This window comes from Sycon ciliatum, chromosome 1 (assembly GCF_964019385.1).
Source record: "Sycon ciliatum chromosome 1, ocSycCili1.1, whole genome shotgun sequence".
NCBI classification, from domain to species: domain Eukaryota; kingdom Metazoa; phylum Porifera; class Calcarea; order Leucosolenida; family Sycettidae; genus Sycon; species Sycon ciliatum.
This window is the reverse complement of record NC_088643.1, coordinates 4,956,413-5,084,364: the sequence shown is the minus strand read 5'-3', so window position 1 is coordinate 5,084,364 and position 127,952 is coordinate 4,956,413. Positions and strand designations below refer to the sequence as shown.

At 48.8% G+C, this 127,952-nt stretch overlaps 6 protein-coding genes and 1 non-coding gene across 8 annotated transcripts; 4 read left to right on the top strand and 3 right to left on the bottom strand.

Moving 5' to 3' along the window:
* Positions 1 to 1,798: 1,798 nt before the first annotated feature.
* LOC135810837 (uncharacterized) lies at positions 1,799 to 7,916 on the top strand. Its single transcript, XM_065324267.1, has 3 exons — positions 1,799 to 2,292; positions 6,138 to 6,302; positions 6,911 to 7,916. The coding sequence occupies exons 1-3, from the start codon at positions 2,055 to 2,057 to the stop codon at positions 7,102 to 7,104; spliced, it is 597 nt and encodes a 198-aa protein (XP_065180339.1). The 5' UTR covers positions 1,799 to 2,054; the 3' UTR covers positions 7,105 to 7,916.
* A 2,327-nt stretch (positions 7,917 to 10,243) lies between these two features.
* On the top strand, positions 10,244 to 45,181 carry LOC135810802 (complement receptor type 1-like). 2 transcript variants are annotated; one of them, XM_065324237.1, is made up of 15 exons: positions 10,244 to 10,465; positions 11,285 to 11,433; positions 12,582 to 12,776; positions 25,704 to 25,877; positions 26,120 to 26,314; positions 26,705 to 26,980; positions 28,493 to 28,732; positions 29,259 to 29,465; positions 32,344 to 32,544; positions 33,307 to 33,492; positions 35,194 to 35,442; positions 37,576 to 37,755; positions 38,788 to 38,958; positions 39,122 to 39,229; positions 44,368 to 45,181. In XM_065324237.1, the coding sequence occupies exons 2-15, from the start codon at positions 11,361 to 11,363 to the stop codon at positions 44,724 to 44,726; spliced, it is 2,814 nt and encodes a 937-aa protein (XP_065180309.1). In that variant the 5' UTR covers positions 10,244 to 10,465; positions 11,285 to 11,360; the 3' UTR covers positions 44,727 to 45,181. The 2 variants fall into 2 exon arrangements, with proteins under 2 accessions (XP_065180309.1, XP_065180314.1); XM_065324242.1 differs by lacking the exon at positions 10,244 to 10,465 and having other exon boundaries at positions 11,206 to 11,433.
* Positions 22,619 to 25,546, bottom strand: LOC135810817 (uncharacterized). Its single transcript, XM_065324250.1, has 2 exons — positions 25,271 to 25,546; positions 22,619 to 24,614 (listed from the first exon to the last, which is right to left on the bottom strand). Exons 1-2 carry the CDS (start codon positions 25,381 to 25,383, stop codon positions 22,619 to 22,621), a joined length of 2,109 nt encoding a protein of 702 aa, XP_065180322.1. The 5' UTR covers positions 25,384 to 25,546.
* On the top strand, positions 32,229 to 32,299 carry Trnag-gcc (transfer RNA glycine (anticodon GCC)). The gene has a single exon. It is a non-coding gene; the product is annotated as a tRNA-Gly (tRNA).
* Positions 45,182 to 45,612: 431 nt separating the features above from the next.
* On the bottom strand, positions 45,613 to 61,620 carry LOC135810827 (general transcription factor IIH subunit 1-like). Its single transcript, XM_065324258.1, has 15 exons — positions 61,330 to 61,620; positions 59,736 to 59,937; positions 57,146 to 57,299; positions 55,213 to 55,306; positions 54,754 to 54,788; positions 53,814 to 53,943; positions 53,510 to 53,586; positions 52,968 to 53,098; positions 51,776 to 51,839; positions 51,262 to 51,384; positions 50,542 to 50,640; positions 49,882 to 49,969; positions 48,564 to 48,676; positions 48,253 to 48,339; positions 45,613 to 46,691 (listed from the first exon to the last, which is right to left on the bottom strand). The coding sequence occupies exons 1-15, from the start codon at positions 61,493 to 61,495 to the stop codon at positions 46,602 to 46,604; spliced, it is 1,653 nt and encodes a 550-aa protein (XP_065180330.1). The 5' UTR covers positions 61,496 to 61,620; the 3' UTR covers positions 45,613 to 46,601.
* Positions 61,621 to 61,806: 186 nt separating this feature from the next.
* LOC135810790 (methylthioribulose-1-phosphate dehydratase-like) lies at positions 61,807 to 63,512 on the top strand. The gene has a single exon (XM_065324230.1). It carries the CDS (start codon positions 62,011 to 62,013, stop codon positions 62,716 to 62,718), a length of 708 nt encoding a protein of 235 aa, XP_065180302.1. The 5' UTR covers positions 61,807 to 62,010; the 3' UTR covers positions 62,719 to 63,512.
* Positions 63,513 to 64,308: 796 nt separating this feature from the next.
* On the bottom strand, positions 64,309 to 80,546 carry LOC135810774 (uncharacterized). Its single transcript, XM_065324226.1, has 11 exons — positions 79,145 to 80,546; positions 72,655 to 73,159; positions 71,901 to 72,217; positions 71,151 to 71,376; positions 70,628 to 70,885; positions 69,678 to 69,845; positions 68,493 to 68,702; positions 67,972 to 68,085; positions 67,263 to 67,605; positions 65,966 to 66,333; positions 64,309 to 65,347 (listed from the first exon to the last, which is right to left on the bottom strand). The coding sequence occupies exons 1-11, from the start codon at positions 79,438 to 79,440 to the stop codon at positions 65,201 to 65,203; spliced, it is 2,952 nt and encodes a 983-aa protein (XP_065180298.1). The 5' UTR covers positions 79,441 to 80,546; the 3' UTR covers positions 64,309 to 65,200.
* Positions 80,547 to 127,952: the final 47,406 nt, after the last annotated feature.

The following is a 127,952-nucleotide window of genomic DNA, read 5'->3' as shown; positions in this document are numbered from 1 at the left end:
TGGTGTTACTGACGATGTGCTGAGCCCTTTGGACCATGCTAGTGCAGTGAATGCTGACCGAATACACTTTTGTGTTCAAGATGGGGACATGGGGTGCGGGCCTGAGAATATAGTAATTACGGTAGTACTAATAGTAGACGGCATCGCTCAGGTCATGCATTCCTCGTTTCTTTCTTGGCGTGACCTGGTGACCCAACGGCCACTTGAGCTACCGACCCCAGCCATGCCAGATACAGAACCGTGCCAGACTTCACTGACTTCAGCCTCGGTACAGTGTATCGGGGTCGGGATGGACACGGCCACCTTGGGCACTAGGTCTACATTACTCTACTGTGCATGTGTGTCACAGTGTGAGCTAGCCTGAGCCTGAGGGCCCACTCCACGCGCGCAGATACTACTCAGTCACACATGTACTGCATCTTCTAGGCTATAATTATCGTTCGTTGCATTGTGTAACACTGACCAGTGATCACCCATACCCCAGTAACACCCTTACCACTCGGGACAAGCGGAACGCGTGTGTGTGCGTGTACATGTGTGCGTGTGTGGGATCAAAAGTGAAGAAGTGTGACTGCGGACCAGGAATGCAGGCGCAGTCAGTGATACTTTACCTGCCGCCATAGTTCAGGTAATTGCCGTGGTATCCCACACAGGATCTCTGTTCTACGCCCAGGCAGAGAAACCAAACCCTAAAGCTGTTAAAAAGTGCACGACCATGACTGTATCCCCGTAGCTTCTCCTACTGCCAATGACTATGCCTTTAGGCTCTACGACCAATTATGGTTATGAGTGATACATACGTACACACGTACATACGACCATGGTGTTCGGGCCACACAATGGCACACATGCGCAGTATACTAGTCAGTAGATCTACTCAGGACATGTCGACAGTAGCCTAGCCAGTGCGTTACGTATCCGATTACGGATTAGATCACGTCAGCAAGATCTAACGCATAGCGCATACTGTAGACCTACTTCATTTTTTTTTAGTACTTGATACAGACCTGATGATCCTGAGTCTAGTACAATGTAGTACATTGTAGTAATACCTGATACAGACCTGTAGCCGGCTGTACTGTACAACTAAAGTACAAGGCTGTAGTGTAGTGTGGGCTGTGACCATGGTGACTGGTGCCGGTACAGTGTTGGTCGACTCGGGACTCGGGACTCCCGGAGTCGCGTCGGTAGGTCTACACCGTCGTGTGGCGTCGACTGAGATCATCAGAATATCATTCTGAATAATGCAGAGCGACCAGTGGACCTACCACCAGTGCACCGGGCACCGGCCGAGGCTGGACTCGTACTGAGTCGTAGAATCATGACTGTGTTACTTGGGTCGTTGGGAGCTGGACTGGACCTGCTAGTACTACAAAAAAAGGTGCTGGTACTTGGATGGCTACAACAATGTCAATGACAATGTGGCTATGCACTGATCAAGCGCTACATGACATTGTATTAGTTACAACAGTACTGTACTTGTCTTGTACTTGAACTTAAAGCATCAGGCTGCTGTGCGGTAACATACATGACGACGTGGAAGCTGAGGGACCAGGCATTATTGTCCCTGCATGCTGCCTAGTACAGTGTAGTAGTACTGCTTCTTCAGTATGTAGTGCGGACTACACAACATACATAAAAACAGACTCGGCGGCAGCAGCGCTCTTGACTGTGTGAAGTGAAGCACTGAAGTGACGCACTGAAGGCAGAGATTGCTCAGATTAGTGTGCGCGGCCGTGGCGTGGAGCGTGTGCGATCAGATCATCGCTTCGCATTACTACCGCGGTACTGCAGTCGTTATAGAGCTAGAGTCTAGAGACAGTGGAGGACACTCTAGAAGATATTGCTCAACGGTAAAAGCGACGGTACCATCAGGCATCACTGCATCTGACTCTCAGCACAAACTAACACAGGGAGAGAAGTGTCTGCAACTAAGTATAGTTGGTAACAGTTGCTAGCAGTCAAACAGCAAGCGGAGATCAGGTTCGCTCGCCTCCCCGTTTCCTATCCGTGTGTCAAATCGCTAGCTTCCGTGCAGTTTGACCTCTTCCAAGATGTTGCGAGGATTTATCCTTCTCCTGTTCATCCTTAGCTTTTTCTGCGGCTTGGCGTCGCTATTCGGCAACGACTGGGCGAGTATACGGCGAGAAGGCCAGACGGTTACGCTAGGGTTATGGTGGGAATGCAGACAGATCAATACCAACAACACGATGAGCCTCACGTCGGTGACTGGCGGTGGAACAGGTTTCGAGCTGTGCCTCAACTACGGCCTCGACGGTGAAGGAGTTGAAAGTAAGTAGTTCGCACCTTTCGCGAAATTCGCCTGCTGTCCGCACCTCCCGGGCATGATGCGTGCGAGCCACTCTCCTGGCTCAGCATGCTGTGTGAAAAGAGCGAATGTGAGCGATCATGTTGAGTGCGAATCTGCATGCAATGATTGTGATTGTGGGTAATGTTGCTAGGTTGTGGGTTGAGGGGAAGAGAGAAAGAGAATCGCGCGCGTCTATCAGACTGAGTCTGTAGTGTCTTTTCCCGCTTCTGTGCCGCGAGTGGCGCTCATTTGACGTGATCGCCGATGGTTGGTTTCCTACAGCTAGTCACGTATGTATTGACCGAAGAGTGAAGAATAGATGTACATGTGCATGTGCAAAACTGTTTTCCCAGCGCATTGTTGTGGTGTTGAAATGAACAAACGGTAAAACACACCTGCCTGGGCACACGCACTTCACTGTGCCAACGTCTTTACTTAGCTTCCAGTTCTCCACTTCTTCCGGTTGTAAAACACCCCCTACAACCGTTTCACTGTAGTACGGTTTGAAAGAGGACTGAGTCTGCGTCCCCCTTTTCTCGCACGCCTGTAGAGTACTAGGTGGCAACTCGCTCGTCAAGCAAAAGTGTAGACCACATACGATCGTTCGTGTTGGGCTCCTTGTTGTTGTGTTTGTGACTTCGAAATGAATGTGTTCTAGTAACCCACGCTACTTCGACACCCCTCTCAGGGCCCTCTGATACGCCGCCGTGTAACGATCCCACTCGTGTGTTACTTGTTACTGTCATCGCCTCCTGCGCCGAACAAGCTACTTGCGCGAGCTCTAGTAACAAAGTAACAGCTGCACCGTGTACCATGCGTATCGTGAACAGCTTTACTCGTACTCTAGTAAATGTTTTCAGTTTTTTTCAAAAGTAGTTGTGTATGCTTACTATGCTGCTGCTACACTGCAATGTCATGTAGTCGACGACGATTGAATTTGTAAACAAATATAGAGAGCATGAATCGCGCATAAGTGCGTAGCAGGTCTGCGAGTATGGCCAGGAGAAACAGCTCAAGCAATCACCACTGCACGGTTCGACTTGGTTCCTTGCTAGCAAGGCTAGAGTTCAGTTTCCCGCTGTGTTCTTTTTTTTAGGTTTGCGCAATGATTTCGAAGCTCAGTGAGATCTGATTCGTCTTCGCCAAAGCAGAGAAGGATTCTGGAGAGATTTGGAATAGTTCCTGTAGCAACGGGTGTCTACGTCCTTGCACCCGTAGTTGTTTGAATTGTAATTTGCCAGGCGACACACCCTGGACCTACTACACGTGTCGCCGTGGTCCAATAGGGCTTGAAAGTGCTACGTCACAGCATAGCAACAATTTCAAAAATTCAAAAATTGGATCCACTTGGATCCAGGTTTTGTATGGATCCAAGCACATTTCAAGCGGTCTTACTCACAGCAAGGTGATGTAGCCAGTGAAACTGACTGATTTGGCTAGTGGGGGCGGGGTGACAACTGGTGGCGAAGTAAAAGTCACACCTGCATACGACATGAGTGGGTTGCTATGCACCCACATACTGAGGCAATAGCAAAGTCACACCTTAGTGGATCCAAAAGTAGAAAGTTGATGTGAACTTACTACTCCCTGGCCGTTTTGACGTCATCACTTTCAAGCCCTATTGCGAATGCTGTGGCATGCTATGAAACGAAGCGCCTCTCGTAGCATAGCTAGCTCCCTTCAAGACTCTTGTCTGTATTGTCGTGAAATCGAGGGACAACTTTCAGCCACTTGAGCAGAAGTGGCCACGACTTTGGGCGGATAAATACCATGGATGATTTACTCCGACACGCACTCCGCGTGCACGCGTGGTGGTAGCGCCCTCCCGGTATGCAGCTAAATCTGCGGGCCAGAGTCCGCAGGTGACGCTGGCGAATGGAACTAGGCCTGTCCCTGGCTTCGGACGCACTTTCATCGTTGGTGGTACGGATAAGAAACAATAATTGACGCCGTAGCCCGAAGACTGGGTTTGTCCTTGATCCTATTCGCCCTCACTCATGTCTGCATTTGTATCCAAAAGGCATGCATTGTGCAGTTTGTGGAGCATGACTGGCGAGTGGCGACCTTGGAGGCTCTGGATTTCAGACGATAAAACGTCTGCAAGTCTTGGGGTCCTTCTCCCGATGTGATCCACGTGAAAAACCGCCTTGGTTCATGCCTCCTTTACATTGCCACTGGTCTTCAGCAGAGATTTCAGACTGAGATTCGAGAAGGGAAAAGATGCGTTCAGTGACTGTTTGCTTGGTAGCTGTAGGACATGACACGAACTGCAAGACTCCGAGGTGAAATGACCTACAAATCAATCGTATCATGACTATCGGGTAGGTTTTGTTTCTGTGCACATGAAAATGAAATGGGCACTCCAAATAATGTAGCCCCGCATGTCATGGTAGATCTACATGACAGTCAGTGTACATAATTCATTGTGCATACAGTCAACTAAAAATGTTACTTCGCTTATAACGACATTCGGCGGGGCATCAGAAAAGTGCCCCGCGCGAAGTGTCGTTATACCCCAAGAGCCATTGTATGTATTCCAGTTGGATGGGACTTTGCTGTGGGCATGGAAATTCTGTGGTTATTCGCGAATTGTCGTTATATCCGCAGTCGTTATTAGCGAAGTTGACTGTATGTACCAATACTCCATGATGGCGTTTTGCCACGGGATCCCGGGAGAGAGAGAGAGATAGTGCCAGTGCTGTCACACTGTTTCACGGTGCGTGTACCCAGTAGATCTACCCGGCGTAGGATCTTTGTGAACACCATCAGCATCATCTGGGGCATATCGAGTCCGGCGTTGGGGGCATTGGTTTTGCTACTCCATACAAAGCAGATACAATGTTGATGATACAGTCATGTGTAGTCTGGGTTCTATCTCACATGCCACTGGTACTCAGACACCACTACAATTACTATTGTTAATATTGAGTTGCTTCACTGATAAGTAATTTAGTTGTGGTGGTGGTGTGTGTGTATGTGTGTGTGTGGGGGGGGGGGGGGGGTGCTCACAGATAACAAGTAGAATCACTATTGTTTGTAACATGGACATTGTGGGCACAAGTTATGCGATCCAGTCCACCAACTAAACTAAACGGGCCAGATTTTGTACACTCAGACGTGCACAATCTAGCTAGATTGTGCAAGCTAGATTGAGCACATCTGACTGTTCAGAATCTGGATTAGTTGGTGGACTCGATCGCATAACTTGTGCCCACAATTTCCATGTTACAAATTGTTTTCTTCCTTCCCTCACCATCTGAGTTTTTAATTATTATTATTATTATTGTTGTGCAAATTGAAACTCGATTAGTATTATGGTTAAGTTGAAGTGTTTTGTCAAATACCTTTTCCTGCATGTTGCTGTTGACCTATTGCTGAGTGGATTGGGCCCTGTGAAAAGCTTATGACCATCCTAATCATTCCACAATCCCTCCCCAACTGAAGGGTGAACTGGTCTCATGTTGACCAGATTCAGGATTTAGGACATTTATAAAAACGGTACTGACAGAGAGTATGGCATTTTAATGAATGATTGAAGGTACAGACAAGTGGACATTCCAGCACACATGATTGTCCTAAGTGCACAGCATGTATAGAGGAGGAGAACAAGCCACATTGCATTGTGTTAGAGAAAGGGGGGGGGGGCTGCTGCCTGGTTGCAAAGGCTAGCTGTCTATGCATGCAGATTCTTCCCATGACGTCATGATACCAGAGTGTGCTAGTACTGGTCCCCCAAGAAGGAGGCATGTCTAGAAAGCCATGCTCAGTGCATTTAAATTATTTTGTTGCCTGTGTGTGTGTGTGTGGTTGTATGACTTCATTGCAGCTCGTGTACTCCTTACTCGGTGGATAGCCGTCGGCGGACTGGGTATTGGCATTGTGACGTTCCTGCTGCTAATCCTGGCCGTGCGGGAGGATGCTCTTGACGAGGAGGAGAAGGGCAACGCGTGCAGCAGCAACTTTCTCATTGTGTTCTGGCTGACGCTGCAAGGTATGTGCGCCGACCGGTGCTTGGTGTAGTGTGTGTGTGTGTGTGTGTGTGTGTGTGTGCGTGCGTGCGTGCGTGCGTGTGTGTGTGTGCTCGAGTATCAAATGATTTGTTGCTGCGGTAGTTCACCGTCGGTTGCTGCCTGTTTTGATACAATGTCATGTATTTTGTGATGGTGGATTACGTGCTGGCCTATACATGTACTTCGAGTAGTGCAGCTGAGTGTGCAGCTGAGTGTGCAGCTGTGCAATGACTCTGCTGCGTTTCCAACCATGTCCGCGGTACAGTGGACGCCTGCACCGGACGGTAGTAGGGCCCCGGGATACTCAGCAGCACCGTTTTGCTCACTAATACTTCACTCCGTTGCTATTGCTGTAGCTCTGGCAATGCCCACATTAGGCCCGTCGGAACGGGCCCAGTAGGTCTGGTAATCACCGGACCACATAGTTGGCCTCCAGCATGTGTTTACTACTGTGGAGGGCATGTGACTACTAGTACCCGTCGTATCGTACACAAAGTGTGAAAGGTCATGTTACTGCCGGACCAATCGAACATTTCTTCCGGCGGTCCTGTATATGCACTAATACTTCACTCTGTTGGTATTTTTGTAGGTCTGGCTATGGTTGCATCACTGTCCTCCTACTCGCACTACTTTGTCAACGATCTGAAGGACATGGACTTCAGCCTGGGCTGGGCGTTTGCCATCGGCTGGGCATCGGCCGGTGTCTTCCTGCTCAGCGGCTTCATTCTAACGCTAGGCGCTTGCCTGACTGGCGACTGTCGGTGCAGCGACGAGGAGGAATAGTGAGTAGACAAACGGATGATGATTTGAGTACATAGGATTATATGACGCCCGCTATGCAGTCACCAACACCCCAGCACCCCAACGGGTCAATGCCAATGCAGTGGACTGGTTTCAATGCGGCCAGGAACAAAAGCAAGTGATGCGCTGAATGTCAAACCCGAGTTGCTCGGGAGAACACCGAATCGATGCGCACGCACGCACGCCCACACTTTTATTATTGTTTCACGACGCCTGAAGATGTTTGCCGCATTTCTCGGTGAAGCGCAGGTGCATGCTTTGATTGGATCTGCCCTCTTTCTGCTGCATACTGTGAATATCGGAGAGACAACTGGCTGTGCAGAGAAAGTTTGCAAAGTCTACATTTACGATTGCACGTGATGTCTGATATAATACTTCACAGTACACTGAAGTTCATGGTTTTTCATTTTAAAATCGAACATGAGTGCATTGTGCACCATGGGCGTTCGTGTCATTTCATTTTTTTGTTTTGCTGCGGTACTGCAAGCTGTGTGCTAAGTAATTAATTAATCAGAGTCACTATTGCTCAAACTATTCCCAAGTGGAAGTGTAACACGGTGAAATCATGGCGCATATCACATGACGTTGTACAGTATTACTATTAGCTGAGTATTAGGTACTTTCAAGATTCTACACACACTCCATAGCACTGGCCATTATGAGGTATATAAGGTTACACATTACAACAATCCTTTTCTAATTATTGCAGTCCTTCCCAGATGTTTTCATTGACTCATGATTGCGAGAATTGTCGGCTTCTGTATCAAAATTTATTCTCCATAGTTGTTCTACGATATGTTGTGTTCTTCCAACGATGTGTGTGCGGGGTGTGTGTGTGTGGGTAGGGGGGTGCGTGCATGTGGTCGACATGTGTGTGTGTGTGTGTGTGTGTGTGTGTGTGTGTGTGTAAATGGTGTTTTGTATTTATGCCATGATTACCATGCACAGCATCATGCATGATCTAGCTTTCCAATATTTGCCCCCCAACAAGGCTCTTCTCGTCTTTAGGAAATGGATGTCACTTCAGTGGGTTCTGTTGGCTTCCATTCGTTGTGTGTTTTGTTTGATTGAGATCAGGGTTACTACTCACTGAACGAGACACGTACACAGCAGTAGGGACTGTGGCTATTGAGCACATGGCCATGTTCTGGTGTATTAATAGGCTTATCTGAGTACACTGTATCATGCTCGTCCCCCCCCCCCCCCCCCCCGCACCCAAGCCAAGGCCCATGCATCATCATGGGCATGGTCCGGGCAATGTATGGACGTCACGTGATTGCTAGTATTGTACTCCAGACATTCATTGTACCAACCAAGAGTCCATAACCCTGGGGTTATGGGCTCTTGATTGTACATTTACTATCCACTTGTGCGCAAGAGTTATGTCCTCTTGATGGGTGTCTATGACCGGCCCATTAATAATTTATAATATTATTGGGGCACTCCGGCAGAGTCCGTTTTGGACAGGTCATGTGCATGTGCATATGTACCAGTAGGCAGTACAGTGACTGCATGCCTACACACGGGTGACACGGGCCAGGCATGCCAATAATGTGAGGAATTCTATTGAGCTATCACAGTATCAGGCGTTGAGCACTTGCCGGACCACTCACTCGATTTTTGTTCTGTGGAGCAGCAGTGCACATGGCTGCGTTTCTATCGATTGTGTCAAGCAAGACGAGGTCGGATGGGCCGACCACGCGCAGACACATGTGGTACAGAAACTGTTGAACCACGGAGGAGGCGTGACCTGTCAAGTGTACTGTCATGTCTCTCGCGGCCCGGGACTTTCTTGGGACGACAAGCAGCGATCAGTTTTATCTTTTGCAATGAGTAGTATGATCAATGCTAGCTGTACATGCACATGTACAATGCATATCAGGCAATGACAAAAAAGAGTGAGCTATGAGAGCACACTGGTGGTGGTGAGGCGTGTTGCCCTCAGCTGACTCGGCCTGGGGTTCGGCATCATGGAGACAGGAAACGCATCAAGACCAAGAGAAGTTACTGTACAGCAGCAGAAAGTGAAAGAAATATGTTAGGAGTACAGACTAACTACAGTCTACAGTAGAAGGAGTGCGAATAGGGCAGCAGTATTCCTCGGTGGACTGTGATGACCACGTTTCGGGCCCAGAAACCCTGTTGGTTGAGCTTTGCCTTTGGGTCGCGTTCATCTCTTCCAGCGTCTCACAAGCGGTGGAGATGCATGGGGTGTATTATGTACAATCTCACATCATGATTGTAAAATCATGTACTTGTACATGTATGCCCAGGATTGTATCCAAATTCCAACGGTGGGTGGTGCCTGGTGGATAACTAACAAACTAATTACTTATAAGTTATGAGAGATTTGATGACTCAGTCTGCGGACAATACGAGTACTGTCTCGTCCTTCCTAAATGACGACAACATGTTGCGTGTCGACCTTAGGCTTAGGCCTTGTGGCGTGAGCTGAGATCATTGCCAAAATGAACACCGGTGTCGGATATTCGTACATGAGTATATCTACATCGTGTCCTACCGCCGGTATATTATTATACATAGTATACCATGGTATACTAGTACCACCGTTACTGACTTGCTGGCAACACTACACTGTCACAGTGTAGTGTCACTACACTATCTACAGTGAGTCTACACCAGGGAGTCGTAGATACGACTCCCTGGTCTACACTAGACTACAGTCAGTCTGCAGACTAAAACTAAGCCATCATATCACGGCATCAGGTCATGTAAGTAGACCTACAGTACTACAGTAGGGCGACGGCTGCCGGACACAGTCAGTGCCAGTGGTTGGCCGCTTCAACAGTCAATCAGAAAAGGCAGGATGCCGAGCTAGGATGGTTGACGGTGCAGCAAAGTCTCCAGGGCTAGGGGGCGACTATTTCAGTATTTTGTGTTTCAGAGTTTGTTCATTGAGCAGGAATCATTGAGGTCGTCAATTGACAAAACAGCACCTGTCAGGCTTCACTCGGATCTCATTCATCCCACGATGAATCTTCACCTGTGCAGTTCGGCTCAGGGATGTCAGCTGTGACTCGCTGCGTGAAATGTAGTGACCCGAGCGAAGTCATCGATCTGCCACTCGCTCGCAATGCAGGGACTTCCCTTGTCGGTGGGGTTTTGCCAGGTCAGATGATGTCAAGCCCAGTGTCGGAAAGATTAGATTTGAGAAAGCTGCTGAAGAAAACGTCTCCCACTGTCTTGTTGTATCGGTTCGAGTCTGCAGTACTGGGAATCGTGAGTATGAGAAGACCTTCACACGAGCTCTAGCTGCAGCGAGCCGTACATCACGACGTCGACCGCTGAGCTCCTCGAACTCGTCGCACGGAGTGGAGTCGAAGTAAGTGTACTCGTATGAATGGAAAATAAAAATTAATAATGATGTTCTGAGTTATGGCGGGCTAGCGTGCAGGTAGTGTGAGCTGAGGTTGTGCATATTATTGGTGCAACCATGATAAACATGCACAAACCTTTGCGGCCTCCCCTAGCCCCCTTCAACCTGGTAACAACTTTGAACACCATCTTGCTACCAATCAAAGTGACCAGTACTTGAACTACCGGTATGAAGTGGATCCCGGATGGATGACTGGCCCACATGTAGTCGCTGGAAACGGCAACCGGCTATTGGTAACGGGTGTTTACAGTCATGGTAACCGTAGCAACCGTCCAACTAACATGTTACTTTAACAGTTTTTAGGTTAAGCAAGATACACGCAAGTGGGAACATTCAACAGTTCACACAATACTGACAGTGATGAGGTATTGACATTCAACGACCTGATGCTTAGCGCCCGATCACGTCTCGAATGCGCAAACAGAAGCCTTCTAACTCGGAAGGTTCTCGGACATGAAATAATACCGTAAGGAAAGGGGGGGGGGGCGCACCAGTAACTCATCAGTCAGTATTATGTAAATTGTTGCACATTCTGACTCCCAAGTATCATCCCTATAATTGTAAGTGTTGGACAAGCCACGGTTAAAAAAACTTTCTTAATTTTAATCCGATTGGCTCACCATCTGAGTTTGTTTAAAATCATTATCGGTATCATTTTCTGGTCAATTTGTCTATGTACATAACCCGGGCTACTTGTCCAGAGATTTAATGACAGATATCTTCTTATCTTGCTGCTGCTGTGTCCACTGCTGTTGGAAAACATAGCGTTCAGCAACCGACTGTTCTGATTCAGCGACACACCTAGACTGGAGAAGCATCGGTCACTAGCAGCGGCCACGCCATGGCGCGACACACTCTACACATACTAGTTTTCGTTATTTGTGCTTGCCTCAGCGTACCATCATCTGCCCAAGGTATGGGAGCTATGATTACCCCCCCCCCCCCCCCCTGACGACCTTCACATTCATACTAGTGCTGATTCAGGTAGCATTTTCTCCAGGTATTGGGTTTGGTTAGTTTTCCACGGGTACCTGATCGGGTAATGTTTTCATGGTAACACCACAATGCACCCCTTCCCTTACACACTGGGTAGACATGCAGAGTATTACATAAATTTGTACACGTGCACGGCACATGTCATAATTATGATGTCATCTGCAACTTCGGGTTTTCGGGTACTGTTCTGTACCCGAGTACCCGAGGTCCTCACGGGTAGCACGGGTACCCGACTACCCGTGCGCACCTCTAATTCATACATTCATTATTTTTTTTGATGAGTTCGATAAAAGGCTTTAAAAAAGCACCTAAGCCGTGCTTTTATTGGTTTCATATTGAATTCACAGTTCCTGAACAGTCGAGTTTTAGTCACTGTTGCTGTGTGTGTGTGTGTGTGTTTGTGTGTGTGTGTGTGTGTCCTTGCAAGCCGCAGTGTTAAATGGTGTAATCCCAGTACAAGTTGCTATGTCTAACATAGCTGTTCGCTATCATCGCTTCCGCGATGGGCAGGTCTGAGGTCTGAGGTGTGTGTGTGTATGTGTGTGTGTGTGTGTGTGTGTGTGTGTGTGTGTGTGTACGAGGCAAGGTACAGCCGAGCGAGGAGGCACTGAAAACGCGTCGACTTCGCTGATTCGGCCATGTTCCTTGAATGGATGACTCCCGTATGCCAAAGTGTGTCCTCTTCGATGAACTGGACAAGACTGGGCCACGCCATGGGCCCCGGAAGCAGTGGCGGGACAATGTTGTGTCCGACATAAAGGACCGCCAGATAGTGGACTGGTACGACCTCGCCCAGGATCGCATACCATTCCTCCGACCGAGCCCGTCACCTTAGACTTAATTTGCACTTGTGGAAAGCGCTATCGCCGTCGCCAGGACTTGACTTTCCACGCCCGATTCTGCTCGTGACTTGAACACTGTTAGTCCCTTCGGGACCTGCTATCACCTCCGGACGGGCATATTGTATTGTATTGTGTGTGTTTGTGTGTGTGTGTGTGTGTGCACGTATGTGTGTGTGTGTGTGTGTGTGTGCGTGTGTATATATGCGTGTGTGCATTGGATCCAGGTCCACCACCGGCGCCATGTCCCATCACACGGTATGCAGGTGTTGGCTTCAAAATGTTTCACCTGCGAGAGACAGGGCACCAGATCGTACTGTATTTCTGCTCCCGGCAACGGGAACTGCGTGGCCTGGGCTACCGAGTATGTGAGAACGGAGAGTGGAGTGATCTGGGACTCAAACCGCGCTGCGAAAACCCAAGTGAGTAGTCGCAAACCGTACAACAGAATATGTGTGTCTGTGTGTGTGTCTGTGTGTGTGTGTCCCATATGGTGCAGTGGTATGTGCAGCGATTTCCAATCGAGAGGTTGCGAGTTCGATTCCCGACGATTATGGTCACACGCGTCTCATTCTAAGACCCCTCCTGACTTTTCTTTCATTCTCCTGGGTGGTTACCAACAGCCAGTGCATGCCGGAGTATGTGGTGTGATGTGTGTGCGGGAAAAAAAATGAATGAAAAAAAGACCAAAAAGTAGGGATTCACTGGCCCGAAAAAGCCACTTAGCCCCATCCCTCACACAAACAAGTCAACAAAGAGGCATCTTTGGATTGAGGAGTGCTGGTTTCGAAACAACTGGTTTGAAGCTCAAAGTAGAGCTGGTGTTAGCTCAGAGTGGAGCTGCAGTTAGCTCATAGCAGAGCTGATGTTAGCTCAGAGCAGAGCTGGTGTTAGCTCAAAGTAGAGCTGCTGTTACACGTAGCTCAAAGTAGAGCTGCTGCTAGCTCAAGGTAGAGCTGCTGTTAGCTCAAATTAAAGCTGCTGTTAGCTCAAAGTAGAGCTGCGGTTAGCTCAAAGCAGAGCTGCAATGCTGAATGGATGTAATATAGCGCAAGGCAGAGCCGCAGCAAATAGCTAGATAACGCCAGTTGTGAGAGTGGACCCGATTAGTGGGTGCAATAATTATAATGATGGTGTGAATAAGTTGGATAAGGAGGGATGGTTGGAAAAGAAACACTGCTGAAGCACGATCCGGTGTCTGGAAGAGCACAACAGGGCAAGCAAGATTTGTTTGTCTTTTCAGCAAAACGGGCGGGTGCCATTTGTGATTACGCAGCAAAAACAAAGCGCATGACGTCAGTCTTGAATGCAGTACAAAGCAATGCAGTGCAGTGTGTGCGCTAGTTCGGATTGTTGCTAACAAGTACTAGCACAGCCAGTACACCATTCATAGCTGTGTAGTGTAGACCAGGCTGAATAGTGGCGGTCAATTCTTCAGCCTTGCAAGCTGTTGAATGGTGCAATCCCAGCACAAGCTGCTATGGCTTCTGCCGTAGCATCGCTATCATCGCCTCTGGCGATGGGCGTCCAATGGTCCAATGGTGTGTGTGTGTGTGGGTGTGGGTGTGTGTGTGTGTGTGTGTGTGTGTGTGTGTGTGTGTGTGGGTGTGTGTGTATGTGTGTATTGTAGTGTTATCTTGTATGTGTGTGTGTACCCATTGTGCATGCTCGTTTCTCTTATTTGTACTCTTCTCTTTATAGATGTCTCATGCACCGTAGTGTACCCTCTAGTACTCTACTAGATCCAGATATGGAGTACCCGCGACTGTCTTGCTGTATGATGTGTCTTTCACGACTATTTGTGTTCTTGCACTGAAAATGAAAAGGGTTCTTTGCCTCACAACGAGACCGTGTTGACTTGGTATTTTCGTGTGCTCTCGACACGTATTAAGGACGTCGGGAGAACATTACATGGTGGCAGCGCTGGGATTTCCTCTTTGACAGGATGGCGACAGGCGTTTCGAACAACCCTGTTTCCACTCCCACAACTACCTCCATCACGGTTTCCTCAGGTCCAAGTAATACTACGACTACTAGTAATGCTGGCTCGTCAGGAGCAGTCACTGTCTCGAGTGTTGGTCAAGCTGCACCCTCTGTCGTTTCCTCCGCGGCTGGGCTATCCCTCCCCACGGTATCATCTCTGGGTCCCGTGGCACCCCAGGTTCCGTCGATGATCCACCTTACCCAGGTAGCTCCACCAGCCCCATTCGACTTCAAGTCCGCTGATGTGTGGGAGAAGTGGAGCAAGCGATTTACGAGATACAGGCTCGCCTCGGGTCTTCATATGCAGGCACAGTCCGTGCAAGTAAACTCTTTGTTATATTCGATGGGCGACGAGGCTGACGACCTCCTACTGAGTTTCCATTTATCAGACCAGGATGCGGACAACTACGACATCGTATTCCAGAAATTTTCAGACCATTACGGCAGGAAACGCAATCTGGTGTACGAGCGTGCGAAATTCCACCAGAGGGCCCAACAGCCCGGAGAGTCGATTGATGGCTACATAACTGATTTGTTTCGTTTGGCAGAACGTTGCAGCTTCAAGCAGCTCCACGACGAGATGATCCGTGATCGCCTTGTTGCAGGAGTTGCAGACACTGCCCTGTCCCAGAAACTGCAACTGGACCCATCTCTTACACTGGACAAAGCTCTGGCACAAGCTCGCCAGAAAGAGACGGTTCGAACACAACAGTCTACGGTCCGTCACAGTTCGTCAGCTGGTGCAACTCTTCACCAAGTCCACGCTTTCGAACAGCAGCATCACTCTGCATGTGAGTCGTGTACCTGTGCACTGGAGCTGAATGCACTTAGCATGCGACCACAATCTCACCAAGGTGTGAAACATCCGGCCCAGTACAACCACGATTCAACTGGTCATGCTTCACAGCCCCGCAGTACACACAGTTACAGTGGTCATCCTCGCTCAAGTCAGTCTGCACCCAGGCACAGCTCTGGCATTGATCAATCTAGTACCTGTCACTGGTGTGGTAAGGAACGCCATGCACGCACTCAATGCCCAGCTCGGCAGGCCAAGTGTTCATTTTGCGGCAAGATTGGACACTTTGCTGTTGTTTGTATGCAGAAGCACACTAGTAGCTCTCAGTCTGCCTCCAACACCAGTCACATGCATAGTCTGCAGTCCTCTGCTGCTAGCTCTGGTCCATTACAGTCTGCTGACCAGTGGCACTATCCTCCAGCCTACCTAGGTGCATTGTCCGCTGATACTGGGTGGTCTATGCCCATGCTGCTGCAGTCAGTGCCAGTTACAATGAAGGTCGACACTGGTGCAGACGTAACTGCCATCCCAGCCAGCTTATATGACGACATATCTGCTCACCATCAGCTCAGCCTCCAGGAATCCGACCGTACGCTGAAAGGTCCAGACAACGCAACTCTAGCTGTTTCAGGCCGCGTCACACTCAGTATCTGCCGTTCTGCATTTTCCGACTTTGCAGTAGACACAACAGTGTACGTGGTACCGCACCTGAAAACACCTCTGCTCGGCCGGCCAGCAATCGAAGCCCTACATATCTTCAGTCCGCCAGCAGATTTGCTCAGCGCAACTACCGGTACGTCTGAGCAGTCCTCCGTCAAATCGCAGTACCCTGAGCTCTTTGCGGGAGTTGGTTCGTTTGGCAGCGAGCACACGATTCGGCTGGTCGATAATGCACAGCCTTACTCTCTGCCTACACCACGCCGTATCTCTCTACCGATGGAAGCCAAAGTTATCGAAGAACTGCAGGCCCTCGAACAGAGTGGTGTCATTCGCAAGGTAACTGAGCCAACCGATTGGTGTGCCGGTATGGTAGTGGTTCCTAAACCCAACGGTAACGTGCGCATCTGTGGCGACTTTACCCGACTCAACCAGGCTATCCGACGGGAACGTCACATCATGCCAACAACCGATCACCTGCTTGCTCGCCTCGGCACAGCCAAGGTCTTCTCGAAGCTGGACGCGAACAAGGGCTTTCACCAGATCCCCTTGTCGCTGGAATCTCAACTGCTAACAACATTCATTACGCCCATCGGTCGTTTCTGCTTTCGACGACTCCCGTTTGGCATCTCCTCTGCACCTGAGTACTTCCAGAAGCAGATGTCTGACCTGCTGAGCGACCTGCCAGGCACAATCTGCATGATTGACGACGTTCTAACCTTCGGTGACGACGAACACGAGGAGGAGAAGAATCTGCATGCAGTCCTGCAGCGTCTCTCATCAGCCGGAATCACACTCAACCCAGACAAGTGTGCTTTCCAACAACGTTCAGTCAAGTTCCTGGGACACATCCTCGACGACAACGGCATCCACCCTGATCCCCAGAAAGTGCGCGGCGTTCAGGAGCTGAAACCCTGCACGGATGTCCCAGCAGTACGTCGTTTCCTTGGCATGGCGAATCAGCTGGGAAAGTTCGTACCGGATCTAGCAACGATGTCCCAGCCACTGCGTGCTCTCCTGGTCAAAGGCCAGGAATGGTCCTGGACCGAGGAGCACCAAGCAGCATTCGACGCGATCAAGTCAGCCCTCAGTTCGCATCCAGTACTGGCGATGTACTCGACTACCCTGGATACGATCATATCTGCAGACGCCTCATCATTCGGCCTGGGAGCAGTCCTCCTCCAGGTGCAGTCTGACGGCTCCATTCGTCCAGTTGCATATCAGTCCCGTTCTCTGACACCAGCTGAGACCCGCTATTCTCAAATCGAGAAAGAGGCTCTTGCTTCTACTTGGGCATGCGATCGTTTCGAACATTTCGTACTTGGCAAGCCGTTTACGATCCAGACCGACCACAAGCCGCTCATCCCGCTTCTAGGCAGCCGTGCTCTAGACGACCTACCGCCTAGAATTGTCCGTTTCCGTCTGAGGCTCCTTCGTTTCAATTTCCGCATTGTTCACGTGCCAGGCAAGGATCTCGCCATTGCTGACGCTCTCTCCAGAGCACCTGTTTCATCAGAACAAGTCGACAGCCAAGATGTTGATCTCCTCGCAGCTGAGACAGCAGCGCTCGTCGACTACGCCGTTGATTGTCTGCCTGCAACAACTAAACGCCTCGATGACATCGCCGAGTGGCAAGAGTCTGATCAAGTGTGTGAGTCGCTTGCTCGCTACTGCGCTGACGGCTGGCCACACTCATCCGACGCTCCATCTGATGTTCGACCATACGTAGAACACCGGGCACACATCACACTTACCGATGACGGTCTGCTGCTCTACAACGACAGGTTGATCATTCCCGCATCTCATCGCGACGACATTCTGTCACGGCTCCACACTGGACACCAGGGCATCGCCAAGTGTCGCCGTCTTGCCCGCAACTCTGTCTGGTGGCCCTCCATCAATTCGGATATTCAGCTGTATGTTGCAAATTGCACGACGTGCGCCCGCATGCACACTCAACCAGCTGAACCGCTCATCCCAACAACACTCCCTGATCTACCATGGCAACGTCTAGCTGCTGACCTGTTCCACTTTGGTTCGCGTGACTTTCTCCTACTGGTAGACTACTACTCTCGCTACATCGAAGTCGTCCAGCTGACGTCAACATCATCCAAGGCCGTAATTACGCACCTGCAAAGTATCTTTGCCCGTCACGGTATTCCCGAGACATTGATGTCGGACAACGGTCCACAGTTTGCGTCTGAGGAGTTTCGTCGATTTGCCGAGGAGTTCTCATTCCAGCACGTAACCAGTTCTCCGCTATATCCGCAGGCTAATGGTCTCGCCGAAAGATCCGTTAAAACCGTCAAGCATCTATTCACTGCCTCTCCAGATTGGTACAGTGCGTTGCTCACGTATCGCAATACTCCTCTGGAATCCGGTTACAGTCCTGCACAGCTCCTAATGGGTAGACAACTCCGTTCACGTGTCCCCGTGTCCAGCTCGCAACTGCAACCTCAGTTGATTTCGACATCTGACTTTGCCGCCGCCGATGCAGCTCTCAAGGCCCGGCAAACCAGCAACTACAACGATCGGCACCGTACTCGTTCTCTGCCGCCTCTACAAGCTGAGCAACCAGTCTATCTCACGGATCGCCATGAGACTGGTACAGTACTCCGTCAACCTGCCATTCGCTCATATGTTGTGTCTACACCCTCGGGTGAATATCGTCGCAACCGTCGACACATTGTTGCTTTGCCGTCCGCACCTCCGGTTGCGCAGGTTCCGAAAGCAGCTTCAGCACCAGATACAACACCACCGCGTCCACCACAACCTACGACAACAAGTACCACATCGTCTACAACCTCTTCTACACACTCAGCCGTTCCTACATCCAGTACAACATCAGCAGGCACAACCATTACTCGTAGTGGTCGTACAGTGATGCCTCCTGATCGTTATGGTTTCTCTGACTGAACTCTTGCTCTGATCTACCACTGAACTCGCATCACCATTACCTCTTTCCTCTCTTGCTCTGTTGCTCTACTCTTCTCTACGCTTTTCTCATGCGTATGCGTGTATGTGCGTATGCGTGTATGTGTGTATGTGTGTGTTCTTCTTCTTTTGCGGAAGGGAGGGATAGGATTATACATAAATGTTTTGCATTATTTGGTCTTCTCGTCTTGTCTTTCTCTTTCCAACTTTCACTGCTATGCTCTTTCTCCTTTTTGAAGAAGGGGAGATGTAGTGTTATCTTGTATGTGTGTGTGTACCCATTGTGCATGCTCGTTTCTCTTATTTGTACTCTTCTCTTTATAGATGTCTCATGCACCGTAGTGTACCCTCTAGTACTCTACTAGATCCAGATATGGAGTACCCGCGACTGTCTTGCTGTATGATGTGTCTTTCACGACTATTTGTGTTCTTGCACTGAAAATGAAAAGGGTTCTTTGCCTCACAACGAGACCGTGTTGACTTGGTATTTTCGTGTGCTCTCGACACGTATTAAGGACGTCGGGAGAACATTACATGTATGTGTGTGTGTGTCCCATATGGTGCAGTGGTATGTGCAGTCGATTTCCAATCGAGAGGTTGCGGGTTCAATTCCCGACGATTATGGTCGCACACGTCTTTCTTCTCTTTCTTTGACTCTTCCTGACTTTTCTTTTTTTCTCCTGGGTGGTTACCACCAGCCAGTGTATGCCGGAGTATGTGGTGTGGTGTGTGTGTGTAGAAAAAAAAGAAAAAAATGGAAAGAAAGAAAAAGAAAAAAATGGAAAAATGAAAAAAATAGGGATTCACTGGCCAGAAAAAGTCACTTCAATCAGCTGTGTGGTGGATACCAGGCTAAAAATAGTGGCGGTCAATTCATCAGCCTTGCAAGCTGTTGAATGATGTAATCCCAGCACAAGTTGCTATGTCTAACATAGCTGTTCGCTATCATCGCTTCTGCGATGGGCAGGTCTGAGGTCTGAGGTGTGTGTGTGTGTGTGTGTGTGTTGGTGTTTGTGTGTGCATGTGTGTGTGTGTGTGTGTTTGTGTATATGTGTGTGCATGTGCTGGTGTATATTTTGTGCCTGTGTATGTGCACGTGTGCTAATACCTCCTGAATAGCAGTGTACATCTATCCTATCGTTGCCTCGATGTATTCTAGTTTCTGTGCTGAAGCAACTATCTTCAGCACAGAAACTCCTCATAATGTGAATAAAAGGTCACGAAGGAAGTATACCCAACTTAACCACTCAATCTCTTTCTTATCAAGAATGTAACGAGTAATAACAAGAGTAGATAAACAAGAGTGTGCAACTCCGGATGGATTGGCCCACGGCGGAATTTTTTGTTGACGTAATCTTTTCGACGACGCACGCGCTGCGAGCCTTTTGGAGAGTTTTCCCTCGTGCACTTGGCTGGGCTTTACACTACAAGGTCGGTGCCCAGCACGTGCTCTCACACTGCTCTGCGGCAAAGCCGCGTTTCTCTGAAAAAAGGTGACGTAAACAAAAAATTCCGCCGTGGGCGCGGGGTATCTCAGATTGTGCAGGAGAGATCCGGAGTTGCACACTCTTGTTTATCTACTCTTGGTAATAAGTGTAATCGTTTCAGCACTACAACAATAGACCTTATTCAATTACGTCATCCTTTCACCGCGCGGCCGGCGCGGGGGTACTGTTCAAAATCAAGCTGGCAGAGGCAGCATTTGCATTGTCTGGGAGAAAGATTTTACGAACAAGAAGTCCGCTTTGCTTGTTTTCTTTTGACGTGACTTAGTTTTGGAACGTGTGTTGTTTTGATCCCTTACTAGCTAAGGGGTTTTCTGTTTTCACCGCTGTCAGCATACGTTCTAAACTAGCAATGCCGCACTCCTGTACTGTTCCTGGCTGTCGGAACGTGTCTGGGGCGAAGAAATGCAAGCGAGGGTACCGACGTGTTCAGGACTGCACTGGCAAATGGTCGATGGAAGAGTATCGTCTTTGTGGGAATACGGCAAAGCGAGTCGGCTGTAGGGGCGCTTGCAGCGTGTGCAGGACGTTGCCGTTCGCCAAGTTCCCCAAACCCCTGCCCGAAAGCGCTGATCCACATCTAGCTAAACGGCAAAGAAAATTAATCAAATCGTGGAAAGATGCTGTTCGAAAACAAAATTTGACTGTGACTGCAACAAACGATGTGCGTGTATGTGGAGCACATTTCCCAGCCCTGCAACGCCAGAATGACGATGAAGTTCCCTCTGTATTTGCTTGGACCATCCCAGTGGTGGAGCGCCAAACACTGACCTCCAAGAAAGCGAGTGAGGCCGAGGAAGAAAGTATGACGGTGGATGAGGAAGAAGTGGCCAGCACCGAAGATACTGGAGAGGTGGACGTTGTCGAAGAGAATCAGCGGCTGAGGGATGAGATCTTGGACCTGAAATCACAGCTAGAGCTATTGAAAGACCAAAACACGATCCTCGAAGCTCAGCTTGAACGGCAGCGTTTTACGGCACGGCAGTTCACATCGGACAAAAACATTCGCTGGTATACTGGGTTCAGAACATTCGGACAGTTTGAGGAGATGTTCAAACTTGTTTTGGCCACCCGTTCTGCCACCCAAGCAAGAGGTACTGCACCAATCCTTCCACTGGAAGACTGCTTTTTTATTGCAATGGTGAAGGTGTGGAAGGATTATCCGGAAGAGGAGCTGGCACGGCTAACTGGTGTCTCCCAACCAACAATATCCAGGATTATCCGCCATTGGATTCCGTTGACTGCCAATGCACTTCGCCAAATCCCGATCTTCCCGAGCAGATCCCAAGTGGATGAGCTAATGTCACTGTCGTTCCGCGAAATGTATCCACGGACACGGATTATCATCGATGCGTTGGAGATTCCGATAGAAAAGCCAAAGAACCCCACCACTCAAGCTGCCACATGGTCGGAATACAAGCAACGTAACACCGTTAAAGCGCTTGTAGGAATAACACCTGGTGGTGCTCTGTCGTTTGTGTCACAGCTGTATGGTGGACGGACGTCTGACAAGGAGTTGGTGAGGAGATGCGAACTACTGAAGCTTCTGGACAAAGGCGATGTGATTATGGCCGACAAAGGGTTTGACATTGCATCCGACGCACTTGTGTATGGTGTTGGTGTCAATATCCCACCCTTTCTCCACCATCAACAGTTCTCCGAAGAAGATCTACTTACAACACGACGCATTGCATCACTGAGGATTCATGTGGAGCGAGCCATTCAGCAGATCAAGAATTATTCCATCCTTCGCTTCCTGCCGATCAGTATGGCTGATATTGGAGATGAAATCTTTTCATGCTGTGCCCTTCTCACTCTATTTAATCCACCATTGATGTAAGTTATTCTGCAATGGTCTCTCCCTCCGGGACTGTCGCGCACATAATCGCGTAATTTACATACTTCCGTGTACATACAGCTATTCCACATAACCTTTCCATAACGCGGTTGCTTGCGACCAACTAGTTACTTTCGTGCATCTCAAGTGACAGTCACTATGGTAGTGACAGCTATTGTAGCGTGTGGGACAGAATGGTGCTCAGCAACAGCCTAAGACTCCCCCCCCCCCCCCCTGCTGCCATTGAATTTGTATACTGTCGACATTGCATTACTTGTGATCTGTGCGCCTCCTTATGTAGCCTGTATTGTTGCCTTCAGGACAGCACACCTTACTCCGTTAGGCATCTAATGCAGTACATTGTAGGATATTTTGGTGTTTGTTTGTTACATCGGACTTGGAATGGGCCTTCACTTTTCTGTGACTAAAGATGTTCTGCTCTGGAGCCGTGCTCCCAAGCAGATGTGATGCCGTACACACCCAACAAGTATCCATTCTCATTACGACATTATGAGTGACAGATCATGAAAATTCTCACATAAAATATGCTCTTCATGCCGGTACAACTGCAGCATACATAATGTGGCCAAGCTGATAGCCAGCTGGAGCCACTGGAGGGCCAACCACAGCCTGAGGCCGCCCCCCTGTGGCTGCATTCATGCCATCGTAGAAATAAAACGTGCCATTTTCATGAATATGAGACACAAAATGTTGACCATTTCCATAGGTCACACCCAGCAACCGGTATGCAGTCAGGCGGCCGGAATCAGTGCCTGGCACTTCAACCTGTAAAGGAAAATCTGCAGCAGAATAAATTGTGTGCCGACCAACCATTTCGCGGCAAATGCAGCAAAAGAATGCCACAGAGCACCCCACTCTGGAGCCACGTAGCACCTGCAACCTCCGTCGAGAATACGAGCGCACACCACCACAACGACAAGGCTGACTTCCCGGAAAAAACCAGGCATTCAACATCACCTTTACCTGGTCCGGCCCAGGCAGGTGAGATAGGTCTCCATCTGCAGAGATAAAGATTTCTGGAGTGACGACATCTTTCTTCACATTGCACGTGTCACATTCGTAGGATACTGACGGAAGACAAAACGATTGATTAAACGCTATAACAAACCGATCTGCTTCTGAACCATAGAAATTAATGTTCTGTCCATCACAGGGTACTCGGGGAAGGCCTAGAAGTTCAAGGGCGTGCCACCAGATGTACTTCGCTGCGCCTGGTTCACCAATGTCAATGAACCCACACATATCCAGCAGGGCATGAGCTGCGCGGTTCCCACTTTTAGCTGCGTCTCTAAATTCATGAATATATATGTCATTGCTGCTGAGGAGAGTAAAACAAAACATCAAGCCATTGTCCAGTGGGCACGTATTGCTAAAATAGAACTGTTTGCCATCTTCTGTCCGGTGAGAGCCACCCCAAGGCAGGGGGTACTCTTGCACTTGTCTGTTGTCACTAGCATTCCCAGTCACATCCATGGGCGACTGCGGATTCACTTCCTCTCGGGTAAGTTGCGTGTCAGGTTCACCACTTGGACTATGTTCACCACTGAGACTAGGTTCACCACTAGGACTAGGTTCACAGGATGCACCCTTAGAAGCCTTATCTGTGCCTTCAGCCCGCAACTCACGACACGCCTGCTGCTGTTCTTTCGCCCGTGCAATGCGTTCCACCCTTGCAACCAGCGTTGACTCGGACGGCAGAACGTGGGTGAAAGCCATTGCCACGCCGCGGGTACTAAGTTCGTTTACGTTCTTGGCGAAAGTCAGCAAGGCAGTTGCTGGCAGCCGAGGTGGGGCAAGTGGCTTGTCCAGTTCCTTCCGTGCAGCAGCTACCGGCGTTGCGCTGCTCTTGCTGTACGCAGCCTTTTTAAACACCAGATCCTTTAGCAGGCACACTTCAACCTTCTTGCTCCGTGGCACATTCCATTTGCTGGCCTCTTCCGTGCAAGTCAATGCTGACCGGTGGTACCCCAGCCGCACAAACTCCTCAAGAGCATACGCAAATGCCGCAAGGTGTTTGCAGGAAGCGTGAGGAGGGCGGCCAGCAGGACAGCCACACTCTGCGTACAGGACCTCTGCATGTCTGTCCAGCTTCATGTATAGGGTATAGGTTTTTTTTTGTTTCATTTCTGCCAGCACAATGCAGCGGAGATACATTGTTCCTTGCTCTTCGGGATCCACTGCACCTTTAATGGCCTGCACCAATCCATTGCTGAATAGAAGCAGGGCATGCTCATTTACAGCCTTGAAGTTCATTCGGCTCCCATCAGTGGACTGACCATAAATGAAATAAGCCACCATGTTGGCCATGGTGAACATCGGCAAGGCAGTCCGAATGTCAACCAAGGGCTTCCACAAGTTCGGGTCGACTGGAAGCTTGCTTTTCGTACGGGTCACTTCTATCGACTCTGTGGATAGTGGTATATGCGGTGGTTGTGACTGTGCTGGGGGATTACTGACGTTGCCTTGTACCGGTGGCGATAGAAAGCTACTTTCAGCACGGCCTGAAGTTTTCGCAAATGTCTTTAATCTGCAGTTGACACAGGAACACAAGCCACAGGAAGATTTGGAGTTTTTAGGCTCAGCAAGGAATATTGTCTCGTTTCATGGGTACGGTGTCACAAAACAAAAGTAAAATGACAAGAACATAATACAGGTAAAATGACTATGGATGCTGTTGCACACTGAGTTGAAAGCAGATCCCATTATAGCAACTCTCAGCAGAGTCGCAATGCTGCCATGCACATGGTCATGGCTATGGCTTCGTCCATGCCCACACCAAACGTAGTCCAAGTGTAATCCCCCCTCCAGTCTCTTCGGAGGCGTGGGTTCGAATCCCACCGCTGCCACCATCGTAACTCGTATACTCTCAGCACTCAAAGCACATACTTGTAGTTACGTAAGTAGTTATCATTCGTTCATTGTCTCACAAGGAGAAGAAGAAGACAAGGCCGTGCGAGTGTGCGCAGAGCTATCCAAGCATTCCTACGGTGTACTATTTATGTGTATACAAATAACGTGTTATAAAGTAGCCATGCTACACAAGTCTACTGGTTTTTGAAAAATATTTTTAGTTCAGCTCCATTCTTTGCACGCGGGCCAATAACGAAAAAACAGACGCCTGGGAGAGTTTAGTAATTTTCGGCAACACACTACTGAGTAAGAAGTGAAACGAAGAAAGCTTACCTCCCAATCAGTTCGTCCTTCTTTCCGGAAAGGGGTAAGCCATGTTCACGGAGTAGCCTCTTCAGCTCAGGCACTCTCAAGTCGGCTAAAGACGAAACTTTCTTGGCACTCATAGCTGACGGACCAGTCGGTGATACTCCACGACAGGCACTGCCTGGAACTCGACGTGAGGGCTAACTCTCGAAATAAAAACAACCACAACTGTCTGATGTCCAAGACGAAAATTTTGGAAGAAGTGAAGTCTTTCTCACCACGAAATCTCAAGTATACCCCCGGCGCGAGCCGATGACGTAATTGTGAATAAGGACCATTGCATACATGTTGGTACTGTTCCACCCTTGTGTATAGTGCTGCGCTATACACAAGGGTGCAACAGTACCTATGTATATGGTGCTATTAACACAATGATTCATATGTTCTTGTTTCTTCTTAGATGACTGTCCAGTGTTTGCACCTGCCAGCAACGGTGCCTACAACAACACCGGTCCATACCGCTTCAACGACGCCCTGAAGCTAGTGTGTGACCCGGGCTATACGCTGCTGAAGCCACGCGTCGCCAAGTGCACCGTGACAGGCTGGAGCACCACAGCACTCGGCTCCTGCTCAAGTATGTTGTTGTTGTTGTTGCTGTTGTTGTCGTTGTTGTTGTTGTCGCCTCAGACTGCAGGGCCAAGAATTAAACCCACAGGAGACAGAGAATGCTTATCAAAAATTTCGAAACTTTTTTTAACCCGGGGAGTCGAAATATAATCATATAAAAAAAGTGCGCATACATAATTATAATGTGTGTGACTGTGATTGTGTTTGCTGTGGCTTTCTTTTGCTTCACTATACCACTACTGTGCGTAGAGACGTGTCCATCACCTCAGACCGGTGGAGGACTAGAGTTTAGTGCCAGTGACAGAGAAGTCGTGCCTGGCTCTTTTAACGTCGATACGACCATAGAGTTCCAGTGCAACGGACCTGGACTGAAAGTGATCGGTCAGCGCAAAGCTTCTTGTCTGCCTAACGGCTCCTGGTCCCAGAAGCAGCCTTACTGCAAAGGTAGAATGCTATTACTGTTGTTGCTGTTGCTGCTGTTCCCTCTGCTTCCCCTCTCCCCCCCCCCCCCCCGTGCTGCAGCTGGCCCCATACCCCTTTGCCCCCTGCCCCCTCTGGCTCCATGCCCCTCAGGCCCCGGCTGTGCTTGTAAGAAAAGTGCGATGTCCATGCTACATGTAGCACCCCAGTATATGTACCATGAAATTGCTTTCTGAGTACTTAGTACTGCAAAATGCATATATATGTATCTGTACATATCACCTAACCATTTAGCGTTCCTGGTGACATTGCTTGTGTGTGCAGCAACAGGAGACTTTTAAGTGCACATTGCATTTGGGATTGTCATTTCTTCTGCACGCTCCTAAGCTAGTTTGTGTTTTTCTGCACTTTCAGCACGTACGTGTCGCATAGTCGTGCTGCTAGCCAAGTCCTCCATCTACTCCAGCACCGGTCTTCAAATATCGCCAAACCAGACGAAATACAAGTACGGCGAGACTGTCCGCATATCATGCGAGTCTGAGAATTCCGGACCGGATCGGCGATACCTGCATCCGTCTGGATCGACGCGTTTCAAGTGCAATGCCGATCCAACACGAAATGGAAACTACCTGGCCTGGACTGATCTGGGTGATCTCAAAGTCAGCAAGGCCAGGAAAGTCGAATGCAGACGTAAGCAGAAGTGCACGCATCTTTGACAGAGTTACGTTAAGTTGACGGGTTTTTATTGAGCAGCAATGTGTGTGTGGGTGTGTGTGTGTGTGTGTGTGTGTGCGTGTGCGTGTGCGTGTGTGTGTGTGTGTGTGTTTGTGTGTGTGTGAGTGTGTGAGGTGTGTGTGTGTGTATGTGCATGCGTGTGTGCGTGTGAGCGTGCGTGTGAGCGTGTGTGCGAGCGTACATGCGTGTGTGTGTTGGGTCGGTGACGGCACCAGGCTTTGCTTTGAATTCATGTCCCTTGATCGAGGAAACTAGTAATAGTTTAGCGTGCGGCATTGCCGCAGCACAACAGAGATGCGTCACCTCCAGATGCCTGGGATAGTATCAACGGATGATAACCATTGTAAGACACTGTCAAATGCAGTTAAACTAAGTAAGCTGAAAATCTCCACGACATCCTGTAATTCTCGTAAGCGTTAAAGGGGAAGTATACCCTAAAATCAAATTTTCACCAGTTGTAGTCTTCTGGGTGCTGAGTCGAATAGTCTTGGTCCGAGGAAGCTGCGACGCTCCCTTCCTTCTTTTTTCCCAATCGAACCCGCGCACTTCCACCGAAACTGGGTGACTGCGCCCTACTAGATGGGGATTTGTATGCAAAATGTCACTAAAAATGCTATGTCGTTCTTATAAAAGCACGGATGACCGCCATTGGCCCATATGTTGTAGTCTTTTGGACGCTGAGTCGACTGGTTTTGGTCTGAAAAGGCTGCGATGCAGCGTTCCTCCTTTATTCCCAATCGAACATGGTTGAACAAGCGGTCACGTGCTCCTGGGTGCCCAAATCACCTGGTCATCGCGCCAGCAGGCGACAACTTTCACACCAAGGTTCAACTTGAGTGACAGGACTGCACCCCAAAAAGGTCAAACAGGCTAGTAAGTTGTACCCTGCAGGCACGGTGACCAGGTGACTGGTGTACGCAGGAGCACGTGACCGCTTGTTCAACCATGTTCGATTGGGAATAAAGGAGGAACGCTGCATCGCAGCCTTTTCGGACCAAAACCAGTCGACTCAGCGTCCAAAAGACTACAACATATGGGCCAAAGGCGGTCATCCGTGCTTTTATAAGAACGAAATGGCACTTTTACTTACGGTGACATTTTGCATACAAATCCCCATCTAGTAGGGCGCAGTCACCCAGTTTCGGTGGAAGTGCGCGAGCTCGATTGGGATTCAAGTAGGAACGGAGCGTCTCAGCTTCCTCGGACCAAGACCATTCGACTCAGCACCCCGAAGACTACAACTGGTGAAATTTTGATTTTAGGGTATACTTCCCCTTTAAAAGGCTCCTAATGATTGCTTTTGGGCATGAAGATCGGTTAAGATTTATTTAATTTTGTTAGACTGGATTTTCTGTTTGTACTGAAGCTATGCCCGTCATGTATGAAGCACTCTACCAGTGGTCAAGGTTATTTGTGTCAGTTGAAAATCTCCACTGCTCTGCTCTGCTCATGCTGTGCTCCATATAGGATACTGTTTGCGCGGTGCAATCCGTATCGATGCAAGCACGGCCTCCAAGTTCACCTTCTCCTCGGCAAAGGGCCTGTTCAGGACCGGTGAGAAGCTGCGCGTTGGCTGCAAGAGCGGCCGGGAACTGTATGCCAGGAACGCGGAGCTGAACAGCGACTCCGTCTCCTTCACGTGCACGCCTCGGTCTACCTGGGAGAACAACGCGAACCTGGATCTGGCCACTCCGGTGGCTTGTAGAGGTAAGGTTGAGAGATGTGCATCATTCATTGCTGAACATTGACGTACACACTATGACTGTGGTTGCGATGTCCATCTAATACCCGCTACCAGACAAAGGGCTACAGCTCTCCCTTTCCGAGTTCTTGTTTCCTGATTGGTTGGGTTTGTTGTGCTCGTCTTGTTTTTATGAATTGAAAGGGCTTGCATATCTGCAATTAACATTTTGACTTTGGCCTTACTTCTGATACATGAATACCCTCGCCTCCCCCCCCCCCCCCTGCACTCTTTTCTTTCCCCTTGTCGTCTTATGTGATACGACCCCCAGTTAATTGGGAACTCCCTGCCTGGCACGAGGATTCGGTCTTTAACCACTTTGTAGTGGGTCTGATCTACTCATCTCCCACCGCTTTAGGAGCTGCATTTGCGCTTTGATCCTCGAGGGTGGTGGCGTTCCTACGGATGCGGAAAGCTCAGTCTGAGTCTCGCGCAAACCGGGATTTTTTTGTCTTCTTGCTCGCCGACTGTCTTTCTCTGTATTGCTCACAGCTACATCGTGCCGGCGTCCTGCCAATCTGCATGCATTGCTGGATGTCGACGAAGGAGGTGGCGGTCCCAGGACCTTTTTCGGCAATAACTTTTCCGTCCATTTCTCGTGCGGCCGGCATCGTCTGATTGGCTCTCCAACCTCTACGTGTGTCCAGCGGGGCCTGGAGATGGTCTGGGAGAATGAATGGCCAACGTGCCAATGGCTGAGTAAGTACACTGTGTCTCTCATCCACCATGGGTTCCATACACACGCAGTTGGACTGGGAAAAAACTGTCATTGTACATTTTGATCTGTGATGTAATCAATTCCAATCGCCATAATTATAAACTTTATACGAGAGAGCTTGGAAGCTCAGGGCCCTACGCTATGCTTTTTTGCCTTGATGACCTAGACAAAAAAAAGGATAAAAAAAGTAAAAAGTAAATTATCGTATCCGTTCCCGAAGGGAACTCACGACGGCCGCTAACACCCACCCGATAAACCCTAAAAAAAGGATAGGGATGTTATAAATTCTTTAAAAAAATCCTCTTTTTTTAAGACATAACCTGGGATTCGAACCCGCACTATCGCGCGCCCTGCATGCATCCCCGATACACTTCGCATACATACTAATTCTTCCAAGTTGTTTCACATTGTGATCTGACGGGAAAAAAGCATAGGATGTTATAAATTTTTCAATTCTCCTATTTTTTCAGGCATGTCCTGGGATTCGAACCCGCACTATCGCCCTACATGCATTCCCCCATACACTTCGCATTCATACCCATTCTTCCAAGTTGTTTCACATTGTGATCTTGCATTTGAAAGCCCTATTTGAATATGCATTGTGGCCAGCCGTCTTTGATGGCACGGTACGGTAGGGGATAGGTACGGGACAGGTACGATCGAGGGTAATACGACACCGTCTCCCGTACCGTACCGTACCATCAAACACAGCTGGCCACATACCGGCAGCTGCCCGCAATATTCAAATAGGGCTTTCAAACGCAAGATAATAACGTGAAGCAACTTGGAAGAATGGGTATGACTGCGAAGTGTATGGGGGAATGCATGTAGGGCGATAGTGCGGGTTCGAATCCCAGGATATGCCTGAAAAGCCTGAAAAAAATAGGAGAATTGAAAAATTTATAACATCCTATGCTTTTTTTGCCATCAGATACGGATAGCGCCAGGTGTGACACAAACAAACAAACAAACACACACACAAATACCAAATTAAAGCTGTGTGGACCCTGGCTAGCGCCAGACGTTACTGAAGTAACGTCTTCTGCATAGCTACGGGAATAAAGCCTAGTGTATGCCGCATGTTTGCAGTGCAGATGTACAGCAAAATTCCTAAATAACAATGTCATTCAGGAATTTCTTAACTAATAGTGGCGCAGCGTGTGCTACTGAGAGTTACCAGTACTGAGTAGACTTATCTCAGAAATTCCCAGAATGGTACTAAGTGTACAGGGCATAGCACCTAGTCCGGCCAAAGCTGAACCTCATTCAGAACTGGTCTTCTCGTCAATAATGTTTGTTTCTGGTCAAGTATCCCATTTGGCCGGACCACCTTAACCCTTTAAGAGCCGCCCCATACTTGAATGCGTCGTAAACGACGCATTCAAATGCAAAACTTCAAAAGATCGTAACTCAGTCCAATCTCGCTCAAATCCAGCGATCGAATTATCCAGGACGAAGAGAAAACTCTCACCTGTCGGGAGAAACAATCCGCGAAGCGCTGCGAGCAACGGTTACTGAGATAAATCACTCGTAAGTTGAGCCGCAATCGCGGCAATTTCAAAAACGCGCAGTGCGACTTTAGTATTGAGCATTTTGAGACTTTTTGTCACGTTGGTTTACTCAAATTTGCACGGGTTTCACTGTTGATATTGTCAAGAGTAGACAGCGAAAAATTGGAACTCCACGATCGAGTAAAATGAAATATCTGGAGCGGGACGCAATTGGACGCATTTGGGGCATTTTTCGTACTGTCGCTGCGATCTAGCGCTGGATAGACGGTGTGCTGGCTATCATGATCGACCTCATTGTCTTCCTCTCGCGGAGACCTTTCCAGGAAGCCCTAGATTGTGAGGATTGAGTGAGTAGAACTGAAGCTATGATCCAAGGAACACGAAAAAATGCAAAATTTTGAAATTTCCCTGTAGCTCTTAAAGGGTTAAATCCCAATGCTATGTCCCTGCAGTGACACTCAATTCAGCCAGGTATATGTTCATGTTATGTAAGGCTACAGAGGACTACTACTAACCACTGGCGGTCCGCACACGGCACGCAAGCAGAACTGAGCGACTGAGGCGTTGTGGCCCGGGCGCAGCCCGTCTCGAGACAACACAGGACACTAAGACAACTCTGTAGCTCAGGCTTAGACTCGCGTCACCCTAGCTCCTGGACGCGTATTTGCAACAGATAAAGGCTAGCTACGCACCAGCATGCATGAACGGGATGCACGAAGCATGCAACAAGATTACTAGACTGAAGGACTCTTTATCACACATGTGTGCAACTTTACCATACTCGTATGTGCAAGGTAGCCCAATGCACGGATCTAGGAATTGGAAGTCAGGAGCAGTGGTGCCCGATGTTAGAACACCATTATTATAATATTAGGCTATGGTAAAAATTATCTTTGATTCTCAAGTACGCGCACCGATTTTTGGCGGCGCACCGACGATTTTTTTTATTTCTATGCCTGCATATGCGCGCATGAAAACGGTCAATGCGAAAGGCATGAATCAGGGAGTAGTGAAATACCGGTGTTTTTCTACTCCCGGGCCTGAATATAATTATGAACATGTGACCATGTACATATGTGTGACCCTAGGCTAGGCCCTAGGCCCTATCTTTGGAAATAAAAAATTGTGGGAAATAAAATAAAAAATTGCTCGCTCGCACCGATTTTCACAGGCTCATGACCTGAGAATCAACTTTATTTTTTACCATGGCCTTAGTTAGCACTGTACATCCAAGCATTGGTGGTTCAGTGGTAGAATCCTCGCCTGCCACGCGGGGGGCCCGGGTTCGATTCCCGGCCAATGCATTTTTTTCTCTCCTTTTTTCTCCATTTTTCCCATTGCGGCGCAGGGCTCGAATGTCCGGATCTGCCTGCTGTCGCCAACGGTAGTTTTGTCTCCAGTGAGACGATGCCGTATCGAACAAACACGTACGTCGGCTTGCAGTGCGAGCGTTGCTTCAAGCCGAACAACAAAGTCCTGACACAGTGCAGGGAACAGGCCAATGGGACAACGGCATGGATACCAGACACAAGCCGCACTCGATGCATCCGTAAGTACATGTAATCCATGCACACTCATTATCTCTCTCATTCGGACTGCCAAGTAACGGGCATCTCGGTCTAACGGGCACCCCGTGAATGGGTTTTAGTGGAAATATTACTACTCTTTGCCACTTTCGTGGAAATAGTGACATTATATGCCAGATCTCTGGGACTTCCCCATCGAAACTCGTGTGATTCAGAGCTGTGGATATTTCCAAGTCATGGCCAGTGCCTGCTACCAGACTGCCCTGAGAAGAGAGGTATGCAGGCGCGTGCCCCGTATGGGTTCCTGGGTGCCCGGAACCCCCCCCCCCCTTTTTCGCTCAAGATGCAGAATTTTGCTTCATTTCCCGGGGAGGCCCCCGGAACCCCCCCCCCCTTGAAGGGCACCGGCGCACGCACCTGGTATGAGTGTAGTACTGATCTCCGTACGCAAGCCAAGTATTAGCTGATTGGAAGCGAGCATGTTGCACTCTGTAATGTAGAATAGCTTGAAGTAGCTTGAAGTATAAAAACACCGCACATGTTCATCGGTTGTGCTGTTGTCTGCGATGTTGAAGAGAGTGCTTCCTGCGTGGCAATTTCCTTTGATAAACTCTCATGTGCCACTCATGTGTTGTTCTGCGTGTGTATGTGTGTCTGTGACTGTGCTTGTCTGTGTGTTTCTGTGTGTGTGTGTGTGTTTCTGTGTTTATTACTTGTATATGATTGTGTGCATTTGTACGTGCTAATGTACACGTGTGTTGATCTTGCCACGGTTCAACTAACAGGCAGGACGTGTGCCCGGCTCCAACGTGATGCAAACGTTCAGACATGGCTCACCGGCGCTGCGAGCATGATGGACTGCGGCGCGACCGTGCGGTTTTCCTGCGCCGCTGGGTTCTCGCTGCTGGGTGTCAGCGAGGTGGAATGTTTACCGACCGGAGAGTGGTCCGACTGCGCACCGCGGTGTGTACGTGAGTACTCATGCAGGCTGTTGCAAATCACTATATTCAGTTGTGGATGGTGAGCTGCAATATGTAGTCGAGGACGGGAACTCTGATAAGGCAATCACATATCCATGAAGGTCACTAGAATAGGAAACGAAATGTGTCACTTCCAGCCCCCCCCCCCCCTGGATAGGGTCAGGATCAGTTTTGCGCACAGGGGGCTGGGACCCTGGTGAAGGGGAGCACTTGCACCCGAGGAGCATGGTTTCAGGGTTCCTTGACCCGTCATCAGCTTTCACGGGAGGCACGGTTCACTCAAGTCTTCGTCGCATCCAACTCCGTTCTATTCGATAGCAGTGACATTCTTTGCCGTACCGCGAGGCTGGACTTGGGTAAATTTACAACTGCATCGGTCTAGGGCACTGGTTTACTTAGCACATTGGGACAACAGCAGAGCAAGGTTAGTGTACGGCATCTGGGCACCCTTCAAGCAGGGAGAAGTTAACATTTTACTACTCCCTGTACTATGTTTACTACTCCATGTACTCAACACACTGGGTGCATGCTGGGCACCCTTCAAGCAGGGAGAAGTTAAAAGTTTACTACTCCCTGCACTATGTTTACTACTCGGCGTACTCAACACACTGGGTGCATGCTTCTGTAGTATTGTCCTACTGCTGTACTGCATGGTTCAGGGAGATCTTTTCTAATGTACAGCATAGCTGTGATATATGTATGATGCACATGGGCCAGGCATCAGCAGCACAAACAGCATACCGAACAACAGGGTTGCCCAGGATACGGGACAGTGTCATCCGGCACATGATTGCTATTCTGAAGAAATGCACCATAACTTGGTTTACACGTCCTTTAAAAGCACAGTTGTGCCGGGTGAAATCCCACCTGAAGAGCATATTTGGCACCCTCAATTTGCACGATCCTTGACGCCCTGGAGGTGGTACGAATGCGGCTGGATGTACACGCTTACAAGTACAGTGATGCAATTGGAACTGGTCGTCAGTTTTGCATTTTGTATCCGGTTTCAGTGAGCACAGCTGCACAGCCATGCATGTTGATCATATCAAGAGCACATAACCAGGTTATGAACAGTCAACTTTGCTTATAGAGAGGTTCTGCAAAACGAAAATGTGTACGAACTTTCGCTCTACGTCACGAAGTGAGAAACTTCGCACGAACTTTCGCAACTTTGGACGCGAAACTTGCAGGGAACTTGAAATGAACTTTCGTAGGAAGTTTTGTGAAATCGGGTCATGGTGTACGTGCATTTGGCGCATGCAAACTACGAAAATGTGCAGAACACAAAGTTCGTGCAAAATTCGTACACATTTTCGCAAGGCCTGTCGCGAAACTTCGTTCCAATTTTCGTTGTGCAGAACCTCTCTAATAACGACAGAATTTCCATGCCCAGAGAAAAGTCCCATCTATTTTTAAACTGTAATAATATATTATTATAATGAGACTTCGTTGATCCCCGAGCTGCTTAGTACATAGCAGACTCAGCGAAGGACGTTCAGGTTGGTTGTAGCTCTGAGTTTCATGCCGTTAGGCAATCATCAGACAACTGATAATGAGACTTCGGGTATATAAGGACACTTGGCGAATAAGGACACTTTTCTGGTACCCCACCGAGTGCCGTTATACGCAAAGTTGACTGTACTCTGCTTGATCATTATGTGCCATGTGATTTGCTGGCGTCTGTTTGACTAGAAACAACGTGCCCAAACCGTGGTGGCATTGATAGTATCCGAAGAGTGTGTAAAAGGCATAGTGTGTGCCATCCCCTCAGCGGCCTCTGTGAGTGTGTAGCACCGCATCGGTGTCCGACTTGTGGAGTGAAAAAACCGGTCTGCAGCCAATTTGCCGCGACCTACTCTAGCCGGTGTCACCTTCGCGCAGCAGACTGTGTGGATAACTTCTCTGGTCGTGAGCCAGTGAGCAGTGGTCAATGTCCGCGAGGTAAGCCGTAGCCACGCAATGTAGGTTGTGCAGCGTGTTAGATGCATTCGTACATCGTGCACGTGTGTGTGATGTGTGTGTGTGTGTGCGCGTGCGCTTGCGTTCGTGTGTGCATGCATGCGTTCGCGCGCGCACGCGTGTGTGTGTGTGTGTGTGTGTGTGTGTGTGTGTGTGTGTGTGTGTGTGTGTGTGCCAGCTAGTTCGGTTGGTGGGTACACGTATGCCTGATAGTGTTGGGTCTGTTGCCAACGGGCTCGGCTGCTTGAAGGTGTAATGTTGTACCTGCCACCTTTGTTGGTTCCAGGGTTCATATACTTTCTATTTGAAGTATACATACCTGTTAGCCATGAACTGCTTCTGGCTAGATTAACTCTTGTGTAATCAATGGTGCTAGTGAAGCTTATATCAGATCCACTTTGATTTAGCCACCCACACTAGTAGCAAGTATTACCTTCACTGGGGGCAGGGGTTCTGCAGTTGGATCCCAGGACGGATACCCTGATGCCGTCAATCCTTTTTCTGCACCTTGTCCTCACCCACTTACTGAGGTGTGGTGAGCCCATAAGTGGGATCATTTTCAAGTCCACCCAGAGTTTTGGGGATTTCAGGGGGTGTCGGCCGTTGGGCGGTTCAATAGCCAATTGAGTCATCTTTCCAAGATTCCTTTTGAGTCTCTCTCCCCTCTCCCGGGGAGACCCACGTGACCAGTTTTGGCAGTGAGCAACAAGTACAAGTGTGTGTGTGTGTGTGTGTATGCTGCCCGGTTGTTGTTCAGTGCTTGAAGCTGGCTAGAAGAATAGCTTTACAACACCATCCAATCCTGAATTGATGATTGCGAATGACTAGCTACTGGCTCAGTATCCGAGTTTAATTGTGACTGACTATTAATTTTTTTTAAAAGAAGAAAAGACCAAAGGTTTACAAATTACACGTAGTTGTCCAACACTGGCAATGTATAAGCATAATATTGATTAGTCATAACGTCCAACCGTCCTTCCTTCTTAAAATGTTAATCCTTGGCGGCTCTCCATCCGAGTTTATTATTAATTTTCTTCAATATCTCCGCAGTGACAGTATTGCATGCAGGACGTGAACAGCAACTTCTTGAACTGTGTACAACATATTATCAACAAGAGTACATAAGCCAGAGTGTGCAACTGTGCATATCAGATCTGAAACAGCGCAGTTCGTGCACTACGTCACCCTGATGAGGTGAGCCGCCAAGCCGCGACTTGCCTACAGCTCAAATTTTCGTGTTTCATAGCCCGGAAATCAGGCAAGTTTGCTTGATTTTAGACGTCATGTTTCAGGATTTCGGTGTTTTATGTGACTATGTACGCTGCGTAAATCCACCGACAAGTAAAGTCACCAGGCTATCCGTCTCAAAAAACCGAAATCAGGACAAACTCAGTGACCTGCACCACCGTGACTGGTTACACAACTTTTCACCGTACCTGTGGTTTACCATGCCGTCAGAAATGACGTACTGTACTGCATGAATTACGCTCCCACAGGAACCATCCCGAGTTGCACACTCTGGTTTATGTACTCTTGATATTATATAACAAGCTAGTTAGCTGCCTGTAGAGGGGAGAGTCTGCAAAAGAAAGCTGTCGGATGGCAATGTACATGCAAAGTCACGCATGCGATATGGCCGCTAGGATTTGTTCCTTTTGTAGTACTGGAAGCATGGTTCATTGCAATACATATCCACACACACGTCTTGTCAATGGTGCTTCAAGAAGTCTCAAGTCCTTGAAAACTCTATCACCATTAGCAGCTACCAAAGGGATTGTCACCTCCCCTTCTCTCCACCCACCCACTCTGTCTTTCTCTCTGCCTGTCTCCCTCCTTCCCTCCCTCCCTTCCTCTCTCCCTCCCCCCCCCCCCCCCTCTCTCTCCCTCCCTCCCCCCCCTCTCTCTCCCTCCCTCCATCTCTCCCTCCATCCATCCATCCCTCCCTGCCTCCCTCCCTCCCCTCTCTCTCTCTCTCTCTCTCTCTCTCTCTCTCTCTCTCTCTCTCTCTCTCTCTCTCTCTCTCTCTCTCTCTCTCTCTCTCTCTCTCTCTCTCTCTCTCTCTCCCCCCCCCCCCGCTTCCTCCCCTCTCTCTCCCTCCCCCTCTCTCTATTGCAGCTGGTATTTGTAATCAAGCCAAGCCCAGTGCTCCTGAAGGCAGTGGCTGCTTTGCCCAGTATTCCAGGTGGTTCTATAACGCCGAGACTGGCGCATGCGAGAGTTACCTCCACGGCTCCTGCTTTGTCGGAGACAACTCCTTCCTCAACAAGGTCGCCTGCTTGGAGCGATGCTTTCGAGGTAAGTCAACCAGGGCAACCATGCAAAATCCTATACCATGGTTGGCATACGTTTGCTTCTGGAGAGTTTTCGTACACAGGAAAATCTGGCAATTGTTTTCTACTAGCAAACACGGGCCCCGGCCCTACTAATATTCAGGGAAAGAGGACAACTGAAGTGACACTGGACAACAAGTCGAAGGGGAGTAGGGGCGACGTGCCGATGTGGTTGGCGAGGCTCATCCGACCAGAGGTCTCGGAATCATACGTACCCCCGTGGGCAGCATGAAAGTGTACTTAGTATGTGAGGTACTCGGTCTTATCACAGCATACTTCGGTATGGACCACTTCACCCTAGTTAAAGACTATGTCCGTATTAGAGAGTAGAGAGAAGCACAAGCATTGTCTGGGGCTTACATGTGCATGACCAGGTATGGATAGCACTTCTTTGAAAGCTGCAATACAGGACATTACGGACATACACTGGCCATTAGTACTGTGTAATAGTATTGTACTGTTGGTGTCTCTCTCTCTCTCTCTCTCTCTCTCTCCCTCTCTCTCTCTCTCTCTCTCTCTCTCTCTCTCTCTCTCTCTCTCTCTCTCTCTCTCTCTCTCTCTCTCTCTCTCTCTCTCTCTCTCTCTCTCTCTCTCTCTCTCTCTCTCTCTCTCTCTCTCTCTCCCTCTCTCTCTCCCTCTCCCTCTCTCTCTCTCTCCCTCTCCCTCTCCCTCTCCCTCTCCCCTCCCTCTCTCTCTCTCTCTCTCTCTCTCTCTCTCTCTCTCTCTCTCTCTCTCTCTCTCTCTCTCTCTCTCTCTCTCTCTCTCTCTCTCTCTCTCTCTCCCTCTCCCTCTTCCTCTTCCTCTTCCTCTCCCTCTCCCTCTCCCTCTCTCTCTCTCTCTCTCTCTCTCTCTCTCTCTCTCTCTCTCTCTCTCTCTCTCTCTCTCTCTCTCTCTCTCTCTCTCCCTCTCCCTCTCCCTCTCCCTCTCCCTCTCCCTCTCCGAGTCTCTCTCTCTCTCTCTCTCTCTCTCTCTCTCTCTCTCTTTTTGTTGTATACAGCTTCAGAACCTTGTGAGCAGACGCCATATCAAGCTGGTCCCTGTTTTCGGTTCTCTGAGAGACGCTACTCTTACGATAAGCTAACATCAAGCTGTGTGGTGTTCATGTACGGTGGATGTGGCGGCAACGAGAACAACTTTCCTGACATGGCGAGATGCGAAAGAATATGCAGTGAGTAGATTCAACCGTATGCGCAGTGTGCATCCATGAATGCTGCAAATTGACTGGGTAATCACTGGGTAATTGCCGATAGCTTTAATTAAAAGTCAATTCAATGTTCTCATTCATGAGAATGAAAGTTCTGTTCTTTTCATGTATATTTTGCTATGCACAGAGCGGAATGCTGACGGACAATTACCCCCAAAGTCGCCGTGCAGCGGTAAAGCCTGCCGGAAAACGGAAATGTATGAAGCGTGTCCGGTGAACAGTCCCAACGTGTATGGTACGTGAGTAACATGATGGCAGGCAGTGTACCTATTTCACAATGTGAACAAGTCTCTCCATTGCATGCACCCTGGCGACCATACAAGCTACTGTTGTCAATGTCATCAAGAGTACATGAAAACCAGAGTGTGCAGCTTGGGGCCTTTTCTGCTATGGGTGTCTGTCACGGCGAAATTCCGTGATTACATCATATTTGGCCCAGATCTGAGGCGGGAAATGGCGTAGTGCGTACAACTGAGCTGCAGTTGTGCAGAAAGAGACCTGCTTGAATCCTGCTTGTACGCACTACATCACTAAAATGATGTAATCACGGAATTTCGCCGTGACAGCAACCCATCCGAGCTGCACACTCTGGTTTTCATGTACTCTTGATGTCATCACTAGACTGTCGTCAATGTGGTCCACGTCGTCCCTGTCGTCCCTGCCGTCCCTGCCGTCACTGCATTTTGTCACTGTCGTCACTGGGGTAATGCTATCAGATGTGTCTAAAATATGCAACTGGCTTGGGAACAATCGGGCCGTTGCACATGCGTCTTCAATGCGGTCATCCTTAGATGGGAGGTGTCCTTAGTTGAGAGGTGTCTTTAGTTGAGAGGTGTCCTTAGTTGAGAGGTGTCCTTAGTTGAGAGGTGTCCTTAGTTGAGAGGTGCCCTTAGTTGAGAGGTGTCCTTAGTTGAGAAGTTTCCTTTGTTGAGAGGTGTCCTTAGTTGAGAGGTGCCCTTAGTTGAGAGGTGTCCTTTGTTGAAAGGTGTCCTTTGTTGAGAGGTGTCCTTAGTTAAGAAGTTTCCTTTGTTGAGAGGTGTCCTTAGTTGAGAGGTGTCCTTTGATGAGAGGTGTCCTTAGTTGAGAAGTTTCCTTTGTTGAGAGGTGTCCTTAGTTGAGAAGTTTCCTTTGTTGAGAGGTGTCCTTAGTTGAGAAGTTTCCTTTGTTGAGAGGTGTCCTTAGTTGAGAAGTTTCCTTTGTTGAGAGGTGTCCTTAGTTGAGAAATGTCCTTTGTTGAGAGGTGTCCTTTGTTGAGAAGTGTCCTTTGTTGAGAAGTGTCCTTTGTTGAGAAGTGTCCTTTGTTGAGAAGTGTCCTTTGTTGAGAAGTGTCCTTTGTTGAGAAGTGTCCTTTGTTGAGAGGTGTCCTTAGTTGAGAAGTGTCCTTAGTTGAGAAGTGTCCTTAGTTGAGAAGTGTCCTTTGTTGAGAGGTGTCCTTAGTTGAGAAGTTTCCTTTGTTGAGAGGTGTCCTTAGTTGAGAAGTTTCCTTTGTTGAGAGGTGTCCTTAGCTGAGAAGTTTCCTTTGTTGAGAGGTGTCCTTAGTTGAGAAGTTTCCTTTGTTGAGAGGTGTCCTTTGTTGAGAAGTGTCCTTTGTTGAGAAGTGTCCTTTGTTGAGAGGTGTCCTTTGTTGAGAAGTGTCCTTTGTTGAGAAGTGTCCTTTGTTGAGAAGTGTCCTTTGTTGAGAGGTGTCCTTTGTTGAGAAGTGTCCTTTGTTGAGAAGTGTCCTTTGTTGAGAAGTGTCCTTTGTTGAGAAGTGTCCTTTGTTGAGAAGTGTCCTTTGTTGAGAAGTGTCCTTTGTTGAGAAGTGTCCTTAGTTGAGAAGTGTCCTTAGTTGAGAAGTGTCCTTAGTTGAGAAGTGTCCTTTGTTGAGAAGTGTCCTTTGTTGAGAGGTGTCCTTTGTTGAGAAGTGTCCTTTGTTGAGAAGTGTCCTTTGTTGAGAAGTGTCCTTTGTTGAGAAGTGTCCTTTGTTGAGAGGTGTCCTTAGTTAAGAAGTGTCCTTAGTTGAGAAGTGTCCTTAGTTGAGAAGTGTCCTTAGTTGAGAAGTGTCCTTTGTTGAGAGGTGTCCTTAGTTGAGAAGTTTCCTTTGTTGAGAGGTGTCCTTAGTTGAGAAGTTTCCTTTGTTGAGAGGTGTCCTTAGTTGAGAAGTTTCCTTTGTTGAGAGGTGTCCTTAGTTGAGAAGTTTCCTTTGTTGAGAGGTGTCCTTAGTTGAGACGTGTCCTTTGTTGAGAGGTGTCCTTTGTTGAGAAGTGTCCTTTGTTGAGAAGTGTCCTTTGTTGAGAAGTGTCCTTTGTTGAGAAGTGTCCTTTGTTGAGAGGTGTCCTTAGTTGAGAAGTGTCCTTAGTTGAGAAGTGTCCTTTGTTGAGAAGTGTCCTTTGTTGAGAAGTGTCCTTTGTTGCGAAGTGTCCTTAGTTGCGAAGTGTCCTTAGTTGAGAAGTGTCCTTAGTTGAGAAGTGTCCTTGTCCTTTGTTGAGAAGTGTCCTTTGTTGAGAAGTGTCCTTTGTTGAGAAGTGTCCTTTGTTGAGAAGTGTCCTTTGTTGAGAGGTGTCCTTAGTTGAGAAGTGTCCTTAGTTGAGAAGTGTCCTTAGTTGAGAAGTGTCCTTAGTTGAGAAGTGTCCTTTGTTGAGAGGTGTCCTTAGTTGAGAAGTTTCCTTTGTTGAGAGGTGTCCTTAGTTGAGAAGTTTCCTTTGTTGAGAGGTGTCCTTAGTTGAGAAGTTTCCTTTGTTGAGAGGTGTCCTTAGTTGAGAAGTTTCCTTTGTTGAGAGGTGTCCTTAGTTGAGAAGTTTCCTTTGTTGAGAGGTGTCCTTAGTTGAGAAGTTTCCTTTGTTGAGAGGTGTCCTTAGTTGAGACGTGTCCTTTGTTGAGAGGTGTCCTTTGTTGAGAAGTGTCCTTTGTTGAGAAGTGTCCTTTGTTGAGAAGTGTCCTTTGTTGAGAAGTGTCCTTTGTTGAGAGGTGTCCTTAGTTGAGAAGTGTCCTTAGTTGAGAAGTGTCCTTTGTTGAGAAGTGTCCTTTGTTGAGAAGTGTCCTTTGTTGAGAAGTGTCCTTAGTTGCGAAGTGTCCTTAGTTGAGAAGTGTCCTTAGTTGAGAAGTGTCCTTTGTTGAGAAGTTTCCTTTGTTGAGAAGTGTCCTTTGTTGAGAGGTGTCTGCTAAGGGATCGGGGGTTCTACTGTACTCGCGTGGAAATCCCGACTTGCCTGTGCAATGAAATCGACGATTTCGATGTAGGAACCACTTTTTATACGATCTTTCACCGTCATGATAATAATAATAATATCTTTATTAGGATGACCCAGAGGCTTGTCGCCTATCAAGGGGTTCACCGCTTTGAAGGATGTACATGTACATGTACACGTATGAGCTAAAGTGAAAGTAGTGAAAAGTTGTGCAGCGTGAATGCGTTGGGGAGCACACGGGGGGGGGGGGGGGGGGGGGGGTATGTACATGGCGTAGGCATACCGGAGAGCGAAGCACTATGTTTGCAAGTGAGTTTGCGAAGCTCATTCTTGAAAACAATAATGGATGGTTCTGCAGTTAGTCTTGGTGGGAGGCAGTTCCATAAGAGGGAGGTTTGGAAGAGAAACAACGATTTTGATGTGGTCTTTGCTTTAGGGAGAATAATTTTGTTAGGGCGTCTCGCACTCTGCGTGATATTGAAATGGAATGAAGCTAGGCAACGTCGATACTTGAAAATAAATTTGTGCATGGTAACCAAGCTTAAAAACTGCCTACGGTGAAGAAGGGATTCAATGTTAGCTTTTTTTATTAAGATCCTGCTTGGGTGTATTAAAGTCGATTTGGATTTTGCGTTTCCTAAGGTAGGATCTTGCAAACCTGGCCTGGACTCTATCCAGCTCAGTCAAGTCGCTTGAACGAAGACGAAAGGACCACACTACGACGCTATACTCAATCACAGGTCTAACATAGCACTTGTAGAGGAGCATCATGGCCTGCGGTGTAAGACGATGTGCCATGTGACAAAGTAGGCGTACTCTCTGCTTGAATTTGCGACTGTCAAGGTAGTGTTGACGGAAGTTTAGGTCTGCACTGAAGCGAACTCCCAGATGTTTGAGGATGTCAATACTGGGAAGAGGTAGACCCTCCATAGTGTAGGTGGCAGATGTTGGTGCCGGTGATGATGCTGCCGCTGGCTTATAACGGAAGCTTAAAACAGAAGTTTTTGAGGGCGAAAACTCTCCGCCTCTTTCCCTGGCCCAGTTTTGGCATGCATAAATGTCCGCTTGGATACCAGGACTTGACAGAGAGCCTTTGTACGGCAAAATTAGAGCGACATCATCCGCAAACAAGAAGGTGTGCGAATGATGTATGGCTTCTGGTAGTTCATTAATGTAGATCACGAACAGTAGAGGAGACAGATGCGATCCCTGGGGAACACCACAGTTGGTGACTTTGGGCACTGACATGCATGATATACGCACATATCAACAGGAGAGTCTGCACGGCATAATTGATGTGATGGCATGACAGCAACGGCAGTCGACTGCACTAGACTCGTCAGTGTCTGCTCTCAGATTTCAAACCAGCCGGGTACACATGCACCTGGCACAACTCTTGCAACCGGGTCGGTTCCAGGTACACTCAAGTGCGGCTATTGCCGTATTGGACATCAGAGAGCCTTCGGATTCAGTCCCAACCAGGTCACGAGTGACCCGGTGTTCTTTTTCCAAGCGGGTCCAAGTACCCCCCCCCCCCCCCACCACCAACCGGGTCGCTGACCTGGCTCTGGAGCAGACACTGCTCATCATCATAGGCAAGCGTGGCTGTATGACCCATGCTGTGGATTAAGGGTGGAATTTGAGGGCATGTGATGTTGTATCTCTCTCTCTCTCTCTCTCTCTCTCTCTCTCTCTCTCTCTCTCTCTCTCTCTCTCTCTCTCTCTCTCTCTCTTCCTCTCTTCTTCTCCCCCCCCCCATCTCCCGATAATTATTAGCACCCGTTTTCTTTCGACGCGTTTGCTGTGCAGTGAAGCCGAGACCCTAGGTCGGTGGAGCACATCAGACCCCGTCACCACGTCCACGATTCATGCCTGCGATGCTGCACCGCTGCTTTGCATGTCATGATTGGAAGCTGTGGCCTTAGTAAAAAAAAAAAAAAGGAGTTCAGTTTACACCATGGTGCACTGCATGTCCCTGAATGCTTTCTAATTTTATGGACGTATGCACATGCAGTAATGCATGATGACAATGGAGAGGTGACCGTGCATGGAATCTGCCAACTGTCAGGCCAAAGCTGAAAATAGCAGTAGGCAATTTAGTGTCAGCCACTCGATCTCTTGAAGTGTATGTGTGTGTGTGTGTGTGTGTTGTGTGTACGGATCCGCACATGCTTTGTATTGTCGTTTCCCCTCACACTACATGCAGCCATTGCAGCGCGAGTCGTGACTGATCATCCGGCACAGGCACCACCGAACACGACCCTGTTCTCGGCGATACCGCAGGCCGTGCTGCACAAGCCCGAGGGCATGGAGATCACCACCAGCTTTGTCTACCATCCCATGGTGCGCGTGGACGGCGGCGACAAGCAGTGTGGCTGCCCGGACCTGTATGGCAACACGTTTGTCTTCGTAGGACAAGCGCAGACGGATGACCAGGGCCTGGTCTACTTCATCGTGGACGAGAATACGTTCGTGGAGCAGTACAGCACTCTAGACGTGCGGGCACTCAGGGAACGTCTCTACAATGCTTGCCCTCACTTGCGCTACGAAGCGCAGCGAGGATGAGCGCAGCGGGAAGCAGTGATGTTGAGACAAATAGCCACACATTGATTCTGATGGATCGAAAACAAACTACTGTACATGTATGGTTTACATGTATGGTTGTAGCTGGCAGTGACTTCCAGTAAATTTTAACTTGCAGCAGTTATCGCCCGGCAGGAATGTATTCTATTAGACTTCCAGAACTCACAAGCAGACAGTCATGTACATGTATACGGTGCATCGTTAATAGCATAGGCTCATGAAAAATATTTCAACTTCACAAAATTTAGTATGGACCATATACATTGAAAAAACCTTTGGTCCTTTATTGTTTTTTAATTTTATGGCTCTCTATCCGAGGCCAGATTTCACGAATAAGTTTTCCTCTTTTTCTCTTCTGTACATTTTCATCTCTACTGCTGCTATTCGTGCAGTTGTGGAAAGTGAAATCCGGAGCAACATGCACTTTCAGCAATACAGCTGGCTTTTGAGTACCTCATGTGTGGGCGCATAGTCACCAGGGAGCCTTGTAGCGTACAAAGAGACCACACGAGGTCATGGTACCCGAAACGATGAACATTTTGACTCTGGATTCCCAAGTTCCGCCTGATCGGTGATCTATGCAACTCACAATCGCAGACCTGACCTGCAGACCCCATTGCCAAAGCGATGCCTCAAAGGCCCTGCCCCAAGTGTTACTGAAACGGGAAGCCTGGGAATGAAACCCACGTCGGTCAGTTTCCCGTGTCGTCTCCATGGACTCGCGGCTGATGGCCACAACATGGTCCTCAGAGCTGTAGAGAGTACACTGGGTCCACATTTCATTCACCATGCATGTACTTGTTGTCATGACAATCAGTAGCTGCTCAAACGCGCATGCTCACTGCTATACCATGTATACACAATAGGGTGACACAAGACCAGCATAATTAGTATGTGCGTGAACACAACTGAAAGGTCAGTCTCCTAACACGGCAAACACACATGTGCTCCTTGCTCACGCACTACACTGACTGTTGAGATCTTCACGTCTGATCTCAACAGCATGTACACGTGCATTACGGAGTTGAATGGGCAAAAACTAGAAATATGGAATTTACTTTTTCAGGTGTTCTTTTCTAGACTTTTTTCAGCGATACTAGTACATGGGACGTTAAAAATATACTGTGTTGAACAAAACTGTCATGGAATGCTTATTCGACACATTCTAAAAAAATACTAAAAGCATGGGAGAATGAGAGCGGTACCGGGTGGGTTCCCTGTGTGGGTTGTGTGTTCAAATAATAAAAAAGGCTGAATGTCCGAGATGCATCCATTGTTCGGAGAAACTGGACCGGGATTGTGGGGGTCGTAAGTAAAAAAGCTACTGCTTTTTAAGGTAGCTCGATACGAAGTCAAAAACTGATCTTCTGCGCATCAGGTCATCCCGCGGGCCGTTCCAAGATCTGGGTGCAGACGCTCCCCATTAGCTGGCCGTGCATGTGCATGCAGTGTACAGGGTACGGCAGACAAATATGTCGTACGACAGTGTACGAGTCGACTCGCACGCGCCACATGCAGCATGCAGCATGCACTAGCTGGCCGCTTATGTTGACCGCATGCAGATCGGTTTTTTTGGTGTGTGTGGTCCGTCTGGCTCACACCCAGCAGCTAGTGCCGGAGCATTTCCGACAGGTCGAGGTCCTTTCAAAATGGTCACTGCTACAGTTCAGTGACTTGCATGCCGTGTGTTCCAGCTGGCTACATGCACACAAGAACCGTGTTACAGAACAGAGCGCACGGTGCAAAACGCAAGGCACAGCAGCACCGTAACAGGTAGAGAGGAGCGGAGGAGCGCAGGTCCGCCGACACCCGTCAACGCCGCCAAGGTGTCGCTACTGCTGCTGCTGTCGCTGCCTGCTAGGTGCGGCGCCTCGCCGTCTGCCGTGCCTGCCAAGAGCGGTACTTCTCCAGCCCGGCGTCGATCATTTCGTGTATGTGACTGGTGAGCTGTGCACAAGCACACAGAATACATAATCATTGTACATGATGTGTGAAGTCAAATTACAGTGAAACCTGTCTAAGACGACCGCTCAAGGGACCTTGAAAACGTGGTCTCTGTTACCAGGTGGTCTCCTTATCCAGGGTCATTTGACTGGAAACAGGGTCCCTTGGTCCTGGTTTCAGTGGTCTTCCAGGACAGGTGGTCTTCCAGGACAGGTGGTCTTCCAGGACAGGTGGTCTTCCAGGACAGGTGGTCTTCCAGGACAGGTGGTCTTCCAGGACAGGTGGTCTTCCAGGACCGGTGGTCTTCCAGGACAGGTGGTCTTCCAGGACAGGTGGTCTTCCAGGACAGGTGGTCTTCCAGGACAGGTGGTCTTCCAGGACAGGTGGTTGCCTTGACAGGTGTTTACTGTACATGTACAGCTGCTGAACAATTCTCCAAAACATCAATTACCATTACTATTTTCCGAAGTGTGAGTCGCACTTTAAAGTTAAAAATCCATCAAAACTCACTCGAATATCGCCCCTGCGGCTTTGACCCTGAATGCTACGTGCGAGTCGACCAGCGCTGCAGCGCTCCATGCATATATTATATCGTATATACCAGGGAGTTGTAAAATACCGGTATTTTACGACTCCCTGGTACATACTGCGTCATTCGACTAAGTCTCATGTACTGCAATCCATCATTGCACTACAGTCTGTCCACAAAAAGAAATGCAGTGCATCTCATGAGAACTGAAAGTCATTCACTTTGTTTGCACTGGGCCAAGTCATCTTTTTTGACACTTAAAAAAAACCTCGAAGAGCACTCTATTGTGCATCCACCTGAATTTTGTCTGTGTTGTTCACATTTCCCACTTGTGAAATATATGAAAAACTCACTGAAAAAGTCACACTGCCTTCTTTTTGTGGACAGACTGTAGTGCAAAGTTTCTACTTGTTGTCAGTTCGGAGAGTTCGGAGTGAAACCTGGCACTGAAGGACAAACTAGGAAACTTTTGCTAGAACTTCAGCCGTGCCTCTCAACTTTCTAACCATTGGTAATGTACTGTATGCACCGGCAGTTACTAGTTAGGATGGCCAAAAGATTCAACAATCTGACTTGAAGCTTCTACTTCGAACGTCAACCAAATATGAGAATTCTGGGGCCAAAAAAGGGGGGCAAAAGCGAAGCGAAAATTTAAAGGGGGGGGGGGGGTGCAGCTTGTGCAGCTTAGAGGCTAGCACTCCGAAAGCATGGAGCTACGACCAGTCGAGTATCCGGAAATTGGTTTGGGAGTGCATGAAGTGTACTTAGTAGTGCTAAATGACACAAGTTTGTGCTTGGGTTCATGAAGGGTACGGCACTTCTATACAGCCAGACCTCTTTTTATTGGGCAATCTCTATTTCAGCCAGGGCTTCTCTCTTAAGACAAGGATCATTGCCAGTCATATTACCACACTGATCCGGCATTCGTAATCCGTCTCTAACCGGACTTATCATTAAGAGTACCTAGGATAGAGACACAGCGGCAGACAACGCCAACAAAATAGACTTTAACCAACTGCAGATGTCAGCACTGACCTCGCCGTCTTCGTGCACCAGAGACTCCTGGAACATGGCGAGCTGATTGCTACGATACGCCTGCAGTACACTACCCATCCGCACCAGCTGCAACAGGACAGAATGAAACGCATGGAGATAGAGTGTGAGAGGGAGGGAGGGAGGGAGGGAGAGAAAGATAGACAGACAGACAAAGGAAGAGACAGGGGCAAAGGCAGAGACCGAGAGAAGAGGAAAGGAGAGGAGAGAGACAACACGGTGCGTACATGGCTTCCTAGCTTATCAAAGCAGCAGCGGGATAACATGCAGTGCCACAGCACACTGAGTCTGACCTTTTCCTCGAGCTGTTTCGTTCTGACGGGAAAGCAGGACCAGAAATGGCGTAACAGCTCCCCCACCGCCAGGTGATGACTATGAAGTTCCTCCTTCAGCGAATCAGACAGGGCTAATAGCACACAGTGAGCAGTCAGGCACAGAAAGTACAGTAAAACCGGTAACTAAAGACAACCGTGACTTGCGACCAGCCTGCTACTAAAGTCTAGGCCACTTCGCCAGGCACGGACAGTCTCACATTCATATATGGTTGTGCGGTGCAAACCTCTAACTAAGGACCACCTGCCACTAAAGACCGCTTTCTCTGGCCCCAAGGGGTGGTCGCTAATCACAGATTTTACTGTACCCATCTCACCAGCAATGCACTATGGGTACAACGTAACAACACAAAGTCACCTTTTTAATGTGCAGGCAACATAGACTGTGCTGTGCATACGTTGCCTGCACTTTAAACCGTGCAGGCAACGTAATGCATAAGGGCCGATTTCCACTACGGTACCGTGAGTGCCGTGCTGTGAGTACCCATGGTGATTTGCTCACGTGAGGGGCAGTTTTGGCGCGAGTTCATTCCGTGGCTCCTGCCGTACTGCGCCGTGGACATTCCGGTGCCGAGGGTCTCTGGGGGATGGAAATGGCATGCCGTGGTATTCCATGAGGTCGAATGCAGTGAGTAGGAGGTATTTTACTACTCCCTGAAAGGAAGTTTTTTCTTTCTTTTGTATTTGTGGTACGAAGTTTTTTCTTGGCTTTTGGCTTTTCGATCGGTTGATTCTTGAGCTTTCTCCAGTCATCTCCCCCGCTATTTTCCCTCAGGACCAAAGTCAGAAATTGATAAAAAATGGTGATCCGGCCTGCCGACGGAATGCACGGAATGACTGTGCGCAGGTGTAAATCACTCTCAGCTTCAAGCTCGTACCGTGGCGTACACGTGACCTACCCAAATCGTTGGCACGGCACTCACGGTACCGTAGTGGAAATCGGCCCTAAGGCCCATCCCAAATACCTGAACACGCAGGAACTGCACAGAGCGCAGTATTATGCCCCCAGTCTTCGTGACAACTGGCCCAAAAGAAGACAGGGTCCCAACTTTAGGTCGTCAAGTATTCATGCACAGAGCGTCGTCACGTCTTGTGAATGCCGAAGTGCGTGAGCATCGCAACACTTGATTGTATTCGCCAGTGCTACTCAGTGCACTGCGATCCGTGGAGTTCTTTTGTATGCGCTGCTTCTTAACTATTCCATGTACTTCAAAGTATGTACACGTGCACACATGTATGCACTCAACCCCCCCCCCCCCCCCCCCACACACACACCTACCAAAGCTAGTATGGCCAGTGCTCTCCCCCGGCCATTGTCCGGACGACAGCTGAGCAAAGACTTCCTCCATCTTCTCACCACGGGTGGCCTGCAAGAACAGTAGACACATGCCGCTGGATCAGAAGACTAACACGAGTACAGAAATTCACACACCAATGCACTATTATCCAGGGTATGAGCTGCAAGGTCTGTGGAGAATCTATAAAAATAACAACAAACAGCAGTCGGCCAAGCAAACTCACCCTTGATCGCATTACACGCACAACTAGCGCACACATTGCCAGTCAGATTTTGGCCCAAGTTGCTAGGGGAGACAAAGAACTGGCTGGCCGTAGATAAATGGAAAACTACACAAAAATCGATGAAGAACGAGCAGTTCTAGTTCTGCTGCATGTGTCCAGCAGCTACAACACAAGAACACTACCGTTCAGGAAGTAGAAATGTACCGGAGGTTACCCCGTATAATCCGGAGTATAAACCGCACTTTAATTAAACACCAGTAAGACACACCAGTAAGTCACCCCAAAGGCTTACACTATGATGGGTGAAATTAACTGTGATAAACAGGGTGGTGGATGTCGGTACTTTGTGACAAAATCTGGGGGCGGCTTGTAGTCGGGAAAACCCGGTACTAACTTGATCAATCTCATCCTATCCTACCTGGCAGAGGTTAGAAGATAGATGGGCGACGGTGTGGCGGAAGCCGGTGTCCGCCTGCGACAGCTCCGTATTGGTCGCATCCGCAGTCGACTGGATAATCTAGACACGTGTGTACAGGGAAAGAGAGATACAGCCCGAACTCGTGGAGGCATTGTCAATGCTACACATTGGGTGCTGTACCGGCCAGCAAAGCACTTTTTCTATTGACACGATCTCAATGTACTAAATACTGATAAGCAGCAGAATACATTGACTGGTGTGTACCCATTCAGTGTTTGTACTGTGCTCGCACTGTGATCGTACTGTGGTCACACTGTTGTCGCAGTGTGGTCGCACTGCAGCAATCAATGTGCAATAGCTGACGGTTGCACTGCGATCAATAACACCAGTGGCATGCACAAGAATTTTCCAACGAAGATCTTCAGTGTGCTGATGTCAAGTGATTGCTAACACAGGAAGGGGTTGTGAGCCATGCCGTGTACTCTTGACCAAGAGGCATAGTAGTACAGGCCGGGGTGTCATATAGCATTGGGGAGTGGTACGACCAGGGGTCCGGGGTATCACCGGGGGACAGAAATTGGATTTCTTGGCCAACAGGGCATGTTTTAGCGCTCTACAGGCGCTCTCTTGAGGACCATCCTGGACGAAAAGTGGTACGCCCATGGTCATACTGGTTGTACCGTGTGTGACTCCCTTGACAGTTGTTTTAAAAAGACTGACCTGCGGGGCGATGGTGGGTCCCTCGGCAAAGCGTCCCAGGTCGCGGATCTGCAGCGACGGCAGCTTAGCCTGTTCTCCCTCGGCCAGGTCTTCTAGAATGACCGTGTCCCTCAGGGATGGTACCTACAGTTGAAGCAGCAGCAGCAGAAGCAGAAGCAGCAGCAGAAGCAGAAGCAGCAGCAGAAGCAGAAGCAGCAGCAGCAGAAGCAGCAGAAGCAGCAGCAGAAGCAGCAGCGTGACACGCACACCACAAGGGTGATGACAACAAAAACGGAAAAAAACCCAAAAAAACAATATCAACAGCAGGAACAAGAACAAGAACAACAACAATTACAACAACTCTCCTATTGGCGATGGTGCCATTGTGAGAATAAAGAATTCAAACACCGACAACAACAAGAAAAAATATTCTGCAGGTAGGATAACAATAACTGAGAGGACGTCAAGAGCAGAAAAGAATCCATTTTACGGCAACCGTGTTTCATGTCTTGCTTTTCACAATAAGAAGGCTTACAAGTGATCGCTTTGCTGCTGGCTCGACTGCAGTGGACGAAGCCGAAGATGACTGTGCTGCCGATCTAGATTTAACACACACACACACACACACACACAATAACAACAGCAAACCAAGACTTGCCAACACTGTCTTGCTTTTCAATTCTACAAGCATTTCTGTAGCAGATCAGTTGCATGAGAGCAAGTGCTGACCTCTTGCTTGAGCACACCACAAGGGACAAGGAATGTACAGTGAAACCTGTCTAAGACGACCGCTCAAGGGACCTTCAAACATGTGGTCTCGGTTACCAGGTGGTCTCCTTATCCAAGGTCATTAGACTGGAAATACCATCCCTTGATCCTGGTCTCAGTGGCCTTCTAGGACATGCAGTGGCCTTATCAAAGAGGTCGCCTTATCAGAGAGGTGGCCTTATCAGAGAGGTCACCTTGACAGGGTTTACTGTACAGCACACCAGTGTACACTCGGAGAGAGTTGTGGCTGCTCGTGACAGTGCTCAATGCACCGAGGTGCAGAGCCTAGTACAGTCAAACCTCGCTTATCCGGTCCTCTTTTATCCGGATCCCTCGCCATCCGGAAGAAAATCGTTGGTTACCGATTTACAGCATTTGCCATGCATACATACAGTATGTGTGTTCGATTATCCGGTTCCCTCGGCTATCCGGATATTTTTGTGGAAAAACGGATGTGTGCGGTTATGCGAGGTCTGATTGTACACACACTTGAAAGAAGGGATCAAAGCATTTCTGCTGAAACACCAATGCACAGCGCTGCTCAATGAAATCCAGTCACGTCGCTCGAGTACGCGCCGGGCGTTGCGCAGCCCTAGACCTGCGGACACTGGGCTGCGAAACGGTGCAAGGCGCACACTTGAGTGAAGCAACTGGATTGCATTGAGCAGCACTGCACATGTGTGTACACATCTCAACAGTGGGCGAGTGGTCTAACATGTTACTGTAAAAGCAGAAAATTCCGGTGATGTAATATTTTCGGTATTCTCCAGCTAAGTGTGCTAGTACTAGTACTGACATTTTCGGTGCGTTTTATTTTAGGTCAAAATTGTCTGCACCGAAGTTACCGAAAATAAAACACCACCGACATTTTCTGCTTTTCCAGTGCACAATAGGTAGTACGGATACACAGCAAGCTGTACAGTGACTGTGTGCAAAGAGCACAGGTCTGCATGGCCTACCCCGCAGTGGTGTTGCTTGTCTCGGCGGGTGCCGACGAAGACGAGTTGAGGATCATCAGACTCTGATGGTTGAAGCGTCGCATCATCGGCTGCAGCACAGACGACTTCGTTGTGCTCGACATGCCATAGCCCTGGTTGGTAAGACAAATACAAAAATGTAACACCACGTCACGGTTGATGAGCAGAGATACAATCATACAAGCAAACAACCTGTAAACGTGACGTGCCCAAAGTTGGACATTTGGTGTTGCTTTTGATGCTCCATTGTATGGGACAGCAAGGAGATATGCCGAAAGAGACCCTCCGACAAACCAACATTAAACACATGTGCAATACCAGCTGCTGTACACACTACGACACAATATACGGTACTGGCCAAAGAAATCCAACCTCATGAATAAAATAGCGTTGCCGGGCGCTACGCAGCCCTAGCACTACACACACTGTTCTGTGCACTCTAACGTGGCGCTACTTTATTCATGAGGTTGGATTTCTCTGGCCAGCACTGTACATGTACACACCTAAGGGTACGGCAAACTCACCTCCTCCACTTGGGCTGGCTGCTTGGTGAGATCGATGAGAGGGTTCTGCACCGCTTCCAGATGAGACTTGAGCTGGGCTGCCAGGTGCATGGGATGGAAAACAGAAACAGCACATGGAAAACAGGGACAGCACATGGAAAACAGGAGCAGCACATGCTGGGCAATGCCCGTACCTAGCAAGTGTACATCTTATCAGAGTATGTACAAAGTGAGTTCCATTGTACTGTAAGATTTAAAACGAATATCTCCCCCAACACAGTAAGAGGAATCTACGTGATGATCATGATCAGAGATTGCACCTTACCGGCTTCGTCTTGCTTCGCACACTCGCTGAACATATCCGCTTTGCCCTTGGCTGCGCTGCCGGCCCCCAGGCGATCGCGATGGAAGTACTGCGACTGGAAGAACTGCGTCCAGAACTGAACTTCCGACAGCTGAGCAAAGAACAGCGGAGCACAAAAGTCAGACGGGGAAAGCAGTGATGGTCTAGGCTCAGACGGGGAAAGCAGTGATGGTCTAGGCTCAGACGGGGAAAGCAGTGATGGTCTAGGCTCAGACGGGGAAAGCAGTGATGGTCTAGGCTCAGACGGGGAAAGCAGTGATGGTCTAGGCTCAGACGGGGAAAGCAGTGATGGTCTAGGCTCAGACGGGGAAAGCAGTGATGGTCTAGGCTCAGACGGGGAAAGCAGTGATGGTCTAGGCTCAGACGGGGAAAGCAGTGATGGTCTAGGCTCACCCTCAAAAGGGGTACTGTAAGTCTACAAAATTTCGGCGCATATTTATTTTCGGCCTGGTCATGTTTGGCCGAAAATAAATATGCGCCGAAATTTTGTTTTGCAAGGTTCAATGTGACAGTGTGTACAGGCGGCAGCAGCACAGGCCGAAAATTTGACGAGGCCAAAAATGGGTTTTAGGCTTTTAGCCCTGGGAGGCCGAAATTTGAATGGGCCGAACATTTGTAGACTTACAGTAATCGGAAAGATAGTACCCCCCCCCCCCACCCTCCCCCCCCCCCCACACACCCACCCTCTCCCCCCCCCCCCCACACACACCCACCCACCCACCCCAGCTAAGACAATCAAGTTCGATCACAGTATAAATGCTTGCACAACATACAGTATACAGTCTACATGCATTGTACAGTCAGTAGCACTGGCATACATCATGAATACAGGATACAGTCATACATAAACCATTAAACCTCCATAGCAGGCTGACACACATCGTCAAGCAACACACCCTACCTTGTCCGGCACAAACTCTTGGAATTTTCTCTTGACTGTTGCGACAAAAAGCACAGGGAGCACACACACATACAAACAAGCTCGGTCCCTGCAAGATGTATGGGTTGTCCAAGAGAGTAACATGCTGGTGCAGTGGTGGTGGTGGCCATGCTTTTAAATTATCGGCATGTGCTGTCGTGGACATGGAAATCCGGTCTGAGGTCAAGCGGCCCCAGGGCGCTGGCCATGCAGCCGTGAGTACGCATACGATCAACAATGTGCATTGCACGCAACGTTGTGTACGCACTGAGGGCGCCGGCCCTGGTCATTCGACCGGATTTCCATGTCCACGACAGTACCATGCAGCTTGACACACAAAAGGGGTCCCTACTCTTCTCTACACACACGCAGGCAACGGAGAACATTCCATGTGAATTCTAGTTTGTGAGCCGAGACGAACAGCCTGAAGAAATCCCTCACCGGCAGGATAGGTTTTGAAGATCGCTGCTATCGTGTCGGGATTCAGGTTGTAACGGACACTGTTACAGCCGTCAATCTGCGGTTGCAAATTGGCCTGAAGGGAAGACAGCGAGGAAAACATGAAGAGCAGAAGAAGAAAAAGCAGCGAAGCCTGGTTTTGGTGACCACGTAAAGATGCATAGTAAACTGTTATGGCAATCAAGAGTGCTAACTGTGCGGTAACCATGCTTTATTTATTTATTTATTTTTACTATGTTCACATTCCCAAAATTACAATAGTAACTACAGTTCATTCATCGGAAACTGGCCCGCTGGCTTTTGAAAGTCGGATTTGGGCCGAATTGAGGATCAAAAACCCACTTTAAATCTCAAAAATCTGGGTTTTGGATCTGCTTCTCCATACATTTTGCCATGGCATACCTGTCCTAATTTTGTAAAACCTGGCTGAATTTCTATTTCCCTGTTCTTGGACTTTTCTGGCCTCAAATGTGGCAAGGAGTAATTGCACGGGTCACACAATGCAGGATGTACTGTTGTTTTCACGATAGAGGCACCAAAAAGTTAGGGTGCCAGTTTCCAATGAATGGACTGTAACATGCGAAAGAAATGTGAATGTGAAATGTACATGTAAAAAGAAGAAGAAGTGTTCAGAACGGTTTTCTCGTCACGATCTTCAGTGAACGTACGTAACTATGTGTACATTCACATTTCTTTCGCATGTTTGTTACTACATGTATTGTAATAAAGCATGGTTACCGCGCAGTTAGTACTCTTGATTGCCATATTATAGTTGCTGCCTCCGAAACGCTAGTAAACATTTAGCAAGAGTCCATAAACAAGAGTATGCAACTGTGATCTCTTTTCTATGGGCCAGATGCGCGGCGCGCTGCCTTCATTACATCATTCAGCTGCAGTCCGCGCACTGCGGAAAATCAACCACCGCACTTTTCCTCTGGTTTGAAATGAACTTTCGTACGGAACTGGAGTTCACGCGCCAGAATTTAGAGATCGCGTAGGTACTGGAACGAATCGAGCAAAAACAGATGGGCTCGTACAAGAAATTGTGAATTTGAATGCATGCTTTCAGAGCGTGATGAAGGCAAGTTACGTAATGAAGGCAGCGCGCCGCGCACTGACCCATAACCACAGTTGCATACTCTTGTTTATGCACTCTTGCTTTTAGTTATTTTTTAATTCTTTCGGGGACAGGTGAGGTGGTCTTTCAAAACAGGTCAGAAAGTATGCTGATGGCTGAGACAATGCTATGGTTCGGGCATGAGATGCAGTATCTCCAAATACACACACAACGTTATGTGTGGGCAAGCGGCACAGTGTCTCTAAACACATGTGATCCCCTACTGTAGGGGTGCTCCCGAGACAGGTCTCGCTGCACCTAGATCTGCTGTAATGAGAGGTATGCATCTAAGATGTCCGTTACCTTCTTGCGGGGCAAGTTACCCCATACTTGGCAGGTACAACCCGTTATAGTACATTTATGAGTATGACCTCACAAAGTTCATGACCTTTTATGCAGAGCTAGCTGGTATCAAGGTGTGTACGGTTGTAGTGGACTTGCCCCGCAAAACCTAATTGCGGGAAATTGATGCATGCGTTCCATTGGGTCAATCACCACCAATCCAGTGAGTCGGTCACTTCACTGAATTTGAAAAAGAGATATCAACCAATTGTTCGGCCCTGGGCCACCATCAGGACTGACAAGTGCAGGCGCGTAGGTTGCATAGAGCACGGGGGGGGGGGGGGGCACGTGCTCCCCCCCCCCCTCCCACCCCCTAAAAACTTCGACCTAGATAAACATGCACATAATGACCATGAATGACATACACCACCCATCATACACATACGCGGCCGTGCACCCCCCCCCCCCCAAAAAGGGGGACCAGCTACGTCCCTGATTAGTGACAGCCTGTCTTACCAGAAACGCCGACGACACACCCGCGCTCTGCTGCGCCGACTGATCGATAGAGTCCTGCAGCAGACGGAACTCCCAGAACTCCTCCGGAGTCATGATCTTACAGCCGACTAAATCCTTATACAGCCGGTGCATGGCTGGGTGGCTCTGCAGGATTCTAACAAAGAAAAACAAAAGCGTACGTACGGCACACGGCGACATTGATGACAGCAACGGCAGAAGCAACAGCAGCAGAAATAAAAACACGGCGAAGGAGCGGCTGTTCATGACTGACTGCAGCACGCATTCAATCCTACTTTGAAGTAATTGCAACTGAAATGTCTCCAACACTCTTTACCTCTGCCCCGGTCAGAATCCAACTTTGAACCACATCTACCTTGTACTGTAAGTCCACAAATATTCGGCGGATATCTATTTTCGGCCTGGTCATGTTTGGCCGAAAATTTTGTTGCGGCCGAAATTTCGTTTTGCAAGGTTCAGTGTGACAGTGTATGCAGGCGGCAGCAACACAGGCCGGAACTTTGATGCGGCCGAAATGGGTTTTAGCCCCGGGAGGCTGAAAATTGAATGGGCCAACAATTTGTAGACACAATAATACAAGGCTTTTGCAGTATGCTGTATCATACCGTATACTGCAAAAGCCTTGTAATGTATTATTATTATTATTATTATTAAAAAATTGGTTGTGAGCAACACTGGCTCACACTCAAATAACTGCTTTTCACCAGAAAAATATTATATTTTTTTGAAATATAATATTTTTCTGGTGAAAAGCAGTTATTTGAGTGTGAGCCAGTGTTGCTCACAACCAATTTTTTACTTATGAAGCTGCGTGATGCGTCCTACAAGATTTTATATTATTATTATTATTATAACGAAGTCAGATGGTGGGCCAAAGAAAACACTGTAACATGGAAAAGTGGGCTTCCATGAAGCCTTGGAATGTAGCTTGTGCTTGGTTCGATGGCGTTTACCTTCCCCACTTTGGAATTGGCACTAGTATCCATGAACCCTTCCAAGTCGGAAGGCCGTTCGTTAGCGCTATCAAGCAGTGCTCAAGCTGACTTTCATGCCGTGGAATGTCTCAGTACTTCTTGTCAGTTTTGTGCTAGATTGTGCACGTCTGAATGTCCAAAATCTGGTTTAGTTGGTGGACTCGATCGCATAACTTGTGCCCACATTTTTCCATGCTACACAGAAATCGATACTTATACCGTTACCAGTGAGCATTGAGAATGAATGAGAATCGTTATCTTTGGTACACGTAAACCGGTCAGTTTTAGGAAATCATTATATTTGCGGCTCGTTAGAAGAATGGCTTTTTACAATACGCGGCAGCAGGATGTGTGCCGCTGGTAAGGATTCCTTTGCCGGATTTCACTCAGTAGTGCTGAGACTAGTGGTCAAACGAATGCTGAGAAGCTTCGAACGTTCGTTCTCGAGTCGACATTCGAATGCCAAGTTGACCGCCCAAACGAATATAGTAACTCACAAAACTGTGAACTCTGCACTTGTAAAGTTGTAGCAGCGATTTTCATGCATGCAAGCACGTACACACGTCTACTTTTGAAGCCGTGCCGCGCTGTCTTCATGACCAGAGACTACGGTAGGTCTAGTCTGCGCAGTGAACTCTAGTCTGGGTTGAACGTTGCATGCGTGCACCGCGCCCGGCTGTGAAACTGGAAGTGCAGTGCCACAGGCGATTTTAGTCGTGACAACACTCGACGGTCTGTCTGAAATAATAACTAGTGCTGAGAGCCGTCGTTGAGTCTTTCTTCATCAAATCCACCCAATGTTCGTCATGGCCGAGAACAGTAGGCGCTCTGCCGTATGGGATTTTGGAATAGAGATAACGGCTGACAATATTATCTATATTCTCACGACAATATTGCTACGTGTACTCGGTGCAAGCCGCCGAAAGACTTGGCAGATCATGGCGGAACAACGAATTTACGTAACCATCTGAAGGACGTTCACTATGTCGACTTGGATGGCGCAGGGGCGATACCGAAAAAGGACGGAGGGATAACTGCCTTCTTCAAGGCAAAGAAAGTGCCAGCGGCTAGATCCTCTGAGGCTCTGGATGCGACGACCGATTGGTGGAATTTGTGTGCAGAGATCTTCGGCCTGTGAGCGTAGTCACTGGTGCGGGGGTTCCTTTCGCTCATGAACTACCCCGAGCCTGGCTACCTGCAACTCAAGTGACAAAGCTAATTCAGCGGAAGCACGTCGCGGGCCTGAAGTTGCTGGTGCAGTGGTTAGGTGGAGAACCTTGAAAAGGCCAGCTCCATGGCGCTGACTACAGACCTGTGGACAAGCAGACGAACGGAGGGGTACATTACCATCACTGTCCACTTCATAAATGAGTCATGGCATCTACAGTCTCTGTTGCAGACTTGCAGTGTGCAACTTCACTTATGATTTGGGTGCCTTTTACAAAAGTTTTAGTGTTACATACTGGTTGGTAGCTATAATTTCTTACTGATTTCTTAATCATGGAACGGGCGACATTCGTTCGGTATTCGTTAGGAACATTCAGAGAAGGTTCGATTCGCTGTTTAGCACATTCGTTTGACCACTAGCTGAGACCCACCTGTTTTTCTCCTCCAATTCCTTGGACGGAACGGCCCGGTTCTGCGCCAGCAGTTGCACGAGCATCTCCTTGACAGAGTCGCGCTCGGAGCGCGCAGCAGTCGCGGTGGCGTCATTGGCGAAGTGGAATGTGTTGGTGGTGCTGTCGTGAAGGACTATCTGCATCTGGATCTTGGCTGTCGTCTCCGGACTGATCTTTTGCGCTGCACGTCACAGCAGACAGGAATTAAAAAAAAAAGGAACAATTGTAGCTTCAGGGACATACAAAACATTGAGATGCGACACTGCTCAATGAAATCCAGTCGCGTCACTCAAGTATGCGCCGGGTGTTGCACAGCCATAGACCTGCGAACACTGGGCTGCAAAATGATGCAAGGCGCAAACTTGAGTGTCGTGACTGGTCATTCATTGAACAGCACTGCACACACCTCACAAGAGAAAATATGTGTGTGTGTGGGGGGGGGGGGGGGGGGAGAGGGGACTAAGGTCGAAAGAATACTAATTCAAGCCTGGCAATGAATCTAAGTGATTTGAAAAACTGCAAAGCATCATGATTAATCACATCACGTCATCGTATCACTGCAGTACACCTCTTGACTCTACGAGATAATACACACCACAGTCGATCGGCAGCTGGTGTGTGTGTGTGCGTGTGTGTGTGGTGTGTGTTTTTGTGGGTGTGGGTGTTTGTGCATTTCCAAGTCCACCCAGAGTGTGGGGATTTCAGGAGGTGTCGACCGTAGTCTGGTTCAATAGCCAGTTGAGTCATCTTTCCAAGATTCTATTAAATCTCTCTCCCCCTCCCAGGGAGACCCGTGTGACCAGATTTGGCAGTGAGCAAGTACAAGTACAAGTTGTGCATGCGCGTGCACGCGTAACGGAACCTGTGAATGGTGTAATCCCAGCACAAACTGCTATGTCTAACATAGCTTGCTCGCAATCATCGCTTCAGCGACGGGCATGTGTAAGTGTGTCGCAATACCAGCGTTCACAAGCTCGAGTGTTATTTCAGTTCAATCTCTTGGCATGCTGTTGCCACAACATTTCTCAGTGATTTCAATTATGTCGGTATGTACTAACGATGTTACTTATGTCATCATACAATGACGTCAGAAGCCTTTCGGCCCAATCTCACGAGCGGCATTGGCAACAAGTGAGAAGTGCAGATTACAAGGTTCAGCGCAGTTGCAAGAACAAGAATGGGCCGAAAGGCTTCTGGATAAACTGACTTCTTCGCGTAATAGGTGACGTTGTTCAACTGTGCGTCTGCAAACAATTTAAAATTTATTATTTAGATAAAGAAACTCTGATGTTGAGCCAATAATATAATGTAGAAACGAAAAGGACATAATGGATACGAGTTCTCTGCCAGTCCTGTGCCTAGTTGTCCACTTTCTGACTGTATAATATAGTATCTAGTTACAGTTACAGTGGTGGACAGTTACTCTTAACTCGTATCCATTATGTTCTTTTCCTTTCTACATTCGTTTAGATAAAGAATTTAGAATTTAGGAAACAAAGACGCGTATCCCGTCTGGAAAACGTAAGTGAAGATATCTTGCAGTTTGTTCGCGTATGGACGTGTGTCTACTGACCACGAATGGCGGGATAGAAGTGCGACACCCTGAACTCCGATGCAGCATACTCAGTCCAAGCAAACCGTTTGTTGGTCAGATATAGCACACCATCTTTCTTCTTGTGACGAACACGAGGGTTCTCCAGTAGGAGCTCCTCGCCAGGATCCCAGTCTACGGATGCCATGGTCGGTAATAGTTACGACTGTTGTCTTCTTTAGAAGTGGAGCGGGAGCAAGTACTAGTTGACAAAAGCTAATTCTTACAAACACATTGTGATAATCACGAGCCTGCACAATCATGAACATGTGTGAAAATAACAAAGCACCTTTCTTTTGTCTGAATGAAATGACTTGAAAACTTGAAAAAGTTGAATGACATGTGCACCATACACATGATACGTAACCAGGTAACATGGCATAGGCATAGATCTGGCCTGGCTTGACGTTCAAAATCGACTCACGTGGTGGCGTGTTGCATTCGTTCGAATCGACAAAAAAATCAGGAATGGGTGCACGACTCATTTTTCATTGCCAATTGTAAGAATTATTATTCCCTTCAGTGTCATCTGCTTTTCTCAAGGGCGGAGGCATTTGCTGCAAGCTTATCTGGAAGACGTGAACGAGTGACAGGCGTTCCTTGAAGCCAGTGTTCAAGGTCGAGAGCATCAAACCAAAAACTGTGCTTGGCTAAGTCTTCAAAATGCCTTTGAAAAACAAATGGACAGAGCAGCCTGAGTATGAGCATCTCTCTGAGAACCATCCCCGGATTCTGATTCCGATGCTATGCGAGCAGTTCTACCACATGGGCTGGGTAACAGGTACTGGTGGAGGAATCAGCATAAAGCACGAAGACTTGATCTACATCGCCCCGTCTGGAGTGCAGAAGGAGCGCATTCAGCCCAAAGACATGTTCATCATGGACGAGAACGGCAAGGAGCTGGAGCGGCCCGCCAACCCTGCCCTCACGCCCAGCCAGTGCACGCCGCTGTTCATGAACGCGTACCTGATGAGACGGGCCGACGCGGTCATTCACACGCACTCCGAGTCGGCCGTTCTGGTTACTCAACTGTTTGCCGGACAGCCGCACTTCCAGATCCAGAGCCAGGAGATGATCAAGGGCATACTGAAATACACGACCGGCAAGCCGCACGTCTACCCGGAGAAGCTCATCGTGCCCATCATCGAGAACACGCCGTTCGAGAGGGACCTGCGCGACTCGATGGCCAAGGCCATGGAGAAGTACCCGGACACGTACGCTGTGCTGGTGCGGGATCACGGAGTGTACGTGTGGGGGCCGACGTGGGAGAAGGCGAAGACGATGTGCGAGTGCTACGATTACCTATTCCATTTGTTCACCGAGCAAGTCAAGCTCTTCGGCATCGGCTATGTCAAGTCATCATGCGAGTAGGGACCTTATATAAGTGTGTCGTGCGAGTTGTAGACCTACGAGTGCATTACGCGAGTGCGAGACGTCCGAGTGCATTGTGCGAGTCGTAGACCTACACAGTACACACGTTGATCTGCTGACTTGAAGTAGTTAGGTGTATGCTAGTGTATGCCCGGAGGTATGGTGGCTGATATCTTACTTGAGCTGCTCCACTGAACAGAGTGCTCCTGGCTAGCATCCTCATGGAATGGTTTATGCCAGGGCAGTGTAGGTGTTACACCAGCAGTGCGGCAGTCACACCCGCAGCAAACTGATAGCGCAGCTCCATGGGCGGTATAGCATGGCTGCGTGTGCGTGCTACACATTTGGTGGAGCACTTGACCGGCTCTGCATCACCGCCACACACCGTCATTCATGACAGCACCGCTGTTGTCTATCAGGTATGCGTTCTGGCCGCGATCTTGTTGTTTTGCGCAAGCTGTCAAACTTGAACCGCAGTTCAATAAGAATGTGCATACACATGTGCTGATATGAGAATTTCTGCCAAGAATGCTCATTAGGCCAGGTATGAACTATTCAATTTTTGAAGTTCTCAAGAGTGCCTCTTGACTAAGTGAAATGCTGAGTCTATATTTACATCTCTCGATACGAGAACAGGCATAGTACAAGATGCTGAATTCCTTTTTTACAGTGCTGATTTGCCTGTTGTTGTTGTTGTATCTCCTTGACCATTGAACTGAATATTGCACAGGTTGCAATGTCAGACGTTATGCTACATGTGCGGACAGGTGCCGTCATCATGCTAAGTCCAGTAGTGTTCTGCATCGTGTGTGTGTGTGTGTACATGTGTGTGTGTGTGTGTGTGTGTGTACAAATCCGAGTCTGCCCCTTTGGGGGTCACATAGCCGGACACGGCAGTGGTACAAGGAAGGAAGGAGGAAGGTGTGTGTATGTGTGTGTGTGTGTGTGTGTGTGTGTGTGTGTGTGTGTGTGTGTGTGTGTGTGTGTGTGTGTGTGTGTGTGTGTGTGTGTGTGTGTGTGTGTGTGTGTGTGTGTGTGTGTGTGTGTGTGTGTGTGTGTGTGTGTGTGTGTGTGTGTGTGTGTGTGTGTGTGTGTGTGTGTGTGTGTGTGTGTGTGTGTGTGTGTGTGTGTGTGTGTGTGTGTGTGTGTGTGTGTGTGTGTGTGTGTGTGTGTGTGTGTGTGTGTGTGTGTGTGTGTGTGTGTGTGTGTGTGTGTGTGTGTGTGTGTGTGTGTGTGTGTGTGTGTGTGTGTGTGAATCAGAATCAGATCCGCAACCGCAATCGTTGCTATAAAGAGAAAACCTGTGGGTGCACATCCAGTGCATTTGCAGATTTGCGTGCTTCTCTTGCGACGGGTGTATACATGGTACATGGTGTGTGTGTGTGTGTGTGTGTGTGTGTGTGTATACATGTGTGTGTGTGTGTACATGTGTGTGTGTGTGTGTGTACATATGTTTGTGTGTATGTGTACATCTGTGTGCGTGTCTGTTGAGGTGGTGGTAGTGGTGGTGGTGGTGGTGTTTGCGTGTTGTGTGTGTGTGTTTGCGCGTGTGTGTATGTGCATGCACGTAAAACTGTGTTCACGTTCACGCCAAGGAAGCATCACACAGAATACGTAAATATTACTGTGATTAATATCATCCTGGCTAGCATAGACGAGCGTCTAAATATTTGTTTAGAAGTCACTAGTTAAATATGTTTATCACGTACTTCGTGAAATACAATGTCTTGGTGCCGCTCGAGGGGCATCACTGCCTAACTGATAATACGGTATCATGAATCTTGTACCACGGTGGCAAATAGATCTGTGCAAATTATATTTATACCGTGTTGGATAAAAGTTCATAAAACTCTGTATAATGACGATGGTGAGGACTGGAATAAACAAGACTAAATTTTTCGTTTTCCGGAGTTCACGCTAGCGCAGCATGAGTCTTTTAAACTCCGGTGTTGACTGGTGGTGTTGGTAAAATCAAGGTGTAAACTAGTGCGAATATGATGTTCGATACTTTGGATCGGCTTTCGTGTCAAGTTCAGCTATGCTTTTGTAAGCCTTTGTTGGTATTTTGCGCTGACTGTTGAAAGGGGACGAGCAATACTGAGATGCATGTTTGTGTGTGTGCTTGGTTGAGGTCTGTTGAGGTGGGTTCAGTCGGTACGCTTGACGAGCTCAAGGAACCCAGCTTGATTGGGTGTCTTCCTTCTGTATAGACGTCTGTCCAGTTTATATGGGTTTGCTTGTTGGCTGATTCGACTGTTGATCTGCCAGGCCCGGCGGAACTTGTCCAGTTGGTCAGGCCATGTCTGGACCAACTTCTGGCCACCAACATGTGTTATCGCTGAGGTCATGCCTATCCGTCATATCCTAACCAAAGTATGAAAGGCCAGGGTATGGGCGGACCAATTCAAAACTGCTTCCGCCGATCCCCAGTGTGTGCAATGACGATATCGGTCAGTGAGGCAGACTGTCGTCAAGATTCAGCCTATGGTGAGTTAGTGCGACATCTGCTGGCGTTGGACTGCAGGGCCGCCGTGGAGGCAGGGGCTGTCAGGTGACGGCAGCTGGAGGAGCGACGGGATGGGTTCATCCGGTACAGTCCTTCACGCTCTGACTGCGCGGCAAAGTGGTTCTGCAGCGGGGAACACAGAGCAGCAAACAGTACATTGTATGGACATTTGGCGAATACAGGCGATAGTTACTATAACTTCACGAATTGTCTATAATATTCATCAGTTTTAGGGAAAGTTCAAACCCGTGAGCTTTTATTTTCGGTACTTTCATTCCATCGTGTTCACACCTAAAACTTGATTTCAGTAGCCTCACGAACACTGACACACATTATCAAATAAGGAACTGCTTCTATGTACCTAACATTTCTGTTCGCCCAACGTGGTCTTTTGCCACCGTACCTAAAATTTTGAGCAGCATAAATTTCTGAAACTAGAGTATACGGTGCGACAAGAAAGAAGTTGAGTACAGCTGCGTTCATGCAGGCTAGTGACATTATGTGTGCTACTACTTGAAAGCTACAGTTGCGCTCGGTGAAATCCGACACCCAAAGTGCAAAACTAGCGCCCTGGACCAGTTCCTATGATATCACTGGTACTTACGTCCAGTCGCATTCGTACCAATTCCAGGCTGTCAAGAGCCATGCAAGTTGAGGGCGACAAGTATGCACTTTGGTTCGGATTTCCCCGAGCACTGTACTAACATGTGTGTATAGCTAACAGGTACCAGTAAGGCATACCTTAGCCGAGGCCAGCGTGAACCTGACGTTCTCCAGCTCGCGTTCCAGCACCATCTTCCTCTGCCGTTGGCTGCTGAGCTCGCCGAGCAGCTGCTGGTGTCGGGTCATGAGCGCCTGCTCACGGCTCTGCCAGCTCCTGGCCTGCTGCTGCAGCTGTGCCATGGTCGTGTCGGCGTTGTACAGGCGTTTCTTCAGGTTTGCCTTGTCCTGCACCAGGATGGCAAGGTCCTGGAGCAGGACGGCGTTCTCCGCCACCACCTGCTGGAAGAGCACGGCCAGTTCGTCGGCTGTGCGCCCGTTGGTCAGGTCGCTGGACGTGCGTGACGGCGTGACGTTGCACAGGATCTCCACCGGCGCCAGCGATGTTACTGTACACGGCACATACATGCAAATGTGCACATACACACATGAACGCACACATATACACATACGCACACACACACGCACACACACACACACACACACACACACACACGAGAGGACGTGAATGAAAAATACGCATCGTATCAAGGCTCAATTGTGCTACCTGTTGCGGTACAATACGTGAACACATACACACACACACACACACCAACACACACACACACACACACACACACACACACACCAACACACACACACACACACACACACCAACACACCAACACACCAACACACACACACACACACGAGAAGGACGTGAAAGAAAGATTCACATCGTATCAAGGCTCAACTTCAATTGTGCTACCTGTAGCGTGACAATACACGAGTATGCATGGCGAGAGTTTGCATTGCCAATGGCTATCATGTAAGCATGTCGACTGTGCAGAAAGCAGACTTCCTCTGCTGATACATCACAGGACAAGTGCTGTACCAGGAGTTGCCCCAGGTGATTCTGTAGCAATGTACTCTCACAAGTGATGGACACAGGCAACAATGCCCTCTGGGCAGCCGCCACTGTGACTCATGAGATACGTTTGGAGTTATCCTGGGCCTTTGAAGCCGAATCGTCGTTCAGCAGTGTTTGAGTTTCCACACGCGCTTGCTTGGTGGACATGAATGTGGTACGAGTCGTAACTGTGGTTTTTAGAGAAAATCATGTTGATTGTGCCCGAGTACAGTGCCAAAAACACCATCAATCAATCCATCAGTCACTGATCAGTGCAGCAGTGCTACACGTGGTCTAGCGTGCACTCTTTTCTGACAACACTTCGCAATGAACATGGCGTCAACCCTAAGTGATTTGTTGGAATCAGTTTCCTGACTACATGCATACACTCAGAGTTTCTTTTCTTCAGTAGCATAGCAGCTTTCTTACCAAGACTTTCTTGCTGTTCCTTGAGGTCTTTAGCAATGTGTTGCAGTCGCATCAGGTCGGCCGGCAGTGAATACGAGTGGTTTCGACTGGCGTAGCTGTGTAGCATGGACTGGTGTCCAGAGTCGGCAATGCTGCTCTCTTCGTCGATGGACGCGCCGTGGCTGTTGACGCTCGGCGGACGAGTGCGTAGCTCGGACGAGGGCGTTGCGCGACCAGCGATGTGCGCCAGCCGCCGAGTCAGCTGGTCGTCAAACAACGGGCTGCCACTGTGCGGCGACTCTTGATTGCCTGGCAGAAACGCATTGTGAATCCGCTGAAAGAGATTTCCTTCCATTGTGTGCAGCTGTGGTGGGTCAGAACAAGACACAAGGAAAGGTTTAGCGAATTGTTCATTTTCGAGTTCCTGAATGCTCAATGCACTTGCTCTGCTTATGCAACATCGGCCCAAAACACATTGTGCTAATCTGTGAGAACTGGTCTAAAGGTGGTACCTCATTGAGGGATATTTCGACCCGTCAAAATGAAGGTGCTGCTCGACTACCCCAGCTTGTTACCAGCTTGTTGACTGCCGAGACCACAACAGAGACGTGTGAGTGTGTGCACGGGCGGGGGAAAACTGCAAAACTGTCCAGGAAAAGGAAAGAAACCATGTGTCAAGCGAGTCAACAATCTCCCACTCGTCATGGCCGTGCATGCACTGCAAGCTCACCTGGCTGGATAGTGCATGCAGGTCGTGGAAGTCGTTACTCTCCATGCCGTGGATCCAGGTGAGAGTGGGCAGCGCAGCAACATCGTCTGGCAAACACCCAATGTCACGGGATACCTGCACATTACAAACAGTGGAAACAAAGCATGCAATTTAGTGGGTGGCCTCATTACACATCAACTGAAAGTCCCACACACACGCACAATTGTCACCACTGTACAACAGTGAACAAGCATCATACACAGAGAGCAGCGAAATGCCCCGGGCACTGGTGAGCTGAATATCCCGACCACTTTTGCCAATCAAAGTCGTGTTTGTTGTGAATTGCTGGGGCCCCGCGTAGCGGCGTGTACACGCAAGACTCTTGTATACGGACCAGAACAAGAGTTTGGAAGACCAAGTACGTCATGCAGGGCGCTCGTTCACCGTGCATTCTGGAGGCCGCTAAATATAGTGCACTTGACAACGACGCTGCGATGGACGACTTCCTGCGACAAGAGAGGAACAACAAGACCCCGGCGTACCTTTATGGCCATGCGCAGTGCTTTCAGGTCGCTTGCTTCCAGCAGCAGTTGGAAGATGTGCTGGCGTTGCAGGCTGCTCTCGTACGCCAGCTCCAGCACCTCGTTGTTGTTCTGCAACTGTCTTGTCTGCAGCGCCAGGCGGTCAGCCATGTCCTTGCTCTCGGCCAGGGTCACCGACAGAACATTCATCTCGGCTTCCTGGCACATCATCTAGAGTGTATGCAGACAACAATAAAAAACAAACACGCCGGTCCAGGCATCCACATATGAATAGACAGAACGGGCAAGCATTCCTTCAATTCATCAAATACCTCTACACGCTTCCAAACAAAATTTTACTTTCCGTGACAAATGTGACAATAGTCCTCCATCGGATAGTATTCCAAAGAGATAAGAGGACAGGAGGAAAACTCAAGACTCCCAAGAACCATCTGAATATCTCAATAACTACAAATTTAGCGGCGTCCGCTGCTCAAACTGTGCTCACGACGCACCACAATGACAACACGTACTGCAACATCCTATGGATGCTTAGATCTTGAAATTCACCATGCAGGGATTAGTACGGTGAAGACCGATTGCAATATTTACTCGGCTAGCCTGAGCTCCCTTGTTGGGTCTGGTTGACTAACACCCACACTTCCAAGGGTGCCGTCAAGCCAGGGCAGCGACAGTGTTTCATCTTGGGTACTGGATAAGTAGTCCATCTGATTCGTTCACAATCTCTGCGAAAGCTTTTGAAGGGTATTCGCGTATGACTAATGTGATTGGTTGGGCTCAGACCAGTGAGGTCTTTTGTGAAAGTTGTGTTGTACCACCCGCCCTTTGGTATCAACCCTGTACTTGTATGTATATTGAGAGCTGAGCTCCAGATAAGCAATCTACCATGTTTTTTCGAATTTCTGCTTCCTAGCTGGATGCTCTTCAAGAAAATAACGCAGACGCCCCCAGTCAACTTCTGAATGCCGTTCGATGCCTCTGCACTTCACAGTGCAGCCTGCCTGCACGTGTATGGAGCGGCATGCGACGCCTACGTATCCTGGTCCATCATGTAGAGACAGCAACAACCGTGACAAGCACCAGCGTATGAGTGTACCTACTAGAGCAGCAGTTAAGTATGGGTTCCTCTCGGTTAAGTATGGGTTCCTCTCGGTTCAGTGTATTTGAAGTACGGTTGTTACTCACCTGACTCTCTAGGCGTTCGTTTTCCAGCTGACTGTGTTTCAGTTCCTGTTCAAAGTAGGCCGTCGTGTGAACGGACACAGCACGGATGATGTCATCGATGGAAGCGCATTGCCGCAGCGCCGTGTCCAGCTGGTCTATCTGCCCGGCATTGAACTGCTCGCCGACAAGCTGCACCGCATACCCCGCACACGATCAAACATACTGTTAAATATGAGCCGCAATGAAGACGACATACCCGCACGATCACACATGATTTTAATAAAAGTGAGAAGTAATGAAGACTGTACTATATCCTTCACGCGTACACCCTGGGTTACGGGTCTTCCGCTTCAAAGGTGTGAGCACGCATGCACGATAGCAAAGCCGCCGGCTATGGTGCTTACACAGTTGGTACCATTCATTTTCAGTTTCAACGTAAACTGCACAATGTGGATTCGGATCACTTTTCTCTACGAGGATCAAGTCAATTTTCTAATAGCTTGCAGACCCCTTGCAGCATAGTTGGCGTGTTACACATCCACACAATTCACTCATACATTCCCTTACTAGCGCTCACATGTATATTTGCTGTGTTTAGTTCAATGAAATGCACTGTGTCTAATCCTCGCAAGGAGTATTTGAAGTATGGAGTATCGGAGTATGGAGTATTTGGAGATATAATTGGAAAGGAGTGGTAATATATGTGCTTGTACTAGTATTGCTAATGGGATTTCAGTCTTCGACCACTTGGTAGTGGGCCTGATCTACTCACCTCCCACCGTTTAGGCGCTGCATCTGCGCCTTTGATCCTAGAGGGTGGTGGCATTCCCACGACGGATGCGGAAAACTGGGCTTCCAGCCGAGTCTCACGCGAACCGTGAAATTTTTTATATATTTTTATTGCATCCTTTTTAAGAACTGCATTGCATGCAGAAAAGCAAGGCAACTACAGCTAGGGGTGCATTTCTAACCTGTGATAGCTCTGCCTGTCTCTGCATGGGCACTCCGCTGTGTGCCGGCGACACGGGCAGGTGAGAGTCCTGCTGTTGGAGCCACTCGGCCGCGCGGTCCTGGTATGTGGTGACGTCACCGGCGCGACTGGGACTCGAAGTCAGCGTGGAGACCTTCAGCGAGACGGAGAGGTCGTCGTCCGGTGTTGATGCCAAATAGGCATTCTCGATCTTGGACACGGACTTGGACTTAACCATGGCCACGCCGGCCTGATTCGTCTGCAAAGAACACGGGCAAGAACGAAACAATACACACACTCGTGTTGATACTACAAAACAACAATACCGGCAGGCACCAACCAGCTAGAACTGTCTCTGCATACCCTGGAACGCAGAGACCTGGACCATTGCACCATGCCGATTCGACCAGACAGAACAAAATCCAGCAGAGGAGCGGCAAAGAGTTTAAGAATGCTATGCCGCTCAAACCCGCCACGGGGAGTTGTGAATATTTGGACTTTGTATGCCTTGTGACTCCACTCACAAAGTACATGTCTTGCGATGCATGCTGCAGCTGACGCTCGTCTAGATGGACGGGAGGGTTGCTGGTGGAGGATCGACGGCTGTGTGTCTTCTTGTCCGTGGCTGGCGGTGGTGCTCCTGAACTGCCGACTTGCGAGGGAATGTGTGACTGTATGGTGAGGGCCACGTCTACTTGACTGGTCAGTGCGGCTAGCTTGTCATTTAATGCATGACACTGCGGGCATGGCCTGCATCAAGAAAAGCAGAAAAACACAAACCCACCGATTACCGTATACCCCATTTGTAGCACAGCGACCGGTAACTTATGTCGCACTCATCGATCATTATAAGCATGCGCAAGAAAATGTATCTTTCTCTAAGGCATCAACTTCTTTGTGGCACGGTTGGCCATTGCAGCCATCGTCGTATGGCCGACGTTTAACCCTAAACATTCAAGCGAAGTGGTTGCTACTACGTCACACCTCCATGCTAACGGTCATCTGCTTTAGTGTAAGCCTTACTAGCAGAGGCAGGGGATACAATTTTGTCTGAATTCTGCGGTGCACTATGACTTAGAATGCTAGTACGGATGACTGCATTCCATTTCTCCCAAAATTCCGCCTAAGGGCATTTGTGTTTAGCAATCATTCAAACATCCCGCAGTTATAACAAGTATGAAAGCATTTGGTAGTAGGGGCTCTTGGCCCAAGAGAACTTAAAAGGTCGGAAAGACTGGGTCAAATTCAACATGGCAATACCCGCAAAATCTCACCCCTGATTAGCCTTCTGAAGCTGCGGTAACGCCTGCTGCTTGCTCATCTCGGTCTTCACCGTTTCGACAGCAGCGAGCTTCTCCTCCTCTGCTACCTTGAGCTGGCCACGCAAGGCGCAGCACTGCTGGCGCAGATCCTCAATGTCCGACGAGCACAGCTCGATCTGGCGCTCGTAGTTCGAGATGAGTTGTGCCCGGTCATCCAGTGTTTGCTTGATGGTGGTCTCCATGCCGCTGATCTTGCCGTGGGCCTGGCTTAGCTGGTGCTGCAGATTGTTGACGGCCGTCTTCAGTGATTTGATGGTGACTTGATGAATCTGTAGTGCATCACACAGTGCCAGGCAAGAGTTAAAATAAATACATTTCACGGTTCACGTGAGACTCGGTTGGAAGCCGAGTTTTTCGCATCCGTAGGAATGCCACCACCCTCTATAATTATAGGATCAAGAGTTACACGCATCATGATTAACCAGTACATACCGCTTTCAGTCGCCCGTTTCAAATCACCCGTTTCAATCACCCGTTTCAATCACCCGTTTCAATCACCCGTCTCGAACCATACTAGGAGATAGTATGCCCCTTTCAGGAGAATCACAAGCAGTGAGTGAGCGCCAATTACGCAACAGTGCAATACCTACTAATGTGCGCACCATGCCAGAATACGAAGAATGGGAGTAATAATGAAGCCCAATTTTAGTAATATCAAGAAGAATTGCAATGATGGAGCACGTCACCTAGTCATGTCAACACTCACCTTAGTCGCAAGCTCAGACAAGTCCGTGGTGGTCATGTCCACCGAGGAGATCAGGTCCTGCACCACTTTCCTGGCAATGTCCGCTTCCCCATTGCCGCTACTCACACCGCTGGCAGCCACGGCGGCCGCACTGGCCATGTCGGCAGCGGCCTGCGCAGTGGCGGCATCCACCGGCAAAGCCTGCTCCTGTGCCGGCTCGGCCTTGTCCTGCCTGGCCGCCGTCCTCGCCATTGCCGCCGGGAACTGCATCTCACTGATATGCATGAGCTCTCGGTCGAAAATGTCTGAGCCCGCGCCGTCCAGCATAGAGGATGAGGTCGTTTCGCCTGTACTCGGAGTACTCGCTTTGCTGCTGGCGGCCATTTCGTCGTCGAGAGTGGACCGGTACCAGGCCAGGAACTGCTCGAAGCGAACGCCGCCGGGGGAGCCGGCCCCCATCTCCTCCGCGATCTGGTCCGCGAACGAGGACAGCTGCAGCTCCTGGCATACTTTCGCCACATCCTCCCTGCACAGAACAGAACACACACACACACACACACACACACACACACACACACACAAGCGGAGAATTGTCAGTGCTTATGCCACAGTCAATCAAACAGACCGTTTTCTCATCCGAAGGAACGCCATCGCCCTTCTAAAAGAACAACAAAGTGATGAATATGCTGCAGTGGAGCACCTAAAGGTACACATGATAAGGCTAGATAACCAGGTGTTAGCCGTGTTGTTGTGCTACCACAAAACTTGTACTTTGGTTTTGGAGTGGCGCCGCTGCTGAAAACCGGTTAAATTAAAGACACATAACGCTACACATCATGACTCGTGTGGGCCACTCAGGAAGGAAACGCAAGCATGCGTTTTGAGGAGTCAGGACATCAGTACGGATATGTGACACACGGTGTACACCTGGGGGCGTTTTCGTGTCTGATGATCATTGTGTTGCTTCACGGCGTTCAAACGTGCAGCTATGGAGCAGCACTACCTTAGCACAGCATACCCCCTCCCTGGCCAAGGAGTTTCGTATACGATGCTACGCACGGACCTAGCCACACCCCATGTCACAGCGTGCTTTTAAAGACTCGCGATCGGCCAACTCCCGTGTGACAGAGCTGTGATGGTGTGACAGTCACATGGCAGCAGTAACTCATCAGGAGCTCTCCACCGCACACCCAGAATACCGCAAGTGTACTGCTCCATTAGTCCGCAGGAAGATGGGTGTTACAGGCGAGTGCAAGAGGAATGGGCTCATTTACAGCGTTGCTCTGGGGGTCTACAAGGAAGTGTTGACATAACCTGTACAGGTGGAGTTAATCAAAGACTTAAGCCATCCAAAAGTCACAAGCAAGTGTCAGTAATCAGTGTACAACTCATGCTCTGCACATGAAGGCCATGTCACCTAGCTGACTGGCATGTGCTAATTAGGCGACCTGTCCAAGCCAATGGTCTGGGAGACAGCCCGGGGAATGCCAACTTCCTCTTTCTGCTGCCATGGTCAGGACACACACACACACACACACCTACACACCTAAACCACAGCTAGATGAAGATCATTGCTACACTCACTACACACTAGGTGTCTGTCTTACTTGGACTGAATACCAACAGTTCCCTTGCCTAGCCAGAACCATCAGACTCTCAGAGCACATTTCGGTCAGTCTGCACACAGTTTTCCACATTGGTCGCACGAAGCAGCTCAGTGCCTGCTCACGGCAGGTCCCAGTAGGTGTCGAACCCAATCCCAAAACAAGACTGACAGCCAGACACCCCATGCTACTATACCAATTGGAATTCGAATCAGACTATGATTTGTGACTAAGTACATGTAGCTCAAGCTTTGCATTGCATTGTTTTAGGTCTGGCTTTGTGGTTTTCTTTTCTTTTCACGAACTTCCTGGAACACTCCAAACACCTTGAGAAGAGAGGAGTGTCATGGGGGGGGGGGGGGGGTGGCACTGTGACCGCACATAATCATCATTTCCAGCCCCTACACACAGCCACAGAGACTTTTGGGCGGTCTGGTCACCCCAGGTGACTACTCCCACGTACCCGACCACTGTATGCACTCAGTCAACACTACTAATCCACCATGACCGTAGGCCCATTACTTGGGCTGAGCAGAAGAGTAAGAAATGTGGAGACTATACATTACCCAAAACACACTCCGGTACATCTACTGAAACTGCACTGTGAAAGGTAAAATCATGTACAACACCAAACATCAGCATCATAACTTGCCGATAAGTTGCCCGGTCAAAATGTGTTCTACACGGTACAGTGTCAGCCTGACTCATACCCCCAAGCACTACCAGGAACAGTGCTACACGCGTTTCAGTATTACGTCTTGCCATGCCATGACTGCATGAGCACTGAAGATGATAGCGATAATGGGGGGGGGGGGGGGGGGGTAGAGATAAGTTGCACACCAGTCAGGTTACACCCTGATAACTTCACAACTCAAGTGATCTCCAAAGGAGGCTGCTGCATGGCAAATTGAGTTTTCGCCGCATGCCATAGTCAGAGTCAGGTCAGGCCGTGCCCAAGTCAAGTGCGGTGATGGCATGCATAGCCAATACTCAATAGCTAGCATGACAAGTTAGTTCATACTTGTACCGTCCTGACTGTCTTAGTGGGTGTCATGTACATCATGGTGTTGAGTGTCCTGAATGAGACCATAATAAAGCAACTGCATTCTGACTTGAAGAAAAAATGGTACGAGAGGCCTAGTCGAAACTAGAATGGCTTCTGTGCTTTGTATGCTGGTTTGTCCCCCCCCCCCCCCCAACCAAGAATCTATACAGTGGTGGACCCTATACTCCATGGGATGAAAATAATACTTGTAATTCACACTGCCACCACAACTGCTAATTCTTCATACAGATTTGTTTCTCTTTGCCTCGCCCTGTGTAGGTTATTGCCTTTTGCTATTTTGCATAGTTTTTGCTTACTGCCATGGCTGGCTACCCCCCCCCCCCCTCTCCCCTCCCATATTGGCCTATATTCCCTGGCCATGGGAAGGTGAAATAGATGAAAAATAAGAAAAATGGCAATGGCCATTGACCAGAAGCAACACTGCCATTGTGATCAGCATCACCGACAGCATACTAGCACTGTGGCCTGGCCTGGCCCATACTCACAATAGACAATGTCTTGTAGTATGATGTACCTCATTGCCAGGCATTTTGCATCCGCTGGCTGCGACCCAACAAGGAAAACTGTCCCCTGGGCTGCATGGCGTGGACTTCAGTTTGTGGAGCAGCACATGCCCAGAGCAGCGCTAGGAGTTTCCCAATCAGTGTCAACACTGGATACCTGTGCTTTTCCATTCAACAATTGTGCCGGGCTATTTTTGTTGTCGCCCAAATAACTGAGTAGTATTAGTACGTGGTCAAATTCAGGTGTTTCGTACTGCCCAACTCCACAACTCTTTACACAATACAACTTGAACTTGAAGTGACATGGCAGCACAATCAATGTACACTGTACCTATCCCTATCCACTTAGCACGGCAGTGAATGTACACAATTTCATGTAGACCATGGAATGCTGCTGCTTGACCTGCCCATGTCAGATTGTGGTTGCTGTTTAGATCAAATTGAAAATTCTATTCCCCTATTAGTTGGCCAGTAGATCTTGTTACTGTTCATCAAGCCTGGGATAGACTATGCAACCAGCTCAATAGTCTAGATTATAATCTGCACCAATAGATATTCATTGTTGCTCCGTGACCCTCAACTGGGCTGATGTAACCACAGAATCCAGCTGGCACAGTGGCAGCGACATCTTTGCGACGAATCTACCCCGTCGCCTTGTTATCTACCATACACACACGTGCTGCAGGACGTTCGCACTCGAATGATACAAAAGGGCAAGTTGTTCACTGTCCATTTCTCCGGGCGCTTCGCCATCATGCACCGCGACACTATTATTTTCACTCAAACAATGCTTATTCGTTTCACTTTCTTCGAGGCCTAACGAGTAGCATAAACCATTTGTAAAGTCACTAGAACATCTTGCCGGGCACCTCGATGTATCAATCTGCCAGCGCAGATATGCGTGAAAGGACAAAGTAGAGAGCGAGGGAGCACGCATGTTGACGCTATCGCACCACAAGTGCGTCTCCTTCGTACCTGTGGCGCCATTTTGTACTCTAGCCTTGGTGGCGTTTGAGCTTATCGCGACTCCCGTCGTCCCAGCCCGGCAGCTCGTTCGACACCTTGACGCGCTCTTGCGACGTCGGCCACTCTCTCCGTGGAGAGGGCACCGATTTTCGACTCACTACATTAGGACAATCCGCAGTCTCATCGAAATAAGGTTACACAGATTATTTTGAGTACGAAGACATCGAAGCTTTGTGAGCTATGGAGTATGGCGTGTGTGAGAGGCAAAGTGGGGATGGCGCGGTGAGAAGCCCGGCTGACCAGATGACCTCGAGACGTCACAATGCTGTAGGCCAAGTGAGTGAAACCATCGCTCCCCACTCTGCGTTTGGGAAGATATCAGTCATTATGGCTGAGCCGTCCGCTCCATTGTAGTGCGACTAATGATCTCACTACTCACTCGATCTGTCGCTTTTAGCTAAAATTTAGGATCTAGGAGCGAGCGTGGAGTTTGACCGACCCGTGAGCACAAAAAACAACAGCTGCAGCGCCACACTCGCGATCGCTGCTTCCTTCGGTCAACTAACGTCTGTCCTACAAGCTGTTGAGACCGGCCGTAGTCCAAGGGTTCACGCATTAGACCATTATGTCTTCGTCCGTGTTCCACCGTCGCTGGTGATTTGCCTAAAACGAGCAAGGCACGCGATCGAATGCCATCACGAGCTGGAGAGAAAGCATTGAAGCTTTACCGACTGGGAGCAGTAGCAATAGCAGTAGCAGGATGTTGCTGAGAGGTTCACGAGATCATTCAAAAACGGCAGCCTGCAAACTGCCGCAGTACTACGACTACTAAAATAACGAGGAAGAAGGGAAATGCCGCAGAACTGTTACTTCAGAAGTGCATAAGCGACATACCTGGTAAGTCCGTAGATCTACGCGTGCCAGCCTGGCTAGTATGCATGCATGCATGCACGCAAAATCACGGAAATCGCCGATGACGCACGTGCTCAAGAATCGTAACGCCGCAAGCCACAGAATGCAAAGCAGGAGAGGATTTCTTTTTACAACGACTAGACGACGTTCCTCAGCTCAGCTCCTTAGTTTGACGCAGATACACTCTGCACCTCTGCTAGCTGTTCCTCTGTGCTGCTGCAAGAACGAAGGAAACAGGATGGCCGATGCCTAGTGGCCACGAGCAATGCCGCGAAGTCTTTTGCTGCGTCTTGCCAGGCTGATGGAGCGTAGTTCCTCGCGCGGACCCATCCGAGTTGCGAGTCCTCCGCGCCGCAAGTAGCCAGTTGGCGCGCGCCGCCACAGGAAGAAGTAGAACTTCTGTAGGAACGCGGTTGTTGGCCGTACGACCAGGCCTCAGCAGCAGCTCTAGTTTCTTCTCTCATCGCAGCAGCGTCGCTAGGATGAGCGCTTACATGCTGCTGTGTTGGATCATTAGCTCGAGCTACAATGCCCGCGTGCAGTCAGCTGTAGGTGGCACAGAAGAAACCCTTCCTACGAACGAACACAAACACGACTCGGTTATTCGACACTGCTTTGTCCATCATGGTCGTAAGCCGAACAAAAACGAAAACCAAACCGAAGGTGAACCTGAGCTGGCTCAAAAGCTCATTAATTTTCGTAAAAATTAATTTTCGGCAAAGCTACAATGCTTGTACATGTACGTACATGCTGGCAGCACGCATGCAAACAACTAAGAAAATACGATACGAAACCGTAAACAACACGTACAAGAAAAGGGGCTCGGTTGGTAACACATCATCGTCCGCAAAATCGTGTCAGCATACACGCTGATAATTATCTGATACTGCATGCGACAAGAGTTGCAGCAACGCCAAACTACCATCATCCGCAGCTGTAGATAAACCGCGACGGGAGTCAAAGGCATTTCTGTCACACAGAAACCGTGTCGGTAACACTAACAGCTCGTCAGTACTACATTGTACATCACTGATTCGATCAAGCCCAGCAACACACATTCTACACTGCACTCCACAGAGGCGTAGATCCAGGTCTACACAAACACTGAGAACGTGGGATCCCAGGACACGAACCAGATGCACTGTTTGGCTACAGTCACACTACACACACACACACACACACACACGTAGATCTACACACACGCTTTCAGCACTCGGTCGAGACACCATCCTCTCGCACCTCCACCTCAACGTTTCGGAACACCTGCCGCAGATGCAGGATCTCACTCATGCCATGCCGCAGTAGCGATAGCAGGAGAACAGCAAAACTACACACACACACACACACACGTGGAGACACAGCATGGTGTCACTCTCAGCCACTCCTCAACTCACAAAAGTCAAAACACTGGTCCTAAAAAATTATGCAATCGGTGAACAGCTCCGATCCGTGCCACTCACCTCATCATCACGCCACCGTGCCCACAGCAGGCATCGAACAGCTTCCTTGCAGCTTTCTCCATTTCGCCGCCGCGAGTCAACGCAGCAAGACCACTGCTCCCGCTACCACTACTCAGCGACTCACTCATCTGCTGCTGGGGTTGCTGCTGCTGCAAAACCTGCTGTATGTTGGCCAAGTGAAAGTGCTTGCCACTACTGCCACCCGTACCCGCAGCGTACCCAGAGCTAGCAGCCGCCGTGATGGAATTGGCTGTGACGGCTGCGACCGTCGCTGTCGTGATGATGTGCGAAGCCATGGTCGACGCTCAGATCGATCAGGGGTTCAGCACAATCGACTAACCAACACGACGAGTGCGACAGCAGCTGACCGACTGTATAATTTAAACACACACTGCAAGGGACAAGGCCAAGGACAAGGGAGCAGCAGAATAATCTCCAATGATGGCGTGATGTCGACACTGCTGCTGCACTGTGCAACAAATGGTCAAGATGCGACTTCGTCCAATTCCTTCGCTAGTCGGGGCTCAACTTCTGCGAGATCGTGTCTGCAGAATGCCGCGGGCCTGCCAATCTCACGCTCTCCACATTGACCGAAGCTTCAGCTATAAGCTTGCCTCAATGGGCACTGCTACTAGCTGGTGCTGGGGGGAGAAATTTCATTCATTTGTCGACGTACTTGTGCAGTATCGAGACCGCGGGTGGACCAATATCTCACCAATACAAGTCATTGATCAGTTTTACCTGACTTTGAGTTACGTTAGGCTACTGCAGAATGTCCTTTGAAGACCTTCGGTGCCAGTACTCAGGACATACACCACTCACGGAGCTCACACTTACACACTACCTGTCTAGAATCAGAAATCAGAAATCCTGAGGTGGTCCCTCCAGTACACAAACTCATGACATGGTGGCCGCAGGGAAATCAGTGGCAGCTCGGTACGTCTGCCACACGGTTTGCCGTAAAGCTGTGGCTTGGTCCCAGGTTACAACGTACACACTAAACGACCAATCACGTCCACTCTCTACATCCCGCGATAGTTTTCACCGACCACCGCGTAGCTTTTAGCGTGACTAGTGACACGATGGGAAGTAACACAGGAGAGGTTTGGCCAGGATCGAGTAGGATAACAAGTGGCCTTTCTCTCCGATCTGATGAACACAGAGGTGACAATTAGCTAGTGATCCGAGGACAGCAGGAAAACGTTTGTAGTGGCCGATCCAAGCGAACAACTCTACACTCCACCGCTCAGCTTCAACACTGGAAGTAAATAACGCAGCATGGATGGTTGGCAAAAGCAGTGGTCAAATCAGTCAGCCCATCTGATTCCCTACTTGTCCAGGCTCCCATTGATCAGACGTAAACTCCCAGTGCAGTCAGCGTCTACACCATGTACTAGTACTACTTCCCGAGTCTGTGCAAGTGCAATCAGCATGTTTAGGCTGATACCTGTGCAGGCTGTGCTCAGTGTAGTCTTGGCAGTCAACGGCTAGTACTCAGTCTCAGTACTAGTAGTATGGGGTACTGCTGGCGAGCGCCGCATTCGCAGACTCCTCCTACATCACCCGTCTCTCACACTCACAGTCACAGCACAGCACTGGCTCAGACCTGAGTAGGTGGTCTGCTGCATGTGACTACCGACCGTGGATCTACATGACGCGAAACACAAGCCAGTGCAGCCACAGGCACAGCTGTACAGGTTCTGGCTGTGCTGTGGTATGTGTATGGGAGTACAGTGCGGTCGTCAGCTTCCCTCCATCGTCTGGTCTGCGCGCGCATGCACCGACCATCACTGTTCTGGCCTGCCTACGTAGATATACGTGTACATCTGCCTTACCTGGCCTCGCTCAGCCTGGCCTGCAGAGCAGCAGCAGCACAGCTCAGATACCAGGATGCTGCCATAAGCCATAACCATGATTGCTGGCGATGGAGTACCTCAGTCTGTAGAAGGTGTCCAAGTCACCAACGCCGTTCGGCTGTGTTGTCTCTGTTTCAGTGTTTGGTGTACAGACCCTAGCACCAGCTCAAACATCAAGCCCGGCCTAGCACAGTAGCAGTACAACACAACATGTACGTATTATACATGATTGCTGGCATATCGTCAACAGAAGTGCCACTACACCATTGCCATACAGAATGACCGGTGAACAGGTACGATAGGAAGTTGGAGCGTCCAGCTAAGCGTGAAGTGAGACGACGTACTGGCCCTCATGCTCAGCCTGTCACTGTTGTTGCTGCTGCACTTGCAGTGATCTCCATTCCATTTACACCAGCAGCAATGCAACTCCCAATGGGTTCTGGCAAATATTTGCCATTTCTTTAAAACAAAAAATCGTGTGCTGAAGACCCTGTCAGTCCCTCTACACCCTGACGTGCACATGTGGCCTGCCGCAAAGCAAAGAGTCTAGAAAAATGATTGTCTCCAATATCTCTGATAGCCTTCTGCTCATGACAATGAAATGTGGTAGCGCTCATCGAGATTCTAGGGAGGCGGCGCCGATAGTAGATGCATCCGCGTGGCGTATCGACCTGCATGGGAAAGTGTAGTCCGGTCACGTACAAAGTCACGGGTACGAGTTAGCTGCAATGGCACTTAACCATTCTAGTTCTCTTCTCACCATCGATGGTGTGAATATATTGTGTTCCCTTTGAACTATTGCACCGATGGTTTTACCACTACTGTTACGGACAGGCCTCCGCTCAGGATGGAAGCCCTCGCTGCACTGTTGACAACCTCTATCACAATGTAGAAGCCACATTGCATGGTCCCCGGCCTAGCTCTAGCCTTTCACCAACGTGGAGTGTTTTAACTCTTTGTTGCCATCTTCAATGTAGAGTGTTTTGTGTGGCGTACATGTAGATCTGCGAAGTGTGGATAGTCTTTAGAAAAGTGTATCCCAGACTCGCATCACTATAACTGGGGAGTTGAGGACACCGCGCCGTGTTCAGAGATGCAATTACACGTACACTCCGGTGCATGCATAAGACTATCATCACACATGTTTGAGGGTACCAGCAGCACCATGTCTCCTTGTGCGTAATGCGTTTTTAAGAGAATGGCGTACCATGCCAGTACACGCAAACGAGTGTTCACCGCCGATACAACGTACACGTACACGTATGAGTACTCAAATGACTAAGCAGCGCAACGAGCTGTTAGTTAACGCTCCAAATTTAACAATAGCGATGCCATACCTGGCTACATTTTATCGCGCTCACAAAGCAATACTACTGGTTCGCAGTGTGTCCATAGAACACCAATATTCGTACTGCTAGTAATGGCTGCATGACAGTATGCGCTGACTATGTATAGCTACATGTACAGTGCATGGCTGTAGGTCACTGAAGAGCAGTGATCCAAAATGGTGCCGCGCTAGGCGACGCATCAGCCCCGCTTCCGTCCAGGAAGCCTCGCTGCAGTCGAAGCGTCAACAACAGCCGCTGCACAAGAACACGTCCTGCGCGCCCCATTACAATCCTAGGCTATACACACACGGACTGAGAACATTTTGCTACATGCTCAGGGAATCCTTTCTGTGTCCGCCGGAGCACGCAGTTGTGAACGACCGTGGGCATTCGGCTCGGCTGTTTGCAGGAAGGACTCGTTCTCGACTCCACAGTACAAAGCCATCTCCTTCAAGATTCGCACAGGACACATGCGCGGATCGAATGCATCGTTCATGGTACACTATACTAGTCCCTGAAGCCAAGCAAAGTCGTCGAGCCACGCATAATGGAGGTGTGAGTGAGCTGTTGTATCCTGCGATACTGTGTGTCTGCATGCCGTGTTGTACAAACTACAAACTACAAACTACAATATCGTGCTCGTGTACACTGGTAGATCGTAGCAGTGTAGATTCCACGCACTGCTGATTGCTAGACGGACAGACAGAAAGTCAGACGCGCGCAGCGTTTGATGTTCTTGTCAGGCCTCGCGCGACTGCCAATGCCCGCTGGGAATGCGGTAGTCCCTTCGCCCCGGGGCTTGGATGTTGGGAGCTACGAACCAGTCGGAGGTGTTGCAGTGGTGAGCGGCGGAACACCAAGGGCACTTGCTGGCATGATACACTCTAAGATCCGGCTCGCATAATCCATTAACAAAGTGTTCACCGTTCCGAGCTTGTTATCTGTGACAACATGCGCCAACGAAACAAGCCTGGGACGTCGACGTTTCGCTTGTAAAAACATCGTACACTAGTACTTGTGCCGACGAACCGTTGCCGAAGCTGACACACCATGCTGTGTTGTGGTTGGAATGTCATCTGGAAGTATTTTTTTAGGCCATGGGGGCCACCGAGTCATCTAAAACACGGTACCACTGGGGCAGCGTAGTGGAGGATCGTCGTCCAAGTAGCTCAGAGTGCTTCTCCCAGGTGATGAAGCAACAACTGCTTGACACGTCCAGTGGTCAGCCTTGACACCATCGTCGCCCGCATGGCGTACACACGCATTGGGAAATTATGATTGTAGCGATTGTAGGCAATGATTATGATTTCAAAACATGGTATACGTACAGTGTGCAAAACAATACTCCAATACCCCAGCGAGTCTTAACGTTCAGTTTGTAACTTTGTACTCGAGTTTCATGCTTAGTCGTTAGCGAAGCAATCCTTCGGGGCCGGGGACAATGATTACTTTTTCTTGGAGTGCGTGTATTTAGTCTTCACGTTGCCTGGTTGCCTCAGAATGTCACTTGCCTGTCTGAAGCTAAATTTTGTTTACTAGTATTATCCCCGGTGTGCGTTTCGTTATCACCTTTAGAACATGTTGTCACTTTCAACTTCTTTGGGTATGCCATTTTTCTATGTAGAAAGTGCGCAATTGCGCCATTTTACCCTATAAATATACTCATTCCAATTTTATTTTGTTTTGCCCGTACATTTAGTCTTCACGTGCATGTGCAGTAACCCAATGCCGTAGACAGCAAGCTGCTAATGTCCATATACATGTACCTGTACGGGTACGTGTAGAATACGGAACGGTTTGGGGGTCCCTGTTGTTTTACCTTGGGTGTTGAGTAATGAATAATTATACAGCAATAGGTGCTGCATTCTTCTTCTATTCCGTTCTCTGCTGGACTGACTGTGCACTTCAGTATAAAAAAAATTGTGGGTGTCACTGTGATCCATGCTATCCTGCATGATTGGTCGCTTGTTGTGCGCAGAGCACCAGAGGCCCAAACGTATCCGACCGTTGGTTGGACGTCGTCAAGGAACGAAGACTGGCCAGCGAGGCATTCATGTCTGCAGGGTCTTAGGATCTTTCAACCCGTCCTGCAAGTCAACCATTGAGCTAGTCAGGGCCACTACTCCATGGGTAAACAGTGACATTGTTTCGCCAATGACCTCGTCAGCAGCCTCCCAAGCAGGACAAAGTCCTCCAGGAGTGTGGGTGGGAAAGGAAGATCTTGTCCAGGAACTCACACGTGAACGCAAACGGAGGCTTAGAGTAAACTTGGTGCCAATAAACTTTCTCTGGTCACTCAATATCCACAGTTACAACGCGTACATGCATAGAGACCTGTGTGTGACTGTGAATAGGGAGGTTCGCAACTAACTACAATGACTTCCACACACGTGAGTAAAGACACACCGATCCTGGCACATCTTGGCATCGACATGACTGTGACTGAGCTGGGGTCATACTGAGATTAATCATTTTGACTGATTGTCATGGACATGGCGATCTAACACTGGGTAGAGATGAAGAGAGTTCCAGTCTTAGAACGTCGCGTTAACTTAATTGACTGCAGTCCTGCAGGTCGTCTCGCTTGCCTGCTTCGTAGGCACGCGATGATTATGTAGGCACATGATGGCTTTCCCCGCGGATACTCAGCAGACATTCGAGATCCACATTGTACACGAACACACACAAACATACACACACACACACGCGTGGGCGCCTACGCATGCACATACACCATCACCGCACACACACACACACACACACACACACACACACACACACACACACACACACACACACACACACACACACACACACACACACACACACACACACACACACACACACACACACATACCAGTGCTCTCACAGACCAATATCATCCTCCAATAATTATAAAATCAGGGAAAGAAAAACTACAAATCTCAAGCTATTCTTCGCCATCATCAGCAATAGTAGTTTTTCTTTCCCTGATAAGCTTCCTGTCTCCACGAAAGTAATTATAAAATCCGGCTTTTATTAGCGTCTACACTCATCTACTTCGAAGTACATTATTGCACAAGATTGGGCATGGCGCGTGTAGTCGATACTGAACTTTGCTACAGTACCTGTAAATACCAATACGGCTGCTGTTGTAGTGTTTGCAGATTCACGCCTTCCATTTCTATAACCACTAGCAATCTATACATACTACATACATACATACATACATACATACATACATACATACATACATACATACATACATACATGTTGGACTCAGTAGAGCGTCCAGCCCCTATATGATGTCCAACCCCTATATAGAGTCCATTGGTCCAAAATCCACTGTACAGAGTCCAAACTTGGAATCAACTGTGAGCTCAAAGTTTAGATGGACATCACTCCCTGTATAGAGTCCAGCCAATTGGCTTCACCCCTATATAGAGTCCATTGGTCCAAAATCAACTGTATGGAGTCCAAACTTTGAAATCAACTATAAGGAGTCTTTATGTGGACAACACTCCTTGTATAAAGTCCAGCCAATTAGGCATCCCCTATCCAGAGTTCGAAATTAGACAAAGGATCTGCTGTAAGCAGTGAATATTAACCAGAAAACGGCCTCTCCCTTTAATCCTTTACATCATTCACTTCTCAAGATAAAAAATAAGTATTGAGGCGCCACTGCAGCCACTTCATTACATGAAAAACCCTACAAACACCATCCTCAAATCAAGTGGTCTTTTCGCAGACACTGCAAATTACAATATCTCAATCATGTAGTGTTGCCAAATTATTGTGCACGCACACACACACATGCACATACCCACACAACGCCAAGAAAATACCTAGAAAAAAACCAAGAATCGAAAGAGAATAATGGAGAGCCAAGGATTAATTATTTGTTTTCAAATTATTGTGCACGCGCACACACACAAACATACACACACACACACACACACACACACACACACACACACACACACACACACACACACAAACTTATACAACGCCAGGAAAACACCAAGAAAAGAGTAGAGACACAATACACACGCAACTCCAACAGCCATGCAAACGTCCACCCATTTACACGTAAAGTCAAGAGGGATAACAAATAATTATACGAAACGAATGCATACGTGGGCATGCGCGCACGTTTACATACGTGTAGTAGCGTAAGAGAGTAACATAGTGCAGTAGTCAGCATAATACTAGGACATGCTGAGAGTGCAATAGCAAGCTTCACCATTGCTCATGGCCATGCAAATGTTCAGCAGCACTCAGTTCCGCAATCTTCTGAAGATCAGCACACCTGCAACAAATAGATAGCACAAGGATACGCGTATTACCGTAATGATGCATGGAAGCACACAACTACCAAGTTCTCAACGAATGTAATGCTCAATGAAAATCCATCCACTCAAAGACCTGTGAACAGGTGACGGTGGGGACAATAATCTATTAGCAATACGAGGAATACTGTAAGACATGTATAATATTACGAGGAAGCAAATCTAACGTTTTAACGGATGACATTTCTTCGTTATAATAAGATCCGTTGAGGCCGTACTGATTCATATTATGCTATGTGTGGATATGGCAGAATACTGCAAGATCGTTAACATTATCTTCTCGTTAACCTATGAATTTTGGACAATCGTTAAATTTGCGACTCGTTATAATAACATGTCTTACAGTAAGATCGTTTGTGCACACTCAAGATGCACAGACACACCACCATACATGTAGTGTACACAGTGTTTCACTTCACTGCAACTAAATTGAAATGAGATGATTTGAACAATCTGTACAGCGTTGCCGTCAGTCAGTCTTCCCCAAGATGGAAATGCAATGATTTGTTGTCACGAGGCAGTTACACTGACACAATGTCATGTTCGTGACATCAAAACGGTTACTTCATGGAATACGAGTATTAGCTTGAGAAGCTTTTTCTTGTCATCGGCATACGAGAAATCCTCCTACTACTACTACTACTACTACTACTAGTACACTGGCACTGCGTTTGTGGATCCCATTGTATTTGACATCATACTAGAGCCTAGTACTAGTAGTAGAGGAAGAGTGTCGTGGAGTTCACATAATTATCACAGGGATAAAAAATTAAAAATACATTTCTCATGAAATAAAATAATAATTGATGATAGCTAGACGATCGTATACGATTGATGCAAAGTCCTTGCAGTCCTTGAGGACTATTACGAAGTGGTTGATTACTTTTAGGGCATTCATTCAAGCAACATCAAACAAACGCGATACGATCCTTGAAAATGGAAAAAAATTCAAGCATAACGACAGAACAGCAAACCAATCGAAACGAGTAAAAGCTTCCTTACCTCAGTCATCGTCCTGCCATGTAGTTGGACAGCCTTTTGACACGGTGGTACAGGCAGCTCTTGTCCAGTCAAACAGGGTATCCTTGTGGCGTCGAACGAAAGAGAGTGTCAGTGTATCTGACTCGTCAGATTGGAACTGTGCTGAACTTTTCTCGTTCTCCGCTTTCTGCTTTCATCCCTCGCTCTGATGAAACCGTTCAAACGCCTTACTGGCAGCAATGGCCAGCCAAACAGGGGATCATTGTGGCGTCGAACGAAAGAGAGTGTCAGTGTACCTGACTCGTCAGATTTGAACTGTGCTGAACTTTTCTCGTTCTGCAATTTCTGCTTTCATCCCGCGCACTGATGAAACGTCTTCAGAGAACCACAAGACACGTGTCCAGATTTGATTTTGAACGTCTCCTTATCCTCCTTGGTTACCTCGAGACAGATTACTGTCAGCAACTGCACAGCAGAATTGGCAGCCATGGCTGAAGTGAAGAAAGGAATGCGCTGCCACGAGGCAAGCAAAACTGAAAAGGTGTTTGTTCTCTTCAATTTCGGACACAACACACAGGACGGCGTGACTGGTAAACTGGACTCCTGGACCGTGAATAGGGGACTTGTAGAAAAAGTGTACTCCTTATAGGGGATTGCGCGGCAGGATGAAGCTGATCAAAACTGAGTGGACTCCTGGACTCTGTATAGTGGATTTTGGACCAATGGACTCTATATAGGGTGCTGGACATCATATAGTGCATGGACTCTATACTGAGTCCTACATACATACATACTATGTACTTTCTGTGCTCTGTGCTAATACTGTAATAGCTCCCTCACCTAGGCACACAGCCATGATGGCAATATTTTCTGTGCTGAATCAGACACAAACCAGCTATCGCTAGGCTATGCTTTACATTGGACAGGTCCCACTGAACATGTGATAGTCGCCTGATGATTGCATTGAGCAAGAAGCTCTGAGTTGCGACAAATCTGTTAACCTCCGTTGTGCCTTTTTGTGTGTAATAGTGCTCCACTTTATTGTGTTGAGCCCTCTCCGCTGGCAGAAGGAAGTTTTCCTCCTTGTAATACCAATACATGTACATTTTGTTTTACTATTGAACACTCACTGCATGATGAACTAAAATGAGGAGAAGAACTCATGTAAGAATTGAAACCCTGGTGTTCTACTATTATGTGTACATTGTTGTCCGATTATGCAACAACAATAATTGTGTATGCAATGTACATGTACATGTATATCCAACTGATGTTCAGCTCTGTAACAAAACTAAGGCAGCTACTGAAGTATCAGCTATCAAATCGGTGGAGATCGCCCAAACTCCCCCGGGTATTGCTGATATCGTTACATGTCAAAACTTCGTTTTCCTAGCACTCCATTGGCACAGTCCACGCCACTCAAGCGAGGAGAGCCATTCAGTTGGCAACGTTAGCACCTTCACGCTCTCTAAACTGATAGGAATCAGCCCCGAGTGCAGCGGCCTGAGCAGCGAAAGTGAGTTTTTGAAACACTTCGTAACTGCGTCAGGGCACCTTCTGACGTGTTACCGGCGTCCCCTCGGTCAAGATGGTGTTTTACAGGTGTTGAGGAATTCCAACACAGCTGAGCTTAGTTGCTTCGACATTGGATAGACTACCTTGGGAACTTCAAATCATCCACAAGTATCACCTGATCAAGCTTTAGAGAACAAGTTAGCTCCTGTACTGAGCTTATCACTTGAAATGTCCAAGTTTGTGAAGATAGACTAGCATATGTGAATCTCCGGGCCTCTCCCCAGTTGATCCCCATCCCCTGTGGCTCCGAAGCAATGCAAGTTGGAACCGGTGGCATGCGAGTCAGATTCCACGTCTTCACCTTGTGCGTTGCAAGAGAGAGGAGCTGAGAAAATAACTTGACGCCACGACCAATCACAACAACTCGGCACGATGTTAACGGATCTTGCAAATGGGGATAATGTTACGCGCGTGTGTTCGCCGGCAATCGGAATCGATAATCAGAATATCCAATGTTCTGCGTGAATGTGTTTGCATGCATTTGTCCTCTCGACTAATCACGGGAACAATTGCTTGCGCTTGTTACCGCCTGGCAAGTCGTTTAAGCTGTGGCAATTGGCATTTGCCGTATACAAAAATGGTCTTAGGCTCGGTTTACGTTTGTACTGGGGTTAGTGACCCGTAATGCACAGCGTGGATCGCCCTAGGGCTGTATCGAGATGTTACAGTAGTGTCCGTACGGTCATTGTGTTTGTCAATCACGCGGTAAACGGGAGAAAACTGATCTCCTGGACCCGACTTCCGTGACCCATATAGGCCGCTGGAATATCACTCCAGGCTCATTGTGCCGCGCGGCGGAGCATTGCAGAGGAAATCGCTTTGTTCCAGAGCATGAGATATGAAAAGGACGAGATTGAACCAGCCATATTCTGTGTAGGAACCACTTGTGCAGTCAGAATGCTGCGACAATAACCAGTCCACATTAGACCTACATGCACACATACTGTTTTCTGATGATCGCTTTAATAGTGCGTGAAACTCAGAGAGTTTAAACACTTTTTCGGTCCTCTTATTGTTTGACATACAGTCAACTTCGCTTATAACGACACTCGGTGGGGCGTCAAAAAGGTGTCCTTATACCCGAAGTCTCATTATGTATTACAGTGGGATGGGACTTTGCTCTGGGCATGGAAATTCTGTCGTTATTCGCGAATTGTCGTTATATCGGCAGTCGTTATTAGCGAAGTTGACTGTACATGTACATGTACATGTAGATACACGACTGGAAAAGTGCTTACTGTGCTGAGACGTTCGCCAACTTCTATACCTACATGTACATGACTGTACAATGTTATACTAAGTCTTATAGGCGATTCAGACTACGGCCAAAATCACGTGTAAACTTGAATTTCCATGGTGTTTCAAAATGTTATGCACAATCCCTGATCAAACACGTCTGAGTCGTAGAAACGTGGTCACAGTTGGCCGCAGTCTGAATCGCCCATAACTCCAATACAGATGTGATGGAACTACATGTGGGTGTTGGGTCGTCGAATATCTCCAATTCCGGAACCAGTTTTGGCTGTTGATTCGTTGAGCGTGTCTGAGCGTTTTCTCCTTCCTTCCAACTTTGAAGGAACGTTGAGCCTTCAAAGTTGGAAGGCTGTAGTCTTACATACATGTATCAATTCGAATTGTGTTTCAGTTACTGTACAATGTAGGTGACAGGTTGTGGATTGCCAAAGTACCTGATAATTTTGTCAGTGTTGTGCCTTTTGTTTCTTTTTCTGACGATGAGAGTGGCTAACATTGCAATGGCTTGTCCACCAACTCGTTGTGCCTAGTGATGCATGACTTTTGTTACTTTACACTATTGCCCAGTACCAGTTTTGTATAGCTACTCAAACTCGCGTATCCAATCCTCTATCCTTATTATATCCCTCCCCAAGTTCATTAATTACTGCTTTCTACCTGCATTTGCCACCTTTTCCTAGGGCAGATCTGCCCGTTTGGTTTGCGAATTAAAATAAAACATAACAATTGTCCCTCTAGCTCCGTCTATATTGCCATATTTTGTCAGTACCGGAGTTCAACTAGGAAAATAAACGATGGAATGAAAAATGAAATTTGTTCGCACAATGAGAAGCTTGATTTGTCCCTCTTATCCTTTCCTCTCGCTGGCCTTGCTTCCCGTTCTCACATGCATTCATCATTTCTCCCTAGTTCTGTTCTATCATGTTCTGCCTGTATTACTATTAGTACTAGCACATCATGATGGTGGCCTGACACAAGCGACACTTTCCTACATGCATATTGGTTGTGTTTCTCAACACAATTGTATACTAGTAGTACGCATAACGCGAATGTTTTAACGCTACTCACGTTGCGTTGCATCATCAACACGAGAGGAGGACTGCGCTACATGAAATGATCGCAATACGCTCAAGCAATCACGAAGACCCAAGTATGCAATCACAGAGACCCACTCACCACTGTCCCCCGTTTTGAGAGGAAGTCTAATACCTGTGGTGTAGAAAGTACATGTAGGAACAGGGAGTCGTAAAATACTGGTATTTTACGACTCCCTGGTAGGAACGACAACAGATGTATAAACACTAGTCAGTGGAGAGGACACATTGCTATACAGTGGAACTCACTCACTTCGAAGAAGTACGTATCCTGATAATACATACTCTTGCTTAGTACAGACATTGTCCGGAACACTGGTGTATTGACATACTGGAGACGGTTTGGTTAAGAAGTATCTCGTATACTAGTAAGAACAGTTTCCTACTGGCCACGGTGGGTAGATCTACGTCTGATCAGAGTTGTTCTCATGGGCAAGTAATAATTAAGGTGGATCAGCGTGAATCATACATGCACATGTACTACAGTGGTGGAGCATGAAATCCAACCTCATGAAGGCTGCTGCTCCTGAGACACACAACACATAGCCTGTGATGTGACCGTGAGCCTCGGCTTTGTCCATGAGGTTGGATTTCATCTTACATCTCCCTATACGACTCCCTGATCTATACAAATATGTAGGTCGTGGGATACTACTCCAGTCATGTCAAGGCCGTAGCTGTGTTATACCGGTACGTATTTACATCATAGCCTATGGTTTGTCCACACACACGCACATACGCACACACATACATGTACACACACGCACACACATACACACACGCAGATCCAGTGTATTTTTCCCGTTCTTCTCCGAAGATTCATGCAGTATGTGGACTCATCAGGAATCATGTACAAGACAAGTATTAACAGAACTTAGGCTATGCTCGGTGTTGATGTCTTGTAAAAGCAAAGTTCGCACATTCGCGTTACCACTGGCTAGACAACTGTGTTGAGAAACACAACCCGTTTAGAGTATTGTGTTACACGTATAAGAACAGTATCGAGACATCCGGAAGTATACACAGTCACACACATCCTGTACCGTTCCCCTGGTGCCATTGCCATTGCCGTCGGTGAACTTGTGCTAGTACTGTGGTCCTTGTACCAATCTCATTCACTCAGGGTTGCCTGGGTACAAGTAAGTTCACTACCAACCAATGCACGAACCCTAGAACGTCGCTTGACGGTAGTCACGGCTCCGTTTGAAGCATCCTGCACTTTAACCATGAACATCGGCAATTGCTCTCTTTAAATTTGGAACAATTTACCGTGTCACCCACGCATTTGGGATGTTTGCGAGGAAACGTTTAGGGGCTGTGTCGGGTGGTGCCCTGAGTATCTCGAGCTCTGTGAGCGAGTTCATTGTAAGTTCTTAAAAAAAAACAAGGTCGTATGCAGTTTGGCTACCGTGTACAGCGTCGCTCAGCAATGCCTGACATGAACTCAATGTACAGCACATGTGTTTGGGGACATTGGACTAATGTTCAGCTCCTTGACACACACACACACACACACACACACACACACACACACACACACACACACACACACACATACACACACAGCATGTACCATGTGCACACACACATACACACACGCACGCACACACACACACACACACACACACACACACACACACACACACAGCTCCATCGACCAGCCGCGTGTCAGCACGTGTGCATGGTGTGTCCCGACATGGCTGCTACCGGTACATAATTGCTGCCATTTGAGGTGCCATGCATAACGCCAATAATGGACAGACATCGTACCAACAGCCCACTACTTTACAGGCAATAGCACTACTACACTGCGTAGGGTAGATATAGACCTGTTTTTGTACTACATACAGCCTACGGACGAACAAGGTACACATTACAATGCAGCAATTGCCCCGACATGTTCCAGTGTACCATACCGTCACCCAGTGCCCCGCATTGACCCGCTTTCTATTTACAGTCTCAGTCTAATTTTCTTGCTTGCAGTGCACCAGTGTGCCCCTCCAGTCAACTGGTCGCCAGGTGACGCCAGGTCATGAGGATACGATTGGCTACACTAGTACGGTTATGGCTGTTATGGTATGGGTTGACGGCCGATCAAATAGGCCGTTTTTGTTTTTTGTTTTTTTTTGTTTTAAATTTCGGCCAGAAAAAAAATAGGCCGTCAGCCCATACATGTACATGTACGTGTACCATTCTGGTGGTGCATGGATCGCAAGACTGTGTGTATGCACACTTACACGATCATCCCAGCGAGGTGTCTCTCTATTCTCAGTCCGTGCCGTTTTGTGTAGTCCGTTCTTGGCTCTCACCCGTCCACCCAAGTCGAAGTCTTTTGACGAGCCAGGGGATGTTATCTACATGATTAAATAAATCCGGATCAGAGCTGGCTTTAGCAAGGGGATTGTTGGGAAGTAGTTGAATGATACTTCAAATCGCAGCTCAAGCAGGAGGTAAAGAAATCGCACATTCCAGTCCCTCCTCCTCCTCCTCCTCCTCCTCCTCTCTCTCTGTCTCTCTCTCTCTCTCTCTCTCATCGAAATTCGATATCGATATTACGAAAAGCGCCCACCGTCCCAATCAGCTGAATAACTAACAACGGAGAGCGCATTAAATTTTCTAATCTCTTTCCCCACAAATCCAGTCCCCTATGCCATGATAATTATGTACAATGTATCGCCGTTTCTCCCTCGTAGCCCTATTTGCCTCTGGAGGATCCGTGAAATAAAAATCAATCAAATCAATCAATGAAGCCTTGTCAACGGAGACACGATGAGCATTACGCTCTCTTTTTTCGGGGTAACGGCCTCTTTTACGGGCAAAATACAGTCATGTAGACGTGAAAAAAATTGAGATACCATGAAAGCATTACGCTCGCTACATTATAAAGTACATATACATGTACATACATGTATATGTACTTCAAGTACTTGTACTTGTTAATCGATCTCAATGAGGTACTTCATCTAGCACCTGCTGTCTCAGGGACTATTGACTGTTGGCCACCTTCACCAATAATATAGGTTCCCTAAACTTCAAGTCAGTCAATTGTGCATTGGTCTGTGGTGATACCATGTAACCAAGTATGGAGTTGTTGTTTGTTTGTTTGTTTAATAATAATAATAATAATAGTTACATTTCGCATGTCACTCATGGAAGGATCCTTGGGCTTAACGCATCTGTCAATGAAATCAAGGCAGAAGAGCCAACAAAAGGCATCTCAACATTGTTAGAACATTATCGCAGTTGTTTGTTTGTTTGTGTCTATTTTGATTTGATTTGCGTTTTGGGACTGTTTGAGAGGTATTTGAAGAGTTATGTAAACAATCGTAACTCTTTGCCAAGGCATTCGTGACCAACTGTCCGTGGAAGCGAAGCGGAATGTTTGCGGAAGGCCTCGTAAAAGCCGTCAGCAGGAGGACACGAACTAACACGTCGAAACAGAACTACCTTTTCCTTCGACGTACACGTCGACCACGTGTTGTACATACATTGTATGACTATTATTTTGCTTTCTTGGCGTAACTAGTGTTCGGATGGGTACGAGTCGCTGCTGAGATCAGGTTTGATAGAGATCGGAAGCTACAGATGAAACTGTGATATACGAGTCCACCATCACGAAAACAGGGGCACCACGCACGTTACTCCTACAGCAGTCGCAATAACTTGTCTTTTGGGTTGGAGACAGGAAACACCTGCGATAAAACAAACACACAGTGACGAATTCCAACATTATCATTCATGGCCAATTCGCAGAGGCCCATCCGCGGGAGAGCGAGTATAGCTGGTGAGCAATACACGGCCAAGGAACGTTCCAATCTGATCTGTCTATTATTCGAAGACTGCTCGGCTGGACAAGAAACGGAACGCCAACTCGTTCCGCCGCCACATTCTCTAGGCTAGCAGCCCTCACGGCCTCAGGGCCTGCTGGATCCATGGAATCGCGTGAAACGTGCCAGATACTCAACTTCGACGTATGTGTTACCGATACGGAGTTTGCGTGTACTCGGCTTTTTCCAGTTCCGACGAGGTCCATAACCGCTGATTTTGGAAGGGATCTTGAAGCAGCAGATGGGAATACTGGAAGCTACTTCGCTCGTCGCCACTCAATCTGTTGCCGCGGGGAAGGTCGCTGATGCGACTATTGGATTGCGAACATTGGCAGTTTCTAACCACATCACATCCAACAAGCGTCTGTGCGAATTATGGCATGCACGGGACACTAGTGCACACGTATTACTACAGTGCTAGCTGGCAACTGAACGCGCCGCCAACGGGGTCGGATTTCAGTTGCCAGCACTATACTGTATGCAGACCAAGATCATAATGTCTCTCGCCCTTTCTCCTTGCTTTCGTGTGGGTACATAATTAATTATACATATGCATGATTGGGACTGTCGTTCATCAGGGGTAACAACTTACTAACAAGCATGGGAAGCATTTCCCCTCAATACTGGTCCGTTCTGCACCGTTTACACTGTCAGAAGTTTTCCAGCAGACATTCCTAAAACCAATTTTGTTAGACTCACACTCACCGATCGACTTGACTTGTAACAGATGCTCTCTGCGCTTACAGGCGGTGAGAAACGTACATTCCTGTCTTGTCGACTTCGAAGTCCATCCGTTTCATGCTTGATAACAAAATGGCGCGTGAAGTGGAATATTGTAACATCGGTGCTCAAACAGGAAGAGCCTGCCTTTGGCAGGTACCGCGTGGATTTGGAAACCCATGCCGTGATGACACGACGCGGCGTAGATTTGATCAAGCGTGTACGTGATATCTATGCTCTTATCTAGGTGAAAATACTACATCGTACATGACCACCAGTAACTTGTCTACTGAGGTTGCGATAACTCTGCAACACTATTCTTGACGCATGTGGAGACTGAATACTGTACACAGCAGCTAGACACGGAATGTTAGATTTACATTTTGTTGGACGAAACAGGTCCGTCCGCAGATTGAGTACAGTGTTTAAAGGGATGCAATAGTTTGTGGAGGGGAAAGTGGGCGCTCTTCTCATTTGCAGCAGACAAACCACCACCGAGGCGAGCACTAATCTTACAGAGGGAGAGAGAGAGAGAGAGAGAGAGAGAGAGAGAGAGAGAGAGAGTGAGTGAGAGAGAGAGAGAGAGAGAGAGAGAGAGAGAGACAGAGAAACAGACAGAGACAGAGAGAGACACACAGAGAGAGGGAGACAGAGAGAGAGGGAGACAGAGAGACATGCAGACAAAGAAGAACTGAACGGAGAGAGGGACAGAAAGACAGACAGATAGAGAGGCAGATATGTTGTGCATGGCAGGTAGGTAAACTGGAGTAGAATATGTTACCTGCAGTGCCTGTTCTCTCAGACATGACGCACACTACACATTTCTCACAGGAGTAGTTCCAACTGTATTTGACACCTTCCGCAGACACAGCAATTGTGAATGGTGTGCAGGAAATATATGCTGTGTGTAGAACGATATGCTACTGATACTGCTCTGTTGAGTGTTGAGCCAGAGCCAGGATCAAGTTTCTGTTAGGGCAAACTTCTATAAAGTAAAAAGTAAAAGTAAATTATCGTATCCGTTCCCGAAGGGAACTCACGACGGCCGCTAACACCCGATAAACCCCAGTGGCAGATGCAGATCCTAACGGTGGTGGTGAGTGGGCAAGTCTCACAACCACTGGCACAAGTGCCGAAAACGACCCCATTAGCTGCATCCATACTATATACGTATATGACTGCAGCAATGCCTATCGTCTAGATCCCTAATGCACTACTAAAAGTATATTAATTTTTAAAAGAACTCAGATGGTGAGCCAAGGAAAAATTTGTAACATGAACAATCAGTACTCCTTGTCAGTTTTGTGCTAGATTGTGCACGTCTGACTGTTCAAATCTGGTTTAGTTGGTGGACTCGATCGCATAACTTGTGCCCACAATTTCCATGTTATAAAAGTATATTAAGTATATTATGTACTTTGAAGTATAAGCTCTTGAGCTCTTTTACTCTCGTATTGGTACTGCCATTATAGCTTCACCGCCTAAGCAGTAGTGTGCACATAAACGTCTCGTTGTGTCCGTATTGTTTCACACCTCTTTTGGCACCGTTTGATCGAATTTGATATAGTGTCTCTTCCTCTTTTCAGCATAAGAGAACATGTGGATCATTGATCGACGTAACTCTAACGAGAACCCGTAAACAATAGTAATAATAATAAACAATATTGGTACTACAAAGATGTCGACTGCCTTTCCTTGGCAAAAGACCAGCTCTGTACAGACAACATGGACTGTGGACTCGGGCAGACTGAGCGCCAGGAGACCAGCAGGATCAGCTCTTCCCCGTAGTTTCCTGTGGTTTCGGATTCAGCCCAAACAAGAGGTAGCAAGATGATGCAATGTTATTACTTCAAAGGATGAAGGGGTGGCACAAAAGGCATTTAGGTAATAATAAAGTTGAAGACAGCACTGCAGCTGTACTTATGGTTGATAAATATGGTGGTAAAGACACACCTGGCAATATGGCGGTAAACACACGCCTGCCCATACACGCTCTCTAGGCTGCAAAGTTCTGGCACAGAGCTCTCCTTCTCACCACCACCACCATCAGTTCGCCCCTGGCGTCTGGTCGATGGTCAGGCGCCAGGCGCGAACTGATGGTGGTGGTGGTGGTGGTGAGAAGGAGAGCTCTGTGCCAGAACTTTGCAGCCTAGAGAGCGTGTATGGGCAGGCGTGTGTTTACCGCCATATTGCCAGGTGTGTCTTTACCACCATATTTATCAACCATAGGTAATAATAATGTAAGTATGGTGGGACCAGGGAGGCAACCGTTACATACAATCTACATGTATGTAACGCAATGTCATTGTGTTAGCTGGCAAACGGCATGCTAGGAACGTTGAGTAGAATCTGAAGTGAAGGGCCGAGGCAAAGGAGGAGCTAATTCGTACTCGATCTGACATACCCGCGCGTCACTAGCCTCTGTGTCGAATGCGAGCTACCGGAATTGGCACCTCTTGCACTATGGGCTTTATCTAGCTAGCAAAGACTAAAATAATGGCGGATTGAAAAACCAAGCATGCAGGCAACAGCGGACCTACTGGTTACCTTAACCATTGTTGTCTTTGGCTGTCTAGACGGTAACAATGACCTATCTCCCTGGCCTTTCAGCTGTGAGTGTAACCCCCCCCCCCCCCACACACACACACTCAGAAGCAAAGGCGACGAGAGAGACAAGCATGCACCATCGCCCTAACGTTAACAATGTCCAGCTCATTGAAACAAGACAGAAGAGGCCTGTACCACCTCTTGCCCCCTGTGGTCAGAATTGACTATGGGCTATATTAACCTTCAGTACCGTACCTACTACGAGTCTACGACATGCCGAAGTCACGCATAGGCGAACGAACGCCTTTGTGCGCCAAGTGATGGAGGGCTGCCCCATTGTCTGGATGGGAGCGGCCCCATCCCATCTTGCAAGACTCGACCGTGTGCAAGTCAGGGCCATCCGAGCCATTGCCCCAATGTGTTGGCTGTCGAGTCTTGCTCTTCGTCGGATGGTTGCAGCACTTTGCCTCCTGTACAAGATGCATTGTCCAGATGCACATCTCCTTCTACAGAGGATGTTGTCACTCCAGCAGCTCCAACACCGAACAGTCCACTCCACCCGTAGTACGTTTCAGAGATGTAATGCCCACGCACACCAACTGGCAAATGAACTTCCAGTCCGTTCCCGAAACAACCTGTGTCGAGCCTACCCTCACGCAGTTGTCCCCGTCTGGAACTAGCTGCCCTCGGAGTCTTCTATGGTCCATTCTGCACCAAGAACTTGCAACATTTCAAGGTTGCAGCCAACCGCAATTTGAAGACCAACGACTGCCGACTGGTCGCGGGCACATGACCATCTCTGAGTATCAGCATCATATCTGCCTCACCCCATGACTTTCAAATTCCGCTCCACATACTCCTCCCAATAACGTCTGTTTTTCTTTTCTCTCCTTCTCCTCCTAACACTGTCTTATCTTTCCCCTCCTTCTATTTGTACTGTTTCTCCTACGAACATTTCGTATAATGTACCTGTCACTCCTTTCATTAAATTGTTTCTTCTTCTTTCTTTTTGGTGCGTTTTATGGTCCCATGGAACTCGTGGAACTACAACAAACAATTTGTCAATTTGCTTGTATAAATCTATGGTAGGGTACAATTCCTTTTCCTCCAGAGCATCCCTTATAATGTGGAATGCCCTCCCTGCTCACTTGAAAGGAAGTGAAGACATTAGATCATTTTCTACAGAACTTTTGCACGCTCTAAATGACGACAAATTGACTATATCCCTATAATCCCCTCCTTTTTGAAAATGTATTTCACCAATAAAATAAGGCTTGGAATTTTTTAAAAACATGAATATCGACGGACTTGCCCCTTCGGTTCATGCATTGCCCTGCTCCAGTAATGGTTCATGAATCCGCCCAGTCCCACATTCCTTCTCCGTTTCTCTCTAGTAATGGTTCATGAATCCGCCCAGTCCACATTCCTTCTCCTTTTCTCTCCGTTTTTCTTTCCTTTCAGTTGCATCTTCCTCTCTGCTCTGTTTTATTTTCCCTTTTCGTTCGTCCCTCTTGATATTAAATTATTTCAGTTCGTTGCCTCAACAGTACAAAGTACAAATTTTGTACTTTGTTCTGTTGAGGCAACGAACTGAAATAATTAAAACCAAACCAAACCAAACCATGGCGTCGAGACCTCAGGTCAGCTAAGAGCAAAAAGGCTCACCATCGCTATGCTCCCACTATGCAATATTTTGTCTTTGCCTGTGAGCTGTGATCACTGTAAAAAAAATTAAAAAATGTAGATCTACATTGTACTACCGGTGCAGTGGAATCTGTCTAAGACGACCGCTCATGGGACCTTCAAAGCGTACGTACGTGGTCTCTGTTACCAGGCAGTCTCCTTGACTCCTACCTATCAACAATGCTGTTTTCACTGTGCATGGTTTTGATCGCTCTGCGGTGGTGATACCGCGTGTCAAATCTAACATCGGACACAAGTGACAAACCGTCGACAGACATGTATTTAAAAAGTAATTGGCAGTGACATGACGTGCGATTGCCTTTCCCCAGCACGACATGCATGACACGTGGCATTGCACAATGCATTCATGCCTTGGGAATGGTGTCATTCGGACATCCAAGTCATTCCGCTGTGTTTTGGTTCCGAATCGCGGAATGACTGGGGAATGGCGTCCGAATGACACCGAACAAACGCAACCAGAGGCTTAGTTGCGGATAAGTAACAAATGAATCTTGTGCAAGCCGCGCGGCTACAATCATGTACTGTAAAATTAATATACAAAATTTCGGCGCTGCAAAATTTCGGCACTTCACGAATTTTGACATTTCGGCGGCGATTTATTTTCAGCGTGGGGTAGAGGCGCTAGTATAGTGCGACAGATGCTGTGAAAAATTTCATCGGCGTTTTAATTTAGGCGTTTTGGGTCGGTGCCGAATATAGCCGAAATTAAATAGCTGCCGAAAATTTGTATATTTACAGTACCCAGCGAGCTTGACCTGGCTCCGAAATAATCATTGTCGAGCCATGACTGAAAACATCGACCGGGACGCAATCGTAGGTTCTGCGAGCGAGAGTCCACTGAGTCTGTTGCTACAGTTACTACTCTCTCCAACCAAGTGGGACGTCGTCACCATTCTGCTAGTAGTGGTTGTCTACGTAGCATACAGGTCAGTCCCAGAAAAGAGAGAGAGAGCCTCCGCTGTAACGGGCATCACAATCATACTTCATAGTTACATACTGTATACACCACAATTAGCATGGTGAAAACAAAATAATTAATTATCCCAGAGTCTTTTGGTCGCATCATGAGTGTACAGTCACGTGATTGGGCCATACAAGCCCATTGCGACCGGCACCTGTTAGTATACTACAGTAAAACCTGTGACTAAAGACCACCGTGACTAGCGACCAGCCTGGTACTACAGGCCACTTCGCCAGGCACGGACGGTTATAATAATTATTATTATGGTTATGCAGTGTAGACCTCTAGCTAAGGACCACCTGCAACTAAAGACCGCTTTCTCTGACCCCAAGGGGTGGTCGTTAGTCGCAGGTTTTACTGTATAAGAAGGACTATGGCAGTCGAAGCTTACCGTCTTTTCCGGAGCATAAGCCGCACTTTGAACACTTAAAATTCACCCCAAAATGGGGTGCAACTTAATAATATACTCTAATTTCAGAAATTTTCGGTGCTCAATATTTTCGGTATGAGGGCAAAAGGCCAGGTTAGGTGAACAGAAATTTTCGGTACAGAGAAGCAGTTCCCTATTGGATTACCGGTATGTGTGTTAGTATTTGTTCGGTGTATTGAAATTTTAGGTATGAAACAGACGCACCGAAAGTACCGAAAATAAAAGTACACCGAAAATTTGTGAAATTACAGTACTCCGATGATCAAATTAAACGGTGATAAATAGGGTGTATGTCTGTATTTCGTGGAAAAAATGGGGGCTGTGGCGTATCATCCAGTACGGCTTATAGATTATCCTCCAGTGCGGCTTATCCTCCAGTGCGGCTTGTACTGTAGTGTGGCTTATATTCCAGTGCGGCTTGTACTCCAGTGCGGCTTATAATCCAGTGTGGCTTGTACTCCAGTGTGGCTTATCCTCCAGTGCGGCTTATTATTCTATTATTCTTTTATTCCACAATGGCGTGACGCCAATAAGGATGATTGATAAGTGCGATAGAACTGGTACTAGCCAGAAACAGCTAGATGGATTAACCGGGGAGGCAAGAAGCAATGGATCCTGAAAAACAAGCAGGGCAATAAAGTTAGCAGGGGTGATCGAGATAGTTAAGTACACGTTCGAGATATCAGAAACCAGGGGGATGCGTGGAGCAGGAACATGTACTGCTCAAAAGAAGACTGGATGCATTGTTTCGGAAAGAATTTCTACGAGGTTGGGTTGTGATGTCGATAGGGAGTGAGTTGTAGAGGGTGAGGGTACTGTTGATGGGGGAATCTTGGTGCCTGTTTGTGTGTGCGTGTCCGATGGAGTAGGTCCTTGTCTGTCGAAGGGTGTATGGTTGGTGTTGACGTTGTGGTGCAAGATGGGGTTGTTGCAGGTGTGGTGGGGAGGTTTGGTGGTGGTGGATGTCCCATGCTAGTAGGACTTGTTTAACAAGGAGTCGTGAGCTAAGGGTGGGGAGCTTTGCATGATGGAGGAGGGAACTGTGGTGAACTGGTGCAAAGAGGGGAATCCGAAGGCAGATGCGTATAGCACGGCGTTGAATTCTCTCCAGTGTGTCCCGCTGTTGCTGAGTGGTGTTGGAGAGGGCAAGGCTGCCATATTCGAGAACGGGTCGGATGTAGGTCGTGTATATTAACAATAGGCTGGAAGCGTTCATTGTGCCACGTATCTTGTGGAGTTGGTGTAGTAGTTTTTTTGGCTTTGTTGGTGGTTTCTATGATGTGTTGGGTCAATCGCATATCGTCTTGGAGTGTAACACCAAGGTGCCTATGTTGGTGGACCTGCTGCAACCGAGTCGAGTGGAGCGTGATGTGGATGGTGTGTTGGGGCTGGAAGGAAAGGACGACGGTTTTCGTGGTGTTGACGAGGAGATGCCAATCCTTCAACCATCGTCCTGCTGCGTCCACGGCACTTATACTCCAGTGCGGCTTATACTCTAGCGCGGCTTATGCTCCGGAAAATAAGGTAGTTATTGCACAGTCTTGTACTACATGTATACACAATGTGTCCGCTTTCCAAGGTTTTCAGTAGTGTAGCATCACTATCTTTAGTGAAGCAATTCTATGAGAAGAACGGAGCTGTATACACCGGATCACCGGCACAGCTTCATGCACTTGCAGTTTAGAAAGATGTGAATAGCGATGCGTTCAGAGGAATTTTCAGATGATACCATACTCTACTGCTTGAGGTGTGTGTGTAAAAAAAAAGAAGACCAAATTTAAAAAAAGGGATTCATTGGCCAGAAAAAGCCACTTCAACAAGCCATGTGGTGTAGACCAGGCTAAAATTAGTGCAATAGTGGCGGTCAATTCATCAGCCTTGCAAGCTGTTGATTCGTCAGTGTTGAATGGTATAATCCCAGCACAAGTTGCTATGTCTAACATAGCTTGTTCGCAATCATCGCTTCAGCGCTAGGCAGGAGTATGAGTATGTGTGTGTGTGTGGGGGGGGGGGGGGGTGTCTGTGTGAACAATGGGGCCTTCCTATAATGCCTGCTCTACTTGCAGAAGGAAACAATTGATTTCAGCTGCATCGTTACGTTGGTCAAAAATGAAGAAAACCATCCGGGAGCTCCTGTCAGGGTAAGATATCTATTCACGAACTGTCCTGTAAGGACCCAGTCAATTGTCTGCAATTTTTTTAAACAAAATTGTGCACTTTCTCCCCATACCCCCCCCCCATTTCCCCAGCATGCACATACATGCACATACATGTACGGTACTTTATTATAGCTTTTTATGTTTCCATTGTTATACATATGGCAATAAGGAGGACGAGCTGAACTGACATTGGATTACTTTATTAAAGGGGAATTTTCACCAGTTGTAGTCTTCGGGATGCTGAGTCGAATGGTCTTGGTCCGAGGAAGCTGCGACGCTCCCTTCCTACTTGAATCCCAATCGAACTCGCGCACTTCCACCGAAACTGGGTGACTGCGCCCTACTAGATGGGGATTTGTATGCATTATTTATTGCAAAATGTCACTAAAAGCGCCATTTCGTTCTTATAAAAGCACGAATGACCGCGATTGGCCCATATGTTGTAGTCTTTTGGACGCTGAGTCGACTGGTTTTGGTCCGAAAAGGCTGCGATGCAGCGTTCCTCCTTTATTCCCAATCGAACATGGTTGAACAAGCGGTCACGTGCTCCTGCGTACACCAGTCACCTGGTCACCGTACCTGCAGGGTACAACTAACTTACACTGTACTAGCCTGTTTGACCTTTTTTGGGTGCAGTCCTGTCACTCGAGTTGAACTCGAGTTGAACTTTGGTGTGAAAGTTGTGGCCAGGTGATTTGGGCACCCAGGAGCACGTGACCGCTTCTTCAACCATGTTCGATTGGGAATAAAGGAGGAACGCTGCATCGCAGCCTTTTTGGACCAAAACCAGTCGACTCAGCGTCCAAAAGACTACAACATATGGGCCAATCTCGGTCATCCGTGCTTTTATAAGAACGAAATGGCGCTTTTAGTGACATTTTGCATACAAATCCCCATCTAGTAGGGCGCAGTCACCCAGTTTCGGTGGAAGTGCGCAAGTTCGATTGGGATTCAAGCAGGAAGGGAGCGTCTCAGCTTCCTCGGACCAAGACCATTCGACTCGGCACCCAGAAGACTACAACTGGTGAAAATTTGATTTTAGGGTATACTTCCCCTTTAAACAATGCCAAGCGGTGGAGACGATGCGAAAACAATGTACAAACTCAAAAGGAACCTTTATTATGTGAGGTTTGAGCGGCATAACGAGTTTCATAGTGGATAATATCCGGAAATCCCAGGTTTTTGGCAACAATCATGATTATGAGATGATGTCTGATGATTGGTTTTTGTCATGAAACTCTGAGTAACAACGAAACAGCCCTATTTTACTCCTTTTGTGCACCTCTTGCGTACTACGCTCCGCCCATTCCGGGCGTTTGAGCACTATGCATTGTACCGGCGCATGACTTTGTGATCGTGTAGACACGTAACACCTTTAGCACTAACGCTACATAACTATTGCTACATAAAAACGTTATGATTGTAGCGATGTGGTCAGGTAAATGTATACAGTACAAGCCATTTGTGAAGCATGCCCAACCGAGGCCGCGCCGAGGCAGTTTAGTTACACAAATCCGGAGAAAATATTTACGAGGTTTCTTTTACTTTTAGAATAATGGAGAGCTATGGAGGAGACATACGCGAAGTGAATATCAAACAGACGAAGAAGAGTTTTCTAGTTGTGCCAGAGACTCTGGCGATAGCATCTCTAGCGATACTGAAGTAGACACTGATGCATTGCTAAATTTGGACCAGGATGAAGGAGCGGCTATAAACAGAAAGAGCTCGTTCCAAAAGAACTGCCTTTGCCGAGTCCAGCTCAGGAGGCTCGAAAAGAACTAGAATTTCTCATGGACTCAGTACCAAGTCGATTGCTCAGCAACGCCTGTCTTACTTTCCTGATGAAGCACGTACAGTTAGTTGTGGACGGTTGTAATGCCAACAGCTCGTCCGACCATGGGTCTCGGAGTCAACACTGGGCAGACGCACCGGGGGGTAGCTTAGGAGATAAGGGATGGAGCCAGCATGATCATAGTATGTAATGCATATGCAGAAGTAATAATGATGTTAATCTTAAAAACAATAGTGCGGTCGACCTGCACAGAGGAAAGGCATCAGGGAATCAGCGCCATCGTTTAGTGCGGATTGCTTGCCGCGCTGTGGACTGGGGGATTGGTGAGGAACAATGCCTGCGAGGTGCATAACACTGCCACATCACCACGATGCACTGCAGCATTTTTTTTTTTTTACTGAATACCACAGTACCATCAGATGCTGCACAGCGGGGCGGTGGCATATTGGATGGAAGTGGGGGCGGGGCAAAAGTAACTCCTCCGACCAAAGGTCTCGGAATCATCGTTACTCCTGTGCGCCGATATCTCCGAGAAGAAACGCGAGAAGAGCCGACACTGATCCGTAACCTTTGCGGGGTTACCGGGTAGTGTTGTTCAAGCTGCCGAGCGCATCCAGGAGACCAGACGAACGGCAGGAAACCGCCGACGGGCCGTATCGAGATCCACGTCCTCCGAGAACATGTGTGGGCCTCCACGGCCACATTCAGTGACGCGTTGCAAGCACATGTTTGGATGAAAACGACGGCAGGACAGAGCCCATGGCATTCCAGACGCCGGCAATAGCGGCCACACTTGCCGAAGCTCTGTGTGAAGTGATGCCACCACACGACAGCAGCCGGCAGGCATTGCCGTGCCAGGCTCAAAGATCTAGCGCCGGCTTGGCCAGCAGGTAGACATCGGTCTGCGTTAAAGAGCCAGATATGGGATGCAGCCAGCATGATCATAGTATGTAATGCATTATGCAGAAGTAATAATGATGTTAATCTTAAAAACAATAGTGCGGTCGACCTGCACAGAGGAAAGGCATCAGGGAATCAGCGCCATCGTTTAGTGCGGATTGCTTGCCGCGCTGTGGACTGGGGGATTGGTGAGGAACAATGCCTGCGAGGTGCATAACACTGCCACATCACCACGATGCACTGCAGCATTTTTTATTTTTTTTTTACTGAATACCACAGTACCATCAGATGCTGCACAGCGGGGGCGGTGGCATATTGGATGGAAGTGGGGGCGGGGCAAAAGTAACTCCTCCGACCAAAGGTCTCGGAATCATCGTTACTCCTGTGCGCCGATATCTCCGAGAAGAAACGCGAGAAGAGCCGACACTGATCCGTAACCTTTGCGGGGTTACCGGGTAGTGTTGTTCAAGCTGCCGAGCGCATCCAGGAGACCAGACGAACGGCAGGAAACCGCCGACGGGCCGTATCGAGATCCACGTCCTCCGAGAACATGTGTGGGCCTCCACGGCCACATTCAGTGACGCGTTGCAAGCACATGTTTGGATGAAAACGACGGCAGGACAGAGCCCATGGCATTCCAGACGCCGGCAATAGCGGCCACACTTGCCGAAGCTCTGTGTGAAGTGATGCCACCACACGACAGCAGCCGGCAGGCATTGCCGTGCCAGGCTCAAAGATCTAGCGCCGGCTTGGCCAGCAGGTAGACATCGGTCTGCGTTAAAGAGCCACTGGAGTGCACGTGCACCAGAGTATCGTTGAAGAGCATGGCGTTGTGATGGCCACCTTCTTTCCAATTCTCCAGCGCAAGCTTCTTCAGCAGCACGCCAGTGTGCAGATCATAGAAGCAAACGCTCCCGGTGCCTGGCGACTGCCTGGACGCTAGCGTGATGACCAGAAAGCCTAGATCCGGATCGCAGTATAGGCTGTTCACCAAGCTCTCCTCAAACTCGTTGACGCTCACCAAACGCTTGACCAGGCGACCGGAGCTCGTGTAGACGTCGTCGCTGACATTGGCCGGCCGGTGCTCGCCGGCGCCCACGCTGTCGTCGACGTGTATATCATAGCACGGCGTGACGCGCAGGTCAACACCGCCCGGTGTGGACGAGTACCGCAGCACCGACACGCAATCGCTCGACTGGTGCAGCAGCAGTGGGCACATGTCAACCAGCGTGGCGTTCTCCTCCGCAAACGTATCGTCACTGACGAACGGCCCCGTGCCTTCACCGTACTCTGCTATCCTGCCGGAGAGCATGGAGTGGAGCGCTGCACACTGCTTTGACGGTGCCCTGTTGTCTAGCCGACGCTTGATCAGCAAGGGAAACGGTTTCGTCTCCCCAATCTCCAGCGAGTCTAATTCCACTCCGCTTAGAGTCAAAAGCGGCGCGATCATGCGCTCACCACTACAGTCTATTGTTGTCGTGAACGGCAGCCCGTCCTCCCGCAGAATGCTCTCAGAGAACACATCGACAGCGGACTGCTGCAGCAGCCACTTGAATTTCTCGTCTGTAAATCTCCGCACCACCTCTCTGAAGTCGAATAGTTTCAGCGTTGCCTTAGCGCGCCTGCGCTCCTTAAACTCGGCGATTAATAGGTCATTGTCCACCGTAGCTTGGTGGAGACGCCGACCCTGCAGTGCGCCCGAGCGGCAAAGCTGCAGCGTACACACCAGCCTGAACGGTTCCACATTGAACACGGCCAAGCCCAGCGCACTGGCAGGGCCGTCGCTGTTACACGACGCAGCCACGATGCGCTTATCATACGTTGCCCAGCTCAGCGAGGCAAAACGCACCGACCGCGGCAGCGTGACGCATTGGTACGAGCCCGTGATCAAGTCTACCCTGGCCAGCTTGCCGCACAGCTTCATCAGTCCGTACAGCATTGGATGCCAGCCTTGTGACGTGTTCCAGCATGGCTCCTGCTGGATGAGAAAAGTTGGCGGGCTCCGGTTCAGCGATATGCTACAGGGAATGTGGCAAAGGATTTCATTGGATATTCCAGGTCTCAAGCGCACCACGGAACGGCCCACTAGAAACAGCCCATCCGTGATGTACGTCGCAGGCTTCTTGAACCTAGCCGCTAGAGAAAGGCTCGTGTTCTTTTCGCGTGCAATCCGCTTCAAGAAGGCATCCTGGAACAAGCCGCGGCGTGGCTGCAGGGAGCGCAGTCTGAGGAGAGCGACCTTGCTAAGCCCGTCAGCCAAACCTAGGTGAACGTCCCGGTTATGACAGCACGACATAAGTCCAACCGACTTTAAAAGCCACTCACCTAGGATGCAAGTTTACCAAGGCTTACCCAAACATCAACATTAATTTTTCTAAATAAAAAATACCCACCGACAACGGTGTTGGTAGAATATCATCTACAACTAACTCAGTACTACAGTAGATAGAAGGAGGATAGGATCCTTAGGACTCAGGACTCAGTTGGCGTCGCTTTCTTCACCAACTATTACTTGAATATCAAAATTAAAAAAAAAAGATGGCATGACCTTCATTCAGCCGAGACAGTCTTGTAAAATTTATCTACGTTTAGACAGACTGTCTACACTTCGACCCAAGCCAAGGACCACGATTTTGCACGAAGGACAGTGCCAGAGCTAGAGCCTCAGCAGAGGTCACTCATCATACTTCATAGCTGTCTCAAAACAAAAAGCTACACAGCGAGTCAGCACTGACAGAACAGAATGCAAACAAACAATCAGATTCCTTTCGTTCTCATTAGTACGCTGTACGTAGATCTACGTAGACAGATGTTCACGGCTGGTTCGCGTGCACCACTTTATAATATGGCGCCCTTTGACGCGGTTTACCTTTCGAATTTATGAACCTGCACGAATTTGGTTAAGTCTGTCAGAATTACGGGAAATGCGTGACGAACCCGGGTATTGTTCGAATTACCATCACTCACGCATTTATTTTTTGAATGCAGAAGGCCCAAAAAGTAGTTACAGTTTTTATAGGTTTGAAAAATAGATCGAGGAAACTATTATTCACAATACTCAATAATTATCGTTAGTGCGAGCTTAGCTTACCTGGACGCTTGTCACTGGCTTGGCGATTACGCTTCACAGCCTGAGGACGTAGGTTGCGGGTTTCCATCTCGCAGGAGAGAAGATGCTGGTCAGCGATGGCCTTCAGACGCTGGAGAGGATTAGGTATGTTCTTGAACGATTTATCCAGGTTGTTGAGAGCTGAATGGATGCTTTCAGCGCCATGTTCTCCTAGCAGACCAATGCCAACGCGGAGTGTCCGCATCAGGGTTATGGTGTGCTCCTCGAGGAGGTGCAGCTTGGGTGTAATATTCCCATAGCCCCTGGCGACGATCTCCGTTCTGCACATACACATGAAGTCCTTCACTGCGGCGTCAAGTTTGGACAGATCGTCATCTCCTACTGTGGAGTTTCTGCTGAATATATTACTGCACTCAGCATACTTCTGCAGTAGCTTCGAGTACCTCTCAGCGATAGCAGTTACGTCTGGCAGCAGGTTTGGACACCTCTCTGAGACGATTGGGATTGCTGCATGGGTGATGGCAGTGACCACAGTGGGCCTCAGTGCAACTCGAATGTGATTGCCATTGAAGGCTCCACCGTGGTACACCTGGCGCTGAATGCCATTTTTCTGCAGCACAGGATCGAGGGAAAGCTGGCATGGTCCACAGAACTCCTTTCTGCCACTGACCTTCTTGATTTCCTCTGTCAGTTCGTTCTTCTGTTTTGCCAGCTGCGCTTGTTGAGCTGCGACGTTGTGGAATGCAGCTTCGACTTCCTGCACGAGAGGCTGCCAGGCAGCATCATCACCAACGCCAGCCTGTGTTGCAACGAACTGCAGATGGTGCTGAAATGTTGTGTACTGCTGCTCTGCCTCAGTCAACTTCGACTGAACCGTTCTCAGCTCGTCGTGCAACTTCGACAGTCGGGCAAAAACATCTCTGTCTCCATTGCGTGTCGCGCTCTGGCTTGCCAGCTTTGCACCCAGCTCCTGCAGCTCCTTCTCCAGTCGCTCATATAGCCAAACGAAAATGCCAAGGTCAAGGTGAAGACTTGGAACAATAGCGTTCGCCACAGGAATTGGCAGAATCACCGGCCGGATTACGTTGTTGTAGTTCTTGGCCTGGCTTAACTTTGAACCAGCACTCTGGTAGCGCTGCAAATCACTCTCCAGGTTGTCAAGAGTCCTGGGCACAACGTCTCCAGGTGCTCTGCTGCTGCGCTGAACAAGCATGGACTTTTTCAAACAAAGACAGTGCAGACAGGGCCTAGCGCCGCTTGCCCCAGAAGGACCGTAGTTGTGGCACTGAAACTCGTAATCGCCAAAGAGGTACACACGCACTTGTTTATTCTGCCATGTCGTATTGCTCAATTCTCTTATCTGTTCCTTGTACATATCCAGAGCTATGTTGAGATTCCCTGGTGTGTCTTTCTCGCAGAATATGCAGATGGGCACTGTGTTCTTGACTGCGTTGGGGTGATGTGTGTTTGCAATCTGCAGTGCAAAAGAGACGCAATATTACTTTTCCGGGTTAATTTTAACTGCTCCTGTAGTTCTTTATGAAGATAGCACAACTTGTATATGGATGATATTTTGAGTGCAGTTGAGGTTTTTGTAGCAGATCGTACATATGTTTACTTCCATATGACTCTCTGTTTAGTAGCAAAATGTTTATACCGGTATTCCTATCCAAACTTCTTGAACCATGTGATATCGTTCGTATTATTCTTTCTCTCCTGCCTGCCTCCTGATCTGGCATAGCACTGCAGGTGATGAGTTGCTTTATCTACGTTACAGTGGTTTGTTCTGGAATTCATCTAGATTGTTTTATTTTATTTTTCTCACCTGAAAACAAAGCTTGAATGATCCGCCACCATGGTCACCGCCGATCTTGATCCACACTTCTGACTGTGGTATGCCATTGCTCCAAGTGAGGCAGTTTGCTTCATCCAACTTGTCCAGGAAATAGGTGACAATGTTCACCAGGTCAGGAAAGTAAACTGCCGGCGCCATGCTGATCTCGCCATGCCTATTCATCATGGGCAGTTCTTTGGCCAAGTACTTGGGAATTTGCGTTGCCACAAATTGTCTCATTTTCCTCTCGGACTCGAGCTCGACACCAAGCAACTTGAGCCATCTCCGCAGCAGCCGGAACTTGTTGTATGGCAATGCAAGATCCGCTTTAATAGCCAGTGCTGTCCCCGGGGCTGAAGCCTTTGCCTGCAAACCAATATCCTGAAGGATTGTCTGCTGGTCAGCTGTTGATAGCCTCTTCAGGCCTGCAACTTCCTGTGCTCTGGCACCAGCTGAACCGCCACATACTTCATGGTTGATTGTGGTCAGTTCAGCTGAACGTCGGCGGATGGTGGACGCTGATGCCTCATTCGATGGCGTGGTGGACAAGGTCACCTTCTGGAACACAAGTGACCTACCTCTGCTCCCTGGCTTTACCTCAAGTCTGCCGCCATCACTCTTGCACTGTATTAGATGGTGCGTTAGTCTGTCTGCGACATTGCCCTGCAGCTTTGACGGGGAGGCTGTGAGGATATCCTCAACTGTTGCCGAGGGATTGACTGTCCGGATTGGTGTTCCTGAACCTGAAGGGTTGAATGTGCAGCTGTCAACATGCAGCTTGAGCCTTTTCAGAGGAACTGTTTGACGGCAACCGACAAGAGCTGGCTTGTGGTAATCACAGTGGATTGTCCAGTTGCTGACAATGTCTCGCAGAACTCGGTTAGGCTGCTGCAGACTGGACGCCAGCAAGTGTTGCTCACAATCGGGGCAAGTGCGGCTGGTTTGCAGCCATTTGCATATACACTTGCTGCAAAAGAGACTTTCGCAGCAAGGCGCATACACAGCACCATCTACTACTAGCTTGCACAATGTGCACACAACAACGGCATTGTTGTCCACGAACCTAGTCCTGTCCAGATTCTGCTTTGCGCTGTATGTCGGTGTTGCGTGCGTGAAAACATTTCCTTCGTCTACATCCATTCCACTAGTACTGTGTGCTGTCTGGGGTCCAGGAGAGTGTGATAGGGGTTTTGCTGTTGTGGATGAATGTTGCGGGACTGTTGTGTCATCCATTTCTTTTTTTCTTTTTTCTACAGCAGAAAGCTTTGAAGCAAGTTGCTTCTGCTTTTTTCGTGGACGTCCACCCTTGTTTGGTGCAGTGTGGCATATGTCGCAGTATGTGCGGTGATGTGGCTTCCACACTTTGCTCGCTCCACATCCACCCCCTACAAATGAGTCCAGGCTACCTGTACTCAGACAACGATCCAGCACACGTTTGCATACATGACAAATGTGTGTAGGGTGGATCGCAGGGTCATCCTGAGAAATGTCGACCTCGTACACAGCTTGAATGCTTCTGGCATAGTCCTTCACGTTGTATTTCGTGGACACAGCCATGTTGGCAAACTTTTTGCCACCAATTCTACAGCAGGTAGACAGCAATGCACTGTGTTCATCCATTTTACACACTACTACTAGTACGGGATACGGTAGAATCGATGGCCACGGAAATCGATCTTGTAGTTGTAGCACGGAAAGACTAAGGCTGTGTTTACATGAGAAATTTCAACCCGGGTCGAGTTCAGCCCGGGTTGAAAGTCTGTACGATAGACAAAAGAGGTGAGCGTTTACATGAAGACAGTTGACCCGGGTCAAATACTGATATGCCGCCAAAAGTCCACTTCTAGAGTCCTGTATGGTCACGTGAATCCGTTCGCGCGAAATTTGCATCTGCAGTGCTGTTTTTTTTTTTTTTTTTTTTTTTTAAATGTCACAACTCTTTATTGCACTCAGAAAAATAATAAGGCACCCATTTTGATAGTCCAGGGGATGGCCGGCCCACGCCTGGTAAAAAGAATAAACAGAAAAAGAAAAAGAAAAAAAGAAAATAATAAGGCACTCATTTTGCTAATCCAGGGGATGGCCCACGCCTGGTAAAAAGAATAAAATAGAAAAGAATCATGACAAGTACATGACTAGACCTCTAGACAAAAATGTACATGTCTGACTTAAGTTCAACAGTCCTGCAAGGAAACACGTGCCTCGGCTACCACTACAGACGCGGGGTCCCTGGTGACCCGGTGTGCGGATGATCTTGCCCCACGAAGGCACATCACGCTAGCTCGGACTAATGCAAAGCTTAGCTTGCAGCGAAGCCATGCCATCGTCACGGAGTACGGCTCCTTCAGCTTGTCAGATAGCATGCTGGCAAGACGCTTGAACAGGGCCGATGCACACTTGCTAGTGCCACCAGTGGCTGACAGCACTACTGGCACGAACGTGGCGCGGTCAACCTCAAGCAGACGCTGCTCATATCTCCGGCGTTTCTCCTTTTCATGACGTGCATATACTGAGGAAACTGAGGCAGCGCGATGTGAGGCAGCGTAGGGGTTGAAAACCCTTATATCAAGAAAGGTGCGCTCAAATCGGCCACCCCAGATTCCGTTGGCGGCAACATCAAGACGAGCCTGATCAGCGGTCGTTGTGGACAGAAGCCGGAATTTCTCTCCGGTGACTGGCTGCAGCATCGGTTCTGTGCACACACCATGCGTGACCTGACGCAGAACATCAGCCGTGAGGTCTCGAATTTCATTGTGTCGAATACTGGGGAATCCCCCAGTACTGCAGGACAAGGCAGGGGTGACGTCAAAGTTACCGTGGCCACAGACGCATCCTGATGGCAGGCGTGCTGGTGTCCACCCGTACCGGAGACAGAGGGCATCGCGAAACTCCGCCTTGGACAAACGAAATCCATGGATGGCTAGAGGGCGGCAAGTCAGCCAGCTGGAGGCCCCCTTCTCCGAAGCTAGGGTCAATTGCAGCTCAAGCTCTGCTCCAGCACCATCCTTGAAAGACTTCACAGCTGCCAGGAGGTTGGTTCGCAAAGTCGTACGTACCTCTGCCTTCGTGCGGAGAACTTGCGCCGCGGTGCCATCTAGGGAGGAATCTTGGGCGATTAGTTTCTCCCACAGGGATGTCGTGATCTTGCGTGAATTGCGGTAGTTGCCGCCCATAGATGTCGGGTCGGTGATGCCAAGACCACCATGGCGACATGGGAAGGCCAGCAGTGCACGCTCCTGAGAAGACGGTGGCGCGTGGCCTGTCAGAGCTGGGATCAGGATGTCCCGAATCACGTCTTCAAGACGACCAAACAGTGCAGGAGCATCCTCAAGGGTTCTTGAGAGAAAGGACCACCGCGGCTGTAGTCCCTGAATGAAGGCACTGTAGGCTGCCTGAGGTTGAGTCGATGCAAATTCAGCTAGACGACGAATCTGCTGGACCCAGTCGGTGACCTTATTAGCAACGTACTCTTCCACAAAGGACGGCGTGCCAAGGGCTGCTCCTAGATGACGACAACCATCCTTCTCAATACGCACACCAGTACCAGCAAAAATCACAGTGGCTTCCTCGTACGCCTCGGGTTTCACGAGCAGGATCGACTTTGTTGCATTCAGGAAGTTCCCATAATCCGACCCTTTTGCATTCAGGTCATCCCACCATCGCCGTAGCGGGCGTAGGCGGCCGCCAGCTGAAGAATCATCCGCGTACCATTCCTGTACCACGTCGGCAGAAGCAACATCAGCGATAAGCGGGGTGACACCCAAGGCATACATAGGCATGGCAATGGGGTCACCCTGGGTGGTGCCTTCACACGATAGAATACTTTCTCCGTCGACATAGAGACGAGCGGGGGATCGGTACGTATTAATGACCACTGGGGCCAGTGCCGGGCAGAGATGGCGGATGTTCAGGAGGCAGGCTTTGCGGTTCAACCGGTTGAAGGCGTTGGAGGCGTCCGCAAGGAGCACTCCATCCACGTCCGGATTGTGAAAGGTGTCGTTCATGGCGTGTATAGCAGCTTCGATCCCACTCGGTTGGCCAGCACAGAGCTGAAGAGAGCCTGCGGCAGATTGCACAAGGTCCCCAGTCACTGCAAGGATCGCCTTGCCCAGTATTCTGCGGACCGTCTCTCCAATACCTATCGGCCGAACGCCAGGCTTCTTGTCCAGCGGGATCAGCCTGGCAGCTGTAAATGCCTCTAGGGCTTCTGGATCGACGTATGCCGTGGCAATGCGGCGGGCACAGTTAGCCAAGCTATCACACAGTTCATCGGAGGTACCGGAAAACGCAGTTGTCATTCTTCGCCACCCATCGGCATCCACCCCAGATGGCCCAGCTGCGCCATGGGTGTGAAGGGCAGCCCTCCGTACTGCGTCCCGGTTTAAGCAGTGAAAAAGCACTGGGTGGGGTTGTGGTGGTGGATCGCCAGTAATGACAGCGTCGTCATGCAAAGGCTCTGCCACGGGGTGCTTGTCTCGGAGCAAATCCAGAACAGAGTTGTCCCCAATGCGGTCCTCGAGGTGCAGGACCCCTCCCGAGGAATCTTCGCTGAGAAGGCGCAGCGCTGACTTCACTTTACCATCATGCACCATCGACGCGAACTGGCGTGCGCGATCTTCGTTTGGTTTAGTTTTCTGTCTGGTGGTGCTGGCTCGATCGCGGAGCTGTTCTTGGATCGTGCGGGCCTCGTGCAGCAGGTCATCAATGTCACCTTGTCGCCAGAGGTCCAACCGGTGCTCCAGTCGCTTGGAGTGCGATTGAGGCGAGGCTTTGGGATCCACCGGCTTCTGTAGCAACAGCATTTGGAACGTCATGGCGATCATCAGTGCATGCTTTTCGTAGCCTCCAGCTGTACCAAAGCAGCGAAAATAGCCAGCAAGAGTTTGGATGAAGTTCCGACCGGCTTCGCCTTTCGGGACGGGGATGGCATTGGGTCGAAAGTGTACTGCCTCTGCATACGCTTTGCTTATCATCACGATGGTGTCGTCATGTGAGTGTGTTCCAAGAGTGAAGCCTCTTGAGTCCGCGGGGTCGTACTTAGGAAGCCCAGGTGCAATGACGGAGTGGCTTACATTTCCGTTCGCGGTTGACAGTGTAGGAGAAGGGGGATCACGAACTTGGGATGTGTTCAGATTGGCCAGGAGTTGCGTGTCGGTAGTGTCGGCGTTTTGGTTGGCTGGAAGATCGGTGTCGATGTGGGTGTCAAGGTGCGTGTCCGTGTGCTGGTCCAGCATGTCCCACGCGTGCTGTTGGGAGCTGGAGACTGTGTGCGGTACTGGTTCGGCGGAGGTGCCGGCGTGCTGATCCAGCATGTCCCACACGTGCTGTTGGGAGTTGGTGACGGTGCTTTCATGGGAAGCAGCCGTTACCGTATCTTGTGTGGGTGTACGTGTGTGTATGGTTGTATGGTCAGGGCGGCTGGGTGACTCTTGCATGTTTCCACTGTTTGCTACGGTGCATGTACTCGTACTGTCATTCAAAATTTCGGAGACAGGTCTAGACATTTTTTGAAAAGATGTTTGTGAACAGCAAGCAGCGCGGGCAGATAATGCAAGTGAACTACAAAGAGAAAGAGAAGAAGACGTATTGGTGGAGGTATCAGATACAGCTGCGCTTTTAGAACCTATGCTAACTACCCTAGCCGCGGCCTCACTGGTGGTGGTCGTCGGGACTTGGTCTGCGACGGGGAGGTTCTGACACCGGCTGGTTCTCCCAGGCGCACAGTTGGAACATTGGCGTTTCGCCTTCACACACGCACATCCCATGCAGGTGCCGTTGCCGTTGCACCGGCAACATGGGCCACCCTGCATGGCTGATATGTCAGTCGCGTGTCACATCTGCAGTGCTGTTCAAACCTGGCGCGAGATACGCACAGAAGTACGTTTGTACGATTTTCTTGACCCGGGTTGATTTCAACCCTCCCCTTGGGGGGAGGGTTGAAATCAACCCGGGGCGAAATTTCAACCCGGGTCAAGCGCAGTGCGTCATGTAAACGCGCCATTCACTTTGTGCACATGGGGGGTTGAAATCTGACCCGGGTCGAACTCAACCCGGGTTGAAACGCTTCATGTAAACACAGCCTAACAAATTCAAAAAATCGGTAAATGAAATCGCCCAGGCACCAGGAAAACTGACGAAGAAGACGGGAAAACTTGTACAAGAGAAGAAGGTAGCTGTGAAAAGGGCTGATAGAAGTGACGAAGAGCAAGTCGTCAAGGCAAAGGAAACGCACCTCTGAAGGAATCGTTCCTGGAAGAAGACGGCCAAGACGGGTATCAGATGAAAGAGGATCGCGAGAGGAAGTCATGAATCGTGTTTGTACTTTGAACCCCAGTCGATTGGAAGGGGGAAGTGGAGGTTTCCTCAAGAGAAAAAGAGCAATTTCGTGCAAATCAATGACAGATCGGTGATGAGATTTTCAAATTTTCAAATTTTTGGACGCCATATTTTCTGGCTGAGTACATGACCATCGTGACAGCCGTGTGTGGTGCATGAAAAAAGTTGGGAGTTTTTCGAATTTGAGATGAGTTGAGTTTTTTGCAGCTCCGGGCTTTTGAGCGGATCTTCGATTGGTTTCAGTGCGGTGCGCGTCATATCGCCAAGCGCGCCATGCAGGGTGGCCACCAATGTTGTCGGTGTAACGGCAAAGGCTCCTGTGTTGGCTGTGCTTGTGTCAAGAGTGGAAGGAACTGCCAAAACTGCGGCCCTGCTCAAAATGGAAGGTGCAAGAACCAACCACCCGCGGCGAGCCAACCATCTTCGCAGTGTACGGGTACGGGCGATACGGTAACGGCGGCTGGGCCTCGGGCCAGCGGCAGTGTTGTGAGTACGGTAGTGCAGGGTTTGCAGACCCCGAGGAAGGCAACAACCGCTGAGGAGATTGCCTCAGCTGCGCTCTCCGCGGCGCTGTCGACGACTCCTGTCTCGATATCGAGCTCCCAGCAATTTGCATGGGACACGCTGGAAGGTGACACAGCGAGCAATGCCAATGACTCTGACATCCCCGAGGACGTGGCCTCAGACAGTCAAGCAGCCCAGCTGCTCGCCACATTGGATGCCAGCCAGCGTGAGGATCAAATCGCTGCAGACGCACACGTTTCACTTCCTCCACATGTGGAATCAACAACAGGACCGTTCACACTTGGAACAATGGACAGTCAAGCCACACAAGCTGCCATTCATGCAGCATACGAGGAAGCAGTGCACTTCAGGCCAAACACCTTTGATGTTCCTCATGGAACTACGGGCAGAGCTTTTATCTCCACACTCAGCAGCTATCTGCAATGCTTTGGAGATACAGGTCCATATGAGGGTCAGGCAATCAAAATTGCTTTGGTATTCCAGCAACTGCTCCTACAACAACCCCATGCATCCTCGTCACAGTCATTCTCTAAGCGTCTCCAGGCGCGCCTTGACCTCTGGAATCGTGGTGAGCTTGACGAGCTGCTCTATGAATGCCGCACTATCCAGCACCTCCTGCGAGCACACGCGTCATCCCCGAAAAGCAGGGCCGATGAAGCCAGAGACTTTGCAAACCTCGTGACCAATGGGAAACTGAGGTCCGCCACCCACATGTTGGCAGATGGTGGTCGTGGAGGAGTGCTGGACTTGGATGACTCCATCAATGGAAGCACCGTTCGGGATCTCCTCAAGGCCAAGCACCCGGAGGCGCAGCCTCCTCATGCGGAAGCATTGCTTCAGGGTCAGGCACCCGTGCCTCCCCACCCTGTACGCTTTGAGTCACTCGATCGAGACGCACTACGCAAGGCCGCCCTGCACACCCAAGGAGCTGCCGGTCCCTCCGGGGTGGATGCTGCCTCTTGGCGGCACATGTGTACATCCTTTGCCGATACATCGGACCAACTCGGTGACGCTATGGCCAAGTGTGCTCGTCGTCTCGCTACTACGTACGTGGACCCGGCGTCACTAGATGCCTACACTGCATGCAGGCTGATTCCACTCGACAAATGCCCTGGAGTCAGGCCAATAGGCATCGGGGAAGTCTTGCGGCGCATAGTGGGGAAGGCCATCCTCGAGGTGATCCGCCCCGAAATCATGGAAGCTGCTGGCAGTCTCCAGCTTTGTGCGGGGCAAGATAGCGGCATAGAGGCGGCAATCCATGCGATGTGCGACGTATTTGATGACCCTTCCACTGAAGCCATTCTTCTGGCTGACGCCACCAACGCGTTTAACTGCCTAAATCGCGAAGTGTGCCTCCGTAACATCCAGCACCTAGTACCTATGCCCATCACTCGCCAAACTCGTGATCAACACCTACCGAAAGCCCGCTAGCCTCTTCGTCGGCGGCGAGAAGATCTTGTCATGTGAGGGTACCACACAGGGCGACCCCGTCGCCATGGCGATGTATGCCATTGGCATCATCCCACTTATGAAAGCTGTTGCAACAGAAGGAGCAGTACAGGCATGGTCTGCAGATGATGCCGGATCCGGTGGCAAGCTGAAGAGCGTCCGAGTGTGGTGGGATCAGCTGACGGAGAAGGGCCCCAAATATACTTCCCAAATCCAGCTAAGTCTGTCCTAGTGGTCAAGCCCCCACTCCTCGACGAGGCCATCCGGATTTTCGCTGGTACTGGTGTTTCCATCCAGGCAGATGGATGCCGCTACCTTGGTGCAGCCATCGGGTCATCCGCGTTCGCCACGCAGTACGTGCAGCAGAAGGTCGAGGAGTGGGTCGCACAGGTCCAACGGCTGAGTGACTATGCCCGCTCTCAGCCTCAAGCTGCGTATGCCGCGTACACCCATGGCCTACAGAGTAAGTGGACCTTTCTCTGCCGAGGCATGCCAGCTATGGATGAGTACCTGCTTCCACTTGATGATGCTGTGTCCAACATGCTGATCCCTGCCCTTCTGGGACGACCGGTGAATACCCAGGAGCGCAGCCTCCTTGCTCTTCCGTGTCGCTTCGGCGGTCTCGGGCTGCCCCACCCATCGTCGCGAGCCTCCCAATATCAGTCTTCTCGAGACATCACCGCGCCCCTGACAAGCCGTATCTTGGTCCAAGATATGGAATTAGGCACCGCCATTGACGATGTACGCGCTGCCAAGAAGCAAGCGAAGAACACAGTTGACGCCTCGGTTCGGGCTGATGCTGTGCTTCTGTCCTCATCTGTGGATACTGAGTTGCAGCGGGTCATTGCGCTAGCGTCGGAGAAGGGAGCTTCTTCCTGGCTGACCTGTCGACCCTTGAAGCGGCATGGCTTGACCCTCACCAAGGGTGAGTTCCGCGACGGAATCCACTTGCGCTACGGCTGGCTTCCACAGCGACTGCCATCATCTTGCAGCTGTGGAGCCACATTTTCAGTCGCTCACGCTTTGTCTTGCCCCACAGGGGGGTTTCCGTCGGTGCGGCACAATGAGGTGCGTGACCTCACTGCCCATATGCTGAAGCGAGTGGCTCACAATGTCTCCGTGGAGCCCCACCTGCAGCCGGTCACTGGGGAGCAGTTCCGGTATCGCACCGCTATCCAGACTGAGCAGGCCCGTCTCGACGTTGCGGCAAGTGGCATCTGGGGTGGCCGGTTTGAGCGCACCTTCATCGATGTGAGGGTTTTCAATCCTCATGCGACCTCAAACCGCGCCACCTCCATTGCTTCCTGCTACACCAAGCACGAGAAGGAGAAGCGGCGCTGCTACGAGCAACGTGTCCGCGACATAGAGCATTCGTCGTTTGTTCCGGCCATATTCTCTACCACTGGTGGTTTGGGCAAACACGCGGAGTCGCTCTACAAGCGGATAGCTTCTCTTCAAGCCGCGAAGACTGGAGAAGCATACAGCTGTGTTATGTCTTGGGTTCGATGCAAATTGAGTTTTGCCCTACTCCGGTCCAGCGTGATGTGTTTGCGCGGATCCCGGAATCTTCGGCCGGTGCAGTTGGACTCACCTCCCACCTTGGCGGTCACTGAGGCGGGCATTCGCATTTGATACCATTTGCCTCTGGTTTTGTCTGTATTTGCTTCGTCTGTGCTCTTTTCATCCTACTACTAGTAGTTTTCAGTCCGCTATCGGGCGGCTGCACTCCAGCTCTACTTTGCACTTCTCTTAACTTCTTTTTCCTTTGACTTGATCATTGGTATTACGTGTAAAAAAATAAAAAAAGCTGCCCTTGGCAACTCCGAAAAAAAAAAAAAAATTATGGTGCATCGTCACGTCATCAGACTCATCAGTCATCAGAGTCATGACTCATCACACAAGCAGCTGTCGACATGTCCATACGCGCACGCATCGACCGCGCGCGACCGACCATGCATGCATGAATCCAGCAAATGACTCGACGAAAAATATTTTCTATTAATTTTGTCACGTCACCAGCACGTGAATCATGTGATTGGCAGCAAAAGAAGTAACAATACAACCCACCATGATATGAATGATTATCGATATGAGCTCCGGAAATTTGAAAACAAGAAAGATACGCGTATACGGCGGGGTTGATGGGCCATCACTCAGCTCGCACGGTACCACTTCAGACTCATTCACTCTGCGTCTGACTTGCACTTGGCGGTGGCAAATAGTTTGAACTGATTGAAGTGTCCGTCGACTGTCTGGCTGGTCTTTCCCAGGAGAGAACAAGGATTCGGGAGGAAGTCGAAGCCAAACTTCCACGCAAATAAATAATTGCAGAATCTGATATTTTTTGTTTTCCTTTGTGGGATCGATCAGATATCTAGCAGCAATACTTTGGTAGTACCGGTACTATTAGAGTTGTTTTAGATGTATCTGTAGTAGTATTGGCGTATGGGATGTGCTGTTACTAGTGGCCTTCGGTGGATTCCTAGTTTACTATTTCTTCGTCCACAAGCGATCAAGCGACGAGGAGAAAATTCGCCATTTCAAATCGTGAGTGATGTCGATCGAAGCAATATTAATGATCTTGACCTCAGCGGCGGCAGACCACCTTCAGCACTTTAGCACGACACGCCGCCATTCAAAATACCATAACAATGTGCCTTCATAGTTCATACATTTCCTTCAAATTTTGAACACATGTAGCATACGAACTACAGAATCCAGCGCAATGACATGTATTACAATACGGCTTTGGATAACAGAAAGTCTGGATATCGTAGGTATGAAAAATGTGCGCATTAGATGAAAAGGTTTATGATGCACTAATTCTATAGGAGTGGGATTTCTAAGAAGCGAAGAACGTTAGCACCTCGGCAATTGCATGTAGATGCGTTTACATATAAGGTTTATTGGTCTGTGATGCACACAGCCCGAGATATCCTGCGCCACAGATCGGCCGTTGGGCTGAAACATGATGAAGTTTTGCTATCTAAGATCCACCTGGAGTATAGGTATCGCTTTCCTCCTCTCGGGCTCGGTCTGCAAATCTCTTCCTGATTGCGCGTCTCCTCTTCCTGGATGACCTCTCATCTTCACTTGACTTTCGCCTCCTATGGTATGCTCTATCATCATCAAACTTCTTCGGGAAGCGAAGAGAGGATGGAGACACGTTGCACCCAGATGCGGCCAGCACAGCAGAGACTTCAGTCTCGTAGCCCTCTTTGAAGGTCACCACAGCTAGATGCACGGCCGTTTTGACAACCCGCTTGCTGCAAAATGACTCGTTGGGACACATGGTCCAGATGAGTCCATTCAGTGACTCGTTCGCATTCTGTGTAGCAGACCTCTCACATCTCCGCAGCAAGGTATCGGCCATCAAGCGTTCGTACACCGGCTTCACTTCGTTAAGGACAGCTTTGGGCAGCGCATCGTGATGCGAATACTTTGGCCCACCAGCTTCCTCTCTTCTCCAACCACACCATGACTGTGATCGGGGTGGGCAATACTCATGATGGGGATGGTCGGCGGTTGAGCCGCTGTGACGGAAAGAAGCCCAAATCGATCGCTTCATTTCGGTGATGCTTCCAGCGTGCTGTTTTATGGAGTTTCCATAATAATGTTGCAGTGAATCCATTTGCTTGTCAGTTAGCCGGCCGCGTCCACCAATCGGCTTCCCATCGCTGAGCTTCTGTTTGCCGAGACGTTGTCTGAGGCCCCTCAGGTTTTTGCCAAGCCGTTTGCGGACGTGGCCGACGTATTCTTCCTTCTCAATATTGACGTCGCCATACGGCTTCATTGCGGAAACAGCGGTGTAGCCCTTGCTATCACCGTCGCCTATGTATGACGTGTACTGGAGCTTGTTGGTCTCCTCAGACCTCGCCCAGAGCAGTTTCACAGCTTCCGTCTCCATGGCGGGTGCTGACACAGTAGTGTCAATCTGACAGTCACTGCGGTGCTCCGTCAGCCATGCATCGAATTCTGCCTTCTGCCTATCTTGCAGCTTGCGCTTCCACACTTTGCAGAAATTACGGTGCTTGGATAGCACTTGCACATCCAAAACCTTGTTGTTGAACCCGATGACGGTCTGTACGCCATACAGCGAAGAGTATCCCCGCCGCATCCATGTACCGCCGGTGCTCACGACAGCTCTCTCTGGATGTCCCTCTTCTTTGTCTTCTGCGGCTTTCAGGAGTTCGTCAGCACGACCTCTCATACTGTCAGTGCCAACTTCAACCGCTGCATCACGCAACGCTTTGGTGTGACTCTGGAAAGGATCTTTCCTTACAGGTTCAGGCAGATCCATGACAGCACAGAATTTTCTCAGGGACTCTCTTCCTTTGCCAATCACTCGCATGGCAATTGCAGACTGTCGGTTGATTTCGAAATATTGTCTTGGTGCGTTCTTCTTGGTGAGCGGTCCCTCGAACGCAATGCCACAATTGCTACATAATAGCTGAACAGATGACGCCAGACCTTGGCGATGAGTCTCACGTAACTGCAGTGACCCAGATTTGCATTTCGAACAAACACATGACGACTCATAGTTCGAAGACAGTCAATGTGAGCAAATCGATTGCCACTGCGCCACTCGGGATCATCAGAGTCACTGTCCTCCCCTGACTCATCCTCAGACTCCGATGACGAGCTAAGAAGGCCAATGTCAGAATCATCTGATCCGCTCGCCAACAATTCAAGTGAAAGATCGTCACCTTGAATTTCGAAATTGTCATCGCAAATTTCGTGGCGGCGCCTCTTTCTTCGATCCATGGGATAGACGACGTTTCTTAGGCCTACTCAAGCGCTTACCACTACTTTTATTACCCATCGCTGTGTGAGTCGTCAAACTGATGCAAGTGAACACAAGTATTACCAAAGAACAATGAAATGTCGCTGTACAAGAGAAAATCACATTCAAAGTCATTGTTCCTTGATACGTGACGTAGCCTGTCACGCAGCCCAGCTCAGAACAACCGAAGGAAGTCACCATGACAAAAAAGCCGATCGAAATCGGCAGGGTTGACGAAAAGCACAGAATAATACGGTGCGCTGACAATTGCACAATTTCCAAATTCGGAAATTGTTTCAATTGCATCAACTTCACAACGGCATATCTCAGAAATGGCTGAACATTTTGAGCTCAAATTTTAAATCCAGATCCTGAGGCATTTATGCTTAGGTTAGGCACTCTTTCGGGGCCCAAAGCCCGAATTCGATTTTTGTCCCCTCTGAGGGTGGTCTGCCACCCTAGCTTGTGCATGTGAATGTTGCAGTTCTGTCCGGAATTCACGAAGTCATAAAGCACAACCGTTCAAAATTTTTTTTTTTTTGCCAGGGAGTGAATGCACCAGAAATGGTGCATTCACTCCCTGGCAAAAAAAATTCAAACAAAGAAAAATGGTGGCACCTATGTACAGGGGATCGGGATGGCCCACGCCTGGTATAAAGTAAACGTAAAAGAGAAAAAAATGTAGTACACTCAAACGTCTCTTATCCGGACGCCTCAGATACGGGCATGTCTCTCTACCGGGCACCTTCAGCTTGGGTTCCTATGGTAAAATGCTTCGAATTTGGGGGTTTGAACTTGTCAGCGCCTTCTGGGTTCAGCCTGGTCCCATAGCTCAGTGGTTAGAGCATTGCTCATGACAAGCAGGGTCCCAGGTTCGAGTCAGTCCTGGTGGGTCTGGCGGTTTTTTCTCTTTTCAGGCAGTTCACTTCCCCAACTGATCTTTTGTATTTGAAGTTCTCCCAATCCGTTCAAAAATTAATCACTTTTCTTTCACTTCTGGTAGGGTCCAGAAACTGACCGTGGTTGGTCCCCTGGGGGAGGGAGAAAGACCCAAGTGCCATCAGTATGTGTGGCACGTGTTGTGAGCTGCCTTTGGAGTGAAGAACTTGTCAGCGCCTTCTGGGTTCAGCCTGGTCCCATAGCTCAGTGGTTAGAGCATTGCTCATGACAAGCAGGGTCCCAGGTTCGAGTCAGTCCTGGTGGGTCTGGCGGTTTTTTCTCTTTTCAGGCAGTTCACTTCCCCAACTGATCCTTTGTATTTGAAGTTCTCCCAATCCGTTCAAAAATTATATATTATATTATTATCAATCTGCGGACAGAACTGTTTCGTCCTTTGTGGACTCGTCAGCGTAGCACAGAGGAAATGAGGCCGAACCTGATAGCAATGGAAATAAAAAATTTCCAATCAGGCCCGAACGTACCTTGCCAGAGTGCTCAAACTGACAAGTCAGTGAGCTCTGCATATATTATTATCATATATACATGAACCCACAACTCAATATGTATGTCAAAATGCTCTCATGGTCACCATGGTCACGCAGAGTTGCGGTATGGACCTTAGACACACATTTTACGGACACTGAACTGACCGGCACAGCCTGCTCATGCAAACTGAACTGACCAGTACAATGTACAGTGAACTTCGAATTACACTTTGCTAGCTTCGAATTATCAGCACAAATCCCACACATTTTTTATGTAAGTGGAATCTGTGGGACTTCGAATTAACCGTACATGTCCAGTTCGAGGTTCGAATTATCAGAATTTTTATGTGGGAATCGTATTGATAGAAATCGGTCCTGGAAAACTTTCTCGGTATGTTCGAATTAAGCCATATTCGAATTATCAGGATTCCACCTGTATTGTGAAAAGAAGAAGGACAAAATGTTACGAGTTATGACTAACTGTCCACCAACGTAACCAGATCTTATACAGTCAGCGAGTGCGACAAAATGGCACAAAACTGACAAGGAGTACTGAGACATTCGGCGACCTGTTGCTTTGCGTCGTCGAGTTGCAGTAAGGCCGGTATGTCCAATAGTCTTGCTAGTTTCGTCATCATCCAGTAACTTTCGGCATTCCTTGTTGCCGTGATGCGTAGCTCGTGCTCTTCTTCGTTGCGCTTTCCTTCCCCTCTTGAACCTTTCCGAACCTGAGCCTTCCAAGTTGGAAGGTTGTTGGCTTGTGCCTTGGATAAGTGTTGGAGCTAGGTGTCAGGTCGCCGAATGTCTCAGTACTCCGTGTCAGTTTTGTGCCATTTTGTCGCACTCGCTGACTGTATAAGATCTGGTTACGTTGGTGGACAGTTAGTCATAACTCGTAACATTTTGTCCTTCTTCTTTCCACAATAATTTAATTGGCTCACCATCCGAGTTAAATATTGGTACTACTTCGAAGTACAAAGATGTCGACTGCCTTTCCTTGGCAAAAGACCAGCTCTGGACAGACAACATGGACTGTGGACCCGGGCAGACTGAGCGCCAGGAGACTATATAGCAGGATCAGCTGTTCCCCGTAGTTTCCAGTGGTTTCGGATTTAGCCCAAACAAGAGGTACCAAGATGATGCAATGTTGTTACTTCAAAGGATGAAGGGGCGGCACAAAAGGCATTTGGTAATAATGTAAGTATGGCGGGACCAGGGAGGCAACCGCTACATACAATCTACATGTATGTAACGCAATATCATTGTGTTAGCTGGCAAACGGCATGCTTGGGACGTTGAGTAGAATCTGAAGGTCCGATGCAAAGAAGGAGCTAATTCGTAATCGATCTGACATATCCGCGCGTCACTAGCCTCTGTGTCGAATACGAGCTACCGCAATTGGCACGTCTTCCACTATGGGCTTTATCTAGCTAGCAAAGACTAAATGGCGGATTGAAAAACCAAGCATGCAGGCAACGGCTACCTTAACCGTTGTTGACTTAGGCCGTCTAGACGGTACCAATGATCTATCTCCCTTTCAGCTGTGAGTGTAAATCCCCCCCCCCCCCCACACACACACTCAGAAGCAAAGGCGACGAGGGAGACGAGACGAGCATGTACCACCGCCCTAACAATGTCCAGCTCATTGAAACAAGACAGAAGAGGCCTGTACCACCTCTTGCCCCCTGTGGTCAGAATTGACTATGGGCTATATTCACCTTCAGTACCGTGCCTACTAACATTACGACATGCCGAAGTCACGGATAGGCGAACGAACGCCTTTGTGCCGCCGCGCCCAGTGATGGAGTACTGCCCCTTTGTCTGGATGGGAGCGGCCTCATCCCATCTTGCAAGACTCGACGGTGTGCAAGTCAGGGCCATCCGAGCCATTGCCCCAATGTCTTGGATGTCGAGTCTTGCTCTTCGTCGGA

Excerpts from the sequence above, each read along its gene's own strand:
- LOC135810827 (XM_065324258.1), bottom strand. The coding sequence starts at position 61,495 with ATGGCATCCGTAGACTGGGATCCTGGCGAGGAGCTCCTACTGGAGAAC. Across the intron at positions 59,938-61,329 it reads CTTCTATCCCGCCATTCGTG|CGCAAAAGATCAGTCCGGAG; the intron begins GTCAGTAGACAC and ends TGTGACGTGCAG. Across the intron at positions 48,677-49,881 it reads CACTGGCCATACTAGCTTTG|CCCTGTCTGATTCGCTGAAG; the intron begins GTAGGTGTGTGT and ends GTGTGCTATTAG.
- LOC135810774 (XM_065324226.1), bottom strand. The coding sequence starts at position 79,440 with ATGGCTTCGCACATCATCACGACAGCGACGGTCGCAGCCGTCACAGCC. Across the intron at positions 73,160-79,144 it reads CACGGTGGCGTGATGATGAG|GGAGGATGTGGCGAAAGTAT; the intron begins GTGAGTGGCACG and ends TGTTCTGTGCAG. Across the intron at positions 71,377-71,900 it reads CTTCAGAAGGCTAATCAGGG|GCCATGCCCGCAGTGTCATG; the intron begins GTGAGATTTTGC and ends TTCTTGATGCAG.
- LOC135810790 (XM_065324230.1), top strand. The coding sequence starts at position 62,011 with ATGCCTTTGAAAAACAAATGGACAGAGCAGCCTGAGTATGAGCATCTC.
- LOC135810837 (XM_065324267.1), top strand. The coding sequence starts at position 2,055 with ATGTTGCGAGGATTTATCCTTCTCCTGTTCATCCTTAGCTTTTTCTGC. Across the intron at positions 2,293-6,137 it reads CGACGGTGAAGGAGTTGAAA|CTCGTGTACTCCTTACTCGG; the intron begins GTAAGTAGTTCG and ends ACTTCATTGCAG. Across the intron at positions 6,303-6,910 it reads GTTCTGGCTGACGCTGCAAG|GTCTGGCTATGGTTGCATCA; the intron begins GTATGTGCGCCG and ends GTATTTTTGTAG.
- LOC135810817 (XM_065324250.1), bottom strand. The coding sequence starts at position 25,383 with ATGAGTGCCAAGAAAGTTTCGTCTTTAGCCGACTTGAGAGTGCCTGAG. Across the intron at positions 24,615-25,270 it reads AAGGACGAACTGATTGGGAG|ATTAAAGACATTTGCGAAAA; the intron begins GTAAGCTTTCTT and ends TGTCAACTGCAG.
- LOC135810802 (XM_065324237.1), top strand. The coding sequence starts at position 11,361 with ATGGCGCGACACACTCTACACATACTAGTTTTCGTTATTTGTGCTTGC. Across the intron at positions 12,777-25,703 it reads ACCGCGCTGCGAAAACCCAA|ATGACTGTCCAGTGTTTGCA; the intron begins GTGAGTAGTCGC and ends GTTTCTTCTTAG. Across the intron at positions 26,981-28,492 it reads CAGGAAAGTCGAATGCAGAC|GATACTGTTTGCGCGGTGCA; the intron begins GTAAGCAGAAGT and ends TGCTCCATATAG.